This window comes from Pseudochaenichthys georgianus, chromosome 23 (genome assembly GCF_902827115.2).
Source record: "Pseudochaenichthys georgianus chromosome 23, fPseGeo1.2, whole genome shotgun sequence".
NCBI lineage: Eukaryota > Metazoa > Chordata > Actinopteri > Perciformes > Channichthyidae > Pseudochaenichthys > Pseudochaenichthys georgianus.
This window is the reverse complement of record NC_047525.1, coordinates 18,003,576-18,147,754: the sequence shown is the minus strand read 5'-3', so window position 1 is coordinate 18,147,754 and position 144,179 is coordinate 18,003,576. Positions and strand designations below refer to the sequence as shown.

The window sequence follows — 144,179 nt, the reverse complement described above, 5'->3', positions numbered from 1 at the left end:
TGTGTGTTTCCCGCCAGTGAGATTGCTTGGCCCTGCCCTGATTGTTTTCACCTGTGCCCATCCCCCTCACATATATATATATATATATATATATATATATATATATATATATATATATAGCCCTGGTGTTTCTCTGTTCCTTTGTCAGTTCGTTATGTTTCATGTCGTGAGCACCCAGGCCTTTTGACTCCTGATACCTACCTTGGGATTTAGACCTTTTGTCAAGTGAGTTTTTGTGTTGCTGTACAACTTTGTTTTGGCTTTTTATCTACTTTCTATTTTTTGTGAAAGTACGATTTAATTTGTGATTAAAGAACATTCTATTTTTGGACATCTGTGTCCGAATCCTGCTTTTGGGTCCTGCGTCCTGTATCTCGGTTCATAACAATCATTTCTCCAGACAACAAGACATTTGTGATTTTAATCAAAATAACTGACACTTCGCAATCTCACTTTATGTTGGGAAAATCGAGAAATGATTTGTATTGGGCACATAATCAACTACAAAAAAAAATCACACCACAAAACTGTTTGTGTTTGTGCCACAGTTTAACTGGATTCCCCAAAACTTCATATCAGTTCTTCCGATTCTTTTAATTCCTTTAAAACCAAACAATTCAGCACGATGAACGAGACAAAATAATGTTTTGCTGCTTCTGTAATATTGAATACTTGAAGTTGTCAGCGGCTCACTGCGGTTGTTCAGGTCACGTGATCTAGAAAGTCTGATCTCCCGGGGGTTATTGATTAGTTGCCTGTGCAGTCACATGTACATAATGAGCCTGTATAAAAGGCTGGATACCCAGATTTCCCATCGCCATGAATGCAACAGTAGATAACTCGGCACTAACTGTTGTCTCTCCTCACAGTTGCGGCAGATGCAGGAGATGCTGGAGAAGATCCAGGATCAGATTCAAACTCAAAGACGGCTATTAACACAGAACAGTGTCTCTCTGTAACTGAGATGAAAAGATTTAAGAAAGCTCAGATTTTAAAGCACATATTTCTGGTGCAAGTGTTTATTTCTATTATCTATAGGTCAACATGCATACTATTTAATTTTCTATATGAAACTCATAAAGATTTTTGTTCCTAGTTTTATTTGGACTTCACTGCCTGATAGTACGTATGGTTGATTGTTTTATGTTCATTTCCCTTCAGCTGAGGTTCCTGATTATTCGTGTGGTTTATGGATTGTCTCCAAGATTCATTTTGATTTAGTGTAAGTGTCTGCATGTTTATCATTGGTGCCACCTCTCCAGACCAGGTCCTGATCTAAAACCACTAGAACTACACTCATCAAATCTGGACTGGATTATCCCAGAGGGTCTAAAGATTCTTTATAACACAGTTTCAGATTTGTGAAACCTTAATTCTATTTGTGAAAATACAAACAAGGGAGATTGCAGTGCTTTTTTTTTTACATGTAGACCACATTAGACCAGGTCCTGATCTAAAACCACTTTTCCTAGACTCATCAAATATGGACTGGATTATCCCAGAGGCTCTAAAGATTCTTTATAACACAGTTTCAGATTTGTTAAATCTTTATTCTATTTGTGAAAATACAAACACAGGTGGAAGGCTGAGGTTGCTGCATCAGGCCAGGATCAGGATCAGAAAGTGAACCTCCCAGCTGGGCAAGCCTTTATGCCTTCTTGAGGCTCCGCCTCTAGATGGGTGGGCACAAACAGGACGACACTCCCAGTACCTGCCAGAGGACACCAAGGCAGGGAGCACAGACAGGCAGAAGGGGGGAGGGGTCGTCACAACATGTTCTTTTGTTTTGTTTTATTGTTTTGTCTTTTTATTTAAGTATTCCAGTAATGTATGTTGCATGTTTTAATTTGATTGTATTTACTTGTTTAAATGAAATTTGTTTTAGGTTCACTTATAAAATCTGTCCAGGGACAACAGATGAAAAATAGCCTCTTGGCTAACTCTGGCACATTTACAGGAATGTTAATTAATGTGCACTGTCCCTGTTAAACAAATGAATGAATAAATAAAAATAAGTGTATGCTCCTCGTTTAGGTGATAATTCTTTAGCTACATCGTTTTCGTATCTTAAATACGGTTTCATAGCAAACAAAAAAATGAAAGAGATGTTAAAGGAATTCAGGTTCATGAGATAAAGAAAAAGGCTAACCTTCAGTCTTTCATCCACTTTGAACAGCTTCTGCTGCTTTGTCCTAAAGCAAAATATGAATAGCAATTATTTTTCTGAGAGAGAAGACAGGATTACAACCAACTTTCTCATACCATTGTTACCAAAGTGTTATTTTCTAATCTTGTAATGTTTTTCACATTCCAAGAAATCCTAGTACTCAAGATGACATACTGTAATTAGGCAAACAAAGCTTGTTGCTTAAAGTAAACTCGAACAATGCTAGTTATATACTATATTTAATTTCCTGTTGAAATGTTTTGCCTGCAACTGTAAATACATTAAGTTTATATAAGTATACCTACTTATCTGTTGAATTTTTATTTGCAACAAAAAATTATAATACATTTGAGAAGTAAAGACTTTATTCTTCCTTAATTAGCTGTCCATACTTACCCGATTTGATGAGTGTAGGTATAGTGGTTTCAGATCAGGACCTGGTCTAATGTGGTCTACATGTAAAAAAAGCACTGAAATCTCCCTTGTTTGTATTTTCACAAATAGAATAAAGGTTTCACAAATCTGAAACTGTGTTATAAAGAATCTTTAGCCTCTCTAGGATAATTCAGTCCAAATAAATCAGCTATGTAGCGATTTAAGAGGTTCAAACACGGAGGATTGTTCGCTCAGCGCTGTAAATGAAATGTCCCTTAACTTTCACCTTAACTGCCGAATCGGATGCTCTGAATCGGAAGCCAACTTCAGCGTCGTCTTGATGGCATGCTAGGATAGATTCCTTTGTATTGTAATATACACACTAGTTTAATGATTGTTCTTCAAAGGTATTATTCAGTCTTAAAAAAATAGGCTACTCTACAGCAGTGAATGAAGGATGAGCCTAAAACATGGTCATGCATCCAAAATGTTTATTTTTAACAAAATAAACACTTAAAAAAAAAAGCACTTTTTTTTGTATTCAGCCTCATATGTCAGCCATGGCTGGTGCTGGCGGAGGGTGCTGCTGCTGGCGGAGGGTGCTGCTGCTGGAGGAGGGTGCTGCTGCTGAAGGGTGCTGCTGCTGAAGGAGGCTGCTGCTGAAGGAGGCTGATGCTGGCAACGGCTGCAGGTGATGACTGCTGAAAGAAGAGGAGGCTGGAGGCTGCTGACGGTGGACCGGGAATGGAGATGCCAAGTACATCGATGGCAACGAGTAAGGTGTTTGGCAGTGGCCTAGATGTTATGACCTTCCCTGCAGAGGTCTGTTGGGTCTTCTTTGCCTTCTTACTCTGACTCTTGCTGCCAAGATACCCTTTATGTTTATCCTTCCTCTCAGCCCTGATACACTTTGATGCAATCCTTAACTTCAGCCTGATGTATGTTGAGAGGATTTTTTTCTTCAGGTCATGGCATGAGGGAAGGTTGCTGTCCAGCAACATGGCTTCTTGTTCCAGCTGTGACACTGCATTTGAGGACTCCATGAGGGAATCGCTCGTCCTCACACGGAACAGCTGCTCCACGTTCTGAATAAGGGTGAAAACCTCATCAGATGGATGGTAATCTGGCTCTAATTTGGTCTGTGTTGAAGATTTTTTTAAACTTTAGATATTTAAATATTATGTTGTAGAATATCTTAGGCCCTCACAGAGGGCCTAGAGAGGGCCCTTGACGGCTCGCCAATTCTCAATTTAATTTATCATTTCTTTGCCCCACCATATATTTTGTTGTCCAAGGCAGGCCCGGACTGGCCATCGGGAGGACCGGGAGGTTTCCCGATGGCCTGGCCTGTTAAGTGGCCTGCTTTATATTTGTATTGTGAACGCTGCGCTGTGTATGGAATGCCATTTAAGCCAATATTAAATAAATAAATATATACATAAATAATTAAATAAATACATATATATATAAATATGCCTATGAAATAAATTATAAAATAAATAAATTAGGCAATAAATATGTATACATGTACATTTAAATACACATTTATTTATTTCATGGGACTTTTATTTCATAATGACACATTTATTTATTTCAAGAGACTTGTATTTCATAATGACACATTTATTTATTTCAAGAGACTTGTATTTCATAATGACACATTTATTTATTTCAAGAGACTCGTATTTCATAATGACATATTTATTTATTTCAGATGACTTGTATTTCATAATGACGCGTTTCTTTATTTCAAGAGACTCGTATTTCATAATGGCTTATTTCATGTGACTTCTATTTCATGATCAGACATTTCCATTCGTTATATGCAAATGAACGGGGCGTGGTTCGCTCACAGGTCCAGAGACCCAGACCAAAGCAACAGCACCACACTGACTACTCGAGAAGAGGAAGAAAATGGAGGAGAAGGACTATAAGGCAAACTACTAAATGAAAATAACAACATGGAAGACGTCGGTGGGCTCCAAGACTTAACTGGTTCTTATCTGGTCTTCTCTGGTCTTATCTGGTCCGCCCAATGCTGCTCTTCTGAGAGCAACCGCTCTGACAGCTCTCTCTAGTCTCTACTGGGAAACAGCTAAAAGTCCTTCTGGAGGTAAGCAACGCTACACAATTACACCCAGTCTGAGAGTAAAATATGTCTCGAAGGTTCGTTTTGCTTTCTTACAACGTTAAGTTAATGTTAACGTAACCTTACGTTTGCTAGGAGGCTATCGTTACGAGCTAGCTGTCTTAGCTAACAACAGTTAGCAGCTAACGTTTTCTGCCGTTTGTGTTGCCCCTGAAAAACGTGATGTAGTTATTTAAGGGTATGTTAAATTAACGTTATTTTACAAGTTGAGAGAGTTAAGTTGTGTTTAAAATCGTCAATGTAATGCACGTTAGAGGTTTTGTGTTGGACATGAAGTTAGCTAACGTTAGCTAACTCCACCAGGTTAGCATGTTAAGCTGTACTTTCTGTCGCAGCTAGCTTAATACAAAGAGGGGTTTTGTGCTTCATTGCAAACCTTTCTTTGTTAATCTACCTGAAACTGTAGGGACAGTTTGTTTCTACTCAACTATACAGACCATTGTTGAGGAGATGCAAAACATACTGTATATGAGTTGGGTCCAACATATACCTTGAGTAATGTTACTTTGCTGCTAAAAATGAAACATCATTATCAGATGAGGACATCACCAAAGTGTGTGAGCCTGTCAGGGGATTTGATCTGTTCTCTGCATGTCCTAAACACTGCTCTAGTATTACTTATCTTGTAACATGTAAGTCTCCCGCTCTTGTCATCTTTCAGGCTTTGCATTTGAACTCCTATGACTGGTTGCGGACTTGAAGGGAACGCCTTCCTGACATCCAGGTGAGATTATAATACATTTGAATTCCAAACTTTTTAAATATGATTGTTTTGGGGCATTTCAGTTTTATTGGACAGGCAGTAGAGATCTACTGGAAACAGTGGAGAGGGAGGAGATGATATGCAGCATACGGCCAGCCGGATGGTTGCTGCTCCGTGTGGAACGTGTCCTATCAGGTAAAGCACTTTGGTACCCAGTTATTTATGGTGTTGAGTTTGAATTTAGCTTTTGGAATGTAATTTCCAACTGTGCATTGTAAAGACTGAAAAAACAGCCTCAGGTTAAAGCTTGACATGATTTGGTCTTTTACTTAAGAAGGTGTTTGTCCTCCTGTGTTGTCTTATTTCCTTATCTTTCTTTCAGGTGTAACATCTACCAATGGTTGTACATGACAGAGACCTCCTCCGCCTCTTTGCTGTCTTACTAGTCAATCCTTCTGATCAGGTCCTTTCCTAAATAGTGGTAAGTTTTACAGTTCAGTGTACGTTAATTTAGTAACTTAATGCTTTACCGCTGTTGAATAAATCCTATATTGCTAGTGATTTTATTAAAACTACGATTTGTAAACTTTTTGATTCCAATTACAATAATCTTTTTGTTATAATTGTAAAACATATCTTAACATCCATCAGCAATCAATACAACAAATCATCCAACACTAAATAGAAGAAATCTGGACCTATTTCTTTTTATACAGCAGCATGTTTTGGGACTGCTCATTGATGTCATCAAGAGCCATTGAGTCTACCTTTTGTAGTCGGCCTCTCAGAATGTTTATCATTTATTTGTATTTTAACATTCCTATAATAATTAGTTTTTTTTATTGTTTTGTTCTTTATTTTTGTTGTGAGAATCACTTTGCAATTATTGTGTAAGTGCTATATAAATAGTTATACTAATATTATTGTTGTCCATCCATCCATCCATCTTCTCCCGCTTATCCGTGGTCGGGTCGCGGGGGTAGCAGTTCCAGCAGAGAGCCCCAAACTTTCTTTTCCCTGGCGACATCAACCAGCTCTGACTGGGGGATCCCAAGGCGCTCCCAGGCCAGCGAAGAGATATAATCCCTCCACCTGGTCCTAGGTCTACCCCTTGGTCTCTTCCCAGCTGGACGTGCCTGGAACACCTCCCTAGGGAGGCGCCCAGGTGGCATCCTAACTAGGTGCCCGAACCACCTCAACTGGCTTCTTTCGACGTGAAGGAGGAGCGGCTCAACTCCGAGTCCCTCCCTGATGACCGAACTTCTCACCTTATCTCTAAGGGAGACACCAGCCACCCGGCGGAGGAAACCCATCTCGGCCGCTTGTATCCGCGATCTCGTTCTTTCGGTCATGACCCATCCTTCATGACCATAGGTGAGGGTAGGAACGAAAATGGCCCGGTAGACAGAGAGCTTTGCCTTCCGGCTCAGCTCCCTTTTCGTCACAACGGTGCGGTAAAGCGACTGCAATACCGCTCCCGCTGCTCCGATTCTCCGGCCCATCTCACGCTCCATTGATCCCTCACTCGAGAACAAGACCCCGAGATACTTGAACTCCTTCACTTGGGGTAAGGACTCATTCCCTACTTGGAGTGGACAGTCCATCGGTTTCCTGCTGAGAACCATGGCCTCAGATTTGGAGGTGCTGATCCTCATCCCAGCCGCTTCACACTCGGTTGCGAACCGATCCAGTGAGTGCTGAAGGTCGCAGACCGATGAAGCCATCAGAACCACATCATCTGCAAAAAGCAGTGGTGCAATCCTTAGTCCACCGAACTGCAGACCCCCCCCCCCCCACGACTACGCCTCGAAATCCGATCCATGTATATTACAAACAGGATTGGTGACAAAGCGCAGCCCTGGCGGAGGCCAACCCTCACCGGAAATGGGTCCGACTTACTGCCGAGGACCCGGACACAGCTCTCGCTTTGGGAGTACAGAGATTGGATGGCCCTGAGTAGAGACCCCCTCACCCCATACTCCCGCAGCACCTCCCACAGTAACTCCCTGGGAACCCGGTCATACGCCTTCTCCAAGTCTACAAAACACATGTAGACCGGATAAGCGTACTCCCAGGCCCCCTCCAGGATCCTTGCGAGAGTAAAAAGCTGATCCGTCGTTCCACGACCAGGACGGAATCCGCATTGTTCCTCCTCAATCTGAGGTTCGACAATCGGCCTGACCCTCCTTTCGAGTACCCTGGAGTAAACTTTCCCGGGGAGGCTGAGTAGTGTGATGCCTCTGTAATTGGCACACACCCTCTGATCCCCCTTTTTGAAAAGGGGGACCACCACCCCGGTCTGCCACTCCTTCGGTACCGTTTCCGACTTCCACGCAACGTTGATGAGACGTGTCAACCATGACAGTCCCTCAACACCCAGAGCCTTCAGCATTTCCGGGCAGATCTCATCCACCCCCGGGGCTTTGCCACTGTGGAGTTGTTTGACGACCTCAGTGACCTCCCCCCGGGAGATTGGCGTTGATCCCCCGTCATACTCCAGCTCTGCCTCTAACATAGAGGGCGGAGTTGTCGGGTTCAGGAGTTCCTCAAAGTGTTCCTTCCAACGTCCCAACACTCCATCAGTTGAGGTCAACAACGTCCCATCCTTACTGTACACAGCTTGGATGGTTCCCTGCTTCCCCCTCCTGAGGTGTCGGACAGTTTTCAGAACAACTTTGGTGCCGCCCGAAAGTCCTTCTCCATGTCTTCTCCGAACTTCTCCCACACCCGCTGCTTTGCCTCGGCCACGGATGAGGCTGCTGCCCTTCGGGCCTGTCGGTACCTTGCAACTGCTTCGGGAGTCCCCCGGGATAACAAATCCCTGAAGGCCTCCTTCTTCAGTCGGACGGCTTCCCTGACCACCGGTGTCCACCAGGAGGTTCGAGGGTTACCGCCCCTTGAGGCACCTAAGACCTTGAGACCACAGCTCCCCACCGCGGCTTCGGCAATAGAGGCTTTGAACACCGACCACTCTGGTTCAATGTCCCCAACCTCCACAGGAATGCCCGAAAAGCTCCGCCGGAGGTGTGAGTTGAAGGCCTCCTGAACTTGGGCCTCCTCCAGACGTTCCCAGTTCACCCGAACTACACGTTTGGGCTTACCAGGTCTATCCAGAGGCTTCCCCCGCCACTCGACCCAACTCACCACCAGATGGTGATCAGTTGACAACTCCGCCCCTCTCTTTACCCGAGTGTCCAAAACATACGGCCTCAGGTCCGATGATACGATAACGAAATCGATCATGGACCTTCTGCCTAGGGTGCTCTGGTACCACGTACACTTATGAGCATCCTTATGTTCGAACATGGTGTTTGTTATGGCCAATCCATGACTAGCACAGAAGTCCAGTAACAAACCACCACTCCGGTTCAGATCAGGGGGGCCGTTCCTCCCAATCACGCCCCTCCAAGTGTCTCCATCATTGCCCACATGTGCGTTGAAGTCTCCCAGCAAGACTAAGGAGTCCCCTTCAGGAGCCCCATACAGGACTCTTTCCAGGGTCTCCAAGAAGGCCGAATACTCTGAACTGCTGTTGGGTGCATAAGCACACACAACAGTCAGAGTTTTCCCCCCCATAACCCGCAGGCGTAGGGAGGCGACCCTCTCGTCCACTGGGGTAAACTCCAACAACGAAGCACCTAACCGGGGACTTGTGAGTATCCCCACACCCGCCCGGCGCCTCACACCTTGAGCAACTCCGGAGAAGAATAGAGTCCAACCCCTATCCAGAAGTAAGGTTCCAGAGCCGACGCTGTGCGTAGTGGTGAGCCCAACCAGATCCAACTGGTACCGCTCCACCTCCCGCACAAGCTCCGGCTCCTTCCCCCCCAGAGAGGTGACGTTCCACGTCCCCAAAGCCAGCTTCTGCCGCCCGGGTCTGGTCCGTCGAGACCCTCCGCTTTCACTGCCACCCGTCTGGCAGCGCACCCGACCCCATCGATGTTTCCCGTAGGTGGTGGGCCCGCGGGACAGAGAAGCGGAGGTGTTGCCCACGTTGCCTTTTCGGGCTGGGCCCGGCCGGGCTCCGTGGCAAGCCCGGCCACCAGACGCTCGCCGACGAGTCCTCCTTCTGGGCCTGGCTCCAGAAGGGGACCCCGGGCTTCCTCCGGGCCGGGTATCCTCACTTCTTGTTTATTATTGTTGTTACTATTATTAATAATGTCTTCTTTGTTTTCTTTATTCATCGCTGCAGAAAGGATCATGCCAGCCCACATCAAACACCTGATCAAGAGCTTGTGAACCTCACTGCTGCAGACACCTGTGTGATATTCCACTCTGACTGGAACCCTCAAAATGACCTGCAGGTACAATATATATATATATATATATATATCTGCTCTGTCCGTCCTAAAGATAGTTCAATAGGGCTACAACAACAACAGTCTTTCCGTTTATTCCCTCGGTTCTTTAAGTTTATATTTTCCCATTTAATGCTTAAAAACGTTGAACAGCAGCTGCACATGATGCTCTTTTGACCCCTCTTTTAATTTTTTATTTCAAGCTCGGTTCGTCATCGTTTTGGCCAGTCTAAGGCGGTGAAGGTGTACCGTCTGATCACTAGAAACTATGAGAGGGAAATGCTGGATAAAGCTAGTCTGAAGCTCGGGCTGGACCGTCCCGTCCTGCAGAGCATGAGTGGCAACAACAACGGGGTGAGAAAAATAAAATCTGTCATATTTCTAGATGCCAAGTCATGTTTGGGTCAGTCGCTGTTGCAGTACGCTTAGTTTATTTTCAAAAAGAGTTTTCTAAATCCACTTGTGTAAATGTCTCTCTGCGTCGCCTTTAGCCGGTCCAGCAGTTCTCCAAGAAGGAGATCGAGGACCTGCTGAGGAAAGGAGCCTACGCCGCCATCATGGACGAGAACGACGAAGGCAATCGCTTCTGCTAGGAGGACATGGACCAGATCCTGCAGCGAAGAGCCTCCATCATCACCATCACCAGGTATGTTCTTAGCAGCACTAGCCACTTGCGCTTTGTGAGACACCAAGTACTTGGTTATTTGAAATGTAATATTGATGATGTAATAATTAAAACTAGGGATGGGTACCGAGCCCTGGTATTAAATGGGCCCCGGGGCTGAATTATGAAAGACCGTGGTACCGTTAACGTCCAACGTTATCGATCTTTTTATCGGTCCTGGAGACATTTAAAAAATAGATGTCATGTATTATATCTACATAAACATTATATCGCAGTCTTACTGTTGCCAACTCCGTTTCTAATATGCAATAAGACTACAAAGTGCGTCTATGATTTATTTTCGATCTTTCCAATCCAGACGAGAGATCTCTCTCCCCTGTCGGTGTGCGAGGGGGTGGGGCAGTTTACACACAGAACCTGCTACATGCATGCAACACACACACACACGCGCGTGCGCACACAAACACATGGCGGAGAGAACTAAGCACCCCTTAAGCCCCGCCCCCCCGAGCACACACTCTCGGCTCACTAGAATGAATGGAGAGAGAGAATAAATCTAGATTCGGCTTTTAGTGCATTTTACAACTTTAAGGACTTAATTATTCTAGGGCTATACAATAGTTCATACTGGGTAGTTTATTTAGTTTCAAAAAAATTATCCACCGATTTACAGACGTCTCTTTCCCAATGTTAGTCAATGGGAAAAAGTATTTCTGGGCCGGTCGATGTCACAGACTGATAAGGAAATTGTAGTACCGCCGTTTGGACACAACGAATATTTTCCTCAGAGTCCGGCGCACTTCCTGGGGGCTTTGTCTTGAGGTGGAAAATGCTTGTTGCCAATAGTGCAAAAAGAGTTTAGCATGTAAGGGCGGTAACACGAGCTATTTGTCTAAACATTTAGCAAAAGTGCTCCACATCCAGACGGAAGAATGCACCGGACTGTCTTTCTAGTAGCTCTGTAGCTCCATGCACGAGTAACGTTTCTACGTCAGGTGTTATGTATGCTAGTAGCAACACACAAAGTTAACTCAATGATACAAACATGGGTTAATGATTAGAGGTAACTGAGTTATTTATTTTGTTAAAGTTTCAGCTATTCTGTTTGCAGTTCTATCATCACATTATTGAATACGATTTGTTAAAACATTGTTGTTTCTTATTTTCAGTTTGCTTCAAGCTGTGGCTGTACGAGAAAGACGTGGAGGACCAAGAGATGCTGGCCAGATTGGCAAAGACCGGAAGAATCATAATAGAGAAGATAATGGGAATTAACAAGAAAAAGAAAAACATTTTTTACAATTTCTTTGTTGCTGTTTACATTTTGAATTATATTTGTTATTTTTAAATCAAATGCATCTATTTTAAATCTGTGTATCTACCGTCCAAGTGTTTTTCTTTATTAAACACGTAAACGGAAGAGCGTTTGAGTGGCCTTTTTGCTGTTTGCTTTTTACCTTACTAAATGGTCTAATGGTCAGTGCAACGGGGGGCGGGGCGAAACTCACGGAAGTGATTTCAAAACAAAAGCGGTGATAATATTATAAACAAAGGGAAACAAGGTGAATTTATCGATCACAACGAAAACGGCCAAGACACATATTGAGCCCAGAAAATGGATGTTATTAAGGGCTGTAAATATAATAAGCCTATGTCTAAAATGGACAACATTGTTAGGAGATTTAAACTATACAGCGATTCTGCACTGCGGTCAACTCCGCCGTCTCTCGCGTTTTTTTTCTTTCAAATCAGCTGCTCTTCATGCCTGCTATATTTGACCAGTGATACAAATATGTTTTACCACAAGTTCTTAAGGAAACTGACACTGTTGGACTCGGTTCTAGTTTGACTTCTACCAGAAATAAAATGAAGTAGCCTACTTTTGCTGTGTAGCTACTTTGTGAGTAATCCTCTGTCAGAGTCTCCTCCTTAGTAGGCTACATAATGCATGTTTTTCTGCTATCTTTGATGAATGATAAAAATATGATTTTACCATTAGTTCTTAATTAAATTGATACTGTTTGACTTTGTATTATTTAGCCTGCTACTTACAATACATTGAAGTACTTTTACTGTGTATTGTTTGAGGAATACTCTGTCAAAATCCCCTGCTGAGAACAAAATCTGGCCACTTCTGCTAAGTTTGATGACGGAATTATTTTGTGTTGCCATTAGTTCTTCGTGAGATAATGGATCCTGTTGGACTCAGTACGACTGAAACTACCCCCACAAGTACTATGAAGTACTTACTGTGTACTTTTCCAACAATCCTCTGTCAATGTCCCCTCCTGAGAACAAGAATGCATGTTTCTCTGGAATAAGCGTTAAAAAACCTTTCTTCATGAGACTGATATTGTTGGACAGAGTATTTTAAGAGGATGGTAGACTGCACAATGACACACTCTGTCACTCTTGTTGGCCTATTGATGATGCTGCTGTCTTTTAATATATGATTATTTCTCAGCCACTAGTTCATCACAGATTCTTCAGTCTCATCAGCCTCATCCTTCCCTCAGTCCCAGTCAACGCCTCCAGCACACTTCCAGTGTCTGACTCCATATGATATTGTCCTGATGCTGTAAGGGTGATGCCCCATGATCACACAGTGCCAAGGACCTCATATTATGTATGTCATTCATCTTATTGTAGCTGACATCTTCGCGGATTCATCTTCTTATTACAGACACATGCATTTCCAAACATTCGGTCTTCCTATGCTGTAAGTATTATCTCTTCGAGTTACACACGGCATCTATTGCACGTCTGTCCGACCTGGGAGAGGGATCCCTCCTCTGTTGCTCTCCCTGAGGTTTCTCCCATGTTTCCCTTTAAACTGTGGGTTTTCTCTGGAAGTTTTTCCTTGTACGATGTGAGGGTCTAAGGACAGAGGGTCTAAGGACAGAGGGTGTCGTTTTTCTCATACTGATATTCTGAACAATCTGTGTTGTTATATTAGCTGTAAAGTGTCTCTACTGTAGGCTATTTGTATTATATGTACAGCACTTTGGCTCGACCAAAAATCGTTTATAAATGTGCTATATAAATAAAACTTGATTTGATTTGATTAAGATTACATCACCCATTATGACAATTTGCTTTCCTTTTTCTCTTCTCTTAACTGAATAGTCCTGTCTTTAAGTATAATACAATGTAAAGTCCTTTTCCTGCACCATTTTAAGGCTTCAAAACAGGCATTTTTACTGTATGTGTTTGGAGAAATGACACAATCAATGGCCCAGAATTGTACTTTATAAACTATGAATCTTGTGGTGCTTGAAGAATTACACACTGGCTAAGCCGGCCAGGTTATATATTTTGTAGCCATTTTTTGCAATATTTATAAAAATGTCACTAGTTATTTAAACAAACCACTATCTGAGGATAATACAAGCAACCATAAAACACCCTTTACTAAAGCCATTGAAGCCCATGAAGAATTTATCCTTTCACAAATCTTTTCAACTGCTGTAAGTTAGGGCACTCTCTGTGCAGAATTTGCGAGGAATGAACTAGGAGCAGAGAAATAATCATATATTAAAAGACAGCAGCTTCATAAGAGGCCAACCAGAGTGACAGAGTGTGTCAGTGTGCTGAAGGATAGACCAGCTATCCAGGCCAGACTCTAAAGACTTTCCAAGGGGTACAAATGCTGCTGCCGGAGTACTGACTGGAAGTATTGCTGGTATCAAGTCTACCATCCTCTTAAAATACTCTGTCCAACAATATCAGTCTCATGAAGAAAGTTTTTTTTAACGTTTATTCAAAATAGCAGAGAAACATGCATTCTTGTACTCAGGAGGGGACATTGACAGAGGATTGTTGGAAAAGTACACAGTAAGTACTTCATAGTACTTGTGGGGGTAGTTTCAGTCGTACTGAGTCCAACATGATCCATTATCTCACGAAGAACTAATGGCAACACAAAATAATTCCGTCATCAAACTTAGCAGAAGTGGCCAGATTTTGTTCTCAGCAGGGGATTTTGACAGAGTATTCCTCAAACAATACACAGTAAAAGTACTTCAATGTATTGTAAGTAGCAGGCTAAATAATACAAAGTCAAACAGTATCAATTTAATTAAGAACTAATGGTAAAATCATATTTTTATCATTCATCAAAGATAGCAGAAAAACATGCATTATGTAGCATACTAAGGAGGAGACTCTGACAGAGGATTACTCACAAAGTAGCTACACAGCAAAAGTAGGCTACTTCAATTTATTTCTGGTAGAAGTCAAACTAGAACCGAGTCCAACAGTGTCAGTTTCCTTAAGAACTTGTGGTAAAACATATTTGTATCACTGGTCAAATATAGCAGGCATGAAGAGCAGCTGATTTGAAAGAAAAAAAACGCGAGAGACGGCGGAGTTGACCGCAGTGCAGAATCGCTGTATAGTTTAAATCTCCTAACAATGTTGTCCATTTTAGACATAGGCTTATTATATTTACAGCCCTTAATAACATCCATTTTCTGGGCTCAATATGTGTCTTGGCCATTTTCGTTGTGATCGATAAATTCACCTTGTTTCCCTTTGTTTATAATATTATCACCGCTTTTGTTTTGAAATCACTTCCGTGAGTTTCGCCCCGCCCCCCGTTGCACTGACCATTAGACCATTTAGTAAGGTAAAAAGCAAACAGCAAAAAGGCCACTCAAACGCTCTTCCGTTTACGTGTTTAATAAAGAAAAACACTTGGACGGTAGATACACAGATTTAAAATAGATGCATTTGATTTAAAAATAACAAATATAATTCAAAATGTAAACAGCAACAAAGAAATTGTAAAAAATGTTTTTCTTTTTCTTGTTAATTCCCATTATCGTTCTCTATTATGTATCTTCCGGTCTTTGCCAATCTGGCCAGCATCTCTTGGTCCTCCACGTCTTTCTCGTACAGCCACAGCTTGAAGCAAACTGAAAATAAGAAACAACAATGTTTTAACAAATCGTATTCAATAATGTGATGATAGAACTGCAAACAGAATAGCTGAAACTTTAACAAAATAAATAACTCAGTTACCTCTAATCATTAACCCATGTTTGTATCATTGAGTTAACTTTGTGTGTTGCTACTAGCATACATAACACCTGACGTAGAAACGTTACTCGTGCATGGAGCTACAGAGCTACTAGAAAGACAGTCCGGTGCATTCTTCCGTCTGGATGTGGAGCACTTTTGCTAAATGTTTAGACAAATAGCTCGTGTTACCGCCCTTACATGCTAAACTCTTTTTGCACTATTGGCAACAAGCATTTTCCACCTCAAGACAAAGCCCCCAGGAAGTGCGCCGGACTCTGAGGAAAATATTCGTTGTGTCCAAACGGCGGTACTACAATTTCCTTATCAGTCTGTGACATCGACCGGCCCAGAAATACTTTTTCCCATTGACTAACATTGGGAAAGAGACGTCTGTAAATCGGTGGATAATTTTTTTGAAACTAAATAAACTACCCAGTATGAACTATTGTATAGCCCTAGAATCATTAAGTCCTTAAAGTTGTAAAATGCACTAAAAGCCGAATCTAGATTTATTCTCTCTCTCCATTCATTCTAGTGAGCCGAGAGTGTGTGCTCGGGGGACGGGGCTTAAGGGGTGCTTAGTTCTCTCCGCCATGTGTTTGTGTGCGCACGCGCGCGTGTGTGTGTGTGTGTGTGTGTGTGTGTGTGTGTTGCATGCATGTAGCAGGTTCTGTGTGTAAACTGCCCCACCCCCTCGCACACCGACAGGGGAGAGAGATCTCTCGTCTGGATTGGAAAGATCGAAAATAAATCATAGACGCACTTTGTAGTCTTATTGCATATTAGAAACGGAGTTGGCAACAGTAAGACTGCGATATAATGTTTATGTAGATATAATACATGACATCTATTTTTTAAATGTCTCCAGCACCGATAAAAAGATCGATAACGTTGGACGTTAACGGTACCACGGTCTTTCATAATTCAGCCCCGGGGCCCATTTAATACCAGGGCTCGGTACCCATCCCTAGTTTTAATTATTACATCATCAATATTACATTTCAAATAACCAAGTACTTGGTGTCTCACAAAGCGCAAGTGGCTAGTGCTGCTAAGAACATACCTGGTGATGGTGATGATGGAGGCTCTTCGCTGCAGGATCTGGTCCATGTCCTCCTAGCAGAAGCGATTGCCTTCGTCGTTCTCGTCCATGATGGCGGCGTAGGCTCCTTTCCTCAGCAGGTCCTCGATCTCCTTCTTGGAGAACTGCTGGACCGGCTAAAGGCGACGCAGAGAGACATTTACACAAGTGGATTTAGAAAACTCTTTTTGAAAATAAACTAAGCGTACTGCAACAGCGACTGACCCAAACATGACTTGGCATCTAGAAATATGACAGATTTTATTTTTCTCACCCCGTTGTTGTTGCCACTCATGCTCTGCAGGACGGGACGGTCCAGCCCGAGCTTCAGACTAGCTTTATCCAGCATTTCCCTCTCATAGTTTCTAGTGATCAGACGGTACACCTTCACCGCCTTAGACTGGCCAAAACGATGACGAACCGAGCTTGAGCTTGAAATAAAAAATTAAAAGAGGGGTCAAAAGAGCATCATGTGCAGCTGCTGTTCAACGTTTTTAAGCATTAAATGGGAAAATATACACTTAAAGAACCGAGGGAATAAACGGAAAGACTGTTGTTGTTGTTGTAGCCCTATTGAACTATCTTTAGGACGGACAGAGCAGATATATATATATATATATATATTGTACCTGCAGGTCATTTTGAGGGTTCCAGTCAGAGTGGAATATCACACAGGTGTCTGCAGCAGTGAGGTTCACAAGCTCTTGATCAGGTGTTTGATGTGGGCTGGCATGATCCTTTCTGCAGCGATGAATAAAGAAAACAAAGAAGACATTATTAATAATAGTAACAACAATAATATTAGTATAACTATTTATATAGCACTTACACAATAATTGCAAAGTGATTCTCACAACAAAAATAAAGAACAAAACAATAAAAAAAACTAATTATTATAGGAATGTTAAAATACAAATAAATGATAAACATTCTGAGAGGCCGACTACAAAAGGTAGACTCAATGGCTCTTGATGACATCAATGAGCAGTCCCAAAACATGCTGCTGTATAAAAAGAAATAGGTCCAGATTTCTTCTATTTAGTGTTGGATGATTTGTTGTATTGATTGCTGATGGATGTTAAGATATGTTTTACAATTATAACAAAAAGATTATTGTAATTGGAATCAAAAAGTTTACAAATCGTAGTTTTAATAAAATCACTAGCAATATAGGATTTATTCAACAGCGGTAAAGCATTAAGTTACTAAATTAACGTACACTGAACTGTAAAACTTACCACTATTTAGGAAAGGACCTGATCAGAAGGATTGACTAGTAAGACAGCAAAGAGGCGGAGGAGGTCTCTGTCATGTACAACCATTGGTAGATGTTACACCTGAAAGAAAGATAAGGAAATAAGACAACACAGGAGGACAAACACCTTCTTAAGTAAAAGACCAAATCATGTCAAGCTTTAACCTGAGGCTGTTTTTTCAGTCTTTACAATGCACAGTTGGAAATTACATTCCAAAAGCTAAATTAAAACTCAACACCATAAATAACTGGGTACCAAAGTGCTTTACCTGATAGGACACGTTCCACACGGAGCAGCAACCATCCGGCTGGCCGTATGCTGCATATCATCTCCTCCCTCTCCACTGTTTCCAGTAGATCTCTACTGCCTGTCCAATAAAACTGAAATGCCCCAAAACAATCATATTTAAAAAGTTTGGAATTCAAATGTATTATAACCTCACCTGGATGTCAGGAAGGCGTTCCCTTCAAGTCCGCAACCAGTCATAGGAGTTCAAATGCAAAGCCTGAAAGATGACAAGAGTGGGAGACTTACATATTACAAGATAAGTAATACCAGAGCAGTGTTTAGGACATGCAGAGAACAGATCAAATCCCCTGACAGGCTCACACACTTTGGTGATGTCCTCATCTGATAATGATGTTTCATTTTTAGCAGCAAAGTAACATTACTCAAGGTATATGTTGGACTCAACTCATATACAGTATGTTTTGCATCTCCTCAACAATGGTCTGTATAGTTGAGTAGAAACAAACTGTCCCTACAGTTTCAGGTAGATTAACAAAGAAAAGTTTGCAATGAAGCACAAAACCCCTCTTTGTATTAAGCTAGCTGCGACAGAAAGTACAGCTTAACATGCTAACCTGGTGGAGTTAGCTAACGTTAGCTAACTTCATGTCCAACACAAAACCTCTAACGTGCATTACATTGACGATTTTAAACACAACTTAACTCTCTCAACTTGTAAAATAACGTTAATTTAACATACCCTTAAATAACTACACGTTTTTCAGGGGCAACACAAACGGCAGAAAACGTTAGCTGCTAACTGTTGTTAGCTAAGACAGCTAGCTCGTAACGATAGCCTCCTAGCAAACGTAAGGTTACGTTAACATTAACTTAACGTTGTAAGAAAGCAAAACGAACCTTCGAGACATATTTTACTCTCAGACTGGGTGTAATTGTGTAGCGTTGCTTACCTCCAGAAGGACTTTTAGCTGTTTCCCAGTAGAGACTAGAGAGAGCTGTCAGAGCGGTTGCTCTCAGAAGAGCAGCATTGGGCGGACCAGATAAGACCAGAGAAGACCATATAAGAACCAGTTAAGTCTTGGAGCCCACCGACGTCTTCCATGTTGTTATTTTCATTTAGTAGTTTGCCTTATAGTCCTTCTCCTCCATTTTCTTCCTCTTCTCGAGTAGTCAGTGTGGTGCTGTTGCTTTGGTCTGGGTCTCTGGACCTGTGAGCTAACCACGCCCCGTTCATTTGCATATAACGAATGGAAATGTCTGATCATGAAATAGAAGTCACATGAAATAAGCCATTATGAAATACGAGTCTCTTGAAATAAAGAAACGCGTCATTATGAAATACAAGTCATCTGAAATAAATAAATATGTCATTATGAAATACGAGTCTCTTGAAATAAATAAATGTGTCATTATGAAATACAAGTCTCTTGAAATAAATAAATGTGTCATTATGAAATACAAGTCTCTTGAAATAAATAAATGTGTCATTATGAAATAAAAGTCCCATGAAATAAATAAATGTGTATTTAAATGTACATGTATACATATTTATTGCCTAATTTATTTATTTTATAATTTATTTCATAGGCATATTTATATATATATATATATATGTATTTATTTAATTATTTATGTATATATTTAGTTATTTAATATTGGCTTAAATGGCATTCCATACAATGTGGGTCTGACTCTGCCTCACAGAGAGTGACTGGCTGTCTACATGATGTGGCCTGCCGACATGGCCACTTTCATACAGATCATACACTAATGCCCTCGATTGGTCTCTGTGTGTCATTCAAGCTCGGGAGGGTGTGTATGTGTGGCGCGAGTGAGCGAGAGAGAAAGCGCGTGCACCGTTTACGTGTATTGTTGTTGTTAGCATCTGGTGCTAGCTAGCTGCGCTAATGGATATAATGAGCTGTCAACAAGGTGGAGGAGAGTCCTCTCCTGTCAAACTGAGAGACTGATAACTACAGCTCAGGTGAGGTAAAGGACTCTTGAGTGTTTAGATAGTTAACTTAGTCTAAGTTATCTCTGTGGGTCTCAAACGGTTTGGTCACCATTTAACACATATTTCCATTTGAAGGGGGAGTGATTAGTAAAATATGGATGAATAATACAAATAAAATGTTAACTAGGTGAAAAAAGAAGATAAACTTTAAAAACGTGTTGAGAGCTAAAACTAGTCTTTGCTGCTGCCTCAAAGAGGAGCAGAGGGAGAGGAGGGAGACAGGTGAGGCTGGTTCAGGAGCCCAGACACACTCACAACTATAAATGAACCAAAAACAAATAAACAAGTTTCAATATTTTTTCATATTGGATATGGTATGTTATTGGTTATGGCCATGTTCTTATGATTTTATGATTATTTAAATGCAGTGGCGACCCGTGTCTATCACAACTGGACCTTCTGTAGACACACACACCCCCCGCCGCAGTCCCCCCGCCCCTCCATGGCATTATAATGTCCGTCTTTTCACTGAATTGTCGTCTTGAAAAGTGTACTCACAACAATTCCGCAACAACTGTTCACCTGTTGCACTTGTCATTTCAACGTTAAAAACAATAAAACGGCATGAATTGCTTTGTGGCATTTATCTAGATCCTCTGTCTCGAGCCATTTAACTAGCGGGCCTCATGCGGCTTTCACACCAGCGCTTTTCAGTTTCTAGCTCCGAGCGGGAGCTTTTCTGGTTCAGCTCCGGTTTCCCTTTTCAGCTCCCGCTCTGTACACACCGCCCACTGGCGCCCCAGAGCTGCCCTTGCTGCGTCATGACGTCACCGTTTACATCGCTGATTTGCCCCCCAACGGCAGCTCACAACAACAACAACAACAACTGCGTCGGGTCGATGATCGTGTTGCTTTTAATCACACGAAGCCAGAATAAATTGAATAACGACTTCTCCAACCTTATACTTTTCTCCAGAGTGCCGTGGTTCATTGTTTATTAATGTGTTTCTGCAGCATTTACCGACCGCTGCAGTATTGGCTGCTCTTCCACGGGAGTTTATTCTCCCGTTAGCTCCCGGTTAGCTCACACTGCAGCGGCCGCTCTAAAGTATTCACTGTCCGACTCACACAAGCAGCTGATGCATATCCCCAGTTCCCCTTAGCCTTAGTGAATGTGTGTCAGTCTGAATTGACACTGTTTGCTATCACAACGCTGTTATGAAAGTTTCTCTGGTATAAAACGGGTGATGTTAGCATAGCAACCGAAGCTAAACTGACTACTTGCATCCGATAGCTGCAATAATACAAAACAACACGTCTGCCTCTCTCCACAATGATCGATAACAGTGAACGGATGGTCACAAATAAGGCACAAATAAACAGAATCACACGAAGCCTGGTTAGTGTTGCCTGACTTTATAAAGTGTGTTTATAGGCACTACTGCTTGTAGGCAGGCATAACAGTCGACCCATGGGAGGTGGGTTTAGTTTCCTGCACGCCTCGACATAAGAGAGACGTAAGCGACGTCACCTCTTAGCTCCAAAGCTCTTGCCTCTGGACCGACAATTTTTTGGAGCTGGAAATGAAGCGGATTCCGGAGCTAAGAGCCGGCGCAGCTCCGGTGTGAACTGGAAAACCCGGCGCTTTTCAGGCTCTAGCTCCGAGCCGGAGCTGAAAAGGCGCTGGTGTGAAAGGGGCATTAGAGTACCCTGGAACCATGGGCGCGGGAAGGGGGGTGCTGAGGGCGCTGCAGCACCCCCTAGCGGCAGGCAGGACTCTCTGAGTGTTTAGATAGTTAACTTTAGTCTAAGTTATCTCAGTGGGTCTCAAACGGTTTGGTCACAAATTATTCAAAAGATTATTTCCGCGGCACACCTTCATATGATCATTATCGTTATAAAACAAATAAGAGAATAAAGGAAAAACAGTTATGAAATACTATATGGCAGTACAACAAGAATACAGTTTGATACAGTTTGTAAAATATCCATAAAGAAAAAGAACATCTGCTTACAGTTGTGTTTCATCTGGGTGTTGAGAGATGTATCCATAGATCTCTTAATGTTGCTCTCAAAGTGCACCAGATTGATGCTTTTAACTTCAATATTTAAAAAAAATCTTCCCGGGGGAGCATCCACCCAGACCCCCCTAGAGGAGGTGAGGTCCGCTCCCCACTCGTAAAAAATAGCACTTTACCCCTGCCTATATGCCGTGAGCTGATTATCGAGCCTTCATTGTAACAGTCGCGGGTGCACTGTGTGTTTGCGTGTGGGGAGTGCTTTTGTGCGTGCTCTATAGTGCCCGTAATAGTGTTCACTGGAGTCCAGAACCTCAGCACCCCCACTCAAAATACCTTCCCGCGCCTCTGCCTGGAACCGAGGGAAACTCTGAAAGAATAAGCCCATTGGCTACAAATTAATATATGATTGGTTGATCAAACTGTCAGTCCAAACGTACGCTCTCATTCAGTGCAACGGCCAGGGCATTCGATCAAGGATGTAGAATACCTTGGTTGAAGGATATTCTACCCAGAGACCCAGAACAAGATCTGATTGGTTGCTTTCTTTTCTAACACAAAACCACTGAAATGCGTAGTGCATGGTCCGAGAAGGACAAACAAATCAACGTAACACTGTAATATTACAGATCAACAACACAGATACGAATCTCATTTATTCATTTTATATACATTTTATTTATATAATTAAATCGATTTTTTGTTTGTTTTATCTGAGTATTCCAGGGTATTCTCTGAATACCTTGAAGGCCCTGACGGTTCGCCACTGTTTAAATGTATACAGTTCTGTTTCATATGGGTGTAGTCTCTTTATTTCCCCCTCAAAGTGAACCAGATTGATGCATTTAAGTCCAACATTTAAAAAAAAATCTTACCGGGGGAGCATGCCCCCGGACCCCCATAGAGGAGTTGAGGTCCACCTCCACTTATGTTCACATGGATAGGTTCCTAAATAGATTTGTAAACATTTTTTACATAGTAACCCATGTCCATATGTTTATTCTGGGGTAGTAGATTTAAAGTTTAGGGCTATCACTATGGGCAGCAACGCTGTAAATATTGACAAATAAATCCAGGAAAATGGCACAAAAGAAAACTGGTAGTGGCCTGGCTGGGTGTATAATTCCCGGCCTGACTTATTGTCCCAGTCCGGCCCTGGTCCAAGGGCAGTAATTTGGTCTGTGTTGAAGATTGTTTTACACTTTAGATTAATCAAAATTGTGTTTTTTGGCTGAATTAATCTTTTTCTGTTGAACCCTAACCCTCTTTGTTCTCCTTCTCATTCATTTTACTTTGTTTTGTTCTAACACACATCACTTTTTCCATACACTGTTCTTAATACTTGTTCACACATGTGTTTGTTCCTTTTACTTTGTTCTTCCTGTTGTTCTTGTTCAAACACATATATCAATTGTTCATCCACTGTTGTGGTAAAATGATATTCATAGTCTTAACAGGATCATGCTACCCATGCTAACATAAACACAAGCGTTTCCCTCCAAAAATGTAAAAATCTAAGTAATATAGGCTACCAAGCTTTCCGTTGTCACCCTGCATCTCCAAATGCAAAACTGTCAATAAAAAGTATGCAATAATGCAATTACAGCTGAAAAAGTACTTGGGTGTGTGTGGTTTTTTTATATATATATTTACCATTCAATAACGCAATCGCTGCTGTCTGTCTGTCCCATAGAAGAACATGACAGCGCAGCGCAACTATACTACGGACGTGACTGCCCTGGCAGTGACAGCAACATAGCCTGCTTGTCCTATACCACACTTTCCCCTCAAAATATCGTTAAATAACGAAACTTGTAAATAGTGCCAATCCATACAAAGTGTGGATCATGTAAATATGAAAGCAATCTTTAAAAAATAACCGCGTTGGTTTAATCTATGACTATTTTGACCAAGTTTGTGCTGTTTTTGCCATAGAGAAGCATTGCCACGTAAGTGCGTTTGGAACTATCCCGGCATACATAAACCAGGTGGCCGGCTGGCGGCGACATCAAAGAGTGTCGTAACTCTTATCTCTCTAGAGCCAATAGAATCGAAGGGAAATCGTCCCGCACACACTCATGTTAAAAAAAAGATGGCATCTTCGTGAACAGTTTTGCTCCAGAGTGAAGCTGTCTCTAGATCTGACATCTCAAAACTGAAAAGCAGATTTATTTCTCATGGATTATCAGAAATCATTCAAAGTGACAGACACATTGGATTAACCTATGGATTAAATTCAGCATAGTTTTTTATCGTTTTAATGCCATTGAAGACCACTTTTGACCAGACTACCACACAGGTGAGCCATTTTGCCGTTTTTAGCTAACTAGCTCCATATATTTTGATGTGTGTTCTTGTCATTATCTCCGATAATTCGTATAATTGAGTGATAATGAGGGTACCCATCGATTCTGTGAAACAATGCGTTGAGATGTGCGCAAAGATAAATAATAAGGTTTTGTGAGTGAATTTCGGTGCAGTCATCTGTTAGCATTTTTCGCTCGTTGCTAATTCAGAGGCTCAGCGTTAGCATTGTGGGGGTTTTTTTGAATTTTTTTTTTAAAATGATCAGTTAGATGAGTTTCTTTCCGTTACATGGATATAAAACATTCATAGTTTATTAAATGAACATGCCCTCAGACACTGTTTTCTGTTACCGGGGTCTCTCAGGCTTAACTTAAAGGGGACCTATCATGCAAAATGCACCTTTGTACGTCTTTTATACATGAATATGTGTCCCCGGTGTCAGAAAAGTGTCAGAAAACACAACCCACTCTATTTTCCTCCTTCGCCAAATCTCTAAAAAAGGGGCTGCAACGGATCTGAAAAAAACGGATCCAGATTTCAACACTTTTCTACGTCACAGAGAAGTCCTCGGCTTATTGGTCAACTCTCCACCTATCAGGGGAATGAGCCACGGCCACGTGCATTGCCAAACCTCTCATTCGCATAGGCTATCGGCAGGCCAAATCAACCCACATCTGTGTTTTTGCCTGCTCTTGCCAGGATGTCTAAGCCAGTTAAACGTTGTGCTGTTGTTGGCTGCAAGACTCGGGACAGGGGACTGCATGCAATGCCATCAGTGGAAAAAGAAATGAATCTGTGGCTAGACTTCATCTACAAGGGACATGTGCCAGAAGACCATGGCAGATTTCTGTTTGTGTGTTCCAAACATTTTACGACGGACATGTTTATGAACTTATCTCAAGTCCAACACGGATATGCCTCCAAAGTAATGCTAAACCCGGGATCAATACCAACCATCCGGGACCAGGCCAGTGAGGACACATCCAATTTTGAAGCTGTAAGTTTTTATTTAGCGGTGTTTTTCCTGATAAAGCTATCTCTAGCTTGTAGCATGTAGCATGTAGCTTCGCTGTATCAATGTCGCCTCAAACCCAAATAGTAATCGGTTAGGTGTTTATATATTTTTGTAGCATTTTATTTTGTACGCTCCGCAGTCTTTGCTTTGTCTTTTATTTGAATTATCAGGCATTTGCTAACATGTTCAGACATACTGCCGTAATGGCGATCTGTGTGAAGGCTGTAAAGCCACGCCCTAGGCGATAACACAAGTATTTATTCTCCTCTTTATTAGTATTTTGTATCCTCTAAAATCATATTGAGTAAGTTATAATAACAAACGTAATCTTCTGTAGGCAAGTGCCGTTTTTTCCAGCGTTATATGTAAAAGCTTTTGTGATTGTAGTCTGTAAGAACGATCAGATATCATCGATCTGTAAGCTAAGCTACGCTACGCTAATGAGACATGCCGTTTTTTCCAGCGTTATATGTAAAAGCTTTTGTGATTGTAGTCTGTAAGAACGATCAGATATCATCGATCTGTAAGCTACGCTACGCTAATGAGACATGCCGTTTTTTTCCAGCGTGATATTTAAAAGCTTTTGTGATTGTAGTCTGTAAGAACGATCAGATATCATCGATCTGTAAGCTACGCTACGCTAATGAGACATGCCGTTTTTTCCAGCGTTATATTTAAAAGCTTTTGTGATTGTAGTCTGTAAGAACGATCAGATATCATCGATCTGTAAGCTAAGCTACGCTACGCTAATGAGACATGCCGTTTTTTCCAGCGTTATATGTAAAAGCTTTTGTGATTGTAGTCTGTAAGAACGATCAGATATCATCGATCTGTAAGCTAAGCTACGCTAATGAGACATGCCGTTTTTTGCAGCATTATATGTAAAAGCTTTTGTGTGTTTACTTGTTTGCGCACATGAATATAAATGGGGGTGTGTTAGGATACAACACTGTGTATGTATGCGAGGGGACACACACACACACCACGAGTAAAAACTGAGCTAAAGCCCCGTTGGTCTGTTGTTGTTGACAAGGCCTTACCTCTAGCAACAGGCTAATTAGTGGCTAGCACTCATTACAGTCAGTCTAATGAGCTCAGCCCCTCTCCAACACATCATCTGTATTGAGTCAGAAACACAGCATGCACGTTACGGTTCAAAACTAACTCAGATTGGAAAAGGCTAAGCAAAGAGCTTTGCTAAATAGAGAGTTTTGCTAAATAGAGAGTTTTAGCCCCATCTTTTGGGATTTCAGACTATATTTATCCAAATAGTATTTTCTCATCCTGAATACTAAGTTGAGATGATTTTGTTCTAACTATGTGTTCTTCTTTACAGGCCAGCACCTCACATACTTACTAATTAGTGATAATTTGTACATCCTTTGCTATTATTTACATTTTTTTGTATCATGGCGGAAATGAAAGACTGTACCTGGCAGCCCTGCACTACAATGAAAACGCTGAGCGTGCACAAGCCACTACATCCACTGGAAACCCTCTGTATAAACTGCAGTTCCCAAAGGCCAGGAAGGGAGAATGCAGAGCAAAACCAGTAAAGACTGACCCCACATTCCGTAAGTGTTAATATTTATTATACAACTATTTACAAATATAAAATAAAAAAATTAGAAAGAAGTTTCAGTTTTTTACATGCATATACTAATCTAAACCACATTTTTTTTGGTGCTTTTTTTTACCATTGCACAGCCCTACGTGGCCAACTTGATGGACCTCATCTTCGACCAAGTCTTTGTGGACCCTGCACCATTATGAGCGACCTGACATCGCCGGGTATGCTACACGGTTCAATTTGGCTGCTGTCTGAACCCAACATCGATATTTCACGGATCAGGAAACTCCCTGCGTATCCTGAGGACAACGCAGGCCGGAATCACCACTCTGATCCTGCGTCCAAGGAAGCCCCAGCACCAGCTCACAAAGCTTCTGTAAAAATATTTAGTGTCATTTATACAAAATACAAGTAGGCTACATTTAGTTTTTTTTATGGGTTTTTTTAACCGTTGATTTTGACAATAAAGTTCCGAGTTGATATCAAAATGTGTCGTGATTATTCATGTTTGGATGGGTAAAGAATATTCTGAATTCAAAAGCATAAGGTTGTGTGTGTGGACCTTTTTGTCGTACACATGGGTGTGTTATACCATTGCTGTGTAGTATATAATATAATAGTACATGTACAATGACAGAATGAAAGCTTGCATAAAGCCATATACACCAGTATTTATTTCCATGAACAATATTAGCATTCGTTTTACAATTTCAGTCAAAACAAACAAACCACTCACTGCTCTATTTGCCTCAACTGTAGTCCACCATGTTCAGCTCTGTAAATATTCAATGCATTCTACAGGAAGAACATATTTAGGCACACAGGCTCCAATCCAGGATGGTCCACCATACAGGTTACAGAGTCCTCAAGTTACTGCATCCGTCTTGACACATTGTGATAGACATATATTGAATGACATGTGAAATGTATTTAAACAGACAACTTAGTAAAGCTGTCAAAAATGTTACCTGTGGTATCTCCATGCAGCACACATTCTCCGTTCAGAAGGCATCGTGGCGCAATTTGCACAAAGAAGTCAATAACTGAGCTTTTAAAAACACATGAAACTACACACATTACAAGTTATTCAACTTTCCAACGGTTGTTGCACGATGTTGGAAGAAAATGACTGTAAACTATTAATAAACGCAATGAGGCCATTGTATATATGCTGAAAATATGAATGTCTCCCTTTATAAATATATATCGCTGTTTTTGCATTACAAACTGTACACATTGCATTCTTGCTAATTAGCCAAAATATGAACGGAATAAGGAGCAAGCATCGTAACAAACAGAGTAAAAATAAATAGGGACAACAGCTTGTCAGCTAACCATTCAGAAACGTCCTGCTGCAACCGAGATTTTTGCACCTCCACCAAAACCTCCGCTGCTTCAGGGTCAGTTTCTGGATCAAATTGATAGTATGCTTGAACACATGCATTGCTCTGAGATGACATGTTTATTCCACACTCGTAATCACAGCAAGCACGGTAACGTGACTCTCGCCGGCTCATGCCTACTCTTCTGCAGGGGGGCGTGGTCAGCTGCTGCTCAGAATTTTCAAAGACAGGTTTGGAATAGAGCGAAAATGAGCGAAACGAGGCATGGTTAAAAAATGATCTGTTTGGTATTTTGAAAAATAAAATGTATAAATATACCTTATATAGGTATGGTCATACACTATATCATTTAAATATAGCATGATAGGTCTCCTTTAAGATACTAAACCAAATAATTGAAAACATGTCATTATTTTGAGATACATTGTAAAAATGTTTACATACCAAGCCAAAAAAAAAAGGTTCTCAATATTTTGTCATTATAAGAACAAGCAGGATGTGTTTTCATCACCGTGGTTCAAACAGGCTTCCATAAGTTTCTCTGTACTTGCCTTGGCAGCGTTCACCTGCTCTGCACCTGCCCAGACTCCCACACAAACACACAGCTGGCACCATCCACATTCAACTGCATTGCACAGGTTCCTGTGGAGGAGAGGGTGGAATAGTCCACTGACGACCTGTAGGGGAGCAGGGCAGAGACACATACCCCCTTTTTCACGTCAGCTGGAAAGAAAATTCCTTCAAGGTAGACTGTGCCCTGCGGAGCTGACAACTTCTCATTCTTCCAATAGGAAATCCCTTTATCCGATAAGGTAGTACAAATAACGATGACTTAAATTATTATGCTTGCACGATTATTACAACACTGCTTTGCTGATGCCACTGACTGCTACACATGTATGTTGTTTTAGAACAGAGGCAAGGGATGAATCACAATATGTCATACTGTACATATAGTCCTAAAAAAAATAATGCAGCCTTGATAAGAAAAAGAATTCACTCGATCCCTTATTGAACAAACACGTGTATGGTTTTTGTCAAACATCAGGCTGTTTTAGGACTTTGTCAATTAATTTGTTCTAAATGACTTCCTATGTTTTTCTGGTGTCTAATTACAGATTTCTTTTATAAAACCAGTGTTTTGTGACCTCAGCCAAAAGCAACCAATGACAGCTTTTTCTTTTTGAATAGATAATATAGGATAGATAGCTATGTCTATTAGCATTTAACATTATATGCCAATTACCTGCACCTTTCTTAATGTATTTACTTTATTAATACATTACTTTAATAACATAGAAAATATAAAAGAAGTTGTCAGAAGAAATAAATTAACATTTTGCTATGATGGATTCTTCTTACAGTACATTTCTTTAGTCCTTAGTAGTTTTAATATTTTGGTAGATTGAGGGTTAGAGGCAACAAGAACTAAATATATTTTAAATCAAGCCCAGCGCAGAAGGTCCAGAACTGATTACTGCATTTGATCGATTCCATACTTGATTTTACAATATTTCATTGAGATAACATAAAGGATTCATAGAGAAACTCGGGGAGCAGCTGTGATTTATTGTGAATATCTTCAACAACATTAAAAAGAAGAATAACGGTAAGAGCACTGGTGGTGGATGTTGCTTGGGGGAGGAGGGGGGGTTTCCCACCTTGGGAGGTCATCCCGCTGTTCTTCAACAATGTGTGAACAAACTGCTTTAGCAGACGGCCGAATCCCTTCTAACACCGCCACTCTAAATCAAAAGTGCCATTTTCTCCCGGTTCATTCCATTGCAATCTTTCAATCACACAGTGCATCTCAACAAAACCAGTCAGAAGTGTGTGTGGCGTACAGTAAACTGTCAAAACAAAATCATTATAAAGTCCTGCTCCCGAATAAGAAGCAGTCCTGGAAGGCAAAAAAGGGAACATGCCCAAAATCTCTTTTAACATTCTGTAAAATAATTTACTTTGTGTCACCACAGGAAACGAGGTGGGGGAAATCACTGGTAGATGACTTTTCCACAGACAAGGTGCCAGTGCTGAAGAACTCAAACCAAGGAAAGGCTAAAACTCAAAACAAAACCCTAAATCAGCTGTTATTGGAGAGAAAAAGTCCTGACATGATGTTGAAGGTTGTAAAAGATTTACCATGATTGTATTTCTTTCCCCCTATAGTCATGTCTTGTGTACATCTTGATTACTCTCCCTTTTAACTGTAAAAAGCCTCACTAGTTTTATGGCACTGGCACTTTGTTGTTCCAAAGCCTTGCTCGGTGTATGAAAGGAGGGTTTGGGGGGTCAGGCACAATTCCCCAAGAAAAAAAGGACCCATGCTAGTGTACACACTCTACAACACGTTTACAGGTGATAAACAAGACGTTCTCCCTTTTCACGTCACAGCCTGTGCTGGAGGAGTGAGGGCAGAGGAGTGATGAGGTCACAGGAAGCGGATTCCTGCTCCAAACTGTACACCATCACATATCCTAAGAGAGGAGAGAAGAAAGAGAAAGAACAAGTAAGGAATGAGTGTCACCTTAAGACAATTCTTTATTTCCTTAATCAGTTTGCAGAATTTTAAATAAGAGATAAAGATGCAGAACCAGATAGCGTTGTTGTTTTTTTCACTCCTCATTAAACAAGTCGGTAAGGAGAGTTAGTTGTGTGTGTTATGCTTGTAGCAGGCTAATGTAGCCTCTAGTTTCAGTGTAGAGGCGGAGAGAACAAGCTTCTTTTACACTTGTACCATTTGTAGCAAAAAAACTAAATGTCGGGGCCAAAATGGGTTGAAATTGTCCAAATTGAGCGCACTATTTACATGATGCCGTTGTGTGAAAGCCAGTCAGTGTTTGGATTTCTCTGACAACACTGACATCTAGACATTGTTGAATCAGAAATGGAAGAAAGACATATTGTAGCTGTCTCTGGAACTACATTCAGAAAACAATTATTAAAAAATGTTCAGACTTTTTACATGTTTATTTTACACATCAGCATCATAATGTAGTTATTTTGGTATCCTTAAAACCAAATAAAAACAATTGCAATTAAATCACAGCAAATTGTGTTTACTTTGTGGTTACACTGCTGTAGTAAACTGGATTTCACCAATGCGAATTACCGCATAACCCAAATGGTCCTGAGATCAAACCTGTGCAATCAATGCAAGACAAAAACCCTCTTGCAGTTTGTTATGAGTCCAGAAATACCCCTGTAATATCTGGGAGTGTTAGTGAATAGTGTACCTGTCTCCACTCTGAACTCCCATGGGCACACAGTAGTTGAGCTCCAGCCTGGCGATGTTACCGAGCCGCAACACGATGCCTGCTCCGTACGACCAGCGAAGACACTCTGCCATCTTCTGAAGGTGAGCCCGGGGACCCTCACCTGCACACATAACACCCGACATGTCAACGCCCACCTGGGAAATCCCACTGTCACTCAGAAGTGATTCACATTTCAGAAACATACTGAAAAGATGCTTGAGAATATTGAAATGTGGCTTAAATGCACTCTAACAAATTCTGGAGTGGGGATTTATTGATTGTTCATTTCTATGTGTTCACTTGGTACTTCTTTGAACACTGCAGGTGCTGTATTTATGCATTTACTAATTTCTTTAATCACCCACCGTAGTTGAGGTTGCAGAGGTTTCCTGCATTGAGGAAGAAGTGCGTTCTGAAAAGGTCACCGAAGCCCCCCTTGCCCGGTCTGAAGGGCAGAGGAGTGTAGAGGTGCAGACCACCTGCCCAGTACGCCTCTCCACCAAGATAGTCACCTGGAGCACAAAGAGAGGGCATTAAACCAATATATGTAGAGTACTTACTTAAACATACACACAAGCTTACAGCCGTAGCACTTTATTCATTATTTTAAGTACTTCTCTTTATGGAGCGGTATTGTGTGTGGATGCTGACAGTGTAGAATTAGACATGAAACATGACGTGGAACAGCGGTTTCCAGCTGTAATCAATCATAGGGTGTTGTAGTCTTATTGTCTTTACCACTAAGTCCCAACAATATTTAATGGTTGGTAAAACTATATTTTTTGTTAACTAAGAAGTTTGTCTTTGTCTTATAGTTTTGGACAGTAAGCCCCATGTTGACTGTCCCATTCTTTTTCACAAAGATGATTGATTAAGGTACAGCTGATTTAAAAAAGAAAAAAACTCATTAATTGAACTATAATGTTTTGTACCTTCACTCTGTGGCCCAATGCTATACATCCCAAACCCTCGTACACTGGTGGGACCTCCAAGGTAGAACCTGGAAAAAATTGATTCATTCATTAAACCATATACCCAGAATGTCATTAATAGTACAACATTTAAGACAAAAAAACAAAACACAAAAAAATTGGTCAATTGACAAGTAGCCCAAGCTTATAGTCAAGTTTAGATTTGTAAACAGATATGATCATCTTGAGAGCATGATCTTTATCAAAAGAGCCACAGTGTGTTCTCATTGGGAGTAGTAAATGAAGGTCAGATGTGTCAGCCAGGTGGCAGCTCTTGGATCAGACGTACCTGTCAGCGATGCAGGACGGCTGTCCTCCGATGGGACAAAGCATCCCGCCCCACAGAGAAGCAGACAAGACCTGAGAGGACACACAACATTTCTGTTAATAACACAAAACCTTAGAAGTATTCAGTTAAGCAGAACAACGTTTGTTGTTCCACTCCTCTAGTGCGGATTTATCGCCCACTGGTGGTTCGTTAATGCAATTCATCAACTAAAAGCACACTGAAAGAAAGAACAAACTCAGGTGCAGATTTTAAAAGACAAATATTGTTAAACCAGTCTGGCGTCTTATTTCTGTCTTACCGAGTCCCAGAAAAGTCGTTTGTTGAGCTGTAGCTCAAAATCCTCTTTCAAGAAGCTGGCGTCTCCACCTGTGTACCCAGCCAGTTCCTGCAGGACAAACACATGAAATGTTTATAATCATATATTCATGTATTTTCAGGGTCCCTTATTATTAGACACATGTGCACACTAACCTGGTTGATCCGGAGTAATGCACCCCTGCTGGGGAAGATAGCAGAATTCCTTGAATCGATCGACACAGTGTGCTGCAAACAAACAAAACAGGAGATGTGTTGAACTGGTGGGGTGGAAGATATAATATTTATAGCACTAATAAACGTGTATTTAAAATGATATGACACAAGGATGAGTCCAGGCTCCAGGTTGTACCGAGAGGGCAGATTTCAGCGAGTGTCCGCTCTCCTCCCGCACGGCGAAGGACGCACTGCGCGCCAGGCAGCCCAGCTCCCTCCACACACCCTCCCACTTCAACGTGTGGTTGGTCATCCCGAGGGGGAACTGCAGGAGGAACGGAAAGGGGAGAACGTCAGCTGAAGACGTTTGAGTTAACTCATCAGTTACACTTTTCCTAGCAGATAATGTGTCGATCCTGCATGGTTCAACAGTATTAAATGCTGGCAAATTCAAATGTTCAGATTGGATTTACACACTGCTGTGCACAAATGCAGAGCATGCATGTCCACAGTCACATGTTCGACGCTTTCTCCCTAGATTCTATAACTATGTCAATGCATTTAAAAATAAAAAGAGTCCACAAATACAAATAAAAGGTTATTATGGTACAAACTAAGCAGTTTAAAACATGGGTGAAATGAATCTCGAATGAATTTATTTGTGTACATAAACATAAGGAGGAAATGTATCTGTATTGATATTGGTTAATCATTTTAATGGTCTCTTTTTCCATGCAGAAACAAACACGGCCTCTTACATTAAACTCTGCAGATGCGCCTCTGTCAGTTTCTTTTAAGGAGCTCCATGGGAACTGACCGGTGACTTTGTACAGGTTGAGGATGAGGCTGAAACAGAGGACACAGTGTCTTAAAACAAAACTCAGAGCCCTGGTGGTGCATTTACTGGCAATCCAAGATTTAGGAATCAGCCATCTGTAAAAATTGCTTAAACTTTATGAAGTCAGACATTTCTTGGACACACAGTCAACAGTCTATTTGCAACATTCACTGACATACTTGCGTTCAAAGTTTCCGGGTTGGGGCTTGAAGAAGGACAGGCCGTATGACGTCTCCTTGGTCCCGTAGGAGAACTGGAAGGTGAGTTTCTCAGCTCGACCGAACACGTTAGGTAACTTCAGACCCAGCACCTGAAAGACCAAACCAATACTATGAAGCCACCATGTTCTGTGATCATTTCTGTTTCACTGTAAAAGCAGCCTGTGTCCAGTTTCATCCAATGTTATTAACTTGTTACAATAACCTCTTTTCTGCTGTGGCATGACGAAAGGTTTTTTTCTATAAACATTGAAAAACACATTTCCTGTTATTACTAGAACTAAAACGGTTTCCTTAATAATCTACCCTCATCGAATAATCATTACATCTCTAATCTAATGGAATAAGCTTTACCTGACACCTATAACATAACCAATATAACATAAACCTGTTTCTTATTCTGAATATAAAAGTGTAGTAAGGAAAGGAAATTAAAAAAGGTTCTGGCTTTTTGTGCCATAGTTAACATAATAGAACAGACGGACTGCAATAAATTCTGATTTAAGTGATTAAAATGCCCACTGGCCTTATAACCTAAGTTGACAATTGTATCACCTGGCAGCCAATTGAGCGAGAATTTGAATGAACTATCTTATTGAATAGTGCTCCATCCATAGCCAATAAAGTGACAAATATGACTGACATGAATTATATGCAAGTGTTGTTTCTCTCACCATGCTTCCTTCATTGTTGCCAACCATGGTGTTGTAGCTTCCTGTCAGCCTCTTTACCTCCGTCACTTCAAAAGTTACATCCAGACCGTTGGGCAAGGCATCTGAACCTGGGGAAGAGAACCAATCAGGAGGAAGAAGGTGTGTTACAGCCATTATTCAATAAACTGTTTGTTTTTGGGGCGGTATTTTTTATTACAAGGTCGGAATGAGTTACCTTCAGATGTATCGATAAGAACCTCCACCTCTTTGAAGATTCCCAGGCGGAGAAGCTTCTGTCTGGCGATGTGAGATTTTTTCATCACCTGTAACCGAAAAAGAAACAGAGCTCTGCAACTTCTCCAATACTGAAACTGAGTGCTATCATTACTTAATGTACTCAGTAATAAATACGTACATCAATGAGGTTTTTTGCGTGGAAAACCTCAGAGATCTCATAGCCGAGCAGATCCTCTTTAGTTCTTCCAAGACCCTGGACGTTAACATGTTGGACGACCACCTGCAAAAATATGTTTTACCTGGATTACTCCAACAAAACCATCGTATACAAATGCAGACACATGCATGTAGCTGCAGGTACTTGGACTGTGATAGCAATTCAAATCCATAGTTCTTTTACAGATACTATTTATAAATACTTAGATTTGTTTTTATCACAAAATCTAGTCTGATATTACTGCAACTTACAGCTTTGTTTTCGAGGATCTCCTGCTTGGATTCCTGCTCCGGTTCTGGAAGCTCGACCAAGTCATCAGGGTGGACGCCCAAATCTCGGCCATGCATCGGGAGAGGATCCAGACTCTGCAACCATGATAAGCACCATGCCTTTAAGTAACACTACATTAACAATGTAATGCAAAGTTAAAAACAATTTATAAAAATCTCCCTAATAAACCTTCTTTGACTACAGAAGTTGAGCCAAACTAACTATATTTCCGAGTTTAAATTTGGTTTGTGTATCTAAAAGTCAGGTGAGACTTTTAAAATAATCTTAAAAGTCTGATACACTTAAACCAAGGAAGGTATGTATGGCACCTTTAAAAAGGACTGCTGTCATTGAGTCATTAGGTCAAAGAGTGGGCCTTTAAAAGAGAGTATCTGATGTCCTACGACAAGTGAAAGTCACTGCATGGGGAGTCAGTTTGGAAGGTGGTAAGGTAAGTAGGTTAAAGAAGCACATTTCTCAAATGAAAGACTGTGACAGTAAATTGAATCTATTTGTGGTGTTAATTACACAGTATGAAATGGCTTTTAGTGATATTCTTGTATGAAAACACAAAACCACGTTAAAATACTACCACAAATCGTGGTTACAACGAGTTAGTTTGTCATACATATGATATCTAAATTTGAAAATCCCGCCAGGCTTATATTGGTAACATTAATGAGCTTTAGTCAAAGATACAGCTTTTCACCACATGCAGTTCCCCAGTATACACGTAATGTAACCAGACAGTATTCTTTAGTGTTCGTCTTTATCCAGCTGTATTGAACAGTACATCGAGTCCAAATGCTAGTGAGTCTGACTGGGCAGGGAGGTCATGTAAAAAAGGTAGGTAAAAAAGGCACATAAAGGCCAGCTGCCAGGGATAATGGAGTTTACCTTAGCATGGACAGTCCCCATGGTTAATATCCGCTCCTAAAGGCCTCTTCAGTCGGGGTTACCTGCTCTGTAAACAGGAGAAAACTGAAAAATGACAGCGGCTACTTTCTCCACTACCTATCCCCCTTCAAGGGAGACGCCATGACAGTTGATGAGATCTCGCGTTGCGTTCATGCACTCCTCGTTTTCTACGTGAAGCTTAAGAGCTGTCTTTCATTCTAACCTTGTCACGTGGTTTTATAAATGTATTTTTATGTTTCCCGTATACAAGGTCATGCATATATAGCAGGGTGACAGGCAACAGTGCTGCTGGATACGTGGCTTTATAATGAGTTAGATCAAAGGAAGCAATGAGTGGATTTGGAATAAAAAGCTTCCAACTGAGATACAATTATAGAAGCTAGCAAATGCATTGCTCTTAAATGCATCATTCTGTCTTCTCTCTGTGATTGGTTAGAAATGAGAAATCATTGAAGTGGGAGGTGACAGGCTCAGTCAGAGTCACGTTTTGAAGGAGCTTGTCCAGAAGATGGCAGTATTTGTCTACTTTCTCGCCGTCTTCACTTCAAAATGAACAGAAGCTGGCAGCGTCTGAATAAAGCACTCGTTAATTGCACCTGCATTTGGAAAGAGAACAATTTTGGTGAGTTCCCAGACAGTTTCGGCCTTGTCTTTAAGTGTGGTTTTTGTTGTGGTTTCTGTAAATTAAAAATGGGGTCAATAAAAGTGTTACTAGACATAGCTAGAGGCTATCTATACATTCAGTATGAAAGAAAACTACTGAAATAATGTAACGACCTCAAGTCTTTTAATTTACTTTTAAGTTTTTTTTATAACTCTATTCATTTTTAGTTTGCATATAATGGCCTCAATAAAACAGCTAAATTCACTATACACAACTAAGCCACCTAAACCATGAACTTCTTTCTTAGCTCAGGATGACAACAACGCGGAATATTGTTGTCCTTTAACTATAACCTCATTTAAAAAGACTTAAAACAATGAGAATCCCTATATTTATTTTGACTGTTTTTAATCCTTAAAATAAACGACTGTTTGGTGACCCCTGACCTATGGATTAACCTGGTGACCTATGGCCCCCATTGTGCCCCCATACACATTACCCCTACCTATTTTCTGCAAAGACCTATACACCAACTAGTGTTCATGTAAAACTGCCCTGTCCGATGTTTGTCTGTCTAATTCATTCATTTCAAATTGCCCTTTTAAGTCTAATGACTACGTGTTTCCCAAACTACGGCTTTTTGGACCTTCATGGGTCCTTAGTTCCCACAGGGAATTATCATTTTGGAATTGTTTTTTAATATTGTAAAACAGCTATATGTAAAAGGATCCTTGCAGGATAATTAATATATGAAGTAAAATAAACACAATTCCTCTTTTGGTTTCCGACTTTTTTGGCTTATGACCCCAAGTCACAGACAGGTGCTCTACATCAGTTATGAACATGTTGACTGTAGTTAATTTTCTCTTTTTAAAGGTGGGGTAGGTAAGTTTGAGAAACAGGCTCGAGATACACTTTTTGTTATATTCCATGGAATGCTCTTAACATCCCGATAGCAATGAATATCTTAAGTGCTTTGACAAAAAATCCATACAAAATGTCATCTGTGTAAGCCGTAGTACTGTAAAAAGCACGACCAATCCTGCCTGTCAGCCTTCCATATGTGCACACACTTATCTCGCGCCCTCATTGGTCATGTGCGCGTTCGTGTGTGTTGGAGGAGGGGCTCTGTAAGGAAGTGGCATATTTTTTCCGGTTGTGTATTTTCAAATTCTAGCGCACTCGAGCTGGTTTCTATGGAAGCCCATTTCCGCCACTTGAAAAAAATAAAATCCCCATGAAAAGTCATAATTATGAGATAAGAAAGTCGAAATTATGAGATAAAAAGTCATAATAATGAGATAAAAAGTCATAATTATGAGATAGAAAAGTCGAAATAATGAGATAAAAAGTCATAATTATGAGATAAAAAGTCATAATAATGAGATAAGAAAGTCGAAATAATGAGATAAAAAGTCATAATTATGAGATAAGAAGTGCGCATGCGCTGCAGTGGCGCTGTCTTTAAAGGTCCCTTCATCACCTTGCTGCTCTCCACCATGCAAACAGCATCTAAATAAGGTAACTATTACAGGTGACTTTTGTAAATGTTAGATGTTACATATAGCCTATATTGCAGCTAAACTACAACAATGCAGTTCATAGCTTTGACATTACCTGTTATGAACTATAATATATATGCCTATAGTTTTGTGGTAACGTTCACGCCACTAATGACAATAGTGTAGGCATACTGCTGCTGTGAGTTGCTCTAACTCTAACCCGTGAACGTTACCACAAAACTATAGGCATATATAGTATATATATTATATTCATAACAGGTAATGTCAAAGCTATAAACTGCATTGTTGTAGTTTAGCTGCAATATAGGCTATATGTAACATCTAACATTTACAAAAGTCACCTGTAATAGTTACCTTATTTAGGACTAGATGCTGTTAGCATGGTGGAGAGCAGCAAGGTGATGAAGGGACCTTTAAAGACAGCGCCACTGCAGCGCATGCACACTTCTTATCTCATAATTATGACTTTTTATCTCATTATTATGACTTTTTATCTCATAATTATGACTTTTTATCTCATAATTATGACTTTTTATATCATTATTTCGACTTTTTTATCTCATAATTATGACTTTTTATCTCATTATTATGACTTTTTATCTCATAATTTCGACTTTCTTATCTCATAATTATGACTTTTTATCTCATTATTTCGACTTTTTTATCTCATAATTATGACTTTTTATCTCATTATTTCGACTTTTTTATCTCATAATTATGACTTTTTATCTCATTATTTCGACTTTTTTATCTCATAATTATGACTTTTCATGGGGATTTTATTTTTTTCAAGTGGCGGAAATGGGCTTCCATAGTTTCTCCAAAATTACCTAACAAAAAATATAGAGTTATCCAAAAGTCAGCCAACAATCTAGGCCACTAAAATTCACTTATTATATACATTTAACCCCTCATAAATGTCGATTGGGGTTTAGCTTGGGTTTAAGGGTTTGGAGAACGAACTTTGAGTATCCACATCATGACGCTGCGCTGCTCACCTCTCTCTCTCTCTCTCTCTCTCTCTCTCTCTCTCTCTCTCTCTCTCTCTCTCTCTCTCTCTCTCTCTCTCTCCCTCCACCGGTACAAACCAGCCAATCAGGAGGCTCCGATCGCCTCCGCGCTCTCCTGCTGTTCCCTCTCTCTCTCCCCCCTCTCTCTGCCCGCCGCTGCCCGTCCAGCAGAAGCGGTCCTCCTCCTCTCGTATCAGAGACACACACACACACACACTCACACATTCACACACATACACACTCACACACACACACACACAGTCCAAACCCCCAGAAAAGCCCTGCTGAATCCTCACACCGTCTGTCAGCATGGGGAGCGCTTGTTTTTCTCGGGACGTTTGTTTGTTTATCCTCCTCATAAATACTTGCAGGGTGATGGGGAATGTCGGACTCGCAGGTAAGAGCTCCCCTTTCCTCTGTCTTGCTTTATTGTCAACCATGAAATGCACATTTTGTTTGCTTTACCGGTAAAAATTATGAAACATGAGTGAAAAACTACTTGGAATATTCTAACGATATTACCGGAGATTTCATTTTAATCATAAAGCACACGTGGGCCACTTTAAACGGGACTTTTGATAGCACAGGAAGTTCCTATATTAATATTATTTGGTAGAGTAGCGTGGCTTTTCATCCACTATAATATTAGAACAGCAGCGTACAAATGGCACACTGTATACAACTTGAAACTCACATTTTTGTTGTATTACAACTGAATTTGATTATTTTCGTATCTCCTACTTAACATGTATTTAAAAATCAGCTAGAAAGTGAGTTGCACCTCACGTTTAAGATGCGCAAATGGTTTTCCAGTCGGTTTAACGGCGTCCCAGACTTCACTGGAACTTGTGTTTCCTGCGCGCAAAGGTCAATTTCAATCGGAAACCGCAGCTTGCTCTCTGGGTTAAGCACTCATTTGCTGTGATTTGCTGCGGAGTGAGAGGGCTGCCTGTTTAAATATTTCACCGTGTGCAAATGGGGCAAATGATTTACCGATGGTGGTTTTTAGAAGTCGACTCAGCCGCTAGAGAGCATCTTGTCTCCGGGTTTGGTGGAGGAGGTGGAAGCTGTGTGTGGGGGTAATGTGGGTGGAGAGGGAGTGGTGGTGGCAGCAGGGAGCGTCCAGGTCCCAGGAGGAGCCGGTTGGCAGCAGGGGCCATATCGACCAGCACATTGTTCAGCCTCCCACCTCAGTGAAAGTCCGCGAGCCACCATGCAGGGCCACTCATGTTTATAAAGCCCACCACTGAAGAGAAGATGAATTCTGTGGCTCCTCTTGCAGCATTTCATCCCATAAAAAAAGACTTAAACTTGTTGCTGCTGCCTTTACTCCCAAACTCTGTCTCTCTCTCTGTCTCTCTCTCTGTCTCTCTCTCTCTCTCTCTCTCTCTCTCTCTCTCTCTCTCTCTCTCTCTCTCTCTCTCTCTCTCTCTCTCTCTCTCTCTCTCTCGCTTTTCCCTGCAGCTCACTGCCTTTTTTTTTACCAGAAAAAATATTTATTGTATATTCCGTTTTATCGTTTATTTATTTCCGTTATACAGCTGAGCCGGGCAGAGAGCCAGAAAGAGAGCAGGGGCTGAACCACAGGCCGCTTCCAGCCGGGTCGACTGACTTACTACACACTGTCTATTTATACTCTGATGCAAAGGAGCTCTGGGGTCAAAGCTCTGCTGAACAATAGATATGACAGCCAGGAGGTGTGTGTGTGTGTGTGTGTGTGTGTGTGTGTGTGTGTGTGTGTGTGTGTGTGTGTGTGTGTGTGTGTGTGTGTGTGTGTGTGTGTGTGTGTGTGTGTGTGTGTGTGTGTGTGTGTGTGTGTGTGTGTGTGTGTGTGTGTGTGTGTGTGTGTGTGTGTGTTGTGTGTGTGTGTGCGCGTGCGTGTGTGTGTGTGTGTGTGTGTGTGTGTGTGTGTGTGCAATGACTTGGCCCTTCACCCTGGGATTTGGGCCCAGATGTGACTGGCTCCTCTATCAATAACCTGATCAATTATAACCGTTAAACCCTCTGTTCTCTGCATCTGAGACCTTGAACAAACCTTGACAAAAAACGTTTATAAATTGAGACATTAAGAGTGTCTTAGGATCTAATAAAGCCATACATATATAACTTTATATCACACTTTCAAGTTAGGGCAATGCATGAGACAGATGAACTTAAATAATTGCCAAAATTAGAGCATTTGAATACATCCCCCAGTATGAAGCAAGTTCCAAAAAAGCTGAGTACCCCATTTCCCACAATGCAACTCAAACGCAGCATTCATTAGGCTCGGTTTAGTGTTTGTATATTAATGGCAAAATGTTGGAGATCCCTTCTGTTGCGGGAACTTTCACAGAAGTCATTTTGAGTACTTTGCCATGGGTTTTTATTTCTGTCTGTCCAACTATGGACACATATTGTAACCTGAAATCAAAAGGAAGGTTAGTCTGAATACGGGTGTGGTCCGTGTGAGTGTGTTGGAGGTAGCGGTGTAGGAAGTTGCGGATTTTGGTGATGTCTGGTGTGATCCAATTACTAGATAGTCTCTAAGGTTTATAACTCAGAAAAGTTCATTTGTGGCTAACTGTCACCTCTTTCATGTCAATGGCTTATAACAATGTCAAGAGGTATTTATTTAGAAGTCCTGAGGAGGTAAAGCTACCCAGTAATTCACAAGAGTAAAAAAGATTGGAGGTCTGTTTCATATACAACATTTTAATTTTGTGTTTTTCTGTGTTCGTATTTTAGTAATTTAGCATCCTCTGGGGGGTCCATAACCATAGGATAAGAACCGCTGTTGTAAAATCATTATGCCTTACGTCAGTAGAAGGCAAATCATCGTCATTGCATCCTAATATAGGCTTAAAACAAGCTAAACATTTTTAGAAAAGTAAACTGTTATCATCTTAGTGCTAATCGATTGCCTCCCTGGACATTGAACTGCTATTCGCACACCTCTTGTAATGAGACATCAGTTGAATGACACGCAGTCTGTGAACTGTGATACATTTGAATTGAGATGGCTCTTTAATGATGCATTAGGTCAGTACGCACACCGATCTTGATTTGCCATCTGTAGTGCGGCTTGTTGAATCCACTGGGACATATAGGATATTGACCTCCATGTCTACATGTTTTTACAGATGCAGACGAGTGTGCAGAAGGGTCGGACGACTGCCACATCGACGCCCTCTGCCAGAACACGCCCAAGTCCTACAACTGCATCTGCAAGCCAGGCTACAAGGGAGATGGCAAGCAGTGTGAAGGTGAGTGACCTTTTTCCACTTTAAATTGTATTGACATTTATTTCCGTGTATTTATTTCCATATACGTCTTGCTTGCTTGTGTACAGCGTTCTTAGTCGTAAGGCAAATCTTCATTCAAGGAAGGATTCAAGGCTTTTATTGTCATTTGAACATACAGCAGCTACAGTGTGGATATGTCAATGAAAATCTTAGGTCACAGCACAGGCTTATGCACACGTCGTTTTTAACAGTGGATCTAACAAAAAATGCTTTGGCTTTTCAATGAATGCTGATGACAATACTTAAGAAAAGTCACACCTACAAGCGTAGTAGGCCAAACGAGGAGGGATTTATGTTTCAAAACGCATTGGTTGGGTTTAAAGCAGGGGGCTGCATCCCCCACCTCAGGGAGTGAGCCAGTCCGCGGCCCCGCAATATGGCGTTGTTTGAGCGAGGGTGGCAATAAAGCCCACAAACGGCTGGAGGAAATGGGTATAAGTACCCAATATAAATCTTATCGGAATCAAGGCCAAATAATACTTGATTGGGATCACGTTCATTGAAGTGAAACTTTGATGTTGGATGTGAACTAACATCTGAATCACATCTAGACTGGATCTGGGGACTCTGATGTAACGGCTGGTTATAGACAGCAGTTTCACAGCCCCTACATGCCGCCCCCAGTCGCCCCCCCTAATCTCCTAATTAATGGGGAGGAAGTGGACTAAGCGAGGGTGTCAGGGTGAGACGGGGCAGCACCTGGCTGTGCGTTCACACCTCCAATCACTTCTGCCTCAGAGCACACCACAGCTGGAGCTCCAGCAAATGCACAGATATGCTCTCCCTCTCTGTGTTATGCAGAATCCTAGCTCGCTCGTACAATTATTTACACACACACACACACACACACACACACGCACACACGCACGCACGCACGCACGCACACACACACACACACACACACACACACACACACACACACACACACACACGCACGCAGTGTAATCCTGTAATTTGTTTCCCCATGTACCGTGCGCTTCAGTGGTTATCCCAGGACAGATTGCCTTTATATAAGTGATGTTACTGTACTATTGCAGTTTAAAACTTGGATGAAGTGGGGTATACTTTGTAAGTGGGTGTAATGCCATCACATTCCAATGAAGCAGCCATTAAAGCATGATGTCTAACCTTATGGCAAGGGATTCTTATGATTTGTTTCTGTGCTAAACTATCCAACTCTTTGTTTAAATCCAGGGCTCAAAACCAGATTGTACTTGGAGCCTAAGCACGGCTTATCATCTTGGGATAGTTAGGGCCAAAGTGAAACAAAACTTTTTGTAAAGACAGACAACATCATTCAAAACTCCATTGATCTCTGTCAATGTCCTTGGGCAAGACACTTCACCTGAACTTGCTCCTGTGGGTATTGTCCACAGTTTCTGACCATTGCATGTATGATATATGTGTAATGTGTGTATATGTAAAGCGCTTTGAGTCATTGAAAAAGCGCTATAATAAATGTAAGGAATTATTATTATTAACTAAAAACCCAGCATTGGAACATAAGCCACAGTCTGTTGTTTGGACGATAATAATAATACAACCGTCTTTGTTTCTTTCTACGATATCTTTGGCCCTGGTTTGAAAATGTTTACATGCTTTTTCCTCCTTTGTTCTGTGAACACGATAGAGCTAAAAAACATATACTTGACTCTGGGTCTTCTCGGCTGCTTACCCAAATCGTCACAATTTAGGGGGCCGCATTAGAAAAGGGGATGAGAAAATGTGCTCATATGAGATGCACCCAAGTTGCATGGACGCCTTCCTTTAATAACTCCCATGAGCAGGAAGTATAGAACGAAGATCACAGGAAAACACACGCTGAATGACAGATTGTAACAACAACAGAAGCAATTACTATATAGGTAACGTCATCACTTCATTTTCCATAAACAACTATGGGTTGATCTCCCCATAAACTCTCTGTGTTATCGTTTTTGTTCTTACCATGTGCGTGCGCCGCTGTCTCACGATGACACCATTTTTGGTCCAACTGACCCCTGGCCTGTAAATGATTATTGATTATGTTATTATCCAGCTTTGTTGTCTTTTACATACAGTGTGTGATGTCTTACACCGGACAGACGGACACAGATCTATTGAACTCTGAATAACAGCAGCTCCTCTGTTCTCTGGTGGAGACGGCAGTGTGTTTGGGCTTTTCAGGAATATAATCTTCTTCCTGTCAAGCTGCTGTCTGAGCGGACCTGTCCTGACAGCCACCTTTTATTACATCACTTCACCAAGGCCAGCACTTGGATCAGTGTGTGTGTTTTTGTGTAAGTGACGTGTGTGTGGAAGCTGTAGGCTGCTGTGCTTTGACGGAGCTTGAATGTAAACCGCATTTTATTACATCACCATTCTAAATCCAGCATTTGAATGCATTGCGTGAACTGTGTGTGTGTGTGTGTGTGTGTGTGTGTGTGTGTGTGTGTGTGTCAAACATGCTTTACACACACACTCCCCTCCCTTTGCCCCCTGACTGTACGCTGAGATATATTGAACTCCATCCAGTGATGAGGCAACAGCTCATCACAGGGACATCAAATGAAGACAAATGGTGGTTTGGATTTGACCCCCGACCCTGGTGATTAGATATGGCTGCTGTAATTGGTCGGCTGTGTTTTCCATCAACAGGCATTACGAGCCACTTTGCCGACCAGCACCATTAGTGGCTATGCTATTCCTGGAAGCACCTGGAAGCAGCTCTCTCTCCCTCAAGTCTTCTCTGCTTCTTTATCATCAGCGTCATAACTTATCAGCAAACACTCACTCAACAGTCTAGTCAAACACACCGTGGGAGAAATTGGATAAAACTGAAGGATCGTCATTATTCTAAGTAGTGTTACGTCTATCCAGAGGCTTTTAAGACAATGGAGACGGAATAATATTCATCCGGCCATCGGTTTTCTGCCATTAACCAGGACCGGGTCACAATGGAGCTCTCTTCAGAGGTTTTGGTTCCTTCCAGTATCTCTAATGTTAAGCCCAACCATTTTACAGAGAGAAAACTCATTCAACCTTTGGTTAAATGCTAGCACCAGTGCACACGTGGCAACAATCGGCTTGTGGATCTCAACCGACCATAGATATTTGAACTCCTGGAGTTTGGTTTTCAATGTACCTCGAACCTGCAGGGAGCAATACACACATGATGAACTCCCATCCAGACCCTTTTACACTTCACTGCAAACCGCCCAAGTGCTTACTAAAGGTCATGGTCTGTTAAACCCAACCGAATCATATCATCTGCAAAGAGCAAAGATGCAATTTTGAGTTCCCTAAAGTGGACACTATCCTCCTAAGGCTGCCCGTTGTGATCCTGTCTCAAAAGTACAAAAAGTACTAATACTAATCTAAAAATAAATATAATGTATTTGTGCTGTATTTGTTCTTAAATGTCGTTTGCTTTTAATCTGTAAAGCACTTTGAATCGCCACGTGCTGAAAAGTGCTATACAAATCAAATTGCCTTGCCTTGCCCAATCGGTAACAATAAAAAACTAAGTGCCTCTAGTTAATGGTTCAACCCCTAAGTTCAATAAGTGATGCAGCTTTGTTTGCAGTTAGTCTGGTCTCTGGGAAGAACATTGCAGGAGCAGCACAGCAAGGAGAGCCGACCACTATAAGATGCCAAAGAAAGCAGCAATGTGAAGTTCTTTGACTCTTCACTTACAAAACGAAAGCTAAATGTGCTGGTTAGGCCAAAAAACAGATGTACATTTGCTCAAACTGTAAAGCATTTTGTGGTCAAAATATCAACTGTCATCTTGTGACTTGGTAAATATGGAGTCCTTCAAATGTACAGACATTATTTTTTACTATCGGTTTTCTGGAGAAAGCCACAAGGACATGGATCGTGTTGATGACCACATTATTAGCGTGCACTTTGGAGGTTCTGGAGGGATGTGGCCTGTGTGGCTCCACATTGACAAAACTCTGGCTCGCTCATGTGCTTTTGTAACGGCTCAGATTCGAGACCCGGTGACCAAGGGAGACGACCTGTGCTCTCAGCCTCTGCTACACGTCGGCACTACAAATTAGCAGCTTGCAGGCCGCTTTGTTCTGCCAGGAGCCGGCTGTCCAGCAGTCCTGCAGGACTCAGCGGGATCAACATCCCAACTACAGTGGGTTTCAACCACAAGGGGTGTGATGGGTGCTCCTATCAGGACTGTGTCCCCAGAGGCGTCGTTTTCTCAAGTGAATGCGTTTCTTTGAATGCTTCTTGTCACTGAAATCGGATCTGCCGTTTATGATCTTATTTCTTATGAATTGTGTTGTTGGATTCGTTGTTGAGGTTTTCAACAGAGTGCATTGGTCCTGCGGGATGCGTTATACGGCTGGTTGCTATACAGAGCTGTCAAAGCCTGTGTTTACTTAGCATTTGCCTCTTACAGGCTAATTGATTGGTTTTCATCAGTGCTGCCAATCGCGCTGAATAGTCTCTTCTCCTCTCTTTCATCGAGTGTACAGCCACCTCCATTCTTACACACACAAACACCTTTGAGTGTGTACTTTTGTCTCAGTTGGATTCCAAAGCTTTATCTCCATACCAGAGCAACTAATTAAGTACTGTAGGTAGAGGGAAATGTCACTTCAAACACTTTAAAGCTGTGCTCAAACACTGGTTCTGGCTGTAAATAGTTTTTCTCTTGGCTGATTTATTTTTGTGTTTCTCTTAACTATATACCAGGCCAAACATAGACAGTGTGATTCTACCACAACTGTAGCTGATTAGTTGTTGATGCTAGACTTTAGTAGGAGAACAGTTTTTACATGAAACTGGGATTTTACTGTATATTTGGACTTCATTCAAAGCACATTTTAGATGAATTGCATACAAAGTAAATGGGAATTGAGGACTTTAAAAAAAAGTTTGCACTTATCTGAATCTGCTCCCTAAACAACTTTGCAGACAAGAGAAAATTAAAGAGACAAGAAAGACCTGGAGTTCTGAGTTCCATCATAAGCTGAGCTGGACAGAAACGCAAAGACACAACGACAAATCATTTTGATTCAGGCTTCATTCTTCCGTGAAGTGCACTCAGAGCATCACTCTGGACTTCTCTGGATGACCAGTCCTTGGTTTTTAATCAGACTAGGTGTGGCTCATGCAACATGTGCACCATTCATTCTCTTTTGGACCGTTTCTTTGCTTGTCAGAACCTGACAGATGCCGTGTCTGATTGAGACTGTATTGTACCAGCAGCTCCCCCCTTACCCTGCGCCAGAGTAATGAAGACATGACCTGCTTTACCGAGATGGAGAGGAGGAGGAGGAGGAGGAGAAAATACATCTCATGGGAGGAAAGGATGGCGAGGGAGATGTTACAGGTTGCAGACAATTACTAGGCCATTGTCTGCCTGGCGTCTGTCCCTCCGTCATCAGTGAGACGCTCTTTCCACTTGCTACCTACAGACACACACATTTCCTCCGTGCACCTCCCTCTTTCTCTCCTGTCTCTCAGATTCATTCAGGCTCAGGCTTTATATATAGATACAGTGACCTCATGCCAGCATCTCAAAGCCGCTTCCTTGTCAGTGTTTGACGGATGATGTCTGGCATTGCTGGTTGGAAATGTCACTTTCACTCCACAGCTGAGATATGTAGTGTATGTCGGAGCGTTTCTTTATATCATGACAAATTCACACTCTTAATAAGTAACTTGACTTGGTTGCTACTGTGGATTCTTCTTCATTTCTGTAACGAACAAAAATAGTTTTAAAATATTTAAAAATTATTCCCATTTATTTTGGCACACAAGTGAATTTAAAAACACATTTTCTACATTAAGAGACCAAGTTAGCGACCTTCTCCTCTTTCATTAACATGTTTTAATAAGGCTGTCAATCTGCAGACAAACCACTGTGGTGCGTTGCACATGTTTTATTACATTAATCAGCTGAGTAAAAGGGAATGGCACTGACCATTTTAATTTCATCTTATGATTTTGAATCTTTTTTGAATTGTTACATTGAATGCAAATTAATTAACATTTTAGAATAATACAATGTACAGACACCTGGATAACCTGCACGATTCTACCCAAAAGGCCTCAGCTTCTTCTGCTGTCCACTTCATTCAGCAGAGATCTCCAACATATTTTTTTCGTACTTTTTACAAATCACCCCCCACCCCCTAACCCACTGCTTTGACGCTTGTTTACTGTTGATTTACCCATGCCCATGTTTGCTCATCAAAGTGCAGACGATTCACACCATTTACTGGAAACTAATTTGATGTCATTACAGGAAACTGTGCAGGAATGTGCGTGCTGACACATAATTGTTGCGAACATGTTAAAAACAAAAAAACAAGACCCCCCCCCCCCCCCCCCTCCTTCAACCAGAACAAAAAGTATGGCAATAAATTAACTGGTAACTGTTTTATCCAGAAAATGTTTAGTTTGCTTTCGTGCATGGGAAACTGCCATAGCATATTACACTTTTTTGATAAAATAAATCATAAATATGTGTTAATAGTCATCTTATGGCATTGAGACCTGAAGGCATACACCCTGCATGAGTTGTTAGCAGCATCCCCTCCTCTCCCTTTCTCCCTTCCTTCCATCTGTCCAGTTAGGAGGCGTGCGCTTGTCAGCGAAGGCGCCTAATTCACTCGATGAGACGTGGAGCATAAACGCTTCCCCGGCAATTAGAAAACGTGCATATGAGAGCGGAAGCAGTTGAAGCTTTCGGGGCACCGCTGTCAGATGTCAACAACAGCTCAGGGGCAGGAAGTGGCACCGTTTGGGGCCAACTGAGTCCCTACGAGGCACCTTCCTCCACCGACCTCTAATCTCTCCGTCACACATACACAAACGCATGCTTCAAACCTTCTCTCTAACCAGTTTATCTTTCTTGATTTTTAAACGACAAGCAGGAACCCTAGAATGAAAGCTTTACTAACATTATCAGTGATTGTTGGACACAAGTAAAGCTCAGAATCTTTGAGGAAATGATTGTCATACGTTGTGTGCCCTTCTAAATGTTAGTTTGCATGTGTAAACATTAGAAACAGCTAGAAACACTCAGATTTGGTTAGGCAATTATTTTTCTCATCTTATTTGTTTTTGCATAACCTGGCCTTAAGACAGAACACGATTGCATGTCACTGTATTTGAACCCAATTGAATGGAGTACAGAGACTAATCACACTCTGTATTGTGTTGTTCCACTATTTAGTCAACTGATGCTCTAATGCCAAAACATGAAGGCTCTGCTTTTCATTTTAGTTGTGAAATCTTTGTAAGCATTTGATTTTCAGTTACTGCTGATTCAGTTTTGATTATCAGACATATTGAATCAGGACATGTCAATTTAAACTTCAAACCTTACACCCAAAATTATACACAATAAATAAATGTCAGTTAAGTTATAATTGTTCTAAGTTCTTTTCAACCTGTGAAAACAGTTGTATTGTCTCTTTGTGTATCTTCATATGGAGCTTCGCCATGTCTGATATCATCAGGGTTAGACACGGAAAGTAACCCTTTCCAACCGAAAGATGGTGTTTCATTGGAAGCAATTCAAAAAAGTGAGACAATAACATTTATTATTTATTTGGTGCGAAACAAACAATCACACATATTAAAGTCAATTCAAATCTGTAAACATGATTTAGTCTTTAGATCTCAGGGCAGTGTTTTCAGGTGTGTTATTGTACTCTTTCTCCAATTCTCTTGAGCAAACAAAATTACATTTGAATGACATAACTTTTATCCACACTTTAAATGCTCTTTTTGGCAACAAAAAAACAACTCAAAAGGATGTGAACGGAGAGAAGAAGATGTGTGTCAACTGAACCCGGCTTATTGTGAATGTAGTCTCAGTCTGCCTGTTTGATTCAGGCACCAATTAATCACCTGCTGCTTTTCATTTACCCTCAGTGGTGAGTCCCCCCCCCCCTCTAGTTCTCGTCTTTACCTTCGCCCCTTCATCTCTGACAGATGAAAAGCAGAGCTGTTACATCGTGCAGAACCGGGCCATCTGAGCTGGCAGCACAGCAAAGTGTCCAAACAAACCTTTCCCCAAACACTCGCCCATTCCAGCTCGGCCTAATTGGTTGCAAATGCCTTTTAGGATGAGCCAGTGATATCCGTGAGGAGTTTGTATACACAAGGCTCCGGCACTTAATCCCCCTGTGATTGTTTTTCTTTGGTTCTCCTTACCGGTAAGATCAATTCCTGTTGTTCTGACACACATGCAGCTCAATCCAACTAGTTCTCAGGTCCGTTTTAGGACACTTTTGAAAGATAATTCCCTTTTGATCAATCTTCTCTTCTAAAACGTGTGAGTATGTGTGGATGTGAGTATTCCTTTGAACCCCAAGTACAGAGACTGGGATCTTTCGTCAGAGATCAAACAGACGGTATTACAATGGCCTGTGTGATTGGCTTCTGGTAAACATGTCTGTGGTGCTTCATGGTACAGAATGTGGCATTGATTTTTTTTAAGTGAAACCTCTTAGATGAAGCTCTTCTCATGTTTATTTCGCGTGGTATTTTCAAAGCGTTCATTCTTAAGCCCAAATCACGATGTTATCCATCTGAATGGAAGTGTTTTGTGGGGAGAAGGTCTCTGTGATAAGTGTGATAAACAATCCTGTTGTTTGTTGTTTGCATTGTGTGAGTCTTCATTTTTGCATTCTCATGCCTGCACTTGTGGGATCAGTCACTATGCAGACGTGTGTTGATTTCTGTGTTATTGTTGTGCTTTTTTGAGTTTTTCTATATGCACAAGATCCAAAGGCTTTATTGTCATATGCACAACAGCTACAATGTAGTTTTGCCAATACAAATCCAATCCAAAAATGCAACAAAACAATATACTTACTAAATAAATCCAGTGCAAGGAGAAATAGAAAGAATGGACACAATAGTTAAAGTCAAATCTAGAAATAAGAAATAATAATACATCAGTGTCAAGCTGTTGGGTATGTCTACATTCAGAAGCTGAAGAGTCATGTTTGTGACCTGTAATGGGACATTTAGAGCGGTCTGTGACTCCATTCTCAATATATCTTCATTGATATCAGCTGTCAGATTGTTGGACACAGTGAAGGACAGGTGGACAGACAGTCAAACTGAGGCGAGCAGGCATTCAAGCAAGAAGTAATGGAATGTTGACAGGCAACAGCCATGGTGTGAAGTAAAGCAAGAGGCAGAAAGAGAGAGAGGTTGGGGGACAGGAAGAGAGTAAAGGATGGGATTATGAGCAAGGGGGACGAGTTAAAAGCCAAGAGCAACTTTGTTTTCATCAATCTGACATCATTTTTGGCACGAGGAAGAGAACAAGTTGGACGGATCCAGCATAGCGTCTGAATCGTGGAGCGCGGGCAGATACCTGCACTGTGTCATCCTCAGAAGGGAGGGGGGGAAGGAGGAGGAGGATGTGGGCCAGGGTCTTCCTCGCTGCCTGCCGGATCTCCTGCTGTTCACACGGAGGGGGAGGAATGTTTGTTTAAGTGGCTCCGCATGGCAACCACTTGTGAGCCCCTCCTGTGAAAGCCTCCGCTGGCTCAGCGTGGAGGTTGGGTGGGTGCATCCCCAGACGAATAAACACCGGCTGACACTTCCCTCTCCTGCCTCGCTTTAAGAACCAACTGCCTTTACCCCTTCCTGAGTGTGCCCCATTACTGCACTGAAACGCTGCTAGGGTAACAAATTCATTCAAATCAAAACATAAAAGTGATGCACCATCAATGTCATCACCATCCTCGTCGGCATTGAAAAACTATTTAAAACTGATGACTCAATGCAAATAAATCACACTTTTAATTACCCTTTACATTTCTTTGTGACATCGGTCATTTTCATTAAGATTTGAACTCATGTTGTTTTCTAGGGAATTTTCTTTACCATATTTACTATACCATTTCTTTGCCTTCTTTTAAAACCAAAAATGTACCATTTACGGCAAGAAATTCCTCAAAATAATGCGTTGGAGGAAAATTCAACATTGAAAAAATAAATCACAACCAAATCAATTGCAATTTTACAATTTGTATGGAATGACAACCTCACTGTGAAGGTACAATATTAAAAAAATGTAATCGGCCTTTTAAAAGCAAGCCTCTACAGCAGAGACAACCTAAACTAGTGAAGACAAACCAAAAAAAGTTGACACATCCACCTTTCTCTTTCAGACATGGACGAGTGTGAGAACGACTACAATGGAGGCTGCGTCCATGAATGCATCAACATACCTGGCAACTACAGGTGCACCTGCTACGATGGGTTCATGCTGGCCCACGACGGACACAACTGTCAGGGTAAGAGCAGTCCCAGAAACACCCCTCCTGTATGTGTGTTCACAGAGTTGGTGAAAGTCAACGTCATCACATTGGTTCAAATTAGATTTTCGTTTTCATGATGTCTGCAAATAGCAACCCCTTTGATTTGACATGGGGTTTGTATCTAGATATATTGATGCTCGATTGAAATTAAGTATTCAAAAATGTAGCATTTTCTTTTATTATTTACCAAAAATACAGACTGTAAACGCCTTTTCTCTCTCTGTGTGTGAGTGTGTGTGTGTGTGTGTGTGTGTGTGTGTGTGTGTGTGTGTGTGTGTGTGTGTGTGTGTGGTGTGTGTGTGTGTGTGTGTGTGTGTGTGTGTGTGTGTGTGTGTGTGTGTGTGTGTGTGTGTGTGTGTGTGTGTGTGTGTGTGTGGTGTGTGTGTGTGTGTGTGTGTGTGTGTGTGTGTGTGTGTGTGTGTGTGTGTGTGTGAGCCTGCCTGGCTCAGCATGCCTCTCCCCGTACAGTCCCTCTGTCATCGTTTGGAGGGTTTCCATTATCTGTGTTTTTTTGGCTTGTTCCTCCTTACTGTTGGGAGGGCGGTCGGGGTTAAAGAGTTCTTCTTCAAGGATACCTGGCTGTGCTTTATTACTGACAGATCCAGCCCATTTAGCCTCAGTGCTGCGTTATTGACTTAGTGTCAGTCAGAGTAATGTTTTTTCTGTTCCGTGCAACACGTAGTTCTGCACGGATGTGCTCGAACACATTTCATCCCTTCAGTCCTCCACTGCTGACTGACGAGAGCAAAATAAAATCAGGAACATGTTGTTTTGGATGTGTCTTTGGTGGGATGTGTTTTGGGATTTCTAAGTGCTGGAGCTCATTCTTTGAGCCTTTGGAGAGGCTCAGTGAGAGATTGAGCGCTAAAAGCAGCAGCCAGCCGTGCAGAGTAGCTGCTGAGTTGTGGATTCCCCTCACAGGGATGACTTTCAGACAGCTGATATAAAGCAGAATTTAAGACGCTCCGTCATCAGAGTTCCAAATGTTCCTCCATGCACCAACAAGGGCCAGAAATGGTCAATAAAAACCCTTTTAATATGTGATTCTTCCAACTCTGTGATTTATATTGGATGAGTATAATTTAAACGAATATAGTATTAAAGGTTTGTTACATTTTCAAGTCTGTCCTACAACAATAGTCAATAGCCAATAACAGATAACATCCTAACATGCTTCTAATGAAAGTAATGGGGGGGGGGGGGGAATCCATACTTAAAAAAAGTTGATTTCATGTCAATATATGGCTTCAGTAGTTGGTTGGGCAAATCAAGTAGGCATCTTCCAAAGCTGTTCCTAAGAGTGTTTTGGCTCAAGCTTCTTTGTGTGTTTGTCTGAGCTGTCTTCTTGCTGTGCCAAGATGGGGGGATGTAACCCCAGGAAGGAAACTCCGGAAAACGTCCACCCTCTTTAATGTAGAATGCTAGAGCCTCAAATTTGCTTTAAAATTCAATCAAATTTGCCCTGGAAATGTATTTTTCTACATAATAATGTATCAGAAAGGCCTTGATGTCTTTCTTATTATATTGAAATGTTTAATTCCCATCAAGAAAATAATAATTGTATTTAAAGGCAGCATCTAGTGGTCATTAAAGGAACTGAAGAGCTTTGGCCACACACAATGAGGCTGATGTGAAAATCTGATCACACATATAAACACGATGGAAAGTAAACAACTATAAAAAGGAGAGCGGTCTTTACAGTCGTTGAAATTGGGTCTGACAGCGTTACGTGGTGTTCATTTCCTGCGTGTTTGTCTGGAAAAAGGCCCTGTCTACAGCCGATAGCTCATTGGTTAGCGTTCTATGTTGTGGGTAATTAAAAAGAAGGGCTGTGAGGTTAGTGGCATTTCACCACACGTGTTTGTTCCGCTAACTCAAACAACGCAGACCAAACGAGTCGTGAGAGAACTGCCGTCACCTGCTCTTTATGGCCCGGCAACAGGAAGCCAGCCCGCGTCTGATTTGAGCACGGAGGCTCGCTTTATTGGATGTTCGCTGAGTGCAGCCTTGATTAACCTCTGCTAATTAAACCGGTTCAGTGAGTTCAAAATAGGCGGCAAAATATGTGTTCCCAATCAAAGCCGGTCCTTGACATTTTCCATTGTTTCTTTATTTGACTCCAATTTCGTGTTGTTTATTCCCTCATTGTTCACGGTTCCATATCTCCTTCCCTCCTTTTTCTTAAGGTTTACTTTATTTTTTGCCTTTTTAGCTATTCTCTGTTTTCGCTTTTATTCTTTTATCCTTTCATGAATTCGTTATCCCCATTGTTTCTCCCTTTTTTCTTCTTTTCTTTCTTCATCTCACTTTTCTTTGTTACTACATCCCTCCCTTTGTCCTTTCCTTCCATCCCACCTTATGAACTTTTTTCTTTCGTTTTGATTCCATTCTTGTTTTCCATCAACCTCTCTTCATATGTTTTCTTTTTTCTGTCCTTCTCTCTCCTTTTCTTCCTCTGCTCTGTTATACTCTTCTGTCTGTCTGCTGACCTTACTAGCTTTCATCTAATTACCCAAATGGTTCTTGTGTCCTTCCTTTTTCTTCTTGTCCGCCTTCACTTTTTAAATCTATTTGTCAGATTGATTGCTTACTGTTTTTACTGGACGTTTAACCATCATCAGATGACAGCAGAGGTACAGGCTGACTGTGATTATGGGAATGATACAAAGACACTCTTAATGCATCTGATAAGATATTAGTCTTCTGGAATGGTATACATTGTTTGCTCTAAAACAAATAAAGTTAAAATGATCCATAATCTTCAAATCAGTTCTCAAAAGCACTGTGAATTTGACTAAATTGTTAACATGCAAATGATAAAACAGTCAATACTTAAATTGCAAAAATATGCATGCAGAATGTTACAGGGACTGTGATCCATGTTCTAAGTTGCTTACTGGAGTCAATATTTCAAAAAAATAGACAAAACCTGCCTGTTGTAAGTAAAGGTGTTGAGATGACACAGTTTTCATGGAAGTCAGTATTTAGTGGCCTACTCTGTACACTGTTTTTCAGGTGCCGTAAAAGACCATTTTGACTTGCCTTTTCAGATCACATAAATTAAAATACATATAATTGCATTGCTGGAAGAGAAAAGGCAACAAGGATGATGAATGTTATGTAGGATCTATTTTTATATAGATCTATATTTAGTCCAGAAGATATACGGCAGTGCCGATTGGGTAATGCGTTCCTGTGTATTTGGTCTTTGTTATTGACTCATGGATACCATATTGTCACCATGCTCTCGGATGCTTTTTGTCTGCTGTCATCACTAACCATAGAGGTAAATAGGGCCCTGTGATGCATGGTTACCATATAAACACAACTGGAGAGGAACCTATTGTCAGAGCGCAGTTTAAGAGAAGCTCCAACCCCCGAGCTGCCCGTCAACAGTGTCTCACTCTCAAGTGTCTCATTCAGCAGGAGATTTACTGTATGAATGAGGGCTCACCATCACACACGCTCCCTCTCTCATTTATACATTCAGACACTCAATTAATGCTGTCAGTCTTGTGCATACATCCACAGACAGAAAGTGTCTCGTAGGACGATCTGTCAAAACACAGGCTTGGGAGTAACGGAATACATTTTTATATAGAATTACAGTTCTATAAAAAAAAGTCACGTATAGCATAAGAGGGCCTCTTCCTTGCTAAAGTTACATTGCTCAGACATATTACACTTAAATTAAAGACATCCTATTGATATTTCTTTCACTATTTATCAGCGTTGCACTGGATATAGAATTAATAAGTAAGTTGTACCATAAGTAATCAGATTCCCTTATTTTTATATTGTCACACTTCGATGAACATATGTCGTAACGGAACACATTTTAAAAGCTTTTGCTTTTCGCCTCATTAATTATAGCTGGTAATATGTTGTCCGAAGACATGTGTTCTAATCTTTTGGGTTTAAGTCTATCAAAGATTAGATAAGATCGACCTTTATTGATCCCCAGGTGTTAAAGCAGCAACAGAATAGGAGCGAAAGACAAGACGGAATAGATAGGGATAAGTAAACGGTAGGATAAACATTGAAGTTATAGATGGAGAGGAAGGAGCATTGTTGTAAGTTAACACTACAACATCAGGAGGATACGTCCCCAGCTGACCCAGGTTCTGCTGCAACTCCCTCCTGGCTGGTCTACCTGCATGTGCCATCCGACCTCTGCAGCTCATCCAGAATGCAGCGGCTCGTCTGGTCTTCAACCTTCCTAAATTCTCCCACACCACGCCGCTCCTCCGCTCCCTCCACTGGCTTCCGGTAACTGCTAGAATCCACTTCAAGACAATGGTACTTGCGTACCATGCTGCGAATGGATCTGGCCCTTCCTACATCCAGGACATGGTTAAACCGTACACCCCAGCGCGTGCACTACGCTCTGCATCGGCCAAACAGCTCGCTGCACCCTCGCTGCGAAGGGGACCCAAGTTCCCATCAGCAAAAACACGTGGGTTTGCTATCCTGGCTCCAAAATGGTGGAATGAGCTCCCCATTGACATCAGGACAGCAGATAGCTTACACACCTTCCGGCGCAGACTGAAAACTCTCTTTCGACTCCACTTCGAGCGATAGAACTATTAACAAAGCACTTATATACTAATAAAGGGCTGGCTTATCTAAAGCCAGTTGAGTAGCACTTGAAATGTTTTTGCTCTATGAAGCCTGATGTACTTATATGATTCTGTTTTCTTCAAGTTTGTATTTTGTTGGTCGAACGCACTTATTGTACGTCGCTTTGGATAAAAGCGTCAGCTAAAAGCAATGTAATGTAATGTAACACTACACGTTGGCGGTCTTAAATGTACTTGGAGTAAAATGCATGGATAAAAGCGAGTAAAATGCACAGACATCTCAATTTGAAACATCTCTGTCCTTCTTGTTTGTTTCTCTGTCAAAGTTCACACTCAATTTATCTCGCACGCTCTGGGCCTGCCTGTGGAACACAATAAAATACCTTGTGGCTTTTAATAGACCCAAAGCATGATATTCCGAAACCTCAGAACCTTGTGGTGGTGCTGAATGAGCCTCGGATGACAAACTACACTTTAGAAAATGTGTTGAAGAAAATAATTTTGTGTGAGCCGGCAGGAAGTCACTTCATCATGTCCCAGATGCACTGTGTCAACAAGTCAAGGCACTAATTGATTTAAGATTGCATAATTGTACTCTGATTAAAGAGCGATTCCCGTTAGGTTCCTTTCTTCCTTTTGATTTTGACTTTATTTATTTTGTTTTGCCATGGACACAGCTGGACTCAATGTGTTGATCGTTTGGTGCCCTCTGTGAATGTCTGGTGTGCTGACGTGCGTTTATTTTCCTTCCGACCCGTTCTCGGCGAGATCTGAGAGGTGGCTGCACAGCAGGGAGCCAGCGACCGCAGCGTGTCACTGAGAAGTCCGACATGTAACAGACAGGAGGAGGGAGACGAGAAGTGAGGGGAGGGAGGGAGGGAGGGGGCAGATAAACTGAGGCAAAGTTTAAAAAGCACACATGGAAATATCCAATCCATGAAACCACTAGATATGTTTTAAAAATGAAGGGTTGAAAAGTTCGACAAATGACAGGATAGTTATGACATGACAAGGTTGTTTGCAAATCCCTGTTCCATATGAACACTGAAGCACATTTTTCTTTCTGTCGTATTTCCTATGTCATACTGAACGTTAAAGTTACGACGCTCATTTTCAGGTATTTTGTGCCTCTACTTTGACATGTGTACATGCGTTAATGTTCATAAAGTGCTTAATTTTTCCATTTATTGATCCATATCTTCAAGTAAAGTAAGGCCTGAGGATTGAAATATGTCCCTATCATAACATAGTTTAAAATAGTGTTCAAAATTGTGCAACAACAGGGTCAGGTGAGGAACACAAGAGAGACATTGATGTTTGACACCCTTCGTTTTATTTTACTTCCTACTTGTGGTTTTTCCCCCAAACAATTCTGATTATCAACATTTCCCCAAATCAATTTGAAATGTCTTATTTGAATTGTTTGCATATTTACTTAAACGTTTTTGTTTCCCCTCGAGCCTCTCTACCATCACTTTCCCCCCCTTTTTCTCTTATTCCCTTCTTATTTCCACCAGCCTCCAGCCTCGATATGTCCCCCCCTCCCTCTCGATGTGTCAAGCACATCCTCGTTGTGTCTAAACAAAACTTTACGCAAGTTTACACAAGCACAATCAAACAAAACAGAGGGGCTCGGGTCGAAACTTGCAAAAATGGCCCGTGGCCTGTGTTTATGCAAAAATGTTAGAAGAGATCAATTAGACTTGGAGATGGATACATTTTCTCTTTGTCTCTATCCCTCCGGCCTGAACATGAAATGCATCAGTCATATTAATGGCATCTGTTAAACCATGAGATTTGCTTAAAATTGTGTTTGGAAGGGAAATGAGAACAAAGCTCAGAGTTCAGCGAGGACACATCAAGTTTTACGGCACTAATGCGGTGAGATATTCCCACAGGAAGTTTACGGGTGTAATAATCCAGGACAGAATGAAAATGTAGTTATCTATAATATGTAATGATCTATAAGAACAAAACCCCAAAATGGATAACATGATAGTGGAATATTCCTCATCTCTCAATACAGTCTACACTGTTTAAGGTTCCCTCTGCTCCCTAGGGGTTTAACAAGCCCAGCACAACCTTCTCCAAGTACAAGAAATTAGTTTCAAGTTGAAATCCCACAGCGTCAGGAGCTGAGAAGGCAGATACAGCAGTGACTCCCATTCATTACGCAGACTGTGGCGGCCCACCATCGTCTAGTGGTCTGTCAGCAACCCCCCCAAACCCCTCTTGGAACACGGAGTGCTCCGTTTATCATGCTATGTGGGTTTAACTTTTGTACTGGTGTCATCATCATTAACAGTTAAAAACAAGTTCTCGTTATATATTTCAACACTTGTTGTTTTTTCTTTGGCTAAATAGATTTTTTCGAGACCATTACATAATTCATTGGCTTAGAATGCACCAGCTAATGATGTTCAGCTGAAAGGAATTTCAGGTCAGAAAACATTTTTGTTTTTGTTCTGAAAACATTTACGCACCACATTGTAGTTGTTTAATGTTAACAACTTGTTGATGTCACAATTAAGGCCACATTTATTTCAAACATAAGGAGTAAGGAAGTGAGCAGTGCTCTAATTGCAAATCTTATGTACCTGGTGCCAATAGAATCTTACATCTATAAATGTATATACATGAACTGTAGGCCGCGTTATTAAAAACTGCAATGTTACAGATAGCTTTCCAAAAGAGTGGACTAAAAGGCCTTGTAGACAGGTGCTTATGTGGAAAGAGGAATTCAAAAGAGACCTACATATGAAACCCAGATTGAGTGGGTTATCACAGAAGAAGACAGAGTTACAGAAACAGTTGATGCGTGTGTCTTCAGTAATCCTTGATTTAATAGTGAGGAGCTCTGCCTGCAGCTCCTCGTCCTTCATGGCTTGGTTTTCAATGGCGAGTAGGTGTTAACACGTGTTTACAGCCTCACCATTAGGACTGACTGTTGCTCGCTGCTTTATAACACTAACTTAAAGAGACACATCGGCCCAGGATAGATGTTGAGACACCCTCTCCCAATCCTTTCTGATATAGCTGCGTCTTTCGGCAGCTGTGTCTAGCATTGTATCTTGTGGGGAGAAAGTTTCTGATGTATACAGCTCTATTGTCCATTCTTCAAAACAAATATTTTGTATATACACTGAACAAAAATATAAATGCAACACTTTTGTTTTTGCTCTCATTTTTCATGAGATGAACTCAAAGATCTAAAACATTTTCTATATACACAAAATAACCATTTCTCTCAAATATTGTTCACAAATCTGAACAAATCTGTGATAGTGAGCACTTCTCCTTTGCCGAGATAATCCATCCCACCTCACAGGTGTGGCATATCAAGATGCTGATTAGACAGCATGATTATTGCACAGGTGTGCCTTAGGCTGGCCACAATAAAAGGCCACTCTAAAATGTTCAGTTTTATCACACAGCACAATGCCACAGATGTCGCAAGTTTTGAGGGAGCGTGCAATTGGCATGCTGACAGCAGGAATGTCCACCAGAGCTGTTGCCCGTGAATTGAATGTTCATTTCTCTACCATAAGCCGTCTCCAAAGGCGTTTCAGAGAATTTGGCAGTACATCCAACCGGCCTCACAACCGCAGACCACGTGTAACCACACCAGCCCAGGACCTCCACATCCAGCATGTTCACCTCCAAGATCGTCTGAGACCAGCCACTCGGACAGCTGCTGCAACAATCGGTTTGCATAACCAAAGAATATCTGCACAAACTGTCAGAAACCGTCTCAGGGAAGCTCATCTGCATGCTCGTCGTCCTCATCGGGGTCTCGACCTGACTCCGGTTCGTCGTCGTAACCGACTTGAGTGGGCAAATGCTCACATTCGATTGGGTCTGGCGCGTTGGAGAGGTGTTCTCTTCATGGATGAATCCCGGTTTCACTGTTCAGGACAGATGACAGACAGCGTGTGTGGCGTTGTGTGGGTGAGCGGTTTTCTGATGTCAATGTTGTGAATCGAGTGGCCCATGGTGGTGATGGGGTTATGGTATGGGCAGGCGTATGTTATGGACGACGAACACAGGTGCATTTTATTGATGGCATTGTGAATGCAAAGAGATACCGTGACGAGATCCTGAGGCCCATTGTTGTGCCATTCATCCACGACCATCACCTCATGTTGCAGCATGAGAATGCACGGCCCCATGTTGCAAGGATCTGTACACAATTCCTGGAGGCTGAAAACATCCCAGTTCTTGCATGGCCAGCATACTCACCGGACATGTCACCCATTGAGCATGTTTGGGATGATCTGGATCGGCGTATACGACAGCGTGTTCCAGTTCCAGCAACTTCGCACAGCCATTGAAGAGGAGTGGACCAACATTCCACAGGCCACAATCAACAACCTGATCAACTCTATGCGAAGAAGATGTGTTGCACTGCGTGAGGCAAATGGTGGTCACACCAGATACTGACTGGTTTTCGGACCCCCCCAGACCCCCCCAATAAAGCAAAACTGCACGTTTCAGAGTGGCCTTTTATTGTGGCCAGCCTAAGGCACACCTGTGCAATAATCATGCTGTCTAATCAGCATCTTGATATGCCACACCTGTGAGGTGGGATGGATTATCTCGGCAAAGGAGAAGTGCTCACTATCACAGATTTTTTCAGATTTGTGAACAATATTTGAGAGAAATGGTTATTTTGTGTATATAGAAAATGTTTTAGATCTTTGAGTTCATCTCATGAAAAATGGGAGCAAAAACAAAAGTGTTGCATTTATATTTTTGTTCAGTGTATAACGCATTTCAACACCATAAATGCCTTCCAGGACAGACTGCCCAAATTATGCAAAATGACCCCTTATAGAACGGTGAGGCTAAATGGAACTGTGTCCCTAGTTCTGTTTATGTCCTGGCTTGATAGTCATCATTATATAAAAGCTAAGGAAGGCTGAGGTCGAACACAATCAATTATCAAAGCCGCGTTGTGTATACATTTGAGATCAGCTGTGGTCCTTTTCGTCTCTCTGTATGTCATTTGGTCCTTCCTCGCAGTATGTCTATGTTTGTGTAACCTGTCTGACCTCTCTGCTTGGTCAACCTCAGAGACTCAGACTAAACACAAAGGAAAGTCATCATGGTCAGGCACTGGGTTTGGACACACACACACACACACACACACACACACACACACACACACACACACACACACACACACACACACACACACACACACACACACACACACACACACACACACACACACACACACACACACACACACACACACACACACACACAGGGGCAGTCCTGTTTGATCCCCGGTTAAAAGTCAGTGGAGGGTGTTACATGTTTGAAGTTCACTTGAGTCCCATCAAAATGCCCCATTGGAAATGTACCGACCTTTCGGCGGTCAGTGGGGCCCCACAAACACACTCTTGTGCACATACTGTAGATGTTCACGTTGTCAGACCCCTGTAAACACCTAATGCCTAGTTTGTGTGTGTGTGTGTGTGTGTGTGTGTGTGTGTGTGTGTGTGTGTGTGTGTGTGTGTGTGTGTGTGTGTGTGTGTGTGTGTGTGTGTGTGTGTGTGTGTGTGTGTGTGTGTGTGTGTGTGTGTGTGTGTGTGTGTGTGTGTGTGTGTGTGTGTGTGTCATCCCTTCCATCGGACATTTCCCGACACATAAACTCTCATTGACTGATGTTTTGTTTATGATGCCTAATAGGCTGCTATTCTACCATAGCTGACCCTCTCTCTCTCTCTGTGTCCAATCCCAACAGATGTGGACGAGTGTGCAGACAACAACGGTGGATGCCAGCAAGTGTGTCTCAACACCATGGGGAGCTACGAGTGTCAGTGCACACATGGCTTCTTCCTCAGCGACAACCAGCATACCTGCATCCACCGCTCTGATGGTAAGACTGAAACACTCACACTGTTCTGTTAGAGCTGTTCTCTTACACTCTCTGGAGACCTGAGAGAACATGTGAAGCTTTATTTCAGGGTTATGTGAAGCTAGTTGGTGTTCCATGCTCACTCTATTACTAAGCAAAGGGTTTAAAGTGTCTACAATATTTTATGGTAACTGGACCTGTTTTCCAGAGACCTGAGAGAGTGACCTGAGAATGTGACAAAGCATTTATTTATTATTGGTTGAGTAATTTTATGCTAAGTCATTGAAAAGAAATCAACCGATGGATGCTGTTCTCGTTGTAGTTAAGGAAGAGTTGTTTGTCCCACTGTGTTTGATTGGATATGTAAAAGACAATTTAATGCAGACTTATTGTAAAAAGGTCTTCATTTTTTGTAGACATTTATTTGTGGGAATATGATAAAAGACTCACACACACCTCCTGTATATGAGCAAGACACTTAAGGCCCGAAAACGAAATCGGCCGTTTTCGTTAGTCGGACGACGAAGCGTGCCCTGTCGCCCAAACTCAATTTGGTGTGTCCCGCACATAGACTGGTCCTGCACCGTCGGCCGTGAGACGCCTTATTTGGCCTTTCATGGCCGTGCGTCGGCCACAGGCAGTCGGACAAAGACATCACTCTGATTGGCTCTTCAGCTAGCGAATCAGTGCATGAAAAGCGAAACGGTTGCTTGAGAATGTCTTCCACAAGCAACACTCCAATGGCTGATAGCTCCAGTACCGCACGAAACATGTTTTCGATGGACGAGAGTGAAAATGGAATGCACACGCTATTTGTTGTTTGTTTATATCACAAAGTCTGTTCTTCTTCTCTGTCTTCCGGTTGTTGCCTCTTTTGAATGACGAATACACACTACCGCCGCCTTCTGGTAAGGAGAGTTATTGCCACTCACGCATGCGCAGTTCGTACGTGCTCGGCTGAAGTCTTTGCGGTGTGTTCCAGTGCGACACATGGCCAAGACGCAGGAGAACACGCCGGCGTCAGCATCGGCGAGTTCTTTGGTGACTGCTTGATGTGTCAGGGCCTTTAGACTACGCGATTTTTCGGAGCTGCATCGTTTGTAGTTGTTTGTGTCTTTCTGTGGCGGCTGTGCCTGTCTTTTTCTGTGTCCTATTACTGTAACTCTCCAACAAGAAGAGGCACTTAAAGCAGGGCTCCTAGGGTAGGGACACCTTGGGCCCCTGATCCTGTGCCCATTCAGTGATACATTCAGGCTCTTCCAGGTACTACTGGTCTTTAGGAGTGGAGACAAAACACATTTTTGGTCAGCAAAATATCAGTCCACTCAACAAGATACTATCCATGTGTCTATAAAATGGTTTGATCCCTTGTGACATTATAAAGCCATTGCTCTTTTCTGCCGACTCATAACCTCCTCTCTGGATCACACGTTGACGTGGGATTCGACGGCCCTTACATCATATGTTTGGCTCGGTCAGTCGCTCTCCACTCCCAAACTGGCATTGTACTTATTTTTAAAATCATTTGACCCCCCTCTACCCTGGCATCCCTGACCCATTACGCCTGTCACGTTTAATTTATGGGCTCATTCTGCCGCGGCGAGGGGTGCTGAAGGAGGAGTGATCCCGAGGTGAGGCAGGGTTGTCGTCTCCTTCCCTCTTCACTCACACGCACATTCTCTAAGCACAATGCTCACATCCATTCGGTGGTGAATGGGGACAGTGTGGACGTGGAAGTTCAAAGACAGATGAGAGGACAGTCATCCGTCATCCTTGTGATGGCACAGAAAGGAGACGCAGGAGGAATGTGGTGAGAGATGAAGAGTGAGGGGGAGGAGAGAGGGATCAAATACAGGAAGAGGCTGCCACAGAGTGACCTCTTCTCTATCCTCTTCTCCCTGTTAGTGTGCTCAGAGTGAAGGCGTGTTAGGAGGCAGAATGTTAGAGGATCCTCTGTTGAGACGGTCAGAAAAAGAGTTAGAAGAGATGCAGAAATAGAAGTGTGTTTGCTCACTGGAAACCCCATAAACCAGCATGTGAATATATCTCTTCTGCTCCCCTTAAAGGGGCCCTATCATGCTCATGTTCATAGTTGTATTTGTGTCTCGACTGTGACGTGTTTAAATACTTTAATGTTCAAAGATATCTTTATGTTTCTTATACTGCCTGTGCTGCAGCACCTCTTTTCACCCTCTGTCTGAAACCAGAGCACAGACTGCTCTGATTGGTTAGCTTGCCGGCTCTGTTGTGATTGGTCAACCGCTAAGAGATGTCCCGCCCCTGAGCCTATCACGTATTGTGTTGGAGCCAATACAAGCGGGAGTGTTACAGTGTGATGTCATTATGTGTTAGGGAAATAAACTCCCTCTGGAGGGAACATTGGGATTTGAGCCTTTGCAGACCATTGATATACTTTATTAATCCCTGTGGGGAAATTGTTTCTCTGCATTTGACCCATCCTGTGTTAGGAGCAGTGTGCTGCCATTTTGAACGGCGCCCGGGGAGCAGTGTAGGGAACGGTGCCTTGCTCAGGGACACCTCCGTAGCACTTGGTCTTGCCGGGACTTGAACTGGTGACCTTCCAGTTGCCAAGCAAAGCCCCTATCGACTTCGCCACCACCGTCCATTGACATCAAATCGAATCAAATCCAGTTTTATTTATATAGCACATTTATAAACGATTTTTGGTATGCAACCTATATAACACACTACAGGTAAGGGAAATTCCCTAAAAAACATAATGCCTCTTTCTGAGACAGCCATTGAGAGTTTTAACTTTGTATTTACAAAAGAATCAGACCACAAATTAAATATGTAATAGTTTTCCCCATTAAAACCTTTAATATTCCTTATGCTTTGGGAAAAGGCTTGCCAAACCGTACATTTGAGTGAATCAATTTCAATGTCAAAGCAGTTCCTGTGTCAATATGTGTAATTCCTGCTGCTGTCAGAGGGATGTTCACGGTCAGCACGCAGTGAAGATGCTTGTGGTGTGTTCCTGGTACTCTGGCAGGCTTCATGAGCCTTCACCCAGAGCCCCCACCCCGTACAGAGATCCTCAATCAGACACTTGTCTCCTCTCATTCATCCCGCACAGGAATAGCAGCAGCATCCCGGTGTCCCACAGGAATCTCCTCGCACATGATTTTTTTCCATCTTCCCAACCGTGACCCGCTTCTCTTCATCTTGTCTCTTTTTAATCCCTCTCTTTATTTCTTCTTCGAAAGGCTTTAAACCAGATAGCTCAATCTGACAAGATATTCACATACTGTACTATATTAATCTTACACATTAACCTACGTGATGAGATATAAGGCTTTAAAAAAGTGAAGAACACAACAAGAGAACATTCTTTTGCATTTTAAATAAGCCCTATTACGCTTTTTGGGGTTTTCCCTTTCCTGTAGTGTCATATAGGTTTTTGTGCATGTAAATGGTCTGCAAAGGCTAAAATCCCATAGTTCCCTCCAGAGGGAGTTTCTCTCCCACACACTCCCCCGTATATTCCTCCATTTACCTCCAACAACAACCTGTGGAGAGCTACAGAGCTTTTTATTGGCTTGTATGCAATGATGTGTATCCTGGCAGGTCTGCTTGTTATTGACCCCCAGAGACCGTCTGCTGTTAATCTCACCTATACGTACCATATTTACCATAAGTGCAACAGAAGGGATTCCTAGGCTCCAACCAGCTTCACAAATTGTAGTCTATTAGATAAAAATGATCCCAAATGCAGCTGTTGTGCGAGACTTGTGTTAGATTGTTGCTTTGCATGTGGTGAGTGTCAGCTCACAGCTCATTTCTTTCTCCCCGACACTCGCCTGGAGGATAATAAAGCCGAGCAACAATTGTTTGTTCCATTATGGTTTGTTTCCACTCTGTAGTGCCTCACAGCTCTGTCTGAAGCACACCCAGACAAGAACTTGACTCCCGATCTCGGGTTTGGAAACAGCTCTCGCAGTGAATGTTCCTGATCTGTCATGATGTGGGAGGGCTGTGACCACATGAGTCAGGTATGGCTAACAGGCCTAACGCTGACATGCATGTAGAGTGGAGAAGCTCACATCCTGTTTGGACTATTGCGGATCTCTAAAATGGCTATCTGGCTCATCACTGAAAGTTTTTGCGTTACCTGCTGCCCTTGAAAAAGGATTTAAAAGACTGAGATTATGTCATCAATAATCGTAGCGTAGGTGTGTGTGATTTGCAGCAGCAGTGCAGAGTTGGAATAGTTTCAGTATGAAATATCAAACTGATGCCTCCAAGTTAACCGGGGCTGTCCCTTACGTCTGATTTATTCATGGTAGTTAATGTAATCCTCGCCAAAACAGACTGAAAACAATACGCTTGTAAATTCTCCTCCAAGCTCAACACTAAAGTTCCTGGCAAAGTTGGAATTGGCAGAAAGTTGGGAATTTTAAACACTTGGTCTCATGCGGACGCCTCGCCAGGCGCTGCAATTTTGGTCACAGTAGTCTGTGTGAATTTTAAAAACCCATTACCAGGGGATGCTTGATAGCGTACTGTGGGGAAGAAAGATTTGACCAGAAGACAATTCAGAAACGTGTAAAATGTAACTTCAAAATAAAATATTTCCCACAGTATTAGGACTACGTGTAGAAAATGTAACTTATTTTGAAGCTGCATTTTTCAGATTGCCTCATGTTCAAGGTTTCCCCCACAGTTGAAACCATCTTTATGTCCCGTGCATGTAAACACGGTACTGGGTGAAGAAACTGACCCGTCTGCAGCTCTAGAAGGCGGTATGTGATGGCATCACAATTAGCGGGATGTTATGTTGCTCCAACATGCAGGGATCAATTCAGTGCAGTGGAGTATTAGTTACATATTTCTCGTGCTTCTCAATGTAATGTGATAACTTAAATAACAATTGTTTTGATTAATCTGGGTTTTTTTTCTTCATAAATTGAAATAATACAAATTTCAAAAATCCAAGGTGATGTCTTCAAACTCAAAAATGTCAAGAATCCAAATATATTGTCAAAACAAATGAGATAGCATCTTAAGAAACATCCCCTACCCATTGGTATCCAAGCAAACCTTTATTTATTGATTCCGCAAATCACCGTTTATTTAGCATTTCTTCATATTTATTATGGTTTATAACATAATGTAAGCAGATACACAGTCGTTTTAGAGGCATTATAAATATACAGAATTGACCAGGAATCGCATCTCTTACTAACACGCTTTGTATTATTACAAAGGTACAACTACATAATACTGTTATATATGTTATATATGTTTTATATATTGCTTGTGTATGCCTAAACACGAAGAGCAATGTTGTGAAATAATAAACTATACAGTGTACAATGTGTTGAGAGGGAGGCAAATAGAGCAATGGATTGTGGGAGAATGGGATGGGGGAGTTGTGAATTGGGGGGGAAGAGAAAAACAAACACAGAGAGACAAACATAGTGGAGTGAACCAATGGAAGCTGCATGCGTTTATTTGGAGTTGTGTAAGGAGAGGAAGCAGACACACACACACACACACACACACACAACACACACACACACACACACACACACACACACCACACACACACACACACACACACACACACACACACACACACACACACACACACACACACACACACACCACACACACAGATTCATAGACATGCATTCATACACCAAAACTCACAGACTGGCACGCTGCACTCTTCACGGAGGAGGAATTCTCACTTTAAACAAACCAAGGCAGGAAATTGGAGGTACAGGGAGCTTTTAAATGCCGGCCCGGGGGCATGTGGGAACTCTTAAGTACAGGGAGCTCTGTCTAACCTGGCTGTTATCATCATCAATTACAAACATCATCAAAAGCCAGAAACCATCCACCTGTCATACACCATAAACACTTAGAGCTCAGCGTGTCTGTAATATACAGTAAATCCTCACCTGTTGTTGTTTAAGAAACCCTAATGTGTGTAGAAGCACATCCTAAAGCTGAAATCACTATCCTTACAACAACAACAACAACAACAACAACAACAACAACAACAACAACGTCTAAATGCCCTATAGGTAGTAGTTTTGACCTAAAACACAAGGTTAGACGTATAGAGTTTAAAAGGAATAACTTTGGTTTAGTTGTGGAGTCCAGGATTGATACATTTTTCAATCATGTATTTGGAAGATTTGGCGGTAAGGTGACCTCTCACATTCAGGACAGTGGCTGAATAAAGACGACTGAATACAGATTCAAGGTTTACTTAAATGTTCCAAAGTGTTTCAAAGTGAACACACACACACACACACACACACACACACACACACACACACACACACACACACACACACACACACACACACACACACACACACACACACCACACACACACACACACACACACACTGTGTCATCAGAGCATGGCGGGGGTGCTGAAAGTGACTAATGCTTTCGTTCCTAAACACCCGCTCTTTTTTAACTTTATAAATACTTTGTTTAAATATTATTCCAGCATGTGATTTTAACTTTTACAAACAAGCTTTAATAACTCAGCAATCTCTCTCTCTTGCAGGTAAACATGAGTTATTTACCTTTTAAATACGAGTTATTTACCTGCAAGCGGAAGGTGGAATCCAGGTCCTCTGTTCTGCTCTGTTTCCCCTCTGCAATATCTTTAGGCCAGAGCTTGTCTGTGGTCAGTGGAAATGTTTAGTACGAAGGCGTGGAGCTGACCTGGTGTCGCTGCCGCTCAGGAGCAAACACATGACACATCAAGTAAAGTCACACTGTCTCCTCCATTCCAAGCCTGTTACAGGAAGCTAACACCCTGATGCACAACACCCTCGATCTTACTTTTTCAGTGTGAATTAAACAGTTTCCCAAATGTTTCTCCTCTCGTTAACTTAAGCAGCTGGACTCTGTTAACACAACACACTGAACTCTGGTTCGCCTGCTCTCTTGCCTCCATGTCAACGCTGCTGCCTTGAGGTTATAGATTTAAGTTGCTCAGAGGACAAGAGTAATGCTTGTGCTGAATATTCTCCAACTGCAACATGCATTTAAGGCAAATGTCCCACATTTCAGTTCGCCCTAGGTATCAGTTTTTTGATTTGATTGGGATAGCTAATCCATCACAGTGATGTTATTTCGTCCTAATCATTCACCTCTGTAAACTTGTGAGCTGTTTGTCCTTCAAGTTTGTTTTGTAGATTTGCATCCAGATACATTTGTGCTGTGCTTTTGAGTTAATGCCTTGAATATGAAAAGATTATTTTGCATCATTGCTTCTTAATTGGATGTAAACGTTTTTTGAACAGGATGTGGGTGGATATATGGAAAGAAAAGCACTTTTAATGACAGAAAGATTTGATAATTGGAATTTTCGTAATGGCTTGATTGTTTTGATTGTAGAACTTTGCCACTTGTGTATCACATGGTCACCACTAAGATGAGGATTGAATACCAGGAATACAGTGAATGTGAGATCATTGAAATCTTTTCACAAAGTATTTTTAAATACAGCCCGAGCCGCAAAGCGTCTCTTCAAGTGACTTGATCGCATTACAACTGTATATCTATTTAACTATGCTATCCACTTCAACTCTAAAACACTGAGGATTATGAAGATCAAAAAGAAATGTCATTTTCAATCCTTTCTTTAACACTAACTTAATTGACTTTAAGTAATGCTGGGGGTTCAAGTGAACTCCAGTTCCAGGTAGTTCCGCTGGTCATTTGATCTTCAAAGTTACTGTAAATAAAAGGGATGAACGGTCAGGGCAGTTTGCTAGCGGTTGTTAGTGTTTCTCTAAATTAAGAGCACATTTCCGGTCACAAAGGGGATTTTGCTACTTGTCCCCTCTCTCTGTTATTGCTCTGGGCGTGTTCATTTTCTTTTCGGATTCACTGAAGCGGAGGGTAAACACAGTATTTTTGTTCCAGGTTTCACAACCGTTTACTGCTTAGCTATGTGTGCTCTGAAAGAACAGGGCCTACTGCCTTTTTAATGCTTTAATTGAACTAGTTTCCCTCCAAATCTCCAAATATAAAAGTGTGGTTTTGTAAAATCATATACATGTTATACATATAGGGATGTTAAAATGCACGTCACTCCCACCGTGAGAGTTAAAGTTGGATACTGAAGGAGTAAGCAAAAGAATGTGTGTGTGTGTGTGTGTGTGTGTGTGTGTGTGTGTGTGTGTGTGTGTGTGTGTGTGTGTGTGTGTGTGTGTGTGTGTGTGTGTGTGTGTGTGTGTGTGGTGTGTGTGTGTGTGTGTGTGTGTGTGTGTGTGTGTGTGTGTGTGTGTGTGTTTGAAGAAGAGATTGGGGAGGGTTATTAGAAAGGCACAGTCCTTATTTAAAGGAGTTCAATGCAGCCAGTTAAAGAAAAGCTCTCATTGAAATTCATGGCTTAGCACCTATAGCAGTGCGGTCCGAGCAGACCAGTGCAGACCCACAGCCAGCGCCTGACAGATTTCAATTAAAACGCCATTTACAAGAGCATGGATGGAAAAGTTGAAGGAAGGCGGAGGTGGGAGTGAGGGGGGGGGGATACGGTTGAGGAGTTTTTTTTAATTCTGTCTGGAGAGCTGTTCACTTCAATACTCGTTCAGAACATTTTGTCTCGTTTCATTCTCTAGCTCTTCGTCCTGTTTCACATGGTTTGGCTTAGTTACCCAGATTTTCAATGTTAAAACTCGAACCCTTCATCTTTGGTTATATAGCATTGCGTCCCCATGTTGGGATACACATTTATATACAAGTTGCATGTCTAATTTTAATGTCATAAATTGAAAGAAAATACATGGAAAAGAGACAAAGCACATACTCTCCAGTACAAGGCAAATGTAAAGTAGGTCCAACACGATCCCACATACCGGGCAGTGCACGGGCTGAGGTGATGTAACAGCCTCTCTCTGCAGTCTACAGCACTGTTTTCTTCACACAGGAAGCTGTTACAGCAGTTTAAATTGTTCCTGTTTGATAGAGCTTTTGAGGCTTTTTAAAAAGCTTCATTTAAAAGGGGCCTTTTAAGTGGAGTTCTTTATGTGTGGCTTTGTGTCTACCATACAGTCACAGTACAAACACTTTATACACACAGGAATTGCACATGGTCATTGGCTGGTGTGCATGTGCATGTAGAGTTAGACGCACACACAGATGCTCTTATTGGACAGTGTCAGTACTGTATTTACTACATTTTTCAGAAGATAGCCAGATATCTTCCTTGTCTCTACACATAAGTCTATAGTTGTAGAGACAGCAAACCCTAAAGGCAAATATTTAACTAATTTGTCCCTGGATTAAGGTTGGCCTATTCCCTCCTCTCTCGGTGCATGAAAGTCATTCTGTTGCATTCAGGCCCGATAATGCTCCTTTTCAGGTTCTTATTTGTATTTTGTGCCTTTTTTACTGTCACATGCTTTAAAGTTGAATACATTTGTTATTTTTCTCATACTGCCTTTTCACCCTCTGTTTGAAACCAGAGCCCAGTCTGTTTTGATTGGTCAGCTTGTCGGCTCTATTGTGATTGGTCAACCGCTAAAAAATGTCCTGCCCCTTAGCCTATCATGTACACAATGTGTTGGTACGCTGGCCAATAGAAGCCTGAGGGTTACACAGGGATGTGAATATGTTACGGAAGTAAAAAACGGAGTCCAATCGAGGTGAAAAAAAGCCAGGCAGCAGCAAGTGACAACATTAATAGTGTCTACATTTATCTCAACAGTGGCATTGAGTATATGAGTATTGAAAGCAGTTTAATGCAATAAAATGTTTAAATGTTGTGACACCTTTGAAAGCTATCATCATATTTTCTACAGAGTTATTTGAACATGTGAAATGTCTCTTTCTCCCCGGTGAGGAGATCTGGCTGTGAGACCGGTGTTCAGCATCACCTCATTCCTCATCATCCTCCGAGGAAACAAGGAGGAGGCGAATATGAGGCTCTAAATTATCCCTCTCCTTCTACCTCTTCCACATTCCTCTCCTCTTTCTTCTCTCCATCCGTCTCTCTTTCACTTCATTCCTGCTTTTTTTTTGTCTCCCATTAGACATTCGGGGCTTTGGGGTGTAACGCTGCAAGAGTCGGGTTGTAATAACACGGCTGTGATATGCTTGGACCTCATCTGGAGTCAGAGCTCCTGAGAGAGATGTGTGGAGAGGTGGATAAAGAAAAGGCAGGGGAGAGGGAAGGAAAAAGACAGACAGAGGGCAATAAAAGAGACAGGGGAACAGAGGAGAGACTGTGTGAGAGACAGAGAGGCTCTTGCTGGGCCCTGAAGACGTGTCTTAGGGTTTTATCTGGACCCGCTGGGCTCCCAGTGTGGAGCTTCAGTAGTTTTAAACCTGCTGACCTCTCCTATCAAAACACAGCTCCTCTTCCAGCTGGAATAAAAAAGGAAACGTCAACCATCTCAATCCATTTTCATTGCTCACTGAAGGATTGCCACTGAAAGGGACATAAACACCACTTTACTTTAAAGAGGCATTTTAGGCAACCTTTTTCCAAAACATACCATCTGTCTTGGGGATACGTTTCCATGTACTTGTGGTAGCTACTGTTTTTAGTTTACAGACATTTTATCTGCATTTTTACAACATGCAAAAAAAGACTTCCTAAGATGGCGATCAAAAGGCAGGTCTTTACGGATTATTGATCAAGCTTACATTACATATCACGGGATATCTCTAATAATAATAATAATAATAATGGGTTCCATTTATAAAGCACTTCATATTTGATTTCAAATCCCGAAGTGCTACCAGCAGTGAGCATGAACAGTATAAATAAACATTACACAACACGGTAGAATTAATAAAAAGCAATACAAAAATAAAAAATAAATAAAAGGGTGATAAAAAGGTCTAGGCAAAGGCTCTTGTGAAGAGATGGGTTTTGAGGCCTTTTTTAAAAGCCTCCACGGTCTGTGGTGCTCTCATATGGTCGGGGAGAGCATTCCACAGACTGGGTGCAGCCAAGCAGAAGGCCCGGTCTCCCATAGTACGGAGCTTAGTCCTGGGGGGTTTGAGGAAGTTGGAGTTGCTGGAGCGGGTGGTCCGCAAAGAGGTATGGGGGGTGAGGAATTCCTTGAGGTAGGGAGGGGCAGTTCCATGGACACACTGGTGGGTGAGGACGGAGACCTTGAATTCGATCCTCAGTTCCACGGGTAGCCAGTGTAGTGCTTTAAGGATGGGGGTGATGTGATCATATTTGCGCACCCTCATCAGGATCCTAGCAGCGCTGTTCTGAATGTATTGGAGCTTCTGGATGCTTTTGTTAGGGATCCCGATGAGGAGTGCATTGCAGTAGTCCAGCCTGGAGGAGACAAAGGCATGGACCAGCTTTTCGGCGTCAGACAGAGTGAGTGTGGGGCGGAGTTTGGCGATGTTCCTGAGGTGATAAAAGGAGTTCTTGCACAGCTGTTTAATGTGGGCCTCAAAGGTCAGATTGGCGTCCATTTTAACACCCAGGTTGGTGACTATTGAGGAGAGGGTAATGTCCTGGCCGGAGAAGGTGATGGTGGTGATGGTGGATGACCGAACCTGGTGTGGGGTGCCAACTATAATGGCTTCGGTCTTGGAGCTGTTGAGTTTCAGGAAGTTTTGCTTCATCCACGCCTGTATCTCCTCCAGGCAGGCAGTGAGTGTGGGTGAAGGCAGGGCTGGATAGTCTCTATCCAACTAGCCGCCTTATTATTACAGGAATCTCTTACCCAATATCACGGTCACTTGCTTTTAGTTTGAAACTGGAGCTTCCTTTAAATAAAAGTTTCTGAACCAGATTAACTGTTCTTAGTGTTTCTGCCATGTGGTTTGCTTTTCATGTCCCATTTTCAAAAGGCTTGGAAAGCTATAAAATATTTACATGCATGCACTACATTAAGAGTTGATTAGTACATTTCGGCAACAATAACTTGATTATTATTTATATCTTCCCAAGCACCTGTGTGTCTGCACTTTTTAATTCGTATGAAGTATTAGAGAAAGAAGGACAATGGCCTTAACCCTACTATAAGTGCTCATATCTTTTTCATTTTGTTAACACAGCCAGCATTTTCTTCTCCAAAAAGTCAGTGATATGTTAAAGTTGTGAAGGAGTGTGGTAGGAATGGTATTTACACTTTATATTTGCTTAATTTGTATTTTGGCTGTGTCCCGTGTGGCTCCTCTTATGTTATGGTGACCGCTCATGTGACCGTGCAGCCATGTCTGCATGCTTTATGCATTGTATTGTTGAGCAGGAGGTAATTTAGTTAAAAAAAAAAACTACTATCGATACGGCAAACGTTTTAATTGTTTGTGTTTGGAGAACAAGTATAATTATTGCGGAGAAAAACCAAATGAACAAATAAAAGTTGTAATGATAATAAAAAAGGATGTAATTTACCTGGTAACACCTGGCATGGTGTTGCCAGCCTATAAAAACAAAGTATTGTTACTCATGGTCTTTGTGGCCCATTCTCTTGATCTGTTTCCCCTGCAGCCTCTGTCCTGCAGGTCTGTTGTATGAGGATGGCAGCGTTAACTTTTAGTGCACTTAAAAACCTTCTCTCATGCACGTCGTGAACTCCTGATTCCACTCCCACTCCTCACCTTGTGTCAGCAGGTCAGCTCTGATGTTGATCCAAGCAGAGTTGGACATCAGATTCCGGCTGAAATATGTATCCAGGGACCCATGTGGGTTCTTCAGCTCTGACGAGTAAACGTGTCAGTGAGCAGCCGGCTCTCCCTCTCGCCCTGCCTCGTCACATCGGACACGTTGAGAGGCCGCAGTTGGTGTTTGTTGTTTTAGGCTCGATTGTGCCGAGTCCCGGGCTGTGTCCACCTTCTCCCTCTGCCTCCGTTTATTTGACTTCTCCCAGGTTTATATTGATTGTAGATACTTTCTTATGAGTTTTCAAACAGGGTCAATGGATGCTTTTGGAAACTTTTAAACTTTTTGTTTACCCCCTGGCTCCATTGCCCTGTCAGTTACAGTGCAAAACTGCATCAATACCTGCCTACATTTAATGCTATATGGTCTGAATTATATAACGTTGAATAGAGGGGTTAGACTTAGTTTGATCTTTTGTTAATCATGTAACTGCACAAATTTCCTTTGGCTCCTTTGATTTGGACTTTGATGGAAATGGTCCTGTTGGAGTGGACAGCTAGAATGGCGGTGTTTAAGAAAGGACTTTTTGTTTGTGAAGGAGACTCTCTAGAAGAAACGGCGCCTTAATGAGGTACTTGAAGCGCTCTTGGGCCCCATGAAGGGACATTATTCACCATGGTGATCAGAGAAGGGGCGTGTCTTTGAACCAAATCTTTTTGGTGAGTGCTACCAAATGCAAATCGTGAGTAAATAGCGAAAATAAGGACAATGGCGGTAATCACTTATTGTTTGTGTTTCTTTTTTACTTAAAATGTCATTCATTTAATTTGAAACACTTACTTCTTACATTTTCCTCATGGTGATTGGATTTGTTTGGAGAGCATCCTCAAGCATGGGGTCTTTACAGCCAAATACACATAACTGGCATTTGGATTCTTATCAGCAGCAGAATAAACTATTAAGATTTTTAGAATTCCCCTAAATGCTCGGTGTAATAGAGCTTTACAAACTCTGCAGACAGACTGAATTTAGGCTCAGTCAGTTCATTTGAGAGTGTTGTAAATGAAAGGTGTCGTATGTTATTCCATTCAAGTAGTGCCGTCTTAGGTTTTACGTTTTATGGTGTTACGTGATTAATTAAATTCCTTCAAACTTCAGTTTTTTGGGGCTGCTTGTTCCTTTCTTGCAAGAAATGAATACATGTATCCTGATTATTGAAACTCAAGCCAGTGTCGAGTGAGATTTTTCGAACAATTTCTTATTAAGTTTCATGTATTTCTCCTAACTCTCCTAACCGCGAAACACTTTGGCATGGAACTGAAGACAATGGACTGAAAAGCAAGATAAATATGTCCTGTAACAGGAGTGTCTCAAATAATAAGTACTCATTTAAAAAGTCCCAAAGAAGTGCGTTGAAGAAGTACTGATCCATCATTTTCCTGACATGAGGAACACAATGTTCCCTCTAGGCTGTCAGTTCACATCATGGAACAGCTAACAAAATCAGAAAAACATAATATCTAGAACATTGATCAGCTCGTGAGTGGATCAAAGCTCTTTTGAAAACACGTACAAAACTCTGTGAAAGAAGCCGTCTTTTGCAAGTTAAGATATTTGATTGTGCCATGACAGGTAGACGACCGCACTCTCCCCAAAAACTAACTTTTCCAGTTCTTCCCAGAGCTCAGTGATATCTTTGGCTGGCTTCTCCTTCCCTATTCGCCTCTCTAGAGACTGGCGCTCGGTCCTCCTCCTACTTGTTTTCCCTCCAGCTGATGAAGATTTAAACACTGGCCTATTTAGACTAGTATTGCCCCATCATGCTCTACAAATCACCGGGATAGGAGACCACATGTCACATGCTCCGGTGAAAGTATGAAGGGATAGAAAAAGGGCCAGCCGTGTCAGCGGTGACAAGACGAAGCCTCGGATTAGTGACCACTGAAAACATGGGCTAAGCACAGTCGTAAATGTAGGCAGAGGGCTTTATTGGTGCTGATGATGAAGAGGAAATGTGTCTGGGTTTTAATGTGTGAGAGAGTGGGGATTTCAGAAATGGTAAAAGTAGTTTCTAATTACAAAGGAAAACATTGGTTTGATGACCGCTGGCTGTTCAGCCTGAGGACCGTGCTCACTGTTCCATGCAAAAAAAACAGGCTGTTAGACGCCCCAACTCATCTTACATATGACATCATAAAAAAAAAAGTGTTGTTCTGTTTTGCATTTGGTTCTTAAACATGTTGTGTTCAATAAACTTCATTTCTTTCCGCAATTTTATAATTCATACCACAGGGGTTCCACTCTTTCATATTTTATTTTGTAACGTGCCTGTAGTTCTTGCTTTGTCTCATTTGTCAAGTTTTCACCAACAGTCACATTTTAATCCTTGACATCAGAGGAACAACAATAATTTTCACCTCTTAACTTATGGTGAACTTCTTAGCAGTTGCTTCTTTCCAGCAGTTACAGAGCAATGTTATTATTCATTTGGAGTCATATTTGTGTCCAGCTAGGCTCCAACTACAGTCTGTCTGTGTTTTCTGCTGATGGCAGTGTACAAGACATGGAAACAATGATCTGAAACTCTCTGTGAAGCTCTGTCAAACTGCAGATCCAGGGTGGCTGTTGGAGGCATGATGTCAAAAGAGTGATGCAGAAATATCTTGGGAAAGCAAAATGTTAAATGCCTAAAAATGTACTTCCTAAATCAGTTCCTCACTTTGGCTGAAATGTTCTTACATGAACACATTATTATCTGCCAAAGTAGATTATTTCAAATAAGGGGTTTCTGCGTTTCTCACTTACTGGTTTAAAGGTAGCTGTGCTGAGGTAGGATATGGTTTCATGTAATCCTCTGCAATACATATGAAATTGGTGGTCTGTCTGGTCACTGTCAATCAAATATGATCAAACTACGCCCACACAATCCTGAGAAATCTGACTTTTTAAAAATCCAAATCATAACTAAAGGTGTTCTTACCTCACTGTTGCTCGTTCAGTCATGAATATTTAGATTTGAAGTTTCTTACTCCATGATATAATTGATGACTTGTAAGACAACAGTTCCTCAGCTCTGTTTCTTTGTCCCCTGAACAGATGGGATGAACTGCATGAACAAGGACCACGGCTGTGCCCACATCTGCAGAGAGGCTCCAGGCAAGGGCGGGGTGTCGTGCGAGTGCCGTCCTGGCTTTGAGCTGAACAAAAACCAGAAAGACTGCATATGTACGTATCACACCTAACCTCAGTGTTACACCCCCCATGAGTGAATTGAGTAAGCATTTAACCACTTTCTGGTTCCCTCGTCTTGAAGTCAATGTTTTTTTTAAAAACATGTTTCTGGTTAGATGCTTGAAATAAGATCTTTGGTCAACACAAAAGTTGTTTTTGTTCTATGCCATCAAATACGCCATTAGATGGAATATCCTAAGTTGCTAACAAGTGACTACATTTGACTGTTAACGATCATCCCGCCAAAAATTAGCCGCCTTTAGCTTAGCGGTGGTGAAGGAAAGTACTCGCCCATGATGTAGTTTGTTTATACCATTCGTTAGCTTTTACTCTTATGCATTTACGTTCCCTAAAATAATAAAAGTGGTGTTAATATCTAGAGATGGTGTCAGGTATGGTATCAGAAACATCAGGAATCAGGAATATTTAGAAATCCGATGTAAAATCCCATTGCTTTTTTACGAAGGGAGCCGTTGCGATGCTAACTTCCGGGTTGCCCTTCAGAAATATGTCATCACCGCACCACTCTATTTAGTTATCAATTCCTTTTTACAGTTCACATGTGGGCAAGGTATTAACACTCTGTTTCGTACTGGTGCAATGAAGGATCTTAACTGTTTTAATAATAAACATCTGTAATAGCAATGATGGACAAGATCCAGTAGGCCTTCAGGGGTAAATTATGAGCGCGGACATTTAATACCAAAATCAGTTAAGCGTTTCAGGCCAAGCCGAAGGTGCTGAAGGATTCAGTAGAGAGAGAATTCATGTCTCAAACTCCCCCCTCGCAGCTCCATCTCTGTTTCTCACTCTTCACGCCGAGCGCCTGCAGCCATGGAATTTAGGGCTGCTGTTTTGAGGGGGGGGGAAATAAGCTTTTAGTTACGATTTGTTTGGCATCAAATCTTGTTCTCCTCTCAGACGGTGAGAGTGTAAAGATTGTGAAAGCCTCCGAAAGGGCTCTAATGTGTCACCTGCTGTGGTAATATTTCATTAGACGCCAGGGACCCGGTGCTGTGCTGGCCTGATGAGCACTGCGGCACAGGACATGATGGAAGAAATGCTAGCTTTTCTCCTTTCTCCTTGTGCCCTCTTTTGTTCTGTTTCTCACATCCTCTCACGTCTTTACACCCTTTTTGTCTTTGTATTTCATCTCTCACCTCCTCTCTTCTCTTCATCTGAATAGTTTTCTATCCCTTTCCCACTGGAGAACTGTCAACGAGGCAAATTAGGAGGTTACAAATTCTGTTTACTATGGCAAACCCCATCTCAATAGTTTGTGGCCCGTCAAAAAGTACTTCTCAGCTGGCTGTTTTTGCGGCCAAGTTTAAAGCTTTTTATTTTCTGCTGCGTAAGGGTTTGCAAGTACTCGAAAAAGCTCCAGGAAAGATTCTGCATTATGATCTCTTCTTTACAATTGTCTCCATATCTCTCCGCTATGGATGGATTTTCTTATCCTTTTGTTGTTAGCTTTTATATTTTCTCTTTCCCTCTTCCTTTTCCTCTTTTTGCCTTTTGACCTTGAGATTTCAAGGAAGTTGGGAACCTGTTTAAGAACATTTAAAATGCATGGAATCCAGTTTGAACTTACGGTGGACTCACCTTAAAGTAGTGAATTAAACCCAAACCAGGATATTTTCCTAAAACTAACCAGTCAGATTGTGTGTCTTAAACTATCAAAAGCTTAAACAATTAAAAGATCTTTTAAAATGTTGTTTTAGAAACCGAAATGTTATTCCATAAAACCCTTAAAAAATAGAATACTAACTGTACTAAATGTTAAATATAAAAGGTGTCTATATGCTACAAACAATAGAACCTTACCTTTATATAGATTTTATATTACCAAAGAATTTCAAACACTATAAATATATTATTTTCAAAATGTTCTTATCCTCTCTTTCTTTGTCCCTCGCCCCATCTTTGTTCTTCCTTCTCCATCTTTCTTATACATCTTAATTCTCCCTTTCTCCTGATCTTATTTCTGTTGCTCTGTAGTCCTCTCTTTTTATCATACGACATACCATTGTTGCATCACAGCATTAAGAGCACTAACAAGGACATATATTTAAGAAACAGAGAAACAGACATTTAGGATAATATAACCATCACTGAAGACCATATTTATTACACTCACCCTTTCTCTGTTTATCTCTCCTTCTCTCCTTAATTCACTCCTTCGTCTCTCTCGTTGCATTCTTTTATGGCCCTCTCCCACCTGTCACCCCAAGCCATATATCCAATACAGCATCCATGTTGTGTCTTCGTTACTGCCCCCCCATATTGTTGTTAAAGTTAAATCAAGAATGAGTGGACCTTTTAAAATGTCACGAGCCATGTTTTGCGCATGATATACAAGCCAGGAATGTGTGTGTGTTGTATTCAGTGACGTGTAACTATGGAAACGGCGGTTGCCAGCACACATGCGATGACACAGACACAGGGCCGGTGTGTGGCTGCCATCAGAAGTACGCCCTGCACTCAGACAGCAAGACCTGCATCGGTGAGTGACAACCAAGAAGTCTTCCCAGTTCACACACACACACACACACACACACACACACACACACACACACACACACACACACACACACACACACACACACACACACACACACACACACACACACACACACACACACACACACACACACACACACACACACACACACCATGAAGCCCCCACAGCTGTTTGACTGTAACATTTGTTGTATGGTGGAAGGCCATGACCGTGTCGGTGTAGCGCAGCTGATACAAGAAGCAAAGTAACAGAATGTGGAAGTGTGTTCGGGGGTTGGAGTTGGACAGTTGAAAGATAGATCATCTCCGAGCTCCACAACCATTCCTCTCTTCTTCCCTTGATACTGAGGGAAACAGCACTTTAACAGATTGATGCAGACTGATTTACAGCTACAATCAATCCCAGTCATAAAAAGGACATGGGTAACACTCAAGTGTGAGCTTCTCAGCGATAAAGAATAAGAATTAGACATTATTAAATCAACCATTTTTCCAGGTTCTTGCTAATGTAATGCTGCATCAAACCTGCTAAGATACTCGTATTATGTTCAACCCAACAGAAACACGGTAGTGAGATTGTCAGTAGATTTAGAAAAGAACAAATATTTTATCAACTGAATTATCAATGTTTTTAATTGTGAACATCCTTAAATCAACAATGAATGCAGAGTCACATTCAAATATGTGTTTTATTATCATGTTTATTTCAGGCTCAAAATGACAGTGATTGCTCTCAGTAGATGCAAACATTTTAAAATAGCTGATTTGCATACTGAGAGCACCTTGTTTAATTTAAGACCATTTTTTAAACTACTTATCAAGGGTTTTCCTTACCTTATCATACCCAAAGAGTCAACGTAGAAGCTCGATTGGTAACTGGGTGTTTTCAGATTGTGAAGCTGTCGCACATTGGATATAAAGTCCGTAGAGGTGCGCTGCATTGCAAAAAGTCTCTTGAATGATCCATTGGGGCCATAACGTTACTCCTGTGTTACATGTTTGAAAGTGAGTTGCTTTTGAATGTCTCAATACCCACTCTGATACTCCATTCCTCATGTCAGAACTCAGTTGACTCCACAACATGCTGAGGACATCCTAGCTCTCACATAATGGACATTGGTTTTTGTCTTGCAATTGTTTTAATCGGTAAAGGATAAATAAAAGCGTTCAAGGTAAGTGGAGTTCTTCATAACTGTTCTTTTCCGCCTTGTTTTTGCTGATATATATGTTATTAGTAAAGTCTTACAGTCATTTCATCACCACATTTATGACCTTAGCCAGCACCACTGCAGCTGGTTCCAGTCACAGTGGTTGTCGTTTGGCCTCAAGGGCTGTAATACATGAAGCACATTGAAGGTGTTGATCAATTCTGCATCTTCAAGTTAATAATTGAATCAGCAAGTAATCAAAGTTGTGCCCTAAATTAATTCATGTTTTTCCCCAAAAGTGATAACCTCCAGTTATTGTAGTGGTAGGAACTGAAGTGTTCCCCTACTGCCAGAATCGCTAACCCACCAAGATTATGGGTCACCTAATCTCTGCCAATTAGTGAGCTGCTCAGTCCATGTGACTTTTGTTTACAAGTTGTGGTTCATTTGTAATTGGACAACGAGATCCCAATGAACCAACAAAAGAAAAAGTCAACAATTCCTTGTGATTTAAACCAAAGAAAACAATGTGGAAGTGCGTTTCAACACATCGTTACATGTGAGATTGCAACCACCTGCACAACCAAACAACACACACTCATTCATGCTGTGAACTGAAAAACACGAACACACAGAATGATGTCCATGCTGTTGATAAAACCATGGACACACAATGATCTGATTTTGATGTGCTGTCCTTCCTGTTGTTCGTACACTGGAAACACCTCCCTCTGTCTCAACACACGAGCAGTTCGCTGTGCTGCTAGGTTTTGACTGCCATTAACCCCTTTTTCTTTCCAGCTACTTTAACGAAGAACACACGATCGAGGAAAAGGCTGCGAAGAAGAAGATACGATAAAAATGAGAGAGAACCCTCCCTTCTTTCCAAATGTCTTGTGTTTTTTCTCTCTATCTCTATTTTATTTGACGAGAGAAAGGTCTTCGGACTGGGTGTCCCAATTGCTCAATGGACCCACCTGTCCCCACCTTTCCTTTATTCTTTCTATATAGTGCTATCCCTCTGCTCCTCCGACCTCCTCCTCCTCCTCCTCCTCTTTCTCCTCCTCCTCTTCCTGCTGCTTCCTGATTGCCTGTCTTGTCTGAGCATCCATGTTAAAACTCAATTCAGGTGGATTGAAAGGATAAATCCTCAGTGCATAAGAGGAAAGACTGGCTCTGGGTGCTGTTGGGGTGGGGCGGTACGGTACGGGACGGGGGTCAGGGGCCACGTGTTAGACTTTGTGGCTAAAAGCGGACATCTCAATTGCAGCCTGATCTTAGGTTAAGCTCCCTCAAAAGCAAACCTAACCCTACTCCTCCTCCTCCTCCACCTCTCTCTCTACCTCCTCATCCTCCACCTCCCAAACACAAAAATGCAAAGCGAGAACCACAAACCTGCGGACAACAACATCCCCATCCATCAGCCCCCTTCCTTGCTCCATACTCCCTGATAGAGAGGCAGGGGCTTGCACCGCTAACCCTTCTTTCTACTGCCTCTGTCCACTCACATGTGCCATATCGTCCAAGTGTCTGTCACCTCCTCTTTTACTAATCCGTCCAATCATGTGTGTGTTTGTCTGCTTGTTTTCTGGTTTCTTTTTTAATTTCTTTTTTTACCCTTTTTGGAATTGAATAACATTTTGTTTTTTGTTATTGTTGTTGTTTATAGTGACCCTGGTCCTTGTGTTGTTGTTTTTCTCAGTGCATCGGTGTTTACCATTCTCCTCCTAGTTGTAGTAGATTGGCGTGGTTTAACTCTCCCCCCCTCCACGTCCTGTGGTCTGGCTCTCTAATCACTCCCCTCTCTGTGGGCCTCAGACCACTGCTTAGCCCTGTAGACTCTTTAGAAGTGAGTGGCAGGGACTCCTCTCTTCCCACCCCTTCTCAACCTGGCTCACACATCCACCCCCACATTTTATCTCCCTCCGTGACAGATTTGTTCACACACTTAAGAAAGCAGACGCTCAAAAGCACACGGACTGGTATGCCCAAGCTCTCAATTCAACAATCACGCACACATTCATACAGCCACATTTCACTCGTTAGCCGAGCACCAGAAAGCCTCCATTCATCCCTGAGTGTACTTCAGAGAGTCCTCCACTTTGTCCATCAAGCTCCCGAGAGGAGAGAGAGAAAACCGTAGCGGGACAGGGCCGGGGAATGGAATGAACATTAATTACCCCCATATCCACCCCCTCACCAACCTCAGGACTGAGTGTATACATCAAAGCCCAGTCCTATAGCGGCAAGTGGCGTCTATTCAAGAAGAGATGCTCATTCAGGCCCTAATGACTCAGGCCCAAATGAAAGGCCGCCTCCCTCCTCGCTAACGTAAAACCCACCATCCTCAACGCACCACATGCATGCCATCTTAACCCTTTCTACAACCATCGTCAGGGCCACCCTCCGACCTCAGCCCCCCCCCCAGCTCCGCTGCCCGCATTTTGGATTGTGGTTCTTCCAGCGTTAACTGTTAAAGCCAGTTGTGATGTGTTCCATAGACAAACAGGCAACCAGCGCTGCCCCCAGACTACCCCCTCCTGCCTTTTTATTTCTCTGCATGCCCTCCCTGCACTGCCCCTTCAAACCCCATTTCTCAGTGTGTGCACCCCTTTGTCCCTCATATAGCTCTCCCATTGTGGGCCATGATGGGACTGATTCTGCCTTTCCTTTTCTACCTCGCTATCTTTTTTTCTTCTCTGTTCATCATTTCACTCAAAAATCTTGTCATTGCTTGGTTGTTTGATCCCTTCTCGCTGCTGTTCGACCTCTCGTCTTCCTCCTCTTTTTGTCATCATTACAACTTGGTTCCGTCTCTGTTCCAACATTTAAGACAGCTTGTCTTGGAAAGGTTGGACAAGTATCCTCCCCTCCCTTTCTTTCTCGTCTTCCTCCTCCATCCTAACGCAAGGGAATCATTGCTGAGAAAGTGTGGCTGTTTGATATGGAAGACAGAAACTCCATCTGCAAACAGTAACGTCAACATAAGATTTAAGATCCCCGTTAATGTTCACCCCAACCTCATTCCATCCCTAAAACCCCCACACCTCTAACCATCTTTTATTGGTTTACTTTTTCACGTAAGTCCTCAATCTCCTTCCCTCCCCACCTACCTTCTTGCCTATCTACCGCTTCATTTTGTGAGCTACACACTGATACCAATATTTCATTTATTTTATTTTGTTCTTTTTTTTGCTCTGGGGGATTTATCATTTGTTTGGGGATTAACACTCTAACAGGGATTTTGGCGCTTCCTCATCGCTTCTTGCTTCTTGGCTTTGGTTTTTTTGCTCAAACACCAAGAGGGGCTGAAGGTCTGGTCATTTGGGCTTCTCATTAACCTGCTGCTCACTGTTTGTCCCCTTGTCACTTGTGTTTTAGAGAAAGATGAGGCTGCAATTGAGAGCTCTGAGTTCAATGCCACGTCAGTAGCTGATGTGGACAAGCGGGTGAAACGGCGGCTACTTATGGGTAACTCTTTTCTTCCTCTTTCTATGTGTTGCCATGGCGCTTGTGCTTGTATCCCCGACTCCATTCCTCTCCGTTCCTCCTCGTCCTCCTCTCTGTCTTTATTTTGTTAACATTCTTTTTTTTGTAATCCGATGATACCCACTGTGTCTCCCACAGTCCGTGTTGTTGCTTCTGTACCTTACGTGATGAAAACAAAGTGAAAGAAGTCCCTGTTTTCCTTTGAACTGGTCCTTCCTAAAACTACTAAAGGTTTTTCTCAATGACTAACATTTGCTTTCCATGTTGCACCTTAAGCCGCATTCACATGATTCGCTCTTTGCTCACTGTGAGGTTGGGTGCAGAGCCTTGCGGTGAAAGCACCAGATACGTTTTGTTTGTATGGGTACCTCCCTTGTTAGCTTGCGCCGCTTAGCACAGCTGTCATCTGATTGGTTGTGCATCAAAAAGTCAACAGCAATCAAGAACTGCTCGCAATTTCGTACGATTTGCGACGCTGAGAGTAGAAACACAACATCAACGACAGTACAGAGCCGTTTTACCGCTTGTCATGTGAATGCAGCTTTACTGTACAATGTATGTGTTCCATTCCTCTAATAGACTACCAATGTTGTAATATAACGTTCTGGACCATGGTTGCCCCATGGTTGCCCCATAAACGTTTTACACTGTACTTGGCAGCCTATTCTCAAAACCACAATCTTCTGAAGGGGCAGTAAAGGCGAGCGAATAAAACCAACAGTCCCATGCTACCTTTGTTTTTAAGGATGGTTTTCAGGTTCGGTTTCTGCTGTAAAGGATGGCTATTGATGAAAGGTGCAACATCGAGAAGTTATACAAAAATAAACGAGATGGGCATTATTTGGTTTCTGAAGGACTGGACCCTGACACTTTTCTTTTCAGATCTTCAACCCATCATTCCTCCCCTGCACCCCAATATCTGGAACTCCAAACTGATGTGCTGTACAGTCTGCAGTCAATTGATTTACAATTTTATTTCAGCAGGTTCCGGCGAATGTGGCTTGGAGGAAGAATGGAGAATTTGTTTGTTCTTTTCTCTTCTCCCTTATTTACCTTGAATATAGAAGTCTCCTGACTCCACACTAAACCCTGTTTCACTTCCTGTTGTACCAGCATGTCACCTTTCCTGATGGTGCTCCTCTTGTAACGTCATTTACAACTTGCTGCAAATTACGCTGGAAAAATCCTTAGGTTTTTCTTTCAAATAAAACTGTCTACAAGAGCACCAGCCTCAGTAGCACCTTTGGCAAGTCTTGCAGTGTGGGAAAGGCTTTGAGGACACTGCCATCCAGATTCCCATTATCCAGTCTTTCTGAATGTTTTGATGTCTGAATCTCAGAACTGTCCACAAACAGAAACAAAAAACAAAGTCATGTAAGCCTAAACAGCCTAAACTTTGTTCAAGTTGGCCACTCAACATAGAAGTTGATAAATGTGAAACTTATATTCAGCTTGGTGGAATCCATCATCTTTTCCTGAAAGCTCCACTACACATCCTGAGCGGTTCAGCAATTTGCGGTTTCGAACCCTGAATAATTCAAATGTTACCACATTAAAGCTTGCAATTGATCTGGAAACCTTACCACGTTAAAATGAAATTAGAAAAATTACACAAATAATTCACATTACCAAGTTTGACCCTAAGTGCCTCCCAGTACAGTTAAAGTTAGGGTTAGGGTTGGAATTAAATTGCATGGCAGTAAAAACGAAAAGAAAGCGGAGGCCTTGTGGGAACAAATAGTGCTAACAATGTGAAACTGGAATACTACCAAGAACATATTCCGTGTGTCGCACACATTATACAGAGGGTGACCACAGTTACTCTCTGTGACAGCCGCTTTGAAGATGCTTCAGCTAGGTGTCGGAAAACTGTTGGACTTCATGCCAATAATTAAGAAATCATTTAAACTCAGCTGAGATGTTACTATAAAGCAAAATAAAACAGCTTTTGATTATTCATGATCAATCACAGATTATTATTGTTATTATTACTTTTAATCAAGGGCCACCCCCCCAATATCTTTGGATATTCAACCCTGAGGGAAGTTATCAGTGTGCATGAACAACCACATGTCCATGCCTGGGGTTGTTAAGAGCATAGAGTCCACCCCGATGCTGCGCTGGCACCGCCTGAACAGCAGCAGCATGTTAGATTTAACATAGCTATCAGTCTGATTCCTCTGACACGAGGTGCTCCTGCCTGTGCACTCGCTGCCATCACACAGCACAGACAACGTGCCGATCAAGACAAATGGATCTGCGACCGGAGCTCTAATGAAAGGCGGTGGTGAGATAACAAAAGGAGAGAAAAGGAGAAACCTTGAGAGCAAGCCAGAAGGGAACTAGGACAGAAGGAGTGTGGGCGATCTGATGAAAAGTAATTCTGAGACATTTCATGACGTTGCTATTGAAGAAAATTCAGGAGCCAGGTGCTGCACATATGTGAACGAAGTGTCGAAAGAGAGACTCACTGGTGCTACATTGGCTCTGGACTCCAAATAAACCATCACCTCTGGACAGATGGAGCTAAGCTGATGTGTGTGTTTGTGTGTTCACAGTAGGTGTATCTATATAGCGGGATTGCAGGCCAGAGCTATGCTGACTGACAGCTGATTTAGATGCCAATCACAGGGCAAAGGGGGATCTTGCTGAGAGCTGACAGATGATCGTGCCCCTCTCACCTTTTTCCAACAGTTTGTGACTTGGCATGATGCTTTAGTACACACAGTGCACATAGTTTTCCCTCTCATGCTTTCCATCTTTAATCAATAGAACATGTGTCCTCTCTTGGAAAAAGTCAGCAGTTCCATGAGAAGACGACGGACATGTGTATCCATACAGTTTTTCCTCTCATTCCTCTTCCCCTTGCTGACATATTGTCATCCGTTAACATGCATTTGCTGACCTTGTTCAATTGGCAAGAGGAGAGTTTTGTTGGGTTGCTTTCATTTTGGCAGCCTCCCCCTCTTCTGACATCTTAACATTTTGCATCATCTTCTGAATATGCTGCCACCTTTTTCCTTTCTCCATTCAAATTGATTTCATCTTGAGTCAAGTGGTCTTTATAGTCTAAAAATAAAAATCATAATAAAAAAATGAACATTATTACCTAATACTTACAGACAATATGTGAAATACATGCAACAGTAGCATTTCTAGAAACATTATCAAACATGTTCATCAAATAAAAGTGGAAATGGAAAAGTTGTGAACTGACTCAACAGTCAATTCCCTAGAATAGACATTGGGCCTTTTTTTATTCATACCACCGTATTTTGGGAAATACACTACACTTTTTTGCTAAGAGTAAGATAAGAACATTGATTCCAGTCATGTTTCTGTAAACATTATGCTTGAGCCAGCAAGCTATTAGCTAAGTTTAGCATATATACTAGATATACAGCTAGCAAACAAAGTCAGCCTACTTACATCTTATTCTTTACATATTGTCGTATTACAGAATATTTCTCGAACGGGTGACTTAATGGAGTCTTAATATGAAGTAAGGTTTCTCTAGTAATAGTTTTGATGGTAACTTACAAGATGCTGGTATTGTGCAAGATGTTGAACTATTCATGTAATCTTTGCCACAATCACAATCCACATTCAATATGTGTCATTGCTTCAGTTACTCTGACACATAATCAGCAATATCGCAATTGTAGCCTTCACATTGTGGACCGTGGCAACAGAGAATACCCCAACTTTTGCAAGTGTGGTGCTGAAAAAACAAAACACCAAAGACTGATCTAACATCAGACACCCAGAGGAAAAATACAGTATGATTTTAGAATCCATCATATGTGATTCCAGCCCTCATGACATCGAAGTAACAAGCAGATATATGCTGCGCACACACAAACACACACACACACACACACACACACACACACACACACACACACACACACACACACACACACACACACACACACACACACACACACACACACACACACACACACACACACACACACACACACACACACACACACACACTCAACAGGCTGGGATAGAAATATGCAGGGTTATATGGAGAGTGTAGACTGTAGAGGCTTGGAGATGGGGCCGAGGGGGTTATAAGGGGCTTGTCCAGCACATCAATCAGGCTCGGCGGTGCGTTTGTGTTCCCCTTCTCAGTCTGGCCTGAGGCTGGGGCGCTGAGCAGGACTGTGCTCAACCCTCACCTAATGATAGGGCCAACTGTACTCTGTATAAATCACTCTGACCCTCAAACACCACCTCCACTCACATCAAGCCCACGCTCATGCACATGTACCTTAACACTAACACAAAAAGTCTTATTGACTGTATGCACCTGCACAGGCATACAGCCTTTAACCTTAATTCTCACGCAGACAGACAGGGACCCAAGCTGGGGAGAGGAGATGGGACAGGGGTCTTCTGTTGTATCATACAGGACCTAACTCTGTCAGACAGACTGTTTAAATGAGGGTTACGGTTAGTGTCTACTTACAGCCTTCCCCTTTGCTGTTTTTCTACTCAAACACAAACTCTGTGAAGCCTCCTGCAACATTTTTTAAAATAACGAATCCATTTAAGACAATACGGAGGATTAGGGTCTTTAAAGTCAAAATCCTGACAAAAACTTTTTGACAAACAAAATCAGAACTTTCAGTTTAATCTCAGAATTCTAAGAAAATCGTCACATTTTTGAGAAGAAAGTCTGAATTCTGGCAATAAAACTCTCTCTCACTTTACTTTAATCTTCAAAAATCCACATGTGGCCCTTATCCTCCCTCGTAAGTCGTAAGACAGTTCAGAATTACAAAATAGTTTGATATCTGGTCTCAGAACGTTCCCAGAGAGAACGAGACATGAAAAACATTGCGTGTGATGAACACCGAGCTTTCAAGGATAAACACAGCAAGGAACAAATGCAGGCTAGAAAACAGATTGATGCCGTTTGGAGCCACATGAAGAAACACAAACAAACCCACAAATACCTTCCTGTTTCTTGACAGAATGCTTTATGCTAATGATTTGACCTCTAGATGTGAATGTGTTTGCACGCCTGAAAAGGCTTTTCCTATTTCCTCACTTCTCCTAGTAGGCACACACAATCCTGCCACTTTAATTAAATGGGAAGAAGCTGCCAAAAAGGAGGGTAACGTCCCCGATGTACATGTTGCTGGAACAATCCTTTGAATTTCAAAAGCCAACTTTTGTTCTGATGGTGTATTTATAAATGTGACCTGTTGGGTTTCAGATGGAGGTTTTCAAAGCCCAAGAACTAGTGGAATATCTCAACTCTTAGCCCTTGTACCTTCAGCAGCAAAATGTATAACTTTCTCTGAAATGATTGAAGTCAAACCCACCAATAACCAAACATTTACTAACTGAAACTTCCTTATTAGGTGTAGTTTTATTAAATCCCTTTCAACAAACATGAGTCAACGTCAAATGTCAGCCTCCTCAGCACTTTTGGAGGCCTATTGGGAAAGTGTGTACCGAGCTTTGCTAAAGCAACAGTGGCTGGGCAGGTGAGCTAGAGTTACCATGAGCTCCTGTTGGTTTTGGGATCAGCTCAGGCAATATCCACAAGTCCCAGCAAACCTTTATCTGCGCCACGTACAAAAACATTTTTCTGGACTCAAATATACGCCGGTGCTGCCGAGAGTGTTCTAGACTTACAGCACTCAACCTTGCACTAACTTTATTTTCCCATCTACTTACATTAACCCTTTCCCTTTTTGTGTTAACGATGAGTTCTTGACACATTTTGAAACAGGACCAACCATTGAGCCAAATACTTTTTCACCTGAATATTTACTGTGACTTTCTGAGTTTATGAACACTGTATTATCTTGGTAAAAAAAAAAAAATGATCTTTGGAGTTTTGTGAAAACGCAAGAAAACATTACTGTGCTGTTTTTTGTGTATTTTTCCACTGCATGAACCTTTTCTCTCAACCCACATCCCCTTCAGTGTCCCTTGTTTCTTTGTGATGCTGTTTTAGAAGCAGGGGTCACATGTTAACACCCCCTTCTTCTCTTTCTCTTCCTCCATCTCTGTCCCGCCATCTGCAGAGACCTGCGCCGTGAACAATGGCGGCTGTGACAGGACATGCAAAGACACCGCCACAGGGGTGCGCTGCAGCTGCCCCGTGGGATTCACTCTGCAGCCCGACGGCAAAACCTGCAAAGGTCAGTAAATTGAACGTTTTCTGATGCCTTCAAGCCAGCTGTATGAGCAAAGGGCTACAGCTGCTGATCACTGAGCACTCTGGGCACTGTGTAAGCGTTTCAGTTACCTAGACCAAACCACACCCCAGCCATCTGCTTCACTTCCAACTTCGCAGAGCGCCGCTCGTGGTCACTGCCACAGTCTGTTGTTTTTGAATATGCTTTTTCTATGCTTCCACCAACCTGCCGCTGACGCCAATGACAGTGGTCCGAGGAGAAGGCTGCCGCAGCGTGAGCCAGAACTTCCCAAACATATAATTGTAGTGTTATGGCTTTCTTCTAAACAAACAGCCCCGCTCAATGAGGCCGACCCGTGGGTTCAAACACTGGCAGCAGTGCTTTATCTCCTCAGGGCGAAGCAGCAGTGAGAAGGTTGTGGACACCTGGCTATTGTCTTACCAAAGAAGGAGAATAATTGTTATTGTGGAGTAGATTTACACTAACAAAGAATGTGCCTTGGCGTTTCGTGCATACAATAAACAATAAACCAATAAGATTAAATAAATAAGACACTATCAAGATACTATTACAAATAAAAACACAAAGAAAGTCTAGTGCGTCAAAAATATTGGTTAATATAGGAGGATATGCAAAAGTTCACAGTGACGATATGTACAATGTAATGAATATGTATTTCTGTATATAATCTGCCACATGTACAGTACATGTATGGTGTAGGATGCTACACCTCCTTCCTCCTCTCTGTATGGATATGGAGAGATGGAGTTGTGGGGCTCAACCATTTGACAGACATGGTCAAGGAATCGCCACAGCAACAAGGCTATGTGACGTGACATGACTCTTTGCATGTCAGAATCTGGAGTCCTCGTGTGATCCGAGCGTTCTCTTTTTAAATTGTATAATACTGTATGTGTGTATGTTCTGGAGTGTGTTCTGCAGTGAGTGTCAGGCAGTTTGAGAATGTGGCATGTAAGTGTGTGAAATCCTGGAACCGGAGCTGTCTCAGGCATGGCAGGCAGACGACGCATCGGCAAACTCTAAGATGTTTGAACAGTGAGGCCCACGCTGCCCAGCCACTCTCTTTCAGCCAGCACCATCCAGCTGTAGATCTGCATATATACTAAAGTAGACAAACAAGACAAATCAGTCGGCTCCTAATTTCCCTAAACAAAAGGATGCAACATGATCATCATCATTACAGTTGCAAGAAAAAGTATGTGAACCCTTTGGAATTACCTGGATTTCTGCATAAGTTGGTCATAAAATGTGTTCTGATCTTCATCTAAGTCACAACAATAGCCAAACACAGCCTGCTTAAACTAATACCACACAAACAATTATATGTTTTCATGTTTTTATTGAACACACCATGTAAACATTCACAGTGCAGGGTGGAAAAAGTATGTGAACCCCTAGGCTAAAGACTTCTTCAAGAGCTACTTGGAGTCAGGAGTCAGCCAACCTGGAGTCCACTCAATGAGACGAGATTGGAGGTGTTGGTTGAAGCTGCCCTGCCCTATAAAAAATACACACCAGTTTTGAATTTGCTATTCTTAAGAAGCATTGCCAGATGTGAACCATGCCTCGCACACAAGAGCTCTCAGAAGACCTACGATTAAGAACTGTTGACTTGCATAAAGCTGGAAAGGGTTCCAGAAGCATCTCTGAAAGCCTTGATGTTCATCAGTCCACGGTGGGACAAGTTGTCTATAAATGGAGAAAGTTCAGCACTGTTGCTACTCTCCCTAGGAGTGGCCGTCCTGTAAAGACGACTGCAAGAGCACAGCGCAGAATGCTCAATGAGGTGAAGAAGAATCCTTGAGTGTCAGCGAGAGACTTAAAGAAATCTCTGGCACATGCTAACATCTCTGTTGACGAATCTACGATACGTAAAACACTGAACAAGAATGGAGTTCATGGGAGGACACCACGGAGGAAGCCACTGCTGTCCAGAGAAAACATTGCTGCATGTTTGAAGTTTGCAAAAGAGCACCTGGATGTTCCACAGCACTACTGGCAAAATATTCTGTGGACAGATGAAACCAAAGCTGAGTTGTTTGGAAGGAACACACAACGCTATGTGTGGAGAATCCAAAGGGTTCACATACTTTTTCTTTCAACTGTATATTATCCTTTTACTTTCTTATCAAGCTTGAAAACACTTCTTCATTGCAAATGAAACGGGACCTCACTAAAGGCTACTAAGAATATAGTTTTGGTTAAGTTTATGCACGTTGTGTTCAGGGAAAGGTCATGGTTAGGGTTAGGGTTAGGGGCTAGGGTCAGGTAAGTGAACTTCATCCTTATGGTAACAATGATAAACTGTGAGTTAAATAGGTCATTGTATGCAAATGTTCAGGTTTCATATTAGTTTTGTGTGCCTCTACTATGACATGTTTACATGCTTTCAGTGCCTTCATTTTCTCATACTGCCTGTGCTGCAGCACCTCTTTCCCCCCTGGCTCTGTTGTGATTGGTCAACGGCTTAAGGATTTCCCGTCCCTTAGCCTATCAATTACAATGCGTTGGAGCGCGTACCAATAGAAGCACGAGTGTTTGTGACAAACTCCCTCTGGAGGGAACTTTTGGGTTATAGCCTTTGCAGACCGTATACATCCATCCAGACCAACACTCCTTTACATGGAAATGTTTCGCTCAAACCTGACTTTGATGAAGATTTCATGTGAGGACATTACATATTTAAAATGTAAAAGCCATGTTCATGCGGCCATCCATTTGGCTCTAGCAACCCATATAGTAGTACTGTCTACTGAAAGGCATGCTCGGATAACATGTCCACCGCTCTGATGTCAGATTTAGGCCCGACACTTCCACTTTGTCTCCCCAGGTGATATGTGGTTTTGACAAAACCTAGCATTTACAGTGGTAGAAAAATGAAAAGTTTCCCCCTTTTTTTAGGGCTTGAGTTGAGTGGGGAAGATTGATAAGAGTGCAGTCCAGCTGTGCCCCGCCCACATAATTTGGATGTGGATCAGCCCCCAGGCTTCATAAATCCCAAAGCAGGCATCAGTGCAGAGAGACACAGAGCAGGCAGCGCACATCGATCAGTATCCATCACCCAGGAGGACTCGCACTCAAACTGATGCAAACTAAACACTTCTCTGTACACACACATTCTCTATGCTGTCCGACACCCTGCAATAATTCAGCTAGACCAAGACTATTACTTCATTCACACCAACGCAACTCCGGTTCAAGCTCCGTGCTAGAGCTTTTCAGGCTCAGAACCGGTTCTTCGGTTTAGCTCCGGCTCTTTTCACACCGCCCAGAGTCCGACTGGTGCTGCGTCATTGCGTCATCGTTTGCGTCATGACGTAACCGTTTGCGTGCCTGCTTCATAATGCCAAACCGTGCGGAAACCCCTCACAGCTGACACCGACAACAACAACAATGGCCGATTGTGCTCCAGCTTCCTCTGTACCTCTTCGGAAGACCAGATTCCCAGTAGGTAGCTGGTCTCTTCAGTGGACCACTGCTGCTTGTTAAGTTTCTCCATCGTTGTGTACAAACTGGATAAAACACAGGCTTTTTGTTGTTGTTCAGGAGTTGTTCCTGCCCCCGCCTCAACGTAAGCGTGGCGTATGTGGTGCTTTTGCTCTGGCCGGACAATATTTTGGTGCTCGAAATGAACCGGATTCCGGAGCTACCGTTGGTGTGAATGAGGTATATGATGTGCTGTAGTGCAAGTATAGACTGTCAAAAAATCTTGGCTGTGGTTTAAGATGAACAAATAAATTAGAATTATGGGTTTACTGCCCTTATCCATTTTTTGTTTTCATCATTATGTATCACACTTTATATTTCCCATTCACTTCAAAGGATCAGTTCAACCAAATGCATATATAATGCTGACAGTAAATGAGGGTGGATGGTGTGCAAAAAAAGGTCCCATGGTTGGATTTGAATAACGGAAGTTACAGTGAAATTGTCGGCCCTTTCAACCCCTACCCTAATGTATTCAAAAGGGGTCCCATCTTGCTGTTAGATCACTGTGCTTTACTTCTTTCTTTATTGATGAGGACAGAATAACAGCATTCAGTCAATTCCAAGACCCGCAGTGCTAATCAATATATCCTGCTGAAGCTTCTGGTCCAGGCTCTCGTCATCTCACGCCTAGACTACTGCAACTCCCTCCTGGCTGGTCTACCTGCATGTGCCATCCGACCTCTGCAGCTCATCCAGAATGCAGCGGCTCGTCTGGTCTTCAACCTTCCTAAATTTTCTCACACCACGCCGCTCCTCCGCTGCCTTCACTGGTTTCCGGTAACTGCTAGAATCCACTTCAAGACACTGGTACTTGCGTACCATGCTGCAAATGGATCTGGCCCTTCCTACATCCAGGACATGGTTAAACCGTACACCCCAGCGCGTGCACTCCGCTCTGCATCAACCAAACGACTCGCTGCACCCTCGCTGCGAAGGGGACCCAAGCTCCCATCAGCAAAAACGCGTGGGTTTGCTATCCTGGCTCCAAAATGGTGGAATGAGCTCCCCATTGACATCAGGATGGCAGAAAGCTTACACACCTTCCGGGGCAGACTGAAAACTCATCTCTTTCGACTCCACCTCGAGCGATAGAATTACTAACAAAGAACTGCTAACAGAGCACTTATATACTAATAAAGGACTGGCTTATCTATAGCCAGATGAGTAGCACTTGAAATGTTTGGCTCTATGAAACCTGATGTACTTTATGATTCTGTTTTCTTCAAGGTTGTGTCTTCCTGGTTGAATGTACTTATTGTAAGTCGCTTTGGATAAAAGCTAAATGCAATGTAATGTAATGTAATCTGGTGGCACATGTTATCACAGTTGTGTTATGTATTGCACAGACTGTAGTATAAGTGCCGGCAGTTAGTAGTTTACTGAACATAGTAGTTAGCGGCTAGATAAGTGCCACGCTGTGAGGTGGTCTCATCTAATGTGCCACTAAATTGCTTGATAGAGGCAGACAGCTCCCTCTCCACCCGGCTCTCTCTCCCTGTCTGTATCTACCTTGCTTCAGAGCCAAGAGGATGTGCCCTGCCATGCCTGTCTATCATAATCATTTCAATATAAACTATGTAGGGCATGTTTAAAACCCACGAGTCCGATAAACGCCCTTTCATCTGCGCTGACAGACGAGTCGGTTCAGCCTCTCACGATGACAGACGCCGACTGGAGGAGGCATTTCATCACGGGGCTCTCGTGCCGACAACTGGGTGAGAGAGAGAGGGAGGGAGAGAGGAAGGAAAAAAGAGGTAGAGAAAAGGGAAGAAGATTTTACCAGATGTTTGATTAGAAGGTACACACCGGAGTATGGATGAGTTATTGTGTGTGTGTGCGTGCATGTCACTCTCTGTGGGTTAATTAGCACACATTTAGTCGGTTGCATGTTAGTCAATATTTGGTGTACTTATAAGCTTAGTGGAGAGTGTGTGGGTGTGTGTGTGTGTTCTTGCAGTTGTATGAGTGTTTCTGTGGATAGCGTGTGGTCGGGGAATGGTACAGTGCACAGTGTGGTACCTGAAACACGTCCCCACTGGCCTGCATTCCTCTTTTACCTGAAAAGACCTGAAAGCACACAAACACATAGTCATATCAAACTAAGACAAGGACTTGATCATATCCACTTAGCAAGCCGCTAATAGTCTTCGAACAAAAGAATACCATGACCACTAATGCATGTTAACAAACCCAGAGACGGTTGTCTGGTTCCAAATCCAAATAGATTTTTTTTCTGGAGAATCCAAAAGTAAGTTTTAAATGTTAAAGCTCACAATTAATCTGGAGCTGTAACAAGCTACACGATTCCTGGACATCGCTACCTTTGTGGTAACACCTAATCCAGGACAAAAGCCTACTGCACTCGTTCCCTTTAGTTGTGGTGGAGATGGAGGAAAGAATGTTTTGTCGAACCTTTCTTGAAGTTGCACAGAAATTGGCGCTAGCGGACACAGTCGTATATGTTGTATGGTGGTATGGGCAATCACAGCAGCTCTCTGGTTTGTCGAGGCTTTTTAATGTTTAGTCCCAGAAAATGGTCAGACTTCATGCGAATATTTTGGAAATTATGCTACAATAGATTAAAAAAAAGTTCAGATTTCTCTTACCAGTTTGTCCTTTTTTTATTGCAACACCTGCATATTTGTTTATCTGTCTGTCCCTGTCGCATTAGTAAGGAGTCACAGTCATCAATTACCCCATCAGTGTCCACTTTCATCAACCGCACTGAGCCTATCCTAGCGCCATGTTCTCCATCACCTTACATGACTGCGCCACGGCCAGCAGTCTTGGCTCTAGTCCAGATCACTGGCTGTTTTATTGTTGTGTAAAACTGAGAGTTTCCCTTGGCACACATGCCCCTGTGGAACCGTTGTTATTAAACAGAATCACGTGCTTAGGTCTTGTAATACCTGAATAAATACACGCTACCTCCTGGCCTGATGTCTGTCCTATCCACCGGCAACACCCAGCGAAGAAAACCAGCGCTCTCCAAGAAAACTAGATCCCCTGCACTAAGTCCATAATTATTTGTAGAGGTTCGGGTTTCTGCAAATGTATTCCATTTAATTGGTTTTTACTGCAAATATTTGGTAAAACTATATTTGGTAAAAGTCTTCGCTATGCAGCTCGTACCCTGGGGGTATGATTAGCACATTCCTACAAGTAAGTCTAAAAAAGGTTTAAGTGACAATTTAAGTTTTATTAGATGCCAGTTTCCGTCGATTCTTTCCATCTTTCTAGTCTCTTACATAACATCCTCACCCTGCGCTTGACCTCTATACGCCGGGGTCAGAGGTGAGAATTAGCGTTCATTTACTTTGCCCTTATTGCTGGCGGCTGTTTTAGGCGGCACGCTAATCAATAAGGTCAGTCTTTATCAGGCAGCTGAACCCCGCAACAGCATCAGGGTCTCTTCTGGAGTCAGGTTACCCATTCCAAACATTAGACTCCTCAAACACAGCCCCCGAGGCTCACAGAGGACCAGGCGGAGGGGGTGTGGGGCTTGTTTCCTTTGGCCCAAGTGGATGTTAGCGATCCTCCTCAGCTAACACAGTGTATGTGAGGAATTCACTTCAAAAATATCTGACCTAGGAAAAATGAATACCCTCAAAGAAATTAATTAAATACCAGGGGATTCAATTAAAATGACATTGTGTTAGAGGCCTTTCAATCTGTTTACCTTCATATTGTGGTAGAAAGGGAATTTTAATCCTGCTCTTTTTTCTTCTGAGCCATACAACTCCTCAAACATATGCTGCACTGCCAGGCCATCCTTACCATAACACTACTTTGGGAGATACCAAATTGAGAGGGCTGCTGGTGTTGCCATCACCACCATTTTCCATCTCTGCTCATTAGTGTCACTTAATACTACCAACTAGCCCTTTATTGTCACATGACATCGATATGTTCCCATGCAGTTCAATATGCTCATCTAAGAGTTAATAATTGAAACATCTATTGGAGAAAACTTTTTTATGTTTGGAAAAATGTAATGTTTGAAAGAAATGCGAAAGTGCACTGAAGTTCATCATGTGTTTTTTGTTTGTTGACTGGAGCTCTTTTAGTTGCTGTACTCTTGCTTTAATGGCACCCTACTTGGATATTACCGACACCAATTGAATTCTCGATTTCCTTGGGAAGCAAACAGGTTTAATACAATGTCATGTTTTTATTGAATGACCATTAACATGTTTCACAACTTGTTCTTAAATGATTTCCTGTGAACAATGTTTTTTTTTCATTTTTAGTCTCACAACTTTCTTTTGCTTTGTTCAATTGGGAATAGACTGCTTTTGTCAGGTTTTTTTCTTTCTTCATGTTGCTCGTTAAATTGCTCTTAAATGTAATTCTGGGTAGCTTTCAAAGGCCCCTAAAAGTACTTCATTTTGATGTGTGAAACCGGGAAAATTCCCTGTCACGCATGCAGCTTCATATCTGTCAGCAAAAGATTTAAGCTGTGTGAGATTTTGAGATACAAACTGCTCTTGGCAAAGGAGGAAACTATTGATTGAAGGCTGGAGCAAGATATTGATCATCTAGACTAAATGTCAGAGATGGATCCCAGGAGACAGCTGTGTGTGTGTGTGTGTGTGTGTGTGTGTGTGTGTGTGTGTGTGTGTGTGTGTGTGTGTGTGTGTGTGTGTGTGTGTGTGTGTGTGTGTGTGTGTGTGGTGTGTGTGTGTGTGTGGTGTGTGTGTGTGTGTGTGTGTGTGTGTGTGCGCGTGCGTGTGTGCGTGCAGAAACGCATGGCAGATTGTGGAATCATTGGTGTGAAAGACTATGTGTGTGATTTTTACATTTTTGTTTGATTGTTGGAAATAAGCAGAGACAATTGTTTTGCTTGGTTCAAAGAGCTAATTAGTTAATTAGGAGCGTCCTCATTATCAAATGCCTGAGGCAAGATAGCTTCTGGCTCTCCAGATGTTGCTGCAAGATGACATCTAGTTGCCCATTCATGAACACACCGATTCTCTCACAATTACATAGTTGTACTGTGTTTAAACAAACAAAAACACATCTCGAGCCATGCTAGCGACGTGGCTCTTTGGAAAATAATGTTGTGTTATTATAAACACGTCCAGGTTTAAACTGATTAAGGGAAATCTTAACAGTTACTAGATGGATTGCGTTAACATTTTGATTGTGATTCTCTGCATTTTCATCTGCCATAAAAAATCACATTTATTCAATAATTTCGTTTAAATCAAATCAATTCAAACTTTATTTATTTACCATTTTTCCTAGACAAAAAGTCACAAAGTGCTTCTCAATCCTCCTTCCAAGGTAATTAAATACCAGTAAACACACTTAAAATCAACAGAACTAAGGACTAAATAAAAACAGAATAAAAACAAATAAATGAATAAACAAATTAATAATACACACAGTCTTGAGTTGGCTCTCAGAAGTATGAACGATTGTTGAGGGTGTTTTACAATCATGGGCCTTAAAAATATAAAGATGACATCCCCATCAGCCTCAGTTGCTCCTGTGACCTCGTCAGTTGTAACACTTAGAGGGAAGTTGATGCATTTCTCTGAAATACTTTTTTATGATCTGCTGTACTTGGATTTGACCTCAAGTATACATGGCTATGGACAACACTAAGTGATGGATTAGCACATGTCAAATGGCCTTTGTGCTTTAAAACAAAGATGTGCATGTAAACACAATGACATAAGACAGTGTTTCTCAAACTTTTTCATACCAAGGACCACTTAACCAATAAAAAAACACTCTCGGACCACCTAACTCCACAAATATCCAAGAACACATAGTTTTTTACAAATCGCCTGAAAATGGTACAAACAAGTGGCAACATGTGTGATGAAGGTGTTTATCTGGGCTATATCATGCAATCGAAAGTGAAACTTAAGCTCGCTCCATTGCGGAAATATTCCCGCGAGAGTGTGAAAAACTTAAATAAATTAATTTATTTCAAATGTGAAATTTTACCAATATACTCACGGACCACTAGGGGGCGCACACGGACCACCAGTGGTCCGCGGACCACACTTTGAGAAGCACTGACATAAGATCAAAATAGTGCTTAACATTTGTAAAAAAAGCCCTGAAATACTGAGAACTTCCACCCATGGCAGGCCACCCTCCATTCCCCCTTCACCCACTCTCTTTACTGGCTTTTATCTGTCTTCTCCCTCTTCTCCAAACTTTATCATTTCAAGATGTGCGGAGGTTTAATGTATTTATTTAAGCTCAAAGCTTATTTAAGCTCCATTAAAGGTAATTATATACCCCGTTATAAGGCTCAGTCATCCCCAGAGTGGCCATTAAGTGTGGGTAGAAAGCGCTGGTTCTGCCAGTGTTTGTGGCTGCCAGAATAATTACGAAGCTGTGTCTGTCTGTGTTGGGTTAGACCAGGGGTGGTATCCACTGTTTTTACATAGGCATTAGAGCGGAGACGATGTGGGCAGAGGGGGAATGTTGTAGGATGGCGTTTGTTTGTGCATATGTCTTTCTTAACAATATGCCTGGTTGGAGAATCCACATTTCCTCACTCCTGAAGCTTTTCTTTCTGTGGTCTCGGGGCCATGTTTGTGATCTGATTCATTTCAATCCACAAGATGCAGGAGCAGAAAAACTTCAAAATGCCTAGTCTTGAAAAAAAAATCATGTAGTCTCAGGATTTGAAAGACTGCGTATGTTTGTAACCCACAGCTAGCCATCCCTCCTGCTGTCTCACAGATAGAGATCAGCATGGCCTGACAAGCTACTGTTGAGGAAAATAACAGCAATATGGATATTATTGATTTCAATCCTTTGGCAGACGATGCTGCAGGTTAGACATGAATAACAAAAGAGGGTCAAATAGGAAAAAGACAAAGAAAAATCAATACAGCCGTCATTACATTTTTGCTATCAAAGTGCTGCGAGAATGGCTTTCCACTTGCATATTAAATATTCACAACGTGTTGTAATACATCTCAAAGTCGGTATCAGGCTAAACTGTATTTTAGCTCCCTATTCTTGGCAGGATCAAGAACTGTTTTTGTATTACAAGGCCCAAAAGTAGGTTTTAATGAGGCCTCCCTAAACCTTTACTTTTGGCCCCCATTTACTTTCTACCTTTAACTTACTTGACTTTTGTTATTGAGACATACATTTGCTGAATTTCAAACAATTGCCAAAATAAAAAAACAGAAAGCTGCAATCTACTGCAAATAAAAATTATGGCAAAAGTCAAGAGGCGATTTAGTAATAACCTAAGAGATATATTTGTAGGAGCCAACCAATCTAAATACTTCTAATTAACTTACCTGTCCCGCTCTCCTTAAAAAACCGCCATCACTTTCATCCCGCCAGCCAACGGGGAAATCCGTTTTAGCCGAGCCAGATGGAGGGACAATCCCTTTAAAAGTGCGTGGACAGGGCACAGCGGGACATAGTTTACTACATTTTTACTGCGGCCTGCTCCTTGTGGATTCCTGTCTCGGCTCCATATTTAGATGAAGAGTTCATTCAGCAGAAGCTCCCTGAGGATACAGAGCGAGAGGATCAGGCCAGAGAGGCCAGAATCTACCCGATGGAAAAACACAGTGGCTTAGTTACTGGATGTTTTATAAGGGCTGGTATCACGCTACACTGAGGGCCATTTGTGTGTGCGTGTTGACTGGACCTCTACTGTATGTGCTCCTGCCACCTTCTCCTGACCCCGTTAATAGCTGAAATGATTGAGCTACACACAAATTAAGACTAAATAAATGCAGTGTACATATAGCGTCGGAAGCCACAATTTACACAGCACTGATTGTATGCCACCTCCTTCCTCTCCCCCCCCTACTCTACTTCTCTCTCCGTGGTGTCTTTCCTGAGTTACTCCCCATGCTCAAGGATTTAGGTGTTAACCCCTCACAATATTCATCACTTAGAGCACCAATCAAAAAAGGCTTAGCCTGTGTAATCTGCCAGACTATTGTCCCTTCTCACACCTCCTTTCCTCCTGCTCCTCTCCACCTCCACAGCCTGATCTCACCTTCTTCTCCAGCAGCAAATGGAATGATCTGATCATGACTTTAATTGAGAGATGAGGAGAAGCTAAATGTATTCATAAGAAGTGAAGATATGCAGTTTGGGTTCATGCGAGGGCACTGAGGACGGGATGAGGCAGGGAGTGAGGTTTGGATGGTTGGGATTAGTGGAGCCTGCAGATTTGCAGTTGGCGCTGAACATGCTGCCTCGGGCTATAGCATTAGCCTCATTATTATTTTACAGACCTCCTCTGGAAGTCTGTATCACACCTGGGCTGGAGCTCAGGTATACAGGGTTCATTCCACAGGGATTCAGCAGACACGCGCTCCCGTGATCACAGAGCTGTCTATATGTTTGTTCGATATGTAAATTGTTGTCAGCATATTAACAGCTTCTCATACTGCTTTTGAAAGTAGTTGAAATCAATGTTTTACTCTCAAAGTGCTGCCAGTTTTAGAGTTGTTTGTAAATCCGCTTGCTGAGTGATTTATGATGTATTACACGTTGTAACGAACTGAAAAATAGGTATATATCAGGATGAAAGGAGGCTGTTATCAGCTCTCTCTTCTTGACATGATCAAAACTTGATACAAGTCCCAAATTCATGAACCTTTGCTTCTTATCCCTTACCTCAATATGAGCGTACAAAATAAAAAATAAATAAAAACATTGTCAATTTTTTTTCCAGTTTCGTTCGGGATAATGATGGTTGATGACAGATATAAAAAGGTGACAATAAACCCTTTCATTGGTCGTCACCACAGTAAAAAAAAAAAGAAGCTTTTATAGATTTCTCAATGATAGTCTCTCTTTCTCTCTGACAGAAGTTAGACTCCATTAGTTCCAGATAACTACCGTATCATAGGATGAGACAGTGGGATCGCTATGAACAAGCCCTGAGCCAACCTCCAATCACTGATTCCACGCTGCCTCCTGGTGATCTGTTAAACAAGCTCGCAACCAGTTTTAAAAAGCAATATGAAGATGAACATCACAGGGAACAAAACAAAAGGAGTCCGCCAAGTGTGTTTGTTAAATGACATGACAGCAGATGTATATACAGTATGTCTGAGTATTTCTCTGTCATATAGCATCAAATGTACAGACATATTATATGTCAAACTAATTTGTGATATACAAACATGGATTGTTGAAATGTGTTATCGTCTCCACCCAGACATCGACGAATGCCTGGAGAACAACGGAGGCTGCGATCACTTCTGCAAGAACACAGTGGGCTCCTTCGAATGCAGCTGCCAGAAAGGACACAAACTGCTCACTGACGAACGCTCATGCCAAGGTCAGTAACTGACAGCTGTCAATCACACAGATTATCCCCGTCATCAATCAGGCACTGGTTTCATCAACATATCAAATATTTTCTTGACTTGCTTGTCATGTTTCACCTAAAGCTTAAAGACCTACTGCTTGTGTGATGCTCACAGCAATGCAATTATTACATAATAACATATACTAATATATAATAAAGCATTGCAGGAACCACGCCATCTTGAATCAAACGTTAACTTATTTTGCTGGACTACTGGAGCTAGCGATGGCTAATATTGTGGTAATGGCAACGTTGTCAAGTAATTGTATGGCGCAATGTAAACAGGAAGTAGTTATTGAAAAAAGTAACCCCTCCCTTTATTGACTGCATAAGTAATACATATAATTGAACACTTAATTCCTTTGAAAAATGTGGAACTGAGGCTTAAAGGCTAACAACAAATGTCAGTGCTTAATATAAACAGAGACAACCTTTCGATTGACAACTTAGCTGATCCCGATTGATCCCACCCATTTCAAAACATAAACAAATTAATCTAAACATTTATTAATCTTTTTTTTAAATTATAGCTTCCTTTGCCGAAACATTGCAAGTGTTTTAAAATAGTTCATTACGTTTTGCCAACCCTGAATCTGGCGTGGTTGATTGTTCACATAACGGTGCCGTACAGACTCAATGGATCAGTGCAGAGAAATTAATGTGTAAATAAGAAACTGGAGCCTTAGAGCAAGTGTGCGTCTGTGCTGGAGTAAGATGAGAAAATCATTATCAATTAGATCCCTCCGAGAGTCCAGGGATACTTTAGTTCCTGTAGGACATTAGCCTAGCGGAAATATACACACATCTGCAGTCCTTGTGTAAGCGAGGCTACAGTAACATCTCAGTGGCCCTGTTGGTCTAACTCTAACAGAAAGTCAATAAGAACTAAGTATATTTCAATAAATATCTAAGTGTTTCTTTAAATATCCATTGCTCCAGTGTGAAGATTTGGATGCGTGTAAACCCATTCATGTAATGTCGTGCAGAGTCATAGCATTTTAGCTGGCTTCCTCAGTGAGTGTGTTGCGTACACGGAGGAGCGTCTGTGTGATCAGCTATTGTGTTGTGTTTGTAAGACCGAAGGCAGATTCTTGGTTTCAAGTTGCAACAAGTGAGGCAGACAAATACAAACGGATTTTTACTAACAACAAAACCCTGAGGTGCTTTTATCCCTAAGCGTGTGTTGTAATAACTGTGCATCTTTGTCGCTACGTTTAAAGTCTTTAATAATGTGGTGTTGAGTGTTGAAAGACATAAAAGAGTCAGTGTCTATTTCTGACACACCTTTGCCACTGACTGCTGTAGCTGCCAGGTTTCACTCATTGACAGATGCACTGTTTAGCTACAACATGACCTTAAAAGGAAATTTATCTTTACATTTTCCAGCTTTTCTTAGTGCTGGTGAGCTTCTCCAGGGAAAATAGCTTCTGGTGATACACGACATGCCAGTGCTAGAGGATTTTCCAGTCCTGGCTAAGAAATCCTAAGCACAGAGATGAATCATTTGCCATCGTTGCATACGATTTTTCCACCTTATTGTTTATTTTGTAAAAGTTTAAGAGGACATAATGTTTTCATGCTTTAATGTTCAAAAATATCTTTATTTTGATCGCGCCTTTTCACCCTCTGTCTGAAACCAGAGCCCAGTCTGCTCTGATTGGTTAGCTGGCAAGATCTGTTGTGATTGGTCAACTGCTGAGAGATGTCCCACCCCTTAGCCTATCACGTACAATGTGTTGGAGTGCTAGCTAATAGAAGCACAAGTGTTCCCTACATATGTTACGGAACTGCCTCTGGAGGGAACTTTGGGATTTTAGCCTTTACAGACCATTTACATGCAATAAAACCTATATAACACATTACAGGAAGTGAAACCCCCCAAATGACACAATAGGGCCCTTTTAGGAAATCATTTTGTCAGAAGAAGATGAACTCCAGTAATCACTGTCAAAACAAGTCATCATGACGAGGGCATATCTCACAGAAAAACATAATTTTATAAATGTCCGTTTTTAACATTCAACAGCTGTTGCCAATTCCAGTGTGCCCAGATCAGCTTGTATAAACTCTGCTTGTGAGCTAGCTCGAAACAGGAAAGCTATTTCTAAGTCCTCACTTGAACAGTTGCCTGGAATATTTACCCGAGCCAACATCCAGGCCTCAACAACTTCCTCCACATGACAAACTCCATTATAACATGGCGTATTTTTAGCCCTTGTAAAGCTCCGCGGAACAGCCTGAAATAAACCAGGTGAGCTTCAAACGCTGGCCTCCATTCCTGATAGGTTAATAATATTTGGTATACATAAACACATGCGCGGGCAGGCGTGCACACTCACTCACACACAGACATTGCCCTAATGCTGAATGTGGGCTGCCTCCAGCTCAGTACTTTTTCCAGATTGGTTTATTAGAATGAGCTCGTGTCCTAGTTTAGTGCTGAACTCATGTATTTGTTTACTATACTGTCCACCGTGATTAATGGGACGACCTCTTAAGTCTGTGGTGAGCAGCCTGTATTTCTCCATAAATGAGTCATTAGGATTACAATATCTGTAAACCACTGATCCCGCTGACCCCTGCTTCCACAGAGGAAGCGGGACAAAACCTCTTATTAAACTGATTCAAGCCACGATCAAGTCAGATTTCCTTTAATTTCTATGGTACACCTCCTTGGGAAAATAGCACGTTTTTATGAGACATGTGAGCCTAAAATAGTCAAGAATTCCCGAACTGATGCAACAAACCTTACTTTTTTTATATATATATATATATATGCAAAACATGTCAAAAGAAAAAAAGAATTAGTTAAAATTGCAGCAACAGACATTGAGATATCCTGACTTCTGGTTATAGGGACTCCAATAATTCAACCAATACGATCTATTTTAGGCTCCTACTGTATGTGTCTATATGTCTCCAGTTAGTAACACAGGCTTTCTGTTATACATTTGCAGGATCATGTCAGCCACATTATTTTGAGGATGAGTGTTACTATCCATGATGGGTAAACATTTATGTGACATTTTGATTATTCAATTATGATGTCTCTTGTCTCGCTCAGATATTGACGAATGCTCCTTTGAGAGGACCTGTGACCACACCTGCATCAACTACCCGGGCAGCTATGAGTGCGTCTGCAAAAAGGGACACATCCTGTACGGCCTCACACACTGCGGAGGTGAGAATCCCACTTTCCTCAGCACAGGAGATTCACATCAAACAGCAAACAGGCCTGGAAGTACCAGTAGAGTAGAAAAGTGTGTGTTTTTGTGTGTATGCGTCTAATAAGGGAAATACATTTTAGAGTGTAAAGGGGAGCGTACACAGGGTAATGTAGCAATGATGAGGTATGTAGAGAACATATATGGAGCGCTCATGTTTGTCTGTCATACACTCTAAAAACAAATGCCTTGGCTCAACAAAGAAAATCAACGCAACAGTTTGCATCAATGTTTATTGAGTTAAGACAACTTCTAATGAAATTGTCTTAAAGCAACAAAGTTATTTGAGTTAGGGGAGAAGGCTTTTCCTCTACAATCAGAGGTGTTTTTAATTACCACTTACTTAATAATTGGTATTATAAACACAAGTTTTGAAGTTGATTACTCCAAAAATGAAGTTGTTCCAACTTGTTATACCACATGATTTAAAAGGAATTTTAAGTTGTATGTACTTAATTACCATCATTGTGAACACACGTTTTTAAGTTGACAACCATTTATAAATTAAGTTGCTCCAAATATATTGTATTCAATAGTTTTTTTTCTTAGCTTTTTCATGTTTTTGCCTTTAAAGAAAGAAATTAATTGATTCCACAACAAAAATATTAGGCAATTCACTTTTTATTTTGAACTTCAGTTGTTTATTTCAACACATGATGTTTCAATCAGGAGAGAATTCATTTAGTTTGAACATTTATTGACATATGATAAGGTGCATGAACACCTGAAATCACAGCTGACTGCAGGAGAGAGGAGAACCAATTTATAGTTTGGCTGCAGCACGTTGATTGGCTGCTGGAGAATGAGGTGAAATGTAATACGTTAAAGAGAACGCCTGTGATGAGCTGATTATATGCAGCTGCGGAGTGAATATATATCCACCCAGTCTTCCTGAAAGAACGATAGTTACGTATGTAACTACGGTCTATGAATACTGGATGACCGCCAGAGGCGGTGCTTTAGCACTGGATATCTTCCGTCTCGCGCATGCGTAGGTCGAATATTTATATCAACAAAGTCACGCGTGACCTCGTATGACCCCGGAAGGCATAAGTTCCGGTGTTGTCAACGAGTTCAGTCCTATGGAATCTTCTCGCGGAAACACGAGATTCCGAGTGACCAAGAAACTCTGGCGGTCATCCAGTATTCAGAGAACCGTAGTTACATACGTAACTATCGTTCTATTTCATCCTTACTGACCGCCAGAGGCGGTGCTTTAGCACTGGATGACCTATACCAACAAAGTCACGAGGAAGTCTGAATACTCCCCCTGCTATAAGGATGGCCTAGGCTGACTCTGCAGGAGGACCACACCCAGCGGGTGAGGGGCGGCAACATTCACCCTGTAGTATCTGGCGAATGTGCTCTGGGATGCCCAAGTGGCCGCAGCATATGTCCTTGCATCTTAGGGAGGAACGCTGTGTTCGGCCATAAGGTGACACCTGAGCCATCTGAGTTCCACCTCAGACACGAGCTGTTCATGGACAAGGCCTGAAGCTCGCTTACACGCTTTGCTGAGGTGATGGCAAGAAGGAAAGCAGTCTTAGCTGAGAGCCACTCCAGTTCTGCCTGTAACAAAGGTTAAACAGGAGGCGAGCATAGGGCATCCAGCATCAAGGGCAGGTCCCATGTAGCGGTCCTTGGATATTCGGGGGGGGCGAAGCCTCAGAGCTCCCCCTTAACAAGAGGGATACCAACCTATGTCTCCCACTGTGATGTTGTCAGCCCTTGTGTGTTGAGCTGATATAGCAGCCGGATGGCTATAGTTCCCTGCGTACTTCAATTGTATTGTGCTATTTTTTAAAAAGGAAAAAAAGAGAAATTACCTAAATGAATATATTCTGAATGGATGACTGCCAACAACTTGCATTTCAATGACAACTCTAAATAACGATCCTACTGTACCTCAAGAAGCATCCTTGATCTGCTTCACCGAGATTCATTTTGAATAAAAAGCGATATCACAATAGTAACCAAAGTATTTTTACACTCACATTAGCCTCTACTACTTTGTATCCTCTCACAGAACTATTCACAGTTCAAAGGCTGATAATTGTGGTCAAGCAGCAATTTGCCTATACAGTGCAACTACTGTATTTAAATGACAAAAGATGACACTCACCTTAAAATGTCCTTTGTATAGTATTTCTATTTGTCTTAACTGTCGGAACTTGTCCCGGCATGTTAAGTGGGAGTGGACTTGAAATCCTTAACTCAAGGTGTAGAACAATTAAGTTATCAAGCCAATTGCATTACTTACTACAACTTGAATTTAGTTTTAAGTCAATTAACGCAGAAATCAGTTCAAATTACACACAATATTAAGTTGATGTAATTACCAACATTATTACGTCAACACAACTTATAAATTAATGTTTGCAACTTAAAATGTTTATCTAAATCAATTAACTCACATTTTTATCTTGCAACCATGCATTTAATTAAGTGGAGGTGAAAGGTCGCCTGAATTCGTTTTTTGGAGTGTAGTTACGTCTTCACTGTCTTTCATCTCTCTAATCACATGTGCTTATAATCCCAATATTTTGTCTTTGCTAATATCTTGTTTTATAATGTCTTGTAATTCACACACACCCTAATGGTCTCTGTGGTTGTGTCTCAGACATTGATGAGTGCAGCATCAGTAACGGGAGCTGTGAGCACGGCTGCATAAACACTCAGGGCGGCTACGAGTGTGTGTGTCCACCCGGTCAGAAGCTCCACTGGAACAAGAAGGATTGTATCGGTAAGCACCAAGTGTGTGTGTGTGTGTGTGTGTGTGTGTGTGTGTGTGTGTGTGTGTGTGTGTGTGTGTGTGTGTGTGTGTGTGTGTGTGTGTGTGTGTGTGTGTGTGTGTGTGTGTGTGTGTGTGTGTGTGTGTGTGTGTCCACTTTTCTCCACACGAGGCATGGTGGATTCCTCACAGCAGACCTGAACACCAGTGTACTTGTGTGTGTGTGTGTGTGTGTGTGTGTGTGTGTGTGTGTGTGTGTGTGTGTGTGTGTGTGTGTGTGTGTGTGGTGTGTGTGTGTGTGTGTGTGTGTGTGTGTGTGTGTGTGTGTGTGTGTGTGTGTGTGTGTGTGTGTGTGTGTGTGTGTGTGTGTGTGTGTGTGTGTGTGTGTGTGTGTGTGTGTGTGTGTGTGTGTCCAGGTGTTTGTCATGGTGATTTGACTCTGTGTGTTCCTCAGAGGCGGTGAAGTGTCTGCCCAATGGGAAGCCAGTACCCCGAGCCCAGCTGACCTGCACCAAGAGCGGGGGGGCAGAGGTCTGCTCACTCTCCTGCCCCTCCAACGCCCTCTTCCTCGCAGGTACACAGAAAAACACTTAGTTAAAGTCACACTTTTTCGAAAAAAATAATTATCTTTTTACCACTGGTGTTTGTAAAGTGATGAGGTTTATCCAACACTTCCTAACAACAATGTATTGACACTTCAGGGGCTGGAATGAAGGACTATTGGATTGAAAAACTGGGACACTGTTGCTCTGGTTGTCCTTGTCAGTTGTTTTTATTTGTATCAATTTAAACCAAATTCTTAAATTGGGACCTTGGTGTTAAGTTAAGGATGTTGATACTTTTTTATATGTTTTTTCATTTTTGTATTTTCATTTTTTACAGTGGATTCCAAAATGATTTACAACAAAACTAATAAATACATAAAATATACCATTTTGAAAATAGGACAAAAGGAAAATAAAGATGTAAAGAATTTATGTTGTGCTATTTTATCACTTGAAATTGTTCTTTTGTGTAGAGAGTGTGGCCAAGCTGATTTAATGAATGTACTGCAGGAGAGGAGACCAGGTTTTATTGAAGAGGATCATATTATCTAAGAAAGCTATGGATACTTTAAGAATGATTTCAATTTGTGTCAGTTTTGTTATATCTGGAAGTGGTCTGGGTGGGAGATCACTTAGATAAAATAAAATGGGGAGAAAAAAAGGGGAAACTATTTCTTGATGGCATTTAAATAAAAAAGTTTACTCTACTCCTGTAAAAAAATAAGCCAGATGGTTTTAGCTGTCATGCTACACACGCTGCTTCCCTCTGGTGGTAACAGCTTGCTATCACAGCTCCTTGTACCTACTCTCCTGTCTGTGCATCTGATGCTTGAAAAAAAGCACTTTATTGCTGTCCTCAAGGTGCTTCACTCAGACTGATGTGTTTCTTTTTCCCTGTGCAAGCACTTTGGCTGGCAGCCCAGCCAGGCCCGGTTCTACGGGGGTGCATAAGGGAGAAAAAAATTAAAAGTGAAAAATATTACATTTTGCCTACTATTACTAACAATAGTAGTAATAATAATAATAATAATAATAATAATAAGACGAAGAAGAATATAGTTGAAATACAATAAATTGTGGTTGAATAGCATTGTCTGCTGCATTTATTTGATCAATTTAAACGGTAAGTAACGTTATTATGTCAGGTGCCTGTGCCGCTGCACATTCATCATCTGCAAGGTGCTTACACAGCAGTCAATGATGGATCAGAAAATGGTTAAAACAACTAGCCCTTATCGCCAGCATACACTGCATCTACTGCAGGTAATAACAGTTCAGATCATGGGGACATTACGTTACTGTCGTGGACACTAACGTCCTCCTGCCCGACTCGCCGGCTTTGCCCGCCTCGCCCACAGAGGCGGAGCAGCCACAGCCGTCTTCGTTACCCCAAACACCGCCACCCCTCGGCGGCCCGCAAGTGCCAGAGGACCTCTGCAAAACAGAGCCTGCCCAGGTATATTTAAAAAAGTGCCCAACTCGCCTGTACAGTGGGGTGAGGCGCTCATTTTGCAGCTCATGGTTTCAAAACAGAGATTGGCTGGAATATTCATGTAAAAAATATGCCATCTTCTGCTATGCCTGTAGACATTTCGGTTCAAGTAAGTCAGATGCCTTCACCACAACTGGCTACAACAACTGGCGCCATGCTCTTATAGGCTACGTGATAAGGGACTGGGAAGGCATAATCAAGCAAAGAGCACATAGATCCATAGATCTCTTAATGTTGCTCCCAAAGTGCACCAGATTGATGCTTTTAACTTCAATATTTAAAAAAAAAAATCTTCCCGGGGGAGCATGCCCCCGGACCCCCCCCAGAGGAGGTGAGGACCCCCATAGAGGGTGTTAGGTACACTCCCCACTTATAAAAATAGCACTTTAGCACTGCACCCTCTCTAATCTCAGATGCACCCTTAGTCATTTTGTTCTGGAACCGGGCCTGGCCCAGCGTCTCCTCCTCCTGCAATAGTACTTAACACACATCTGTAAATCGATTACATTCTTTGATCGCGCCTTTTTTTCCACAGCGAGCCCATTGCTTCATTTAACTTGGCTGCCGTGGTGTGAGACTGATGGAGAGCTCTCAGGCATGAAGTGAAATATTTGTTTTCCTGTCTTTCTGGAGCAAAGTTTTAATTTCAGGGGGGGAGAGAGCCATGTAAATTCCTGTGGCTAAATGCAACCCAGGCTCTTATTTAATCATCTCACTTTTATGACCTCCAAAGACTTCATCCCTCATTTCACACTTGAAATGCTTCTTTGTGCGCATCACGATCTAAAAACAGGGTTCGTAGATCTATCACATGGGCTTTAATTTCTCAATAGAGGTTAAACAAGTTTCCGCTGGGCTGTTGTTTCTGAATACTGGAGCAGAGTAAGGTCCTACTGCGTTTATACAATTCTTCTTAATCCTCCGAGCTGTGAGTGGCCCAGCGCCGTGCCAAGTGAAACACACATGCCTCCATATCTTACAGATGTTTGATGGAGCAGATGACCCGGTCACGCAGTCCATCAGACGAAATGAAAACTCTCAGCCATCATATCTGATTCCTCTTTTCTCACTGTAGTCTAATGTGTGTGTGTGTGTGTGTGTGTGTGTGTGTGTGTGTGTGTGTGTGTGTGTGTGTGTGTGTGTGTGTGTGTGTGTGTGTGTGTGTGTGTGCGTGCGTGCGTGCGTGCGTGCGTGCGTGCGTGCGTGCGTGCGTGTGTGTGTGTGTGTGTGTGTGTGTGTGCGTGTGTGCGTGTGTGTGTGTGTGTTTCTAACAGACTCAGAGAACAGCTACACACTGAGCTGTGGAGTGCCCGTACAGCCTGTTAAAGCTCCTCCGATGAGGAACACCACCAGTGCTTTACCCACCTGTGGCGGTACAGTAGGACTTTCTGTTACTATCAGTCAAAATATTACTTTTAGACTTTACACATCTGTTGTTTTTATAATAAATGGTGATTAGCAAATCTGTGTGTCTCTTCTGCTTATGAATAAAGACACGCTGACCGCACCCATAAAGCAGAAGGCCAGGTTTAAGATCAAAGACGCCAAATGTCACCTGAGGCCCCGAAACAAGGAGAAACACAGAGACTCCTCCAGACAGAACCTACAAGGTAAACACATTGTACTGAGTTTAGCTTCATTTTACACACTACCCTTTTATTTGAAGTGAAATTGTAAAAAACTGCAGTTATTTTTGTGTTGATTAAAACATATTGCTCCTCCTCCTCCTCCTCGTCTTTTTGACCTGGAAGGAGGCCAATTCCCTTGCACAGACGACTGCCAGGTAACATTTGTAAACCTCAAGTGCGACTCTTCTAAGAAGCGCAGACGAGGACGCAAATCTACTTCCAAAGAGGTTTCCCATATCACAGCTGAGTTTGAGATGGAGATGAGAGAGGAAGAAGCATCAGGTATGTTCTTTCTTACATGATTTGTCTATATCAAATCCGTTTGAAAAATAACAATTGTTTACATGGTAAAATATGGACAGTGTCAGTCTATGTTTTTCAAAGAAACCTTTAGAATTCGTTTTTTGACCACCAAACCACTTTTTCCTCAGACTCTTGTAACATGGAGTGCGTGCGGGAAAGGGTGAAGCAGAAGCTGCAGAGCGCCATGCGGACGCTCAGGAAGTCCATCAACAAACAGCAGTTCTACATCCAGTTCTCTGGGACGGAGTACGAGGTGGCCCAGAAACCGTCCAAGGTACTGGAGGGAACCGAGCTCTGCAGCACGGGACAAGTCCTCCGAGAGGGGAAGTGTGGTGAGTTCAGGGTCCTACTAGCAGGCTTGTGGAGAAACGGATTACATGTTACGGGTTTACGTTATCAGCATGCAAAAGAAAGGTAACTGTAGTCTCTTACATTTACGTAAAAGAAGGTAGGATCAGTTTACTGGTACATTTCTTTTAAAGGGGGATAACTAGCAGCATAACAATGTTACAATACAATTTAAAATACAGAATTGTTTTTTAAAGTTCATGCTGATGCATTACAACACCTTTTTGAATTGCATTAGGTGAACAAAATGACTGTGTATACTTGAATTCATTTGATAAAATAAAACAGCAGGACAAAGTTCAAAACAAGCCACAAAAGTATTCTTCCAAAGTATTTGCCAATGTCTTCCTCCTCAGTGAGCTGTGGGCTCGGGACGTTCTACAGCGGGGAGCAGGAGCAGTGTCTGCAGTGTCTTCCCGGGACGTACCAGGACACGCTGGGTCAGCTGTCCTGTGAGCCATGTCCCGGCATCGAAGGACAGGGCATCGCCGGGGCCAAGAACGTGTCTCAGTGTGGAGGTAACTCCCCATCCCATCATTGAAGCAGGGTTCTTACGGTCATTCAAAACCTGGAAAAGTCATGGAAATTCAAAATGCAAATTCCAGGCCCTGGAAAAGTTTTGGAAAAGTCATGGAAATGTAACTAAAGTTGCATCAAATATAATTTATATTTTATCTAATCGCCGAAATAGTAATACTATAATGATATTAAATACTGTATCGTATAGTAATGAAACGTAAAATGGCATTTAACTGACGAGGTATTTTGCTGGTGAGAGATTTTAGTAGAAGCTAGTAAGCCTACTATTTGATTTGTTTTAGATAGGCACAACATGTTTCAGATCTTATTTTCCTGTCCCATGTTAAAATAAACCATTTTCAGTGGTACCGCTGAGAAAGAGTAATTTTTTTGGGTCATGGAAAATTAGGTAAAGGTCATGGAAAAGTCATTGAAAATCATGGGGTGAAAAAGTGTATGAACCCTGTTGAAGTCACTTCAGAACACTTAGCACTTGCATTCTACCTCCATTAGTAACAAAACAGTTGAAGTAGTAATCATACTATCATCACTCAACACTTTACTGTATTAGAGCATCTTAGATGTTTCTCCTGCCAACTCCCACTTTTATCCTTGTCATTGCTGAGAATCGCAATTCTGAATGTTTTTTGGGGTGTGGAGGTTGCGCTGAAGATGTCTTCTATATGCTCTGGAAACATGTACCAACAAAATGCATGTATAAACATGTTGTGTTGGTACCATCTAGTGGCCATTCATGATAAGGGAATCACAGCTACAGCAACAACGGAGCACCACAGACCATTGTCAGTGTATTTAATGTAGGGCTGCACAAGTAATCTAAATTCTATCAAAATTGCGATATTGATTAGTACAATATCAAAAAGGAAGAAACAAATAGGAAGCTGCAGAATTGGATTTTACAGACACAACACAACATATTTGTTTAGATGCACCTAAAAAGTCCCACCATGTTCATTTAGATGTTTTGTAATGATGATGAGAATGATGCAAAAGGATCAATCCTTCCTATATAACTCAAAATATATTTAGCTTTTCTTGAAGTATCTGAGCTAAGAAAGATGGTTACCAACTGATCTTAGACGGAGAAACACTTACATTTCATAGTGTAGAACCTCAAATAGCTTCTCAGTGAAGCTAGTGAAACAGTAAGAGAAAAAGTACAACAGGTGATTCTCTTGTGTCCTTCCCTCAGGTCAGTGTCCAGCGGGTCACTTCTCTCCTGACGGCTTCCGCCCATGCCTGTCCTGTCCGCTGGGCTCCTACCAGCCTGAACCGGGCCGAGTGCTCTGCTTCCCCTGTGGAGGAGGCATCCTGACCAAGTTTGAGGCATCAACGGCCTTCAGGGACTGTGAGGCCAAGGGTGAGTCTTTGTGTCAGACATATCTTTATGTATACTGTATGTATTTCCCTGCAACATCATTTAATCAGCACTGAGGCATTTCATTCAGTTGCCAAAATGTATTTTAAATGTATTGAGGGGGAGAATGATCATATACATGCTTTCATTGGGCCTCTTTAATTAAATGCCAGTTTAATCCTCTGCATGATGGCGTGACAGGACATCATTCTGATTGTTTTTTAATGTTTTAGCCTTGCTAGCTTCTCAACGAATGGCAAAACTATTCTGTTTGTCATTCTACCAATTTGAACTGATGAAGTGCAGCCTCACAGAGACTGTAGATGAAAATGCGTGTTCAATATTCTATAGATTGCTTCACTTTCTCCTGTTTAATTGGAGCTTTTTATCTGCCACTTTACAAATATGTATGTGCATACTGACATTTGCAATGACACAAGCCATTTGTCAGCAGTTTCATTGTTACCGCTGTCATAAAGCCGCGTTCAGACGTGCATGAAATGGCAATTTGCAAATGTCGATGATAAAGTCGCCTATACAGGCTTTAGTGTTTTGTTTATGTGCCTGTTCTGTAATCTAGGCATGTTTAATATCACTGCTGCAGCATGTATCTTGTGGATCGTTTATCGTCAGACATTTTGTACGGTGTGTACTCACTGACACTTCTGTTCCTCCTCAGTGCACTGTGCTCCTGGACATTACTACAACTCCAGCACCCACCGCTGTATCCGCTGCACAGGAGGCACCTACCAGAATGACTTTGGGCAGAACTACTGCATCACCTGCCCCGGGAACACCACCACGGACTTTGACGGCGCCACCAACGTCTCCCACTGCAAAAGTAACCCTGCTCGACCTATACATTTAAGCGTCCATTGAATATCTCACTGGTAACCTATATTTCAAAGTGTTTCTTTAATTGTTCCCTCAGACCAGGTGTGTGGAGGTGAACTGGGAGACTACACAGGCTTCATCGAGTCTCCTAACTACCCTGGAGATTACCCATCCAACGTGGACTGTGTGTGGACCATCAACCCCCCACACAAGAGGCGGATTCTCATCGTAGTACCAGAGATCTTCCTCCCCATCGAGGATGAGTGTGGAGACGTGCTGGTCATGAGAAAGAGTGGTAATAAACAGATAGAGTTATCAGGATTAAGAATTCATTTCATTTCATTTCAAACCTTTATTTATCCAGATTGGTCCCATTGAGATCATAGATCTCTTTTTCAAGGGAGACCTGCAGCATATAGGTTCCACATGAAACATAAAACAATATAGGACATTATACATTATATTTACAGGATACATAGTTATAGACATTTACAAGTGTCCATTGTATCAGCAAGCATTTCATTTACCCTAGCTTTAAAAACATGCAGAGGAATGAGATTGCTCAGTTTCAATTCTTGCTGAAGATTGTTCCAAGCAAGTGGAGCTGCGCACATAAAAGCTGTCTTACCTAAGACCGTCCTTGCTCTTGGCACATCTAACAAGACTACATCATGTGATCTCAGACAATAGCTGCTTGCAACTCTCTGTGTTATCAGAGAGCAGATGTAATACGGGAGTTTACCCAACAAAGCTTTATAGATAAACGTGTACCAATGACTGAGCCTCCGTACAGAGAGTGATGGTAAACCTGCCTTGGTATACAGTGATGTGTAAGCTCTTTACAATTTGTGACAAATCTCAGAGCACTGTGATACGCAACATCCAATGTGCTCAGGTAAGTGGCAGGTGCATTCATATACAACAAATCCCCATAGTCCAGCACAGGTAAAAAGGTCACAGTGACTAGCCTTTTCCTGGCCTCAAGCAAGAAACAGGACTTGTTCCTGTAGAAGAACCCTAGCCTAACCCTCAGCTTTTTAAGCAGGTTATTGACATGAAGTTTAAAAGTGAGACAATCATCAAGCCAGATACCAAGGTATTTGTAACAGGCAACAACTTCAAGTTTTGTTCCTTGCGTAGTTACAATATCTAAAACAGGCTCTGGTGTCTTTTTAGCTTTTGAAAAGAGCATTACCTTGGTTTTATCCACATTTAAAAGAAGCTTTAATTCAGAGAGCTGAGTCTGAATAGTGTTAAAAACAGCCTGTAATGTAACAACAGCCTCTTTAATGGAGGGACCTGCACAGTACATCACAGTATCATCCGCATAAAAATGTAAAGTAGCTTCATCCACATTATCACCTACACTATTAATATATATGGAGAATAAAAGTGGTCCTAAAACAGAACCTTGTGGTACACCATTAGAAATGTTTAACCATTCAGAAGACAGCCCATCAAAATGAACACATTGGGACCTTTCAGAGAGGGAGTTCACAAACCACCCCACTACATTGCTGGATAGGCCAATACTGAGTAGCCTCTGCTTTAAAATGCGATGATCAACGGTGTCAAATGCTTTGGAAAGGTCAATAAACAGAGCTGCACAACTCTGCTTATTATCTAAAATAGTAGTAATGTCATTCACCACTTTCATCGTGGCAGTGATGGTGCTGTGTTTCTTTCTGAATCCTGACTGATGTTTAGACAGGATATCATTTATAGATAAAAACTCCTTTACTTGTTCACTCACTAAGCGTTCGAGCACCTTAGCCAGAACTGACAATTTAGAGATTGGCCTATAGTTATTTAAAATAATTGCCTCCCCTCCTTTCAGTAAAGGCAAGACATAAGCAGACTTCCATACTTTTGGAATTGTATTCGTGCTGAGGGAGAGGTTAAAAAGAGAAGTGAGAGGTGGAGCAATACAAAAAAAGAAAAAGAATAACACTAATGTTGCCGTCATGACACAAAGACACACACAGAATGTTCTTCTTCTGTGACAGAAAGGATTATGTTGTCACAGGTAGGATTTCAAAGTAATTTCAGACCCATTGACAAGAGAGATCTCAATTTAAGATAGAGTACTATTCTAACATGGTTGCAACGTTCCTCCAGCCCTTCCCACCTCCATCACCACCTACGAGACGTGTCAGACCTATGAGCGGCCCATCGCCTTCACGTCTCGCTCTCGAAAGCTCTGGATTCAGTTTAAGTCCAACGAGGGAAACAGTGCCAAAGGGTTCCAAGTTCCCTACGTCACTTATGATGGTGAGTCTCCTTTACACAATCAATCTAATCTCACACAGTGATCCATCTGTCTTCAATCTATACACTATATTATTTATTTTGCCCTCCTCATTGTTCCAGAGGACTACCAGCAGCTGATAGAGGACATAGTGCGAGATGGCAGGCTCTACGCCTCTGAGAACCACCAGGAGATACTGAAGGTATTGAGCCAAACAGTCAATTACCAGTCTTTGATGAAAATACATCAAAATGAAGGTTGAAAAGATCCTCTCCTCAAATCATTGGTGCAGCCGGATGACCCCATGTGTCTGTGTGTTTTCTTCCCAGGATAAGAAACTGATAAAGGCTCTGTTTGACGTGCTGGCCCACCCTCAGAACTACTTCAGGTACACGGCGCAGGAGTCCAAAGAGATGTTCCCACGCTCCTTCATCAAGCTGCTGCGCTCCAAAGTCACCAGGTTCCTCAGGCCGTACAAATAGTCGGGATATCTCCAACGTCCTGTCAAACCCCCCCCGCTTTTCTGATCCGCCCCTGCCCGTCATACAACGTAACATCCTCCTTTACTGTATTCGCCCTGTTTGTCACATAAAGCCTTTCCTCATGTTTGACTCCTTTAATAAGTAACACATTGACGCCCTTCCCTCAGTTTGTGCAGCTCTTTTTATAAGGTTTGACCGATATGGGTTTTTTGCAGACCAGTAATAACATTTTTTTAACACAGAAGAAGCTGCCTGATAGAAATTGTGTGTATATATTGTTTCTTTAAACACAACTATATTATACCAAACTTGTGAAAGCATTGAAGCATGTAAACATGTCACAGAAGAGGCACACAATACAAATATGAACCTGAAAATGCAACACAATCCCTTTCAACATTACATTATCAAGCTACATGTAATTCATTATAGTGACGAAAGAGACAAAATAATGAAAGCAGCTGAAAGGAAACCTGTTTATTAGGGGTTTCAATGACTATTACAGTATATAAATGTATCAATTAATTGTCTCATACTTGGCAAAAAAACACATTTCTCAAAATGTTGGACTATTCCTTTAAAATGTGTTTCAAACAGCTCTCAAACATTTAAAAAAAATCATATATATAATAAAATGATACTTCTTATGATTAGCATAGTGCAAGTATCAGGAAACCATTGTATCGGTCAAACCCTATTTCTGCACACCATATACTCTTTCTTTTTCTTTTCCAACCCTCCCCAGATTTATGCACCTTCATTAACGTTTTTCTTTTCACTATCTCCCCCTCTCTCATTTTTATTTTGCTCTTGTTTTTGTATGTGTTGTTTTTGTAATATTTATACTGAACTTGCAGAAGCCCACATCGCAGATTTACAACGCACATACAGACGTGTGAAATGTGTGGACATACACAGGTGAACATGCATGATGTGTAATCTGAATAGGATTCCTTTATTGACCCTTTTGTACACGAGACAAATGTGTTTTCTATACGCACATTTTAACCATTTTTATGTGGGGAAATCTTAACCATTCCACCTTTAGTAGGTGCTTGATCCATTTAAGCACAGGAAAAGATTAAATGGGGTGAATCAGAAAGTCTATATTGTAAAAAAAAAAATAGAACATATGTAACAAGATGAGATAAACTACCTGCAAGTAACAGAGTGTTACTTTAGAGAGAAATGTATGTAATGTAACTAATATTTGGAACTTTAATTGCACTTGAATTTTATATTTTAAACTGTAGGAAAAAAATATCTTAGTTACATTTGTTGTTACCTTTTTATGTATTGTTTTGAAATGTGCCACATGTGGCGGTGAAGAGAGAGACGTCTGTGTTTCCTGTTATTGCCCCCACACTCATAGCCCGTTCACACACACAAAGACAGTTAGATTCAAGCTTTAGCATCTCATAAATGTATGTAAACTAATGTGCACAGAGAAAAACTCCACTACAGTTTGTTTGTGTATTCACTGCCAGATCTAGCTTCATATCTCAAACATTTCCTAAAGCTGCCAGAGAGAGGAAGCGTCAACATAGAAGCTTCTTGTATGATGGCACTACTTACATGCCTGTTACTTAAATACGACTTTTATCCAGGTGCAGTCTCTTTCCATTAAATAGGAAGTATAGTTTGTATACCTTTCTTTTATAACCCAACTAAATGTTTCTGTGTCATTCCGAATGGTACTAGTATGTCTATTAAATCCTATAACATGTATTGAAGATGGGCTTTATATCTGCACAATGCGACTGGAGGCGGGAAAAACATGTATGGTGTGACTGGAGTTTTGGAGGCGAATGTAGTGGCAGTCAGTATAAGAAACATCTCCTATCTGAGTGTCTGTGTGTTGTGTTGTTTATAAAGAAGCTGGCCTCCCCTGACTGATGATACAAAATCAGATCAACATCCCCCTTTGACGTTAAAGCTCCTCTAGAAACACTTTGGATAACATTCCTGAAAAGAGTCTTTGTGCTGAGCATAAAGAAAGCGTAATGATTATAAATTTTAAAAAAATGATGCAAATTAAAAAAGGGACATGCGCAGCGTTTATTACAACTGCATGAACAAAACACGCAGATACAAAATGCAGCAAGAAGCTCAAGACTTGCATGGTTTTTGAAAGTGCAGCACGTTTCTCCTAATGGAAGTGTTTTGGGCCACCCTACTTTCTTTTGTTCATGCATACATAATACATACATAATACGTTGTTTCAGCAAACATGTTTTTTACTATCTAAATTTAGATTTTCATAGCACACTGAAATAAAACAGAAGGAAGTCAATAAAAAAAATGCGTTCCTCAATCTTTAATCATGTTGTTTATTTGTTTCAATGGACTGAAGCATGCACAACTACTAGTATGGTCCTGCATGGCACTGAGCTGGTCATAGTTAGGGCATTTCATTCCAAAACAAGATACTAAATGGAAATAACCAGTTAAACAAAAAGGGAAATATTTTTTACCGGCATTGACTGATAATCACCCCCTTAAATACTCTTTCACTGAAACTCCAAACCGCCGAAGAGCTGCCATACAGATGATTTATGGTATGGCCTACTTCCTGTTTGTTTCACTGTTCAATATGAGTGTTATGAAAAAATTACATGAAATGCTCTAACATTTTAATTGAATTTTTTGTTTTCCTGAGAATGTATTCTATTGTGTGTGTGTGTGTGTGTGTGTGTGTGTGTGTGTGTGTGTGTGTGTGTGTGTGTGTGTGTGTGTGTGTGTGTGTGTGTGTGTGTGTGTGTGTGTGTGTGTGTGTGTGTGTGTGTGTGTGTGTGTGTGTGTGTGTGTGTGTGTGTGTGTGTGTGTGTGTGTGTGTGTGTGTGTGTGTGTGTGTGTGTGTGTGTGTGTGTGTGTGTTTGAGAGAGAGAGAGAGACTGATTCTGTGTGTGTTTATTGGTTCTGAGTGCCTGTGATAGGGAGAGTGCGTTTGTACTTTAGTCCAATTTGTAGAGGAATAATTGTAACGTTTGTGTTAGTCGGTTGTACCCAAAGAGAGAAATTGTAACGCAGTGTTGTGCCATTGTTTGGTCTATGAAACTCCAGTACTGAACAAATTAAATAAAACAGTAGCAGAAAACACACTCCGACTTTTTCTTTTGTCCCTGAATGTGGAACAGACACAGAGGAGCCCTCGGAGCGGCTCTTATCTGCTCATTATATCTCTTATCTTTCCTTAGATGTGGCTCCAAACCCGACTGGCCTAAAGTAGGCTTGTGGAAAATGTGTCTGACGCTGCTAATATTGCTCTTATCTTCAAGTGACACAATCTGTACAGGAGATCTGGATGCTACATCAGAAACACTCATCATCATCCACCCTGGCAGGATTTTTTCTCCCGTTCACATTGTCTCTCTTTGTCTTAGAAGGAAATGGGAGTGAGATAACCTGTTTGAACTGCTGTCAGGTAATCTACACTCCTCCTGTGCATGTTCTAGGACTTGATGAATCTGCTGCTTGCTGTCTAGGTTGCCCATTTTGTCCCGTTCAAATAGCTGTAGGTAACTGTTGCTTTAGTGGAAAGCTTGTGAATCAAATCAGGTAACTGAATTGTGACCACAGACTCTACAAAGTGCACAAATTCTCCCATTCAAGAGTTTGTTCAGTCACTGTCAGGTGTCTCCGGTGAGGGGTCAGACACATTTGAGAACTCTAAAGACATCGGTATGCTACAAACAAAGAAATTAGGATTGGCTGACTATCTAATTTAAGCAGTGGCATACCAATAAACAGTGTAGAGGCAGCACCCCACGAGCAAAAATTTATTCAGGCTAATAAACTATTAGATATCTTATATGAGCAAGGCAATTTTCACTTTTCAAGCCAATTAAATATAATGTCAGATGAAGTTATGTTAACAACAAACATTAACAATGCATGAATTCAATTCAATGAAGTCTTTACAGCCAAATGTATGGAGTCCTAACCATGCAAAACACACAAGATACACAATAACAAACAAGCCTTGTAACAAGACCAGATATCAGCATACAGATACAGCTAGCCCTAGAAGTAAACAAATCCTTTTTTGTGTACTTGAATCCAAGAGATCCAAATCTGACACACCAAACAGGTGAATGCTAGTTCAGCTAACATGCTAAATGCTACTTCATGTGTTCAAGATGGACCCTGCAGCGTCAATTCTGAATTAACTGGGGAACTTTTAACTTTCCTGAGAAAGAGAGGTAGAGGACCCAGATTAAACTCTACACAAACAGGAGTATTTTTGCTCCCTTGATCTTCCTAGTCTTCCTGCAATCCAAAAATCAGCATACTAGAAAATATCAGGCAGAGTTTTTCTCCGTAAGTAGCAGCCATAATATTGCTGTTGTTACCTGTGAAGTATAAAAAAAATTGCTTCCACAGAGCGAGATAATCCATCACAGTGTGACACCATCATTTGGTTTGATCAGAGTTTGTGTTTGAGTGTTTTCTCATTGTCCCTGAACTGAGTGTTTTCATATCCCTGCTGCTCTCCTCCCTGTCAATCAGCTGACACCATGCAACACAGAGGAAGTTTGCTCCAGGAAATAAACATGTCACCTTACAAACTTTACAGATGCATCCATGTCCTCTTCTTTGTTGTGTCTCTTCTCAGAACAGCATTTCAATTAATATTCACTTGGCTTTTAAGGACATCCGTAAAAGAATATCATAAGCCTTGATTACAGATGAATCCGTTTCTTTATCCATATATGAATGGCCTTTGGTAACTGAGTGACAGTCGCAGTCTTCTTAAATGATGGGGTTCAAAGCCTGTTTAAAATACTACAATACTAAAAGTCTTGAGCTGCTTCACAATTTGTGCTGGTCATTAATCAGACTTGACAGGCAGATCGGATGTTTCCTAGTGTTATTTCCAGGGTGTCCAATCAACACATTCTCACTCCCAGGTCGGCCTATGCTGACGTTATGTCAAGTCCCCTGTGTCGGCTTTTCCCAACGCAAGGGAACGCCTTAGCGTACATTTTCAACTTTCCGGGATGTCCATAGGCTTCTATATAGCTCCCTAAACGTATGTTGTAGACGACTTGAGAACGCGAGCGAATACTACCCGCAGATCCATTCTCACAGCGTTTATCAACCTTTTTCTTACTCAATATCAAGCCACACTTATTGTTTTTACTTCTTTATTTTAATTGAATAATGTAGGACTTTTGTTGCTGTCAGTTCTGCGGCGGGATTTGACGCTCATGGAAGCACGGCATTCGTTTGTGTCGACTGCCCTTAAAGGCAATGTGAGCGTCCATTCTCATTGGATAACGGAGAATTGTACACCCGGAAGTAAGTATTCCCCATACTGTCGATTGATTTTACAGTGATATCTGCACTCCTCATCGACTAAAAAACACCAGATTATCCTTGGTAATTACACAACATTGATTGGTTTAAATTGTGTGCAATGCTTTTGTATTTTTCCCCTTCGATTCGGAGAAACAAATATTATATTTTCGGAGTAAAGGATGGCAGAAGACACTACACTACCCAGAATCCCCAGCTATCGTTTGGACTACACCATGTGCTCTGTTTGACAAACCCCGTGATAGTCCTCAAGCTCTGTGATTGGAGAGTGTGCTCCGGGGTTACGCCGAGCCTCGAACAGCACTTGAAATGGGATGGAACCACGGCAGACTGTCCAAACTGGATTTGAACGGGTCCACCGCGTCCCCCCCTCCCCCACCCCGTCCCCAGAACTACACATGCTGCTGGCTATTCTGTTTCGCAACATGTTCTCTATCTATGGCTATACTGGGAGTTTTACAAGACGTTTTCGTATTTCCCATAATAAGAAGTTGCCAGTATTAAACTGTACATCCCTGGAGGTTTAGGGGATAGGAAACACTCACATTTAAAACATATAATTAATAAATGGGTGAAAATTGCTTGTGCCCATAATGGGCAGCATTAATATATATACACACATGCCAGCTAAGGTCAGAAGAGCTTTATTTAACAGCTGGTCTTATGTTTGTGACCCCTGTTGTTAATTGATAACATTACATTACATTAATTGATAAGCCTGAAACATGCACTTGTCAAGGTTCAGAGGCACATTTTGCAAATATGGCAGTAGCCATCGATCAGCTTAAGATAAGATATACTTTATTGATCCCAAGTTGGAACATTTGCGTTACATCAGCATGTGTAACAGTTGTAAATATGAAGTGGTGTTTATTTGTAAATCATTTAGTATAATCACACAAATTCTGTGTTTTATATTTAACAATTCTGTGTTCTTTATTTATTGATTGTTCAATACCTGACAAGGCCGGAGATGAAATATCTACATACATCTTATAAGAGTATAATACATTATGTTTAGAACCTCTTAAGCCCCACGGACCCTCGCTCGGGTCCGAAAATGCTATATATGTAGCAACAGTGCTATATCTGAAGTGTAATTCATGAAACTATTAATATTCCATACCCATCTGACCGGAGGAAACTTGTTAACTGACTATACGAACAAAAAAAAAGTTTTCGAAAAAGAAGTCTCACAAGAAACCTCTAAATGAGCCCATATAACTCACAAAAACGATCATTTATAATTCATACTTTCTGCACAAACAACACATTTTCTGAAAGCTGAGATTCCACAGATTCCATGGGTATACACCCCATCACTACAGGCACAACATTAACCGAGCTAGCAGCCAGAACATAGCAAGTAAACAATATCAGTTTTCAAATCCATGACAATAATTAGGTCTTACCTTGGCTGTTTTGTGATCAAAAGTTGTGTTCAAAGGAATAAAAACGCTGCTCAAGGTTAATCCAATGTCTCTTGTCACTTTAAAATGATTACTGATAATCAATCCTTTCATTCACGGCAGAAGAGTAGGTCCAACGATTAACAGTCCGTGGCTTCAGCTGCGGGAGATGCAGTTTACGTATAGCTCCCCCTCCGCAGGCGTAACGTATTTACGTATTTTGAAACTGCCACTCGATTCGATTGGCTCTAACGATTCAAAAAGGTGTCAATCACCCAAATCAACCAATGGGTTCCAGAGATAGGCTCTTGCGTAAGTATAAGTAAAGGCAGTATAGCTGGTTTAGGCACACCCCACTCTTTTTACGCAGCATAGTATAGCATAGCATAGCATAGCATGTCCCAGCATGTCCCGCAGCGACAGGAGAGCAGAGAACGGCAGATCGATCAGCGAAACAGCAGGATTTGTTTTCTTTGTCTTCATAACAATGGCAGCCAGAAAGAAGACTTTTTTGTGAGTCGAGGAGGCATTGGACATCGTATTTCAGGACTCTCCGTCGGAAGATAGTGATCTCGTCACTCATAAAGGGGACAGTAATGACTCTGATTATGAACCTCTCTCACCGGAAAGGTATGTAATCTCTCTGTTTGTATCTATTACTTATTTATTACTGTTTTTATCTTTTTGTTATTCATTTGGTGTAAGAGTGTATTCATCTATAGTAATTTGACACACATGACAATAACACAATGGCATCCATCTTGTGATATAATGTTCTTTCACACACTCAACAACAAACACAGAAGATGGATGCCATTTCTTGTTCTTGTTGTTGAAATAAACAAGACATATACATGTTGAATTTAACACGGTATAACATTTCATTTAGCTGACGCTTTTATCCAAAGCGACTTACAATTATTACATATTATATATATACACATGCATACATAATATGTATATACACAATATACATATATAAATATATGACAGACTGAATATTATTAAATATTGAAAAGATTATATGAACCCCGTCTCACATAATTTACACGGTATACATTTTTGAGTGATATTGTGGTGACATGTTATTGGACATAATTCACCTCTCAGCCTCCCTCTCCTCTGTCATCATCCTGTTGGACCTGTCTGCTGCATTCGACACGGTGAACCATCAGATCCTCCTTTGCACTCTCCAAGAACTTGGAGTTTCAGGCTCTGCACTTTCCCTCCTCACCTCATACCTCAAAGACCGTACCTACAGGGTAACTTGGAGAGGGTCCGTGTCCGACCCTTGTCAATTAACTACAGGGGTCCCTCAGGGCTCTGTTCTTGGTCCCCTCCTCTTCTCCCTGTACACAAACTCGCTCGGATCTGTCATTAGCCCGCATGGTTTTTCATACCACTGCTACGCTGACGACACCCAATTAATTCTGTCCTTTCCCCGCTCAGAGACCCAGGTCGTCACACGCATCTCTGCTTGTTTAGCTGACATCTCTCAGTGGATGTCCGCTCATCATCTCAAGCTCAACCTTGACAAAACTGAACTTCTTTTCCTTCCGGGAAAAGATTATCCCACTCTTGACCTGACTATCAACATCGGCACCTCTGTTGTTTCCCCAACCCAGACTGCAAGGAATCTGGGTGTGATCCTAGATAACAACCTGTCCTTCACTGCAAACATCGCTGCTACAACCTGTTGCTGCAGATACACGCTTTACAACATCAGGAAGATACGTCCCCAGCTGACCCAGAAAGCGACGCAGCTTCTGGTCCAGGCTTTCGTCACCTCACGCCTAGACTACTGCAACTCCCTCCTGGCTGGTCTACCTACATGTGCCATCCGACCTCTGCAGCTCATCCAGAATGCAGCGGCTCGTCTGGTCTTCAACCTTCCTAAATTTTCCCACACCACGCCGCTCCTCCGCTCCCTTCATTGGCTTCCGGTAACTGCTAGAATTCACTTCAAGACACTGGTACTTGCGTACCATGCTTCGAATGGATCTGGCCCTTCCTACATCCAGGACATGGTTAAACCGTACACCCCAGCGCATGCTCTACGCTCTGCATCAGCCAAACGACTCGCTGCACCCTCGCTGCGAGGGGGACCCAAGTTCCCATCAGCAAAAACACGTGGGTTTGCTATCCTGGCTCCAAAATGGTGGAATGAGCTCCCCATTGACATCAGGACGGCAGAAAGCTTACACACCTTCCGGCGCAGACTGAAAACTCATCTCTTTCGACTCCACCTCGAGCGATAGAATTACTAACAAAGAACTGCTAACAGAGTACTTATATACTAATAAAGGACTGGCTTATCTATAGCCAGTTGAGTAGCACTTGAAATACTTGGCTCTATGAAACCTGATGATTCTGTTTTCTTCAAGGTTGTGTCTTCCTGGTCGAATGTACTTATTGTAAGTCGCTTTGGATAAAAGCGTCAGCTAAATGCAATGTAATGGAATGTAATGTGTTGCCACACGGACCCTTTAGTGGGAACACCTGTAGCGTTAGCTTCCATTCCTGGTAGCTCGTCAAGCAGAGCAGTTGATGTGATAACCTCTCTGTTATTAATGGCTAATAAAGATTGGAACTCTGTTCTTAATACACCGCCTCCGACTCCCTTTTCCTGGCACTACACTGGTGATCCCGACGTTTCCGAGAAAGTTTCCGGGAAATTAACGAGCATGGCTGAACGCGATGTGTTTGTAAAGCTGCCGGAATTCTGGGAGCCCGCCGCGGAGGCATGGTTCGCACATGTGGAGGCGCACTTTGCCTGCCGACAGGTCCGTGACGGGGACCTGAAATACTACCATGTGGTAGCAGCGCTGGGCAGCTCTGCGTCGTCCAGGTTGGTGGGATTCATCGCAGCCCCCCCACATCATGGCAAATATGAGGCGATTAAGGCCCTTCTCCTTAAGACATTTAGCTTATTTAGCTAAGGAGAGGGCCCGCCAGATACTTGACATTCAAGGCCTAGGAGACAGCAAGCCATCCCAGCTAATGGAGAACATGCTAAATCTGCTAGGGGGGGAAGATCCCCGGATTTTATTCACGGAGATTTTCCTCCGTCACTTGCCTCCCCGGGTCCAGACGGCGCTGGAGCCGGCATGGAGACGCCGGAGAGTGCGTTTACCACGCACGTTTCGGGATGAGGGCGAAGAGATGCATCGCTCCTTGCAGCTACAAAACCCGGGAAACGGAGGGGCCGGCGCTCAGTAGTGGCTCTGAGCGTCGGCGGCACGTGCAGGCTCCTCTTCGTCAGCGACAGCATTTCGGGGAGCCTGTTTCTGTGTGACACGGGCGCTCAACGGTGCGTAGTTCCAGCGTCAAGTGAAGACGTCGCCCGTGGGGGGCACGGACCGCGATTGACGACGGCTAACGGCGGTCCCATTCGCACGTACGCCGTGAGGCCTATGTGTCTGTGCATCGGAGGACAGCGTTTCAGCTGGGATTTCGTGACAGCGGACATTTCTTTTCCCCTCCTCGGAGCAGATTTTTTGTGTGCTCATGGACTCTTAGTGGACGTAAGTGGCCTTTTGGACTCAAGAATGCCGCTCAGACGTTCAAGCGCCTGATGGATTCGGTGCTGCGGGACCTGCCGTTTGTGTTTGTCTACCTCGACGACATACTCGTCGCCAGCGCTTCAGTGCAGGAGCACCTGTCCCACCTCCGAGCCCTTTTCACACGGCTCAACGAACACGGATTAATCATCAATCCTGCAAAGTGCCAGTTCGGGGTGTCGGACATCGATTTCCTGGGGCACCGCGTCACCAAGGGCGGTGCGACACCTCTGCCAGCGAAGGTGGAGGCTGTTGTGGCTTTTCCTCGCCCGCTCACAGCCCGGTCGCTCCGTGAGTTTCTGGGGATGGTGACTTTCTACCACCGTTTCATCACCCGGGCCGCACACATCATGCGGCCGCTGTATGAAGCGTTGAAAGGCAAAACCCCCGTCCAGGAGATCGACTGGACAGCAGAGGCGGACGGCGCTTTTGCTGAGGTCAAGACCGCGTTGGCTCAGGCGGCTTTGCTGGCACACCCATCATCTACGGCTCCCATCTCCATCACCACGGACGCGTCGGACTACGCGGTCGGCGCAGTGCACGAGCAGTGGGTGGAGGGCGCTTGGCAGCCGCTCGCCTTTTTCAGCCGTCAGCTGACGCCTAGAGAACGCAAATACAGCGCCTTTGACCGGGAGCTCCTCTGACTTTATTTGGCCGTGCGGCACTTCTGTTTCATGCTGGAAGGCCGTGAGTTTACGGTGTTTGTCGACCACAAGCCGCTCACCTTCGCCATGTCAAAAGTGACGGAGCCTTGGTCGGTACGTCAGCAGCGGCAGCTGTCCTACATATCGGAGTTCACTACGGACATTAAGCACGTGGCTGGCAAGTCGAACCTGGTTGCTGATTGCCTCTCCAGGGTCGTCATCGGTGCCGTCCAATTGGGCCTGGACTATACTCGCATGGCGGCGGACCAGGTCACAGATCCCGGAGTCCGGGCTCTGAAGGTGGAGAGCGCGGGGCTGCGCTTGGAGGACGTGGTGTTCGGCGACGCGGGCATTACTCTCCTGTGTGACGTCTCTACGGGCCTGGCGCGGCCTGTCGTCCCTGCCAGCTGGAGGCGTCCTGTGTTCGAGGCTGTGCACGGCCTGTCACACCCCGGCGTTAAACCTTCGGTACGTTTGGTAGCGGCAAAGTTTGTTTGGCAAGGACTGAAAAGGGACGTGAGGACTTGGGCCAGGGAGTGCGTGGCTTGTCAACGCGCTAAGGTGCACCGCCACACGAAGGCCCCGTTGGAGCGTTTCCTGGTGCCTGAGAGGAGGTTTGACCACGTCAACATTGACCTGGTTGGTCCGTTGCCTTCCTCTCAGGGGTTTTCCTACCTCCTCACCATGGTGGACAGAACGACCCGTTGGCCGGAGGCGGTTCCGCTCGGTTCGACATTAACCGCAGACGATGCCCGGGCCTTCATTGCAACGTGGGTGTGTCGTTTTGGCACCCCGTCAGACATTTCCTCAGACAGGGGCTCTCAGTTCACATCCGAGCTCTGGAACGCTGTGGCAGGCGGTTTGGGGGTTAAGCTGCACAGGACTACCGCTTACCACCTTCAGGCTAACGGCCTCTGCGAGCGCTTTCATCACTCCATGAAGGCGGCCCTCAAGGCCGGCCTTACGGACGGTAACTGGGTCGACAAGCTGCCCTGCGTGATGCTGGGCCTGAGGACCGCACCTAAGGAAGATCTGCAGTGTTCTACAGCGGAGATGGTCTACGGTCAGCCGCTGAGAGTTCCGGGGGATTTCCTCCCAAATGCATCAGCTCCCTGGTCTGCCACGGCCCAGCGAGTTTTTCTGCGTGACGCGGCGGAGGCTTTCGCTCCAGTCCCGACTACTCAGCACGGTGCGCCAGGGTCTCAAGTTCCTGCGGAGCTACGCTCGGCTGGGCACGTCTTCATTCGTCACGACGCACACAGAGGCCCCCTGCAGCCCCCTTACGATAGACCTTTCCGGGTTTTGGAACACGGTGAAAAACACCTGGTGGTCGACATGGGCGGTAAGGCTGAGCACGTCTCGGTTGACCGGGTGAAGGCTGCTCACTTGGACGTGGACCGGCCGGTGGTGCTGGCTCGGCCGCCGAGACGGGGCCGACCCCCGGCTTTGATTCCTGTCAGGGAGTGTGGACCTGTTGTTCCGGTCCCTCCTCTGTCAGGGGCCACATGGGCGGAGGTCGCTGTACCGACTCCGGTGCGCAGGTCTCGTGGGGGCAGGCGGATTGTTCCTCCCCGCCATACGGATTTTGTTTACATGTGAATTCTGGGGGGGCTTGTGTGGTGACACGTTATTGGACATAATTCACCTCTCGTATTGTGTTGCCACACGGACCCTTTAGTGGGAACACCTGTAGCGTTAGCTTCCATTCCTGCTAGCTCGTCAAGTAGAGCAGTTGATGTGATAACCTCTCTGTTATTAATGGCTAATAAAGATTGGAACTCTGTTCTTAATACACCGCCGCCGACTCCCTTTTCCTGGCACTACAATATAATGTTATTTCACACACTCAAAATTGATGTTCTGCTATTGTTGTAGAGAAATTATTTCTGATTTGAGTTACATTTTTGAAAGTACAAGCCAGAGAATTAATCTATTTGTTTTTTCCACATTTGTTTTCACAGTGAGGAAGGCGATGATGATATGGCTTCTGGATGCCCGAGTATTATGGGGAAGATGCCACCAAGGTCAGGAGGTACTGCAGTAGGTGCTCTGATGCTGGCAACAGAAGGGTCAAGACACCTGTGTACTGCAGGAAGTTGCAAGTCCCTCTGTGCTTCACTACCAAAAAGAACTGTTACAGGGTGTTACTGGAGTAATACTGTAACATTCAGGGTTTGTATAAAGTTTTATTTTTTTACCCAAAAAATGCTTCTTGTATAGTGTGTTGCTAATTTTTTTTAAATAAATCTGCTCCAGTTGGAGTCAAATGTTTCCTAAGTTTCCTAATTTTTATTGTGCAAGTAACATGCATCTCATGCAAAGAGGGAACTTCCCACACACACACACCGCACAGACACACACACACTTAATATATATATTTTTTTCCAATAATTATATTTATTTTATTTGTTATGGAATGAATACCTATAGTGATAATTAAATGTTATACAATGATTTTTACAGTCTGGTACCTGAAAAAGGTTAAATGACACTGATGGAACCAAATGTACCCAAATGTGCCCAAAGCTTAGTCCGCTTGGACCTTTTTTTGCTAAACCTCTCTAAAAAGGTAAATTCTCACTTGTTTTGCCTCAATCTTGATACAGGGTATTATTATATGTTATACTTTGGATTCCTAAAGCTTTTAGGCTACTAACCCATCATTCAAGGGTGGTTTTCACTATAAGTAATGGGTTTTATTTGGGCGGAGACAAGAATATACACTTTTGACTATGTTCCATCTGGATTTACTCTGACACTGAAACATCTTTATTGATTCTGACACTTCTACATCCAACTCACAGATGTGACCTTGCTTTGATAAAAGAAATTATTCATATAACCCTTTTAGAAGTTAAGTTATAGTCCTTTGTTTTGGGCATGTCATTTTCGAGCCTGAAACCTGAAAAACAGGCTTGGGGCTTAAGAGGATAATATCAGTTAAAATAAGTGCTTCAACATAGTTAACATTGCTGGAGGTATGCACAAATATTGATAGATGTCTTGTAATGCACTATTGAAGAACCTACGACCCAAGTTTTTCATTCAATGCAGAACTACACCATAGTTGTGTAGGCCTATATGATATGTCAATAAACCTTAGAAAATCTTGAAATCTTGAAAGGGATGTGCAAAATAGTCATTATATACAGTCTTTAATGAACTATTAGTAGAAAATAACGAGTAATGAATATACTTTATAGGGATCCTATTAATATCTAATAATAAAAAAAAGAATGAAATTCAATAACATGCTTTAACCACTAGGTGTCCCTTTATATCAGCTGTGCACCTTTATGGTGTAAATACAGCCTATCTACCAATTGGATCAAATATAAAAGTGAGCCGAATTAGTGTTGATACTGCAAGAAGACGCATTGTGTGAAAATAAATGTAAGATGTTGTTTAATGGCTGATATATTTATGATCCACGTCACGTTTTCAGTTCCTCATGTTTGTCTTCTCATCAGGGCTCTATAAATACAGAACTACGGCAGATATGTAATATGTAATGCAGCCGAACCGTGTATTACAATGCCGTTATGTGATGATGACTTTCAAAGAGAAAAGCAAGCACACTCGGAATAAAGTATTATTTTATTGTTTTTAAATGTTTTCGGTCTGTTTTCGGTATTTGTTAATGACGATGTGCTGTGAGATGTGAGACTGGAATTGCACAGGGGAAAATAATGTATCTTTAGATGCGGATTTTGTTAAACTAATACGTTTGCGCTGTGGACCAACACTATACATTGACGGGGAAGGGGGTAGCAATAAAGATAACACCATTAAACAGTTACACAACATAACAGAAATAATATCGATAGCAGCGTCCCTAGCAACCACCTTGGTAACAATAAAAACGTTCTATGGACGCAATTTCCTGAAGTAATCTTCATAATAATAACTAGCAAACTAAAGATCATGTACATCCACTGCACACATAATCTGAAATAACAACTCATATTTATCGCATCAAATGACATCAAAACGCATTTTAATGGCCAAACTAACTTTAAAATAGGCATTTTTCACCGAGAATAAAACGAAGTTCGGAGTGTTTTTTTTCTTCTGCAGGGAGACATTTGAAGATCACGTGACGTCAAACAGAGCACATGGTGTAGTCCAAACGATAGCTGGGGATTCTGGGTAGTGTAGTGTCTTCTGCCATCCTTTACTCCGAAAAAATATTTGTTTCTCTGAATCGAAGGGGAAAAATACAAAAGCATTGCACACAATTTAAACCAATCAATGTTGTGTAATTAACAAGGATAATCTGGTGTTTTTTAGTCGATGAGTAGTGCAGATATCACTGTAAAATCAATCGACAGTAAGGGGAATAGTTACTTCCGGGTGTACAATTCTCCGTTATCCAATGAGAATGGACGCTCACATTGCCTTTAAGGGCAGTCGACACAAACGAATGCCGTGCTTCCATGAGCGTCAAATCCCGCCGCAGAACTGACGGCAACAAAAGTCCTACATTATTCAATTAAAATAAAGAAGTAAAAACAATAAGTGTGGCTTGATATTGAGTAAGAAAAAGGTTGATAAACGCTGTGAGAATGGATCTGCGGGTAGCATTCGCTCGTGATCTCAAGTCGTCTACATACAACATACGTTTAGGGAGCTATATAGAAGCCTATGGACATCCCGGAAAGTTGAAAATGTACGCTAAGCCCCCCCCCCCCTTGAGTTGGAAAAAGCCGACACAGGGGATTTGACATAACGTCAACATAGGATGTGTGAGGATGTGTTGGTCCAATCAGTATCCGGCTTCAGCAGGCAAATGCTACTGTGCCAGATGCTGAGATTACTCTTCCTTTTGCTTCCTTGTTGCCTTTCTATCAGTCGCTCTGCTCAAAGTTCACTGGATATGAAATTATAAAGACGGCACATGGGCCGATTGAGTGACCGAAATGTGACAAAACCAATGTTTCTTGAAAGTTCTTGGAAAATGTCAAACTAACCTTTCAGGCCGAAGAGCTGTGGAATAACTCGTCATCACATGAAGAATGGGTGAAATGTGTAAACCTTACCATCCCAGCAGGTGCTGTACAACAGTAGAAAGAGGAGAGTGATTGGTGTTCCAGTAAATTGTAGTTATTTGAGAAATGGACCATATGACCAGCAGATGGCGAACTCACTCCAACCTGACACTGTAAGCTTCCTCCCTGACTTATTGATGCATAAATAGAGCTCCAGATTGTGTTCTATTTGTTTAGCTCATTACCAGCCTAAATCCCACTGCTATTACCTGTGGATGAACAGGAACAGACGATGCAGAGCTATAATGCTGTAATTTCACTGATCATCCCAACACTAATGTGGGAAGTTGCAAAAGTTCAAATAGGGTTTACTGATAAAAAAAACTATATTTTGTAATGTTTGGTTTTATTATAAAACAAAAGATCCTGCCAAAACCCGAGTAACAGTAATATTGCTGAAGATAGACGATAGAAGCTTGTTTACATTAATATTTAATTGAATACAATTATTGTACTTCAACTTATTTTTTATAAAGTGTTATAGCCATTGATAATTCCATTTCACTGCAATTAAGAGGGAAATAATGTAATTTTAAAGCCACATAATTAATATAATATAGTGATTTTACATTAAAAAACAATTGTGTTTTTGTATGTGTCTAGTTGAGGCTCCTTCTCGTGTTTCAGATGTCTTGTTCTTACTAGTTCCACCAATGAGACATGTCCCTTTTCATAGACATATTAATGTGCCTAATGCGTGTACTTGAAAAATGTAGGCTAAAGTATTTTATCTGCTAAAATCAACCTTCTACTCCAGGAATAATTTGTATGCAGGACTTTACATTGTAATTGGCAATTGTCTAAAAAAATCGGCAAAAAGCTTGTGGCTCATGTAGTGGCTCAGTCCTGGCTGTGGAGGACCGGGATTTGAACCTGACCTGGGGACCATTTATGCATGCCATCAGCTCTGTCTGAACATATATTCGCTCAGTATGACATCATGAAGACTAAAATGTTACAGCCAAATAACCACATATTTGCTCAGTGTGCTGGGGGAATAATGGACCCATGCCCTCAGTGTGTATAAACTCCTGTTCCCGGCCCTGGTGGCCCCGGAGAGCCTCTAACCACCAGCGGCATCTCTGTGGATGTGTGACCGGAGGGGGTGAGCTCTGTGTGGCTGCGCAGAAGTTCTCGGTCCTCCCCCCTTTGTATGCTCCTCCTTGTACCGATCACCGGGAAACACGGTGAATGAGAGAGAGAGAGAGAGAGAGAGAGAGAGAGAGGAGAGAGAGAGAGAGAGAGAGCGCCAGAGAGAGAGAGCCAGAGAGAGAGAGAGAGAGAGAGAGAGAGGGGGGGGGCTGTATCTTCACCACGCACTACACCGGTGCACCACGGGGTTCGCATTCAAACTGACCAGCGGGTCTCTGCGCGCACACCATCCTCTGCATCCATCACCGAGCAGCAGCTGAACCGGAGCCGGTAGGTTGATTCCTTCTCATTTTCCTCCAGGTGCATTTGTGCAGATGTGTCTTTTTATGCATGCCACACCGCAGTACTTGAACCCCAAAACATTGCTGCGTATTTCCAGGTTAATCTAAGCTGGGCAACCTGATGAATGTGTGTTTTTCTCACATGGTCCATGAGTAACCTGCATTTTAATAATGGCATGCGTTCCATGTATTGCACTTTAAAACATGGAACGCTTTAATGTTGGATCCGATTTCAGAAGCATCCAAAGGACAAAGTCTCCAAGGCTCACCAGAGCCGCAAACATCCCACATGTCAGAGAAAAAGGCAGTCAGGGCAGCCTGTGTGACCAAACTTTTATTATACTGCAGCCTGCAACACATTAAGAGGAGAGGGACACTTCTTCACAATGTGCTTTAAGCTGACCAGTCACTGAAGACTAAAATATCCTATTAAATGTGTTAAGGTTTGGAAAATGTGCATTTCCAGTCAATATGTGTCAGTGAATAACATTTGGTTAGATGAAAAGGAGGAAAGTCAATTATGAGATGTAATGGTTCAGAGAAAAATGCCTTTGTTGTATCTGTCTTGTATTTTTCTGTATATAAGATGTTCCCCATAATTTCTGAACTCATGATTCACAGACTTAAGGCTTCACATCATACCAGAACACCATCAAGACCAGGAGGCTTTGCATAAAACAGATACTCTGTATAGTCACGGGCTCCGTATGACGGCCGTTTGTTAAATATGAAAATGTGCCTGAGAGGAGAGATCATCAATCAGACAGTCTCTCCGGTTTCTGCATTTATCATCCGAGCTCTGCAAACATGCTGAACTGTAGAGGAATCTCTCTTCTCTTCTCAGAACTCACTCATGTTTTAGAGAATATATTTGCACATTAAGATGAAACGCAGGTTAAATAAAAAATGTACATTTTTATTTAGAGCCTGAATTAAAAAGTCTTTATATAAATAACTATGCTGAATCTGATGCACCTTAAACTGCAATTAATTCATTTGTTTCCACTTTATCTGTGTTATTTCTACAAATAAAGTGCATGAGCACAGGTTCTTTGCACAGTTGTGTCTTTTATCATTCCAAAGAAAATCATAAAATGGTACGATGTGCTCTGTCTATATCAGTTGACATTGTTGTATTACCTTACTTTATAAATCCTGATCTACACTGGAAACTAAATGCTGGAATTGCTGTGTTAATATACAAAATGAGCACAAACAGATACAAAAAACTGCTGAAGGATTTGCACAATGTCCACAAATATGCAGAGAAACTTCTAAGAGAATTAAAAGAACAAAAACAGACGAGGATCTGCTGTTAAAAAAAAAGACTCCGAGCAGGGATGCAACATGATCAGAAGGAGACATTAAAATATTAAAAAGACGAGTTAAAATGACCACAAAGATGCAAAACAAATACAGGGAGACAACACAGATATGCTAAATGTCCCTTAGGAGTAGAAAAACTACCACAAATAGACACAAAAAGACCAAATAGGACACAGCATGACCACAAAAGATGCAAAATGACAGAAAGACACCATAAAATCTCGGTCTCATTTACAGGAGGGCTAACTGTTCCAGAGAGGGCAGTTTGAGGTTGGTGTAGATATTAAAAGAATAATTACCTCTATGTCAGGATACAGATTTTAGCAGTAGAGTTTTTACTTTGGCCAGAGTAAGTATGGGATTGAGAGTGGACTAATGTTTGTGAGTGGAAGACGTACTTGTCCTGTGAAGCCTGGATGATCCAGAAAACAAGCAATTTGGCCAAATGTGTTATAATCTCACAGCATCTGCTAATGCATCTTTCTGTCTCTCACTGGCAGTGTGGGAGGCTGTCACTGTCACACACATGACAACAGAAACACATTTTAATATGCATGCACAGGCCCACATACACATCAACCTGCTCGCACAGAGCACACTCATGTAATGTATGCAGTCCTGAAACACATCCACCGAGCATGCTGGGATTTGCCCGTGACAAACAGGCGCAGTGTGAAGTGTGTATCTGTCACGTCGGTGTGCTGTCAGCGTGTGAGGTTGCAGTGAATGAGGAATGGAAATGGCACGCCGACATGGCATGGCGGTCCCGGCAGGCTTTGCCAAAGCAGCCTGTCCCCAAATTATCACCTCCGTCTCCAGCATCCCCGTCATCTCAGCAGCTCTCAGCGGTCGCCAGAGCTCCGAAAATGAGCTGCACTGAGGAAATCCATTCTTAATGGGCGACACACGTGTGCAGGCCTCACACACAGTGACAGGGATTCAAAAGATTCTATCACTGCAGTATATTATTTCATATTATCTAATAATGAAAAGAACATGCAAATGTAACTTTGAAGGAGCAGAAATAAAGGACATTTCTAAATATAAAATCATCCAAGCTCTTGAACTTCAATTTGCAGCCTGACTAAGATTCTGCATAACATCCATTTTTCATTTAGCCTCCTATTCAAGGTGAACATGTTGCGCTCAGACGGCTTGTGAGGCTCTGTTGGATTTGAATATCAGATTTAAGTTTATAGATCATCTTGGACTAGAGTAGCTGCAGGGGATGCAGAATGCAGCGTTCACACCACAGTGCTGTCATTTACCAGCATGTACCTCCACACTAAATTCTAGTAAAAAGTAAAGAATGCTTTGGACTTTTTTTCCTTCTGTATTTTCTGTCAGGCTTGAACAATAGTAATTCCCAGGTTGTTGTTTGCTCTTAGAAAAAACGATGGATCTTCTTTTAATCATAAACATCTTGTTATGTCATCTGATATTTTGATAATCAGTTTAGTTTATTTGACTAACCAAGCAGTGAGGCAACAAGGGCACAAGTTGTTAAAAGAAAACAGGGTTTTTTTTACCCAAAAATTACAAAAATACATTTTAACCAATAATCTTAATAACTGGACCTTTAAAAGAGCTCAACAAAAAATAACTCTTATCATAACCGCAACTTACAAATATGTTGACTGAACAAACTGAACTGCCACAATGGCACTTGAGGGGACATGAAGTGGCTTGTCCGAACTAAGTAGCAGACGAGGGGTAACTAAGGTGGGCACACTATACGAAGCAAACACATTAGTCCCAATTACCCCCTTGACATGGCAGCACATGGTTTGGCCCAATTGGCTCCAGGATTTAAAAGTCCTCAGTCCTCAGCCACGCCTTTTGCTCCACCAGGAAGTAACCTTCGTCAACAAGCACGGTAACTCAAAGACAAACAAATAATAATTGATATACCAAACAAATACTTGTGTTAACCTTACAGGGCTTGGATGTTTGCACATAAACTAAGAAATGTAGGATGAAAAGCTAGTAAACTAAATGTAAACCAACTGTGTGGTGTTTATTGCTGGTGTGGTTGGCTGCAACCGAACCTCCGATGTTAAAAAAAAAATTGAAGGCGCCAAACTAAGATGATTCACAGACATTTTGGAACCCGTCATCTTTAAAATCTTTTTTGTGTAGCCAATAGGCCTACATTGTCATGAAATTGTGAAACATGCCCATCACAAGTTGGCAGTGGAAGTTGTGACACCAGCAGCTGAAACCATAAACTATATTAAATGATAAACTGTATAAAACAAGTACAAAATATGACCTCATCATATTTAATCCTGTACCTGCCTTGATAGATGACTGTGAAAGGAATTGTTTTAGATTTCACATTTCTGCTTGTTTTTACCACTGTCCATCCTAATCACACCCTCTTCATCACAGCTCTGTTGTGTCCTACTCAGGTGGCGAGCAGCTGCGGGAAGAAGAAGAAGAAGTTTCTTCTCAGCACATTGTGACTCAGCGAGGGTTTGAACCTGGACTACCTGCCCACAATTCTTAAGCCAAACTGACCCTCCCACCTCGCTGCCCTCCACCTTCTCTGATCTGGTCCCAGTGCCATGGCCTTTACCCTGTCGGAGATAATGGCAGCCAGACGGCAGCAGACGCAGGCTCAGTTGCAGGCCCAGCGAGGCAACAGGACGGCAGTGGAAGTAGACGAATACAGCACCAACCCCACTCAGGCCTTCACCTTCTACAACATCAACCAGGGACGCTTCCAGCCGCCACAAGTCCACATGTGAGTAGAGACGTCGGTCACATGACCATTTCACTGATCATCCTGGAGGAAGTTACTTTATTTCCTGTTTTACTTTTGATTCACTTTCCTTGTTTCTGAACTGAAATTAATATGCTCCATTAATGGAGAAGTCAATGTTTAAGGTAATGAGCTTTTTGTGTCTCCTTCCTAAAGAGATAAGAGGGAATTAATATCAGTCTGCGTGTTAGAGATGTTGTTAGCCTAGCATAAAGTCCTGCTCCCGGTCTTTTTGCTTTATGATAGACAGCTAAACTGGCTCTGTCCAAAGTGAAAAAAACACACCTACCAGCACCTCTATAGCTCTATAGCAGGGGTGGGGAACCGTTTTCCTCTCAAGGGCCATTTACATTTTTTCAATATCCTCCGAGGGCCGTATAAATGGTTGACCTCTGCTTAATAATACTAAAATCACAGCCCATTCATTTCGCCTTTTTTTCATGCTGTGCAAAGAAAAAGCAACCTCTTAATCCAGATATCTTACCATGACTCACGCATGCATGCACATGCACGGTTGTGGCATGACCACCAAAACAGAAAGATATGGACACAAGATGTGTGCCAATGTATTTAGTTTCCTATCCATGTGAACATGATTTAAGTGTGATTTTTTTTTTTAGCGGCGTTCTGGTGCTCTCCATCAGAACTGCACCCCTGTCTGACAAGACATATACCACGTTAGGCTAGTGTTGTGTTCAAGGACCCTAACCCTGGCCAGGAAAAACAGGCACTCGCTTATTTAATTATTTTGCGGTCTAGATTTCTTAATTTTTTTTCTTTTTTGCGTGTGTTACCTCGAGGGCCGTATCAAATTGTCTCGCGGGCCGTATACGGCCCGGGGGCCGGAGGTTCCCCACCCCTGCTCTATAGCTATAACACATTTAATATTTTTTATTTTATTTAAAGGTCCCATTTCATGGCCATTTCTACTGATCATAATTCCATTTTTGAGGTCTACTAGAATAGATATTGTGCAATTTTCCAAAATCACATTGGTTTCTCATACAGCATCTCTGTATAGTATGTATTCACTCTCTGTCCTAAACGGCTTGTTGGAGCTCCTGCCCCCCCCCCCCCCCCCTTATTTTTCTCTTAATTTGCTGTGCCTGCCGTTTGCTGTTTTTGCAAACTCAACACATCCTCTGAGTTAACCTGCTGTTTTATAAATTCAGCAATTCGCACTTTTACCAAAGAACCAAAAAGAGTCATGTCATACTCATCACTCTGCTGCTCTTCAGCTAAACTAAAATGCTGTTCTCAGTTGCTTATGAATCTCTGCAGATTCTGCTTTGCTGTTTTAGCGATTTGTGTTAGTGTTGATAGAGCCCTTCCTGTAGAAGTTTCAAATTAAAAGCT

The 144,179-nt window shown here is 42.1% G+C and overlaps 5 protein-coding genes across 11 annotated transcripts in view; 3 read left to right on the top strand and 2 right to left on the bottom strand.

Annotated features, from left to right (window-relative positions):
• Positions 1 to 4,400: 4,400 nt before the first annotated feature.
• On the top strand, positions 4,401 to 11,584 carry LOC117439183 (chromodomain-helicase-DNA-binding protein 8-like). Its single transcript, XM_034074968.2, has 7 exons — positions 4,401 to 4,655; positions 5,353 to 5,589; positions 5,777 to 5,875; positions 9,587 to 9,698; positions 9,896 to 10,046; positions 10,184 to 10,338; positions 11,487 to 11,584. Exons 4-6 carry the CDS (start codon positions 9,688 to 9,690, stop codon positions 10,283 to 10,285), a joined length of 264 nt encoding a protein of 87 aa, XP_033930859.1. The 5' UTR covers positions 4,401 to 4,655; positions 5,353 to 5,589; positions 5,777 to 5,875; positions 9,587 to 9,687; the 3' UTR covers positions 10,286 to 10,338; positions 11,487 to 11,584.
• A 3,563-nt stretch (positions 11,585 to 15,147) lies between these two features.
• Positions 15,148 to 19,147, bottom strand: LOC117439207 (chromodomain-helicase-DNA-binding protein 8-like). The gene is made up of 7 exons (XM_034075004.2): positions 18,876 to 19,147; positions 17,945 to 18,181; positions 17,659 to 17,757; positions 17,050 to 17,161; positions 16,695 to 16,845; positions 16,403 to 16,557; positions 15,148 to 15,233 (listed from the first exon to the last, which is right to left on the bottom strand). The coding sequence occupies exons 4-6, from the start codon at positions 17,058 to 17,060 to the stop codon at positions 16,456 to 16,458; spliced, it is 264 nt and encodes an 87-aa protein (XP_033930895.1). The 5' UTR covers positions 17,061 to 17,161; positions 17,659 to 17,757; positions 17,945 to 18,181; positions 18,876 to 19,147; the 3' UTR covers positions 15,148 to 15,233; positions 16,403 to 16,455.
• A 10,534-nt stretch (positions 19,148 to 29,681) lies between these two features.
• Positions 29,682 to 36,613, bottom strand: samm50l (sorting and assembly machinery component 50 homolog, like). Its single transcript, XM_034112569.2, has 15 exons — positions 36,451 to 36,613; positions 35,535 to 35,648; positions 35,245 to 35,346; positions 35,065 to 35,152; positions 34,851 to 34,957; positions 34,138 to 34,268; positions 33,879 to 33,966; positions 33,317 to 33,445; positions 33,121 to 33,192; positions 32,948 to 33,034; positions 32,650 to 32,720; positions 32,322 to 32,389; positions 31,755 to 31,901; positions 31,369 to 31,510; positions 29,682 to 30,609 (listed from the first exon to the last, which is right to left on the bottom strand). The coding sequence occupies exons 1-15, from the start codon at positions 36,469 to 36,471 to the stop codon at positions 30,564 to 30,566; spliced, it is 1,413 nt and encodes a 470-aa protein (XP_033968460.1). The 5' UTR covers positions 36,472 to 36,613; the 3' UTR covers positions 29,682 to 30,563.
• A 3,175-nt stretch (positions 36,614 to 39,788) lies between these two features.
• Positions 39,789 to 124,038, top strand: scube1 (signal peptide, CUB domain, EGF-like 1). 4 transcript variants are annotated; one of them, XM_034075143.2, is made up of 23 exons: positions 39,789 to 40,005; positions 42,731 to 42,853; positions 53,038 to 53,163; positions 63,517 to 63,651; positions 79,301 to 79,429; positions 81,822 to 81,938; positions 86,485 to 86,574; positions 92,643 to 92,759; positions 105,436 to 105,558; positions 108,653 to 108,769; positions 111,433 to 111,555; positions 111,998 to 112,117; positions 114,855 to 114,953; positions 115,074 to 115,190; positions 115,353 to 115,490; positions 115,640 to 115,843; positions 116,216 to 116,377; positions 117,592 to 117,759; positions 118,436 to 118,597; positions 118,688 to 118,885; positions 120,709 to 120,861; positions 120,961 to 121,040; positions 121,168 to 124,038. In XM_034075143.2, exons 1-23 carry the CDS (start codon positions 39,918 to 39,920, stop codon positions 121,318 to 121,320), a joined length of 3,042 nt encoding a protein of 1,013 aa, XP_033931034.1. In that variant the 5' UTR covers positions 39,789 to 39,917; the 3' UTR covers positions 121,321 to 124,038. The 4 variants fall into 4 exon arrangements, with proteins under 4 accessions (XP_033931034.1, XP_033931033.1, XP_033931036.1 ...); XM_034075142.2 differs by having other exon boundaries at positions 115,332 to 115,490; XM_034075145.2 differs by lacking the exon at positions 86,485 to 86,574.
• Positions 124,039 to 138,600: 14,562 nt separating this feature from the next.
• Positions 138,601 to 144,179, top strand: part of mpped1 (metallophosphoesterase domain containing 1) — a 55,408-nt gene continuing 49,829 nt past the window's right edge. Inside the window, exons 1-2 of one of the 4 annotated variants that reach the window (XM_034112321.2) lie at positions 138,601 to 138,722; positions 142,471 to 142,805. In XM_034112321.2, the coding sequence (XP_033968212.1) occupies positions 142,627 to 142,805 (179 nt within the window). In that variant the 5' untranslated portion in view covers positions 138,601 to 138,722; positions 142,471 to 142,626. Of the gene's footprint in view, positions 138,723 to 141,906; positions 141,936 to 142,450; positions 142,806 to 144,179 lie in introns of those variants that run through there. The other 3 variants (XM_034112322.2, XM_034112324.1, XM_034112323.1) reach the window with 3 other exon arrangements.

Excerpts from the sequence above, each read along its gene's own strand:
- scube1 (XM_034075142.2), top strand. The coding sequence starts at position 39,918 with ATGGGGAGCGCTTGTTTTTCTCGGGACGTTTGTTTGTTTATCCTCCTC. Across the intron at positions 42,854-53,037 it reads AGATGGCAAGCAGTGTGAAG|ACATGGACGAGTGTGAGAAC; the intron begins GTGAGTGACCTT and ends TTTCTCTTTCAG. Across the intron at positions 63,652-79,300 it reads CTGCATCCACCGCTCTGATG|ATGGGATGAACTGCATGAAC; the intron begins GTAAGACTGAAA and ends TCCCCTGAACAG.
- LOC117439207 (XM_034075004.2), bottom strand. Across the intron at positions 16,558-16,694 it reads TGAGTGGCAACAACAACGGG|CCGGTCCAGCAGTTCTCCAA; the intron begins GTGAGAAAAATA and ends CGTCGCCTTTAG.
- samm50l (XM_034112569.2), bottom strand. The coding sequence starts at position 36,471 with ATGGGGACTGTCCATGCTAAG. Across the intron at positions 35,649-36,450 it reads TGGGGACTGTCCATGCTAAG|AGTCTGGATCCTCTCCCGAT; the intron begins GTAAACTCCATT and ends TCATGGTTGCAG. Across the intron at positions 33,967-34,137 it reads CCCGGAAACTTTGAACGCAA|CCTCATCCTCAACCTGTACA; the intron begins GTATGTCAGTGA and ends CCTCTGTTTCAG.
- LOC117439183 (XM_034074968.2), top strand. Across the intron at positions 10,047-10,183 it reads TGAGTGGCAACAACAACGGG|CCGGTCCAGCAGTTCTCCAA; the intron begins GTGAGAAAAATA and ends CGTCGCCTTTAG.